Source organism: Lagenorhynchus albirostris, chromosome 4, assembly GCF_949774975.1.
Source record: "Lagenorhynchus albirostris chromosome 4, mLagAlb1.1, whole genome shotgun sequence".
Lineage (NCBI taxonomy): Eukaryota > Metazoa > Chordata > Mammalia > Artiodactyla > Delphinidae > Lagenorhynchus > Lagenorhynchus albirostris.
The window spans coordinates 113,764,704-113,908,882 of record NC_083098.1 but is presented as its reverse complement, the minus strand read 5'-3'; the positions used below and the strand labels follow the sequence as shown (position 1 = coordinate 113,908,882).

The 144,179-nt window shown below is 37.8% G+C and overlaps 1 long non-coding RNA gene across 1 annotated transcript; it reads right to left on the bottom strand.

Annotated features, from left to right (window-relative positions):
* Positions 1-51,416: 51,416 nt before the first annotated feature.
* LOC132519441 (uncharacterized) lies at positions 51,417-131,842 on the bottom strand. Its single transcript, XR_009540165.1, has 2 exons — positions 131,720-131,842; positions 51,417-51,600 (listed from the first exon to the last, which is right to left on the bottom strand). It is a non-coding gene; the product is annotated as an uncharacterized LOC132519441 (long non-coding RNA).
* Positions 131,843-144,179: the final 12,337 nt, after the last annotated feature.

Below are 144,179 nucleotides of genomic sequence, written 5' to 3'. Positions count from 1 at the left end.
CAAAAGCACTACCGAGGTGGAAAGGACTCACTAAAGAGTGATAAAGTTCCAGTTCACTTGGAACATGTAGCAATTCTAAACCTGTGTACACCTGATGAAATAGTCTTGAACATATAAGGTAAAACTTGACAGAACTAAAAGGAGACATGAACAAATCCACTATCAGAATGGGAGATTTACACATCTCTCACATTATAGGATATTATTTATTTTTGAATAACACAACAAACAGTTTTAGTAAACTTATAAAGAACTCGGCACTCAATGATTATAGTATATCCATTCTTCTTCAAGTACCATGAAAAAAATACAGATTTCAAAGGATACAATCTGTGAACATTAGACAAGGAAATTAAGCTAGGAGGTGAAAGCCCTCTTAAACATTTTGGGAAAAGAACCTCATAAATAGCAACGAAGGAATCTTAATAGGAGTTTGGAAACATTTAGGATGCATAATAACAAAAACACTCGTGTCAGTTTGAGTCCTCTGAGAAGCAGACACCAATACAGAATGAGATGTACATGAGCTATTTTGGGGAGATGCCCTTGAAGAATAAAGAGGGACGGGGAAGGAATACACCACCAGAGCCTTCAGACTGTGATGCAGGACTGATGTCTGTGAAAAGACAAAAGAAAGGAGGATTGGGAGGGAAGAACTTCACAGTGGCAGCTCTGAGAAAGCCTCAGCCAAGCTGGTGGGAGTCCCCAAGTCAAGGCTGCCCATTGAAAGAGTCCCATATCCAGCAAATGAGGCCCTGCTCTGGCACCCTAGCTGTGCTTGGTCCTTGGCTCTGAGCAGACTGGGAGGGTATCAGAAGGTGCAGCAGCTGCCAGTCAGCCGTGTTCTCACAGCACAGCCTTTCAAAGGAGAGATGAGCAGCGCACCTCCATGGTCACCACAACACAAAGCATATGCACCGGCACTTCTGGAAAAGAGACCACATTTTGAGAGAAATGTATGGCAGTAAGTACTTATATTAGAATGAAAGCTTAAAATTAATGAGCTTTGTGTTCACCATAAGATAGCAAAAAATGTCAATAGAATAACCCCAAAGAAAATAGGAGCAAGGAAACAGTAAAGATAAAAGCATAAATTAATGTGATATTAACCAAAAAAAAATATGGAATACACATGTTAAAAATAAATTGTTGAAACATCTAGTGAAATATATAAACCATTGGAAAAATGGATCCAGATAAAAAGCATAAAATATTAACATAAAAAGGAACATAATTGTAGTTACAGTAAACAGTTAAAATGATAAAGGAATAACATGAACAATGTGAATTATAAATAGAAAACCTTAGATAGAATGGATAAAATTACTAGAAAAATATACCAAAAGTGACTCAGAAGAACAAGAATACCAAATAAACCTAACTAATCTAGAAATTAACTCAGTATTTTAAAGTCTTCCTACCAAGAATATACCAAGGCCAACTGATTTTTATGTGAGTTCTGCCAGACATTTAGGGATATGATCATTCCCAATAAATAAAAATTCTTCTAGAAAATATAAAATGGCAAGCACTTCCTACCTCATTTTACATAAACACATATAAAATTATAAATGTCTATTATATATAACATATAATACTTATATATAAATATTTGTACATACACAGTATAAACTTTAGTACCCAAACTCAGTAAAAAAAAAAGTATAGAAAATTATAAAGCTAACTCATTGATGAATATAGATGTTAAAATCCCATCATTTGTACACACACAAACGTATGTGTCTCATTAAGCATAAGTAAAAAACCAACTTAGAAACTGCACGCAGCATGATATAATTTTAGAAAGTTCAAAACACAAAAGTAAGCACTATATTACTTAGAAATGCATGGATTCATTCACGAGATCATTTAGAATCGAGACTACCTGTGCATGGAAGGGAGGAGAATGAGGTCTCTGTGGCATGAGGTGGCAGAGATTGTGTTATTAGTAATGTTCTCTGTAGTAAGCTGGATGGTGACTCTCTGAAATTATTTTTGTAGTATAAGATACTTTTAAAAGTGGAAAGGACCTCTGAAATAAACAAGTCTGGTTTCTCATTTTACTAGTCAGCAAACCAGGCTAGATATTTCTAAGTGCTTTACATACAGTCACACAAAATCATGTGACTCTTTACTCATGTTCTTTTCATCATAAAACACTTATAGAAGTTGAATGATTTTTCTGTCCGGATTTTTTTGGTCCATTTAAACTGTCATTAGGTATGAAATCCTTATGCCAAACATTAAATAACCCATTACTTGGCATTCACATTTTAATATTTGTTTCAATCATTTACTTTACATATAGTATCAGAAATTATTTTTAAACAGGGAAATATAAATGCTATCATTTATTAATTGCTCCCTATGTGTTTATCATTGTGATAAATTCTTTTTTTTAAATTAATTTATTTAAGTTTTTAATTTTTGGCTGCATTGGGTCTTCACTGCTGCGTGCGGGCATTCTCAAGTTGAGGCGAGTGAGGGCTACACTTCATTGCAGTGCATGGGCTTCTCATTGCAGTGACTTCTCTTGTTGCAGAGCACGGGCTCTAGAGTGTGCGGGCTCAGTAGTTGTGGCTCGTGGGCTCTAGAGTGCAGGCTCAGTAGTTATGGCGCACGGACTTAGTTGCTCCGCAACATGTGGGATCTTCCTGGACCAGGGCTCAAACCTGTGTACCCTGCATTGGCAGACAGATTCTTAACCACTGTACCACCAAGGAAACCCTGTTATAAATTCTTTATAAATATTATTGACTAATTTGATGTCTGGTTTTATCAAATTTGAGTCAAAGTTTATTCTTGAGGACCATTTTCCTGATTGCATCATTATTAGCTATAATAATGTAATATAGTGACTTAATAGTATAGTAATATAGTGACTTAATTTGCAGAAACACTTAGGGGGGTGAGGACAGTTTTCCTAGAGGATTTCAATGAGAGGAAGTCAGCTAGGTAAGAAATGGAATTGAAGGTGGCAGAGGAACAGGTTGCACAGGAGAGGAAGAGATATGCTCTAGGGGATAATGGACCCTGCAAGTAGGAGGACAATGGAGTCCTTATGTCCTAAGTGTAATGAAACAGAAACAGCAGAAAAGCTATGGACCCTGAACAGCAAATGTAGGCTAGGTACGGGGAGATGTTTTTAGAAATCTTGAGGTCCAGTTATAAGGGATGTGCTACTTAGCTCTCCATTCCAACCCCAATGCCTCTGACCCCAGAGACAGCATTACTTGTGGGGACCCCTAAAGGAATTTTTTTTAATCAGTCTATAGAATAACATCTCTGAGATGGAATTTCAAATGAGTTGTAATTCTTAACTGCCTGCTTTTTTTGTAGTTGAGTTTCACACCCACAAAGGAGTGATTAGCGCATACTATGAAAGCCATGGGAGACAATGAACATGTGACGTGAGAGTGGAGGGTACCAGTGGCTGCAACCTGAGGGACAGCAGCATTTAAAAGAACAGAGGGAGCAGCACCTGCAACTGCAGCTGAAAGCACATCCATGGAGACAAGGAGGAAACCTAACAAGTGTGGAGTTATATAAGTCAAGGAGAGGTGGAGGATTTCAAGAAGTTAGTGGGGAGTTAGCAGGGCCAAACACTGAGGAGGATTTAATGAAGATAAAGGCTGAGATGTTCACACTGGATTTCGTGACAATGAGGTCACTGATTTCGTTGGAGTTGTTGGGAAAAACAGATGGCAACATGTAAAGGAGTGACCACTCAGTGAGGAAGAGGAGACAGCCAGGGTGCATGACAGTTTTGAGATGTTTGCTTCTGAACAGGTGATAGAGATAGGACAGCAATTGAAAGCAGATGTGAGCAGGGGGAAAGGTTTCCTTTGTTTTTAATTTTATTGAAATATAGTTGATTTACAATGTTGTATTAGTTTCAGGTGTATAGCAAAGTGATTCAGTTATACATATACATATACCCACTCTTTTTTAGATTCTTTTCCCATATAGGCCATTACAGAGTATTGAGTAGAGTTTCCTGTGCTATACAATAGGTCCTTGTTGGTTATCTATTCCTTTGGAATAAGTGAGAGTAGATAAAGAAGATGTGGTACATATCCGGTTGGCCAAAAAGGTCATTTGGGTTTTTCTGTAAGATGTTTTGGCCAACCCAGTATATACAATGGAATATTACTCAGCCATTAAAAAGAATGAAATAATGCCATTTGCAGCAACATGGATGGACCTGGAGATTATCATACTAAGAGGAGTAAGTCTGACAGAAAAAGACAGATATCACACAATATTACTTATATATGGAATCTAGAAAAAAATGATACAAACAAACTTATTTACCAAACAGAAGCAGACTCAAAGACTTAGAGAATGAACTTATGGTTACCAGGGGGGAAGAGTTGGGGGAGGGATAGACTGGTAGTTTGAGACTGATATATACACACTACTATATTTTAAAAAGATAACCAACAAGGACCTACTGTAGAGAATAGGAAACTCTGCTCAATATTCTGTTATAACCTAAATGCGAAAAGAATTTGAAAAAGAATAGATACATGTATATGTATGACTGAATCACTTTGCTGTACCCCTGAAACTAACACAACAATGTTAATCAACTATACTCCAATATAAAATAAAAATTAAGAAAAGAGAGTGGAGTGTGTTAAGTACCAATGGGGAGTGGACAGAGCAAATAGATGGGAGTGACTGGTGAGAAATTACAGAGAGTGTGGGAAGGGACAGAGCCAGAAGAGAAGTGCAGGGACTAACCATAGCTAGGAGGAGGTTTGTCTGTGACTTTAATGGTAGAAAGGAAGGATAAAATATTTTTTTTCTGATAGCTTCTATTTTCTCCGTGAAGAAGGAGGCAAGGCCAGCATCTGCTGTGAGTTGGAAGGAGAGGGTTGGAGAACTGGGGACCGTGTCTCTAACCAATGGGTCTTACCCTTGTCTACACATTGGAATCACATGGAGAGTTGTCAAAACTCCCAGACTGTACCTTAGGCAAATTAAATCAGGATATGTGAGGAGGGGAACCCAGAATCAGTGCTTTAAATAACTTCTCAGGTGCTTATTTTGTGCTACTGAGTCTGAGAACACTGCTGTAAATTCTGACTGTGTTAGAATCATTTGGGGAACTTTGAAAATTACCGATGCCTCAATCTTGCCACTAGAGGATCTGATTTTATTGGTTTGGGGTGAGGCCCAGGTATCAGGATTTGCAAAAAGCTCCCCAGGGTTCTAATGGTAGCCAGGGTTGAGAATCCCTGATGTAAGTGGTGGTCAGGGAGTGTTGAGGACTCAACACAGATTGGAAACCTCAGGTCTATAACAACAGCAGCTTACAGAATTGAGTGACACCTGTGGCACTCAGCAGTCCTGATAGAGAATGGAAGGATGGAAAGTTCGATTCTTCTGAACCCAGGGTTTTGTTAGTTGTTACTTTCTTGGAAGGAAAAATAGAGAATGAGACTTGTAGATTTTTGACAACAAAAGGATTTTTGGAAAGTTTTATTGAATTATAGTTGATTTACAATGTTGTGTTTAATTTCTGCTGTACAGCAAAAGTTGTACATATATATTCTTTTACATATTCTTTTCCATTATGGTTTATCACGGGACATTGCATATAGTTCCCTGTGCTATACAATAGGACCATCCTGTATATCATAGTTTGCATCTGCTAATCCCAAACTCCCAATTCATCCCTCCCCAGCCCTCCTCTCCCCATTGGTAACCACAAGTCTGTTCTCTATATGACAACAGAAATATTTAAATGATGGATTAAGAAATGTAAGCTTAATAGGGAAGGAGGTAAAGAGATGAGGGTGTCCATAAGAAAGAAAGAAAAAAGGATCCTGAGGCAGGAGCTTCCTATGAGGTTGAAAAACAAATGTAGACAAGCAACTGTGTGAAAGAGCTGGTAATAGTTGTGGAGGATAACATAAAATTGATTAAGTTTCTGAACGTTTTCTTTGTTGTTTATTGACATCACTGACATAAGCATATGCTAATGTCAGTAGTTATGCAAAAATGAATGAACTGATGAGTATTAGAGATGATCCTTATATAAAACACTGTGCCATTTTAGGATAATATAGAGTAGCCACGGAGTCTTACATTTCTGTGTGTATTTTGGAAGTGTTGACTTGTATTTGGCCTTGGCATTTAGAAGTGGCAGTTATGACAGATGCCTGATTCTGATGCTGTTTTAACAGATTGACCTCCTTTACGATCCTGCCATTTGCAACATCACGGATGAGCCTGGGGGACATTACGTTTAGTAAAATAAACCAGACACAGAAAGGAAAAACCCTGCATCGTCTCACTTATGTGTAGAACCTAACAAAGTTGAATACATAGAAGCATAAAGTAGAACAGTGGTTATCAGGGGCCACTGATGGGGGGACATGGGGAGATGTTGGTAGAAGGATACAAAGTTGCAGTTATGTAGGATAAATAAGTCCAGAGATCCAGTGCAGCAAGGTGACTATAGTTAACCATACCATGTTGAATACAGGAAATTTGCTAAGAGGGAACATTTCATGTGCTTATATCACACACAAAAATGGACAGTATGTGAGGAGAAGATGTTAATTGGTTTGAAAGTAGTGATCCTTTCACTGTGTATAGCAAGTCATCATGAGGCCTTAAATATGTACAATTTTTTTAAACAATGAAATTTAAAACAAAACAAAAAAGATGTTGGCTTCCTTTATATAAACTCACACAGAAATCTCCAAGGCTTAAGATCTCTCTGAAGAGGTCGCTCTGTAGATGTCTCTCTGTGGCCTTAAATAAGGCATTTAGTTGGAGCACCCCTCCTCACTGTGTACCCTTCTTTTTGAGGGTGCCTCATCTTGATAAACTGCCTCGATCATGTGTGGCTTTTAGGGATAGGGTTGCTATCTTGTTTACACTTCAGCTTAAATGATGACATTATTTTCTTTTTGAATTTTATGATTGTTTTTATACAGCAGGTTCTTATTAGTAGTTATCTATTTTATACATATTAGTGTATATATGTCGATCCCAATATCCCAGTTCATCCCACCACCCCCCTGCCCTGCTTTCCCCCCTTGTGTCCATGTTTGTCCTCTACATCTGTGTCTCTATTTCTGCCCTGCAAACTGGTTCATCTGTACCATTTTTCTATATTCCACATATATGCATTAATATATGATATTTGTTTTTCTCTTTCTGACTCATTTCACCCTGTATGACAGTCTCTAGGGATGACATTATTTTTTCCCCAAAGTTTAATGAAACAGACCAAACCTTCAGGTAATAAAGGAGAAAAGAAGAAAAAAAACTGCAGAAAATAAAAAAAGTGAAAAAAAAATTGATGTTTCCAAAGCCCAAGTTTCAAATTCTACAATAATTGAATTCAAAAATTTTGAAGAGATTTTCTGGTCTTGATTACCTCCCTGCTTCCTCCAGCACTTACATGGTGTATTTGACTTTATTTCCTGCCACATGGAAGAAGTTTTTAGGGAACTTGTATCCTTCTGAAGCAAGTCTTCAGTGTTTGATGTAGTCCTGCTGCCATTTTGGGGCTCCCCTGTTCTGTTGGGTTTGTACTCTCACAGGGTCAGTGGCAGGGTGACAGCAAGATGTACCTAATTTTGGAGTAGGTCCTTCTATTGCCCAGTCACCAGGGAGTACCTTTATTCATTATAGATCAACTGAATATACGTATTATACAACTTTAATTCATCTATATTAATAATAACAGCTAATACTTGTTGAGCATGACTATGTATCAGACACAACTCTAGATACTACCATGTAATCTTTATAACAACCCTTTACTTTACAGATGAGGATGCTGAGATAAATGAGTTTCTCAAGATCATACAGATGATACATGGTTAAATTCTATTTTTGATTTGAAAATTAAAGTATCTTTCAGATAAGATGGTTAACTAACCAAGGCTGTTGGCTCCCTCTTCAAATCCAATATGGGAAATGTCAAAGTGTTATAAGAAGACGGGGATTCCTCAAGAAACCCTTGAGTCTCCAATTAGGAACTATGCTTCCTATTCCTACCTCTCCGGCTAGCCTAGCTTTCCCAGCTGGAAAAGAATCTACAACAAGTCTTGACTGGGGGTAGTGCATTTTGGGAAGTGATTTCCTGAGGCCATAACATTCTTGCACTTCCAAGCTGTGCTTGTGTTAATACCTAGTGGGTCTCTTTAAACACTACCTTGGAGGCCTTCTGACCTTCAGAGCATGACCTGAGTTTATAATTAGCTAATCTGAGGTTGTCTATTCTTTTTTCAAGGTTCTTAAGAAGTTAACAAAAGGATTGGTAATGGGACATTATGTCCCTTTCCCTCCCAGACTGTTCTTTTGAGGGGGTCTGGCAGTTCCCCAAAGTGTCCCATGCTGCTGAGGAGTCACTGAAGCCCCAGAGCCTAAAGCAAGTGATATTTGGAGTCATTGAGAAAAGGTGCTGTCAGAATTGATTCTGTGTTTCTGGTTACGGCAATGAAGACTAACGTACAAGATAGGCCAAGGAAAGGGTGCAAGAGAAGTCCAGTACATGCTTATTAAATACAGTCCTCCATTTTGGATACTGCTACAAGTGCTCTAATATACCTGTTCTGTCATAGAACATCAGAACAGAAAAGAACTTTAGGGATTTTCCTTCACCTCGGGATCTCCTGGCGTGGGGCTCTGTAGTACATCAGTGTTCCATATTTGACTAGTAGCAACATATCAAGATAATCCATTGATGAACTGAGCCCACATGTTTTTCTCTTCTGCCATTGAGGTTATAACATTTTCAACACCCACAGGAGGCCTTAGGCCTTAGTTGAGGGAAAGTGTTGGTTGAACAAAAGTAGGAGAAATAAGATTCTGGGCCTTATGCTCATAGAATTTCCTTGTACTCTCTGGACCTGCTTGCACACAATCCACCTAACCATCACTGCCTCATTTACCCAAACTTATGGCTCAATGGTTGGGATAATATTCAGCTAAGAATAGTAGCTTTGGTGGCATATTCACTGTGCTCCACGGTCAAAGTGTTCTGTCTCTAATAATGCTTGGTAGTAAGCCAGGACCTGCTTTTCAAATGGAGAAGAGTTCTCTGCATTAAGACTCAACTAATGGAACTTACCAGACCCCACATTCAAACTCAGAACCCACCAGAGACACCTCTAGAATCATTGGATCCACTGTGTCTTATGGCCTGTTGGTCAGGGCAGCTTGCACTGGAGTGAGGAACTTCTGTAATGCCATCTCTTGCTCTGAAATCTACTCAAAATTGGCAACCTTCTGGGTCATCAGATAAATGGGTTTGAGGAGTATTCCCAAGCACAGTGTACACTGACTCCAGCATCCAAATAAGCTTACTAGATGCTGTACATCTATACTGTTAGTGAAGGTGCAAGGTCCAACACCTTGTCCTTTGCCTTACAGGATTACGTTAGGGTTTGGGGATGCCTTGGCTTGCCCCAGACCTTTTTTTTGTTTGTTTGTTTGCGGTACGCGGGCCTCTCACTGTTGTGGCCTCTCCCGTTGCGGAGCACAGGCTCCGGACGAGCAGGCTCAGCAGCCATGGCTCACGGGCCCAGCCGCTCTGCGGCATGTGGGATCTTCCCAGACCGGGGCACAAACCCATGTCCCCTGCATCGGCAGGCGGACTCTCAACCACTGCGCCACCAGGGAAGCCCGCCCCAGACCTTTTGACCCCTAAACTTTTGTTGATGTGGCAGGCTCATAGGTGCAGATTCTTTGGTCTCACATTAAAAAAAAAATCATTCTGTTATTTCCTTTTTCTGAGGCTTATGACTCCTTTTTCAATCCTCTGCTGAGGCAGAGGATACCCCTATATTATTTATTGTAGACCAAGCTTCAGGGTGCCATCCTAGCAGCATACTGAGACTGGTTCTAGGTTTCTTCACTAGAATGTTAAATCCTAAAACATGAATGCTTTGATGTCAATAGATTTTCTTTCATGCAGCATTGCAGTCTAACCTCCTGGTATGAAATTCCCCAATCTCAGATCTTGGAATACCACTGATTTTTCTATCATGTCTTTGACATTGGTATATAAAAGTTATATAACCCCTGCAATCCAGTCTGCTTACAATTAAATGCAGGGCTCAGATTGGAGCAAAGTCTGCTTTGCAGATGCAGAAGACAAGAGCCCAAATACTTCCTTGGGATTCTTATGACTTATATAGCCTTTCAACTAAATTTTGGTGCTAGCCTCAATAATGGTGAGGGTACAGCATGCTAAGGGTTATCAGGACTTCACCTGCTACTACAATGATGAGGTCTTTATCTCAGTGTGTTTGGTGAATGATTCCCTTCCAAAATTCCACCCTGAGGGTCTGCTTTCCAGACTTGTTTCTAAGTCTGTGATCTATCAGCAAAACATAGCATGAGACAAGGGCTTGTGTTCAGGTAGCTTAATTTGGGAAGTGATCCTAAGGAACAGCAGTGGTGGCTTAGGAAGTACGAAATGGGGAAGAGGGAAAGCCAGTAAAGATGCAGGCTTGAGTTGGTCACCACTGAGGGGAACTGGATTTTCATCCTACCAGGACCCTCTGAGAAGCCCTATAGCATCACCTCAGAAATGTTTACTTGAGGGATAGAAGAAAGGAAGTTTTGTCCATTGGATCTTGTCCTTCATTGATGAAAGTTTTCCTCATTGGGTTTTGACTTCCTTGCACTCCCATGCTGCCCACGTGTGAGTGCTGGTGGGTTTCCTGAGGAGTCCGTATTGTGCAGTGAGGTTACGACGGAGGGAAGCCGGTTGCTGCACTGACTGGAGTGAAAGCTGGGCCAAGAAGCTGTAAGTTTGGCACAAGAAGTAACCAACCATACTCCTTTCTTTTTTCTAATGCTTTCCTTAAGTCTGGTCTTGCATTTTGGATTCTACTCCAGGTGCCTCATCAATCTGTTTCTGTCATAGAATCATAAAACCTGAGAGCAGAAAGGAACCTCAGGGAACTTTATGAGAGTGCTATTATCCAGATGATGTTACTGAGGTACAAAAAAAGCTCAAGAATTCGGGCAAGTCTCACAGCAAATCTGCTACAATTAGCCTTGGAACTCCAAACTCTTGGTTACCTGTATTTGGTACCTTGAAACTGAACTTCTTGGAGTCCAGGAGGTCATATAATTGCTAATATGTAAATGATCTTAACATTCATCTGTGTTCTCTGTTCTCTGAGAATAACTTCAGTAATGCTTCTTATATTTATCCAGTACTTTACATTCTGCCAAGCAATTTCATGCATGTCAGTCCATTTAATTCTCACAGGAACCCTACGAGAGCTGTGTTATTGTTACTTCATAGATTAAGAAACAGAAGTTTAGAGATTCAGTCACTTGTCTTCTTATGGTCTCAGTTAGAAAATAGAATGCTGTCTTCTGAAAATAGTTGGGATTCTGTCCTCCGAATTTATTTATTACAAGCCATGGGAAAATGCTTAATAATGTTAAAGGGGTACACATATATAAAATCATGTCATCATCAAGCAAGCTTTAATATATTGTGGAAATGTGTGAAGTTCAAATATAATCACACACACACAAACATATACACAGAGAAAAATAATTAACTTAAAATACATAAGCTCCAGGTGTCATGCACAAAATAATTATTGTTTATGGTATTCATTCATTCAATAAAAATTACTGAGCACTTATTGTATGCCAGGCATTTTTACTGCATTGCAGATTATAGTCAAAACAGATAAAGCCTTGCTTTCAGGGAGTATATTATTTATATTAAAATCCACATAATTTGTTATTTGTACCTATGGCTAGAACTCAAACTGACCTCCTGGGTACTGTGATGTGCTTATTAAGCAAAGCACAAAAGAGGAAGTCACTTAGTTCCTAGAATAGAGAGGTGAGTTGGAATACACATTCTTTACGTTGTAGGTGATTTTCAAAATTGTTTCTCTGTGAGTAGGGAGATCAACCGGAGGAAAGGAGATGAAGCAAAGAACTTCTGTTTCCGCTAAGAGTTTCCTTACTCACTGGTACCATTTTCACTTACGTAAAATTATCATACCCTCATCTCCATTCCTCTTAGACCAAGTTCCCAATTCCGCTCCGCCACCAATAAAAGCATTGTCCTCATTTCTAACTTTCAACACTTGCCTGCTACTTCTGCCAGCTTGTGGTTACCTATGGAAGGCATTTTATGGACTGCAAATGCCTGGCTTAAGAAACTTTTCCCCCCCAAATATGCATAGCAAAACTGATGGTAACATATGGCCCTATATTTTTTCCCTTCTTGCCAGTTCACTAAAATAAATTTACTTTCAATTTACATATTCTTGTCTACATTTCAGAGCTTTAAAATATATTTGTAAGGTCTGTCCTGTCTATCTTTTTCTAAGATTATGCAACAGCTTTGCATGCTGTTTAGGAAATAAGAGGAACTTTTATGATTTTTAGAATCTTTCATTTCCTAAGAAATTTAGAAAAGTTTATGAGATCAGAAAAAGAAAGGCCAGCATATCCTTGAAAATGTAAAATTAGGTAAAATGTATTGTTTCTATAAGCTTGATAGTAACATACCTTTCAAATCTAAAAGCACGTCTGCTGCTGATAAAACTCTAATAAAATTCTATTAGATAGATTTTGCTGTCCTTATACAATTCTGTTTGGACCCTTTAATCAAAGGCCATATTACTAAGAATTGTAGAAATATGAAGGCGCTTATGGTTAATTTTTAAATGAAGAAGAAACTTATCATGGACCTTTGAATGTGCTGAAGTAGAAGTAATAGTAATTGCATCCAGAGACAAGACTATTCTTTTGTTCTGTGAAAAAACCTGGCAGGCTCTAAGAAAATGTCTCAGAAGACTGACTTCCCTCTTCTGGGTTCCAGCCTCAACCTCAACGATTCTTGAGATTTTTGTCAATAGAGTGTTACATATAACAAAGGATGTCTTGTAGGTAAAGAGCATCATGTGCTCTTAGTTAGAGTGTTCCAAAAGTGTTCCAGGTCTGCTTTGCTTGCTTACCATCTAGATTCTATTGTGGAGAGCAGAGTTGTAACTGGGTCTTTATAAATCTGTGATGAAGCTGGGTCATCAACTTCCTTTTCTGAGCAACCAGGCGGCTGTTTAACTGTTACTATTGGGTCATAAATATGGAGTGTTTAAACTCTAAGAACCCTTGCCTTTGCCCTGAAAACCATAGCAGGTAATATTAGGGATGCTTGTGAAGTCAAAAGTAAAGTGAGACATTTTAAGAGTCTGTCTGTGCCTGGAGACTTTCTTGGTTGTCACAACTGAATGAAAGCCTACTGGCATCTTGTGGGTGGAGGTTACAGATGTTGCTAAACATCTTACAATGCACAGGATGGTCATCACAACAAAGAAATCTTGGTTTAGAAATTTGATTTGTCTTTTTTTTTGACACAGTCATCTTAATGTCCCAAACAGCCATATTAAGATATAAATACAGCTTATTGTTACCAAGTAATATGTGCAAAGACACTCCTTGTTTTACACCATCCTAGAGTTTACCCCATTCCTCCCTTCTTTGCTGAGTCTTGCATCATTCCCCATAATATCCCCAAATCTCTCTCCACTCCAAACGCCCATTGTATCCCATTCCTGACCCCATCCCCGAGCATCATCTCATACCTGAGTTTCAGGATTGGATTCAAATATGTTGTGTTTAGAAAAAAAGAAAGAAAGAAAAGAAAGACAAATGGTTTAGTTCTTTAGGCTGCAAAATGGCCTTACCGAATATGATGTGCCCACGAAGGAAGACTGTTCAACAACACATCCTACCTATAATACCCAGGTGACTTCTGGCTCCTTTTTCATTCCTGGTATTTTGCATTGTTGGATAGGCATGCTCTGACACAGGAAATGCATATTGCCTCCCCCAAATGGGCTGCAAACATTCATATCTATGTAGGCCGTGGAAAGGAGACAAAAAAATAATTAATAATAAAAATTAGGAGTGGTTATTTTATTTAGAAAGCAAACGAATATGATAAAGCATCATACAACATTCCTTTTTTTGCATAATGGAGTAGATAACTTACGTTATCAGAGAAGAGAAGTAGAGTAGGATTCAGTCTCCAAATTTTCAGAAAGGTAGATATTTCTTAAATTGATAAGAACTATTAGAGAGTGACGGTCAAGAAAGGTAGAATTAGTACCAAGTAGGAGAAAAATTATAAGGCTGTATGGCGATTTGAAATTCGTAAAAAGTCCTACGTTTAAAATATATTTAGAGAGATGGAAAGACAAGATTAAAGACGCAGTAAGGGGGTGGCATTGCTGCATGTGTGTTCAATCATGAAGGTTTTAAAACAGTATAATTAAGCTTGCATCTCAAAGACAGTAGCCTGTGTGATTGTGGGGAAAAGTCTTATTGTGAAAGATGGAGCCGATGTCATGCTTGTGAGACATGACAACAGAGATGTCTGATTTGGAGAGATCAATACTTTACGACTGTGGAATTTGACATTCCTAATCTGATAAAGAAAAAAATCTCTCATGTGGTACAGCGTTCTCTGCTCCTCTTGACAAACAAACTGCATTTAGAATGTGATTTATTTATTTTTTTGTAGGGAGACAATGAAAGACAATCATATGAAACTATTCCTTTCTAGGCATTTTCACTAGAATACAATGTCATAAAAATGCAGAGAGAAAGGAAAGATTAACAAGAGCTAAGGGTCCAGTTTGCTCCACAAATTCTTTTGGAAGGATGGACTCATCTTCTGATCACAATGGCAAATCACACTTTTTTTTCATTCCCAATTAGAATGTATTACTTGTGTTGGCCCCTTTTGAATACTCCCATCTCCACCCCAAACACTTTTCCTCAAAAGGGAAAGACTCTTTATTTTTAATTTTACTTTAAAATTTCTCTAAGCCACTTTTTGTAATAGATTCCTTTAAACAAATGAGCCCAGCCAATTTGCCTGGGGAGACAAGAAAGGCTTCATGTCCTGAGGACTTTCTGTCTCCCATAGAGAGTTGAAATTTGGCTTCACACAGCCTTGTCGTAGCCAAGAAATTAAAGGATTTTCTCTTCCAATAGCTAGCTGCATTCAGAGATGTTAGCCTAATAGGAACATGTGTGTGCAGCCACTAGCACCTAAGACTGATAGGAAATGAGATGTGTCAGAGAATTCTCTCAAAAATTGCTGCAGCTGCTGGGTTTCTGCTAGAAAGTAAATAACAAATATATTGACATGCATTTTCCTTAGAAGAGCAGCTGCAGGGATCAATGCTGTTAGATGGGCTGCCTGGCCAAGTCGGGGGTTGCTTATGACAGTCTGAGTTGATGCCACATAAACTGATGTACTTGTTAGTCTAATTTGCCAAAGAAGAGTCCAATTCTCCCAAACTGAATTCTCTGGATACTCTTCTAATCCGACACTACAATTTTATGTCATTTGGGAGTTATAATGAGGACCTCTTTGGTGTTTTCTCATCACTGACATTTCCTGAGTTGAACCATGAGGAAGGTATGTGACTCCCCTGCCCTCACTCTCCAGCTCTGTTTCTCCAAACAGGCAATAAAAACATTTTACATAAATAAATTCCCAATCATCACTAATCATATGAAAGCTGAAAAAAGTATGTTATCTTACACTATGAAAATACTAATCAAAGCAGCTTGTCAATTGTTAAAGTTAATGATTTAGATCTGTAACACTCTGCCTAAATTTTGTAGGTAATTACATGATTATACACAGGTTAACACAATCAAAAATAGTAATTGCCTCTTCAGTCTTTAAAATATGTCAAGGTACCACAGTCCCATTCTGGAAATGATGCTTATCTCACAGTGTTTGAGAGCCTGAGTATGGCACAAATATTCCACTTAGGAAAGATTTCCATGCATCTGGGTCAACTCCTTTGAGGTTTAAGATCAGGAGGAGATTTGTCTGTTAGTGCTCAATCAAATTTATTGTTAAAACCATTGTATTTACAAGTTTCTATCTCTTCTGTAGAATGAACAGGCTTATTAGACGTTACACGATGATCTATGCTAATTCATGGTGTCCATTTTCTGCAACTCAAACTTAAGGATTTAATACAAATATCTGTCTATAGATCTGAAGTGTTTCAGGACAGTTTCCCTCAAAACAAGTTTCTGGAGAGCAACATTTTCTTTATTGATTTTTTTTTTGTAATTTGAAAATTTAATAATTAAACCTCATTTATATTTATACTTCTTTATATATATATATATATATTTAACATCTTTATTGGAGTATAATTGCTTTAAAATGGTGTGTTAGTTTCTGCTTTACAACAAAGTGAATCAGCTCTACATACACATATATCTCCATATACCCTCCCTCTTGCGGCTCCTTCCCACCCTCCCTATCCCACCCCTCTAGGTGGTCACAAAGCACCGAGCTGATCTCCCTGTGCTATGCAGCTGCTTGCTTCCCACTAGCTATTTTACATTTGATAGTGTATATATGTCCATGCCACTCTCTCACTTTGTCCCAGCTTACCCTTCCCTCTCCCCGTGTCCTCAAGTCCATTCTCTATGTCTGCATCTTTATTCCTGTCCTGCCCCTTTTTTAGATTCCATATATATGTGTTAGCATATGGTATTTGTTTTACTCTTTCTGACTTACTTCACTGTGTATGACAGACTCTAGGTCCATCCATGTCACTACAAATAACTCAATTTCATTTCTTTTTGTGGCTGAGTAATATTCCATTGTATATATGTGCCACAACATCTTTATCCATTCATCTGTCGATGGACACTTAGGTTGCTTCCATGTCTTGGCTACTGTAAATAGAGCTGCAGTGAACATTGTGATACATGACTCTTTTTGAATTATGGTTTTCTCAGGGTATATGCCCAGTAGTGGGATTGCTGGGTCGTATGGTAGTTCTATTTTTAGTTTTTTAAGGAACCTCCATACTGTTCTCCATAGTGGCTGTATCAATTTACATTCCCACCAAGAGTGCAACAGGGTTCCCTATTCTCCACACCCTCTCCAGCATTTACTGTTTGTAGATTTTTTGATGATGGCCATTCTGACCAGTGTGAGGTGATACCTCATTGATTTTTATTGTACTCTTGAAAGCATGTTTCAATCAGAAAAAAATCTCCAGAGGATTGACTTAAAATATTTTGCAGTACAGTGCATGAAATATTGTGATGTTTTCTAAAACTTTCAAAAATATGTAGCATTATTTTAACTTTGGATGCTCTTCTTCAAAGCCAAAATCTGGGGAGAAAGAAGGAAAGGAAGGAGACTGATAGAGTACATTCCTGTGGGTTTTCTTTTTCCTTCTCCTCTTTGTCCTTGTTCACCACTTTGGCCTGTCCCTTTTTGCCCAGTCCTTATCATGTCTCAAGGGTCATGAAACATATTGGGGATATAAAAGCAAAAGCAACACAATCTGAAAATTTAGGGAATTCCCACTATGGTTAAAAGGTCAGTAGAGTTCATCAACCAGAGGGCAGACAGCAGAAGCAAGAAGAACTACAATCCTGCAGCCTGTGGAACAAAAAACATACTCACAGAAAGACAGACAAGATGAAAAGGCAGAGGGCTATGTACCAGATGAAGGAACAAGATAAAACCCCAGAAAAACAACTAAATGAAGTGGAGATAGACAACCTTCCAGAAAAAGAATTCAGAATATTGATAGTGAAGATGAGCCAGGACCTCGGAAAAAGAATGGAGGCAAAGATCGAGAAGATGCAAGAAATGTTTAACAAAGACCTAGAAGAATTAAAGAACAAACAAACAGAGATGAACAATACAATAATTGAAAATTACACTAGAAGGAATCAATAGCAGAATAACTGAGGCAGAAGAACAGGTAAGTGACCTGGAAGACAAAATGGTGGAATTCACTGCTGCAGAACAGAATAAAGAAAAAAGAATGAAAAGAAATGAAGACAGCCTAAGAGAGACCTCTGGGACACATTAAAAGCAACAACATTCACATTACAGGGTCCCGGAAAGAGAAGAGAGAGAAAGGACCCGAGAAAATATTTGAAGAGATTATAGTTGAAAACTTCCTTAACATGGAAAAGGAAATAGCCACCCAAGTCCAGGAAGCACAGCAAGTCCCATAGAGGATAAACCCAAGGAGAAACATGCTGAGACACATAGTAATCAAATTGGCAAAAATTAAAGGCAAAGAAAAAGTATTGAAAGCAGCAAGGGAAAAATGACAAATAACATACAAGGGAACTCCCATAAGGTGAACAGCTGATTTCTCAGCAGAAACTCTACAAGCCAGAAGGGAGTGGCATGATATACTTAAAGTGATGAAAGGGAAGAATCTACAACCAAGATGAATCTACCCAGCAAGGATCTCATTCAGATTCAGTGACAAAATCAAAAGATTTGCAGAGAAGCAAAAGCTAACAGAATTCAGAACCACCAAACCAGCTCTACAACAAATACTAAAGGAAGTTCTCTAAGTGGGAAACACAAGAGAAGAAAAGGACCTACAAAAATAAACTCAAAACAATTAAGAAAATGGTCATAGGAACATACATATCGATAATTACCTTAAACATGAATGGATTAAATGCTCCATCCAAAAGAAACTGGCTTGCTGAATGGATACAAAAACAAGACCCATATATAGGCTGTCTACATGAGACCCACATCAGACCTAGGGTCACATACAGACTGAAAGTGAGGGGATGGAAAAAGATATTCCATTCAAATGGAAATCAAAAGAAAGCTGAAGTAGCAATACTCATATCAGATAAAATAGACTTTAAAATAAGGAATGTTACAGGAGACAAGGCCATTACATAGTGATCGAGGGATCAATCCAAGAAAAAGATATAACAAATATATATGAACGCAACATAGGAGCACCTCAATACATAAGGCAACTGCTAACAGCTATAAAAGAGGAAATCGACAGTAACACAATAATAGTGGGGGACTTTAACACCTCAATTACACCAATGGACAGATCATCCAAAATGAAAATAAATAAGGAAACAGAAGCTTTAAATGACACAATAGACCAGATAAATTTAACTGATATTTATAGGACATTCCATCCAAAAACAGCAGATTACACTTCCTTCTCAAGTGTGCACGGAACTTTCTCTGGGATAGATCACATCTTGGGTCACAAATCAAGCCTCAGTAAATTTAAGAAAATTGAAATCATATCAAGCATCTTTACTGACCACAATGCTATGAGATTAGAAGCAAATTACAGGGAAAAGAACGTAAAAAATACAAACACATGGAGGCTAAACAATACGAAACTAAATAACCAACAAATTACTGAAGAAATCAAAGAGGATATCAGAAAACACCTAGAGATAAATGACAATGAAAACATGATGATCCAAAACCTATGGGATGCAGCAAAAGCAATTCTAAGAGGAAAGTTTATAGCTATACAGCCTACCTCAAGAAACAAGTAAAATCTCAAAGAAACAATCTAATCTTACACTTAAAGGAGCTAGAGAAAGAAGAACAAACAAAACCCAAAGTTAGCAGAAGGAAAGAAATCATAAAGATCAGAGGAAAAATAAATGAAATAGAAACAAAGAAAAACAATAGCAAAGGTCAATAAAACTAAAAGCTGGTTCCTTAAGAAGATAAACAAAATTGATAAACCACTGACCAGACTCATCAAGAAAAAGAGGGAGAGGACTCAAATCAATAAAATTAGAAATGAAAAAGGAGAAGTTACAACAGACACCAAAGAAATACAAAGCATCTTAAGAGACTACTACAAGCAACTCTATGCCAATAAAATGGACAACCTGGAAGAAATGGACAAATTCTTAGAAAGGGATAACCTTCCAAGACTGAACCAGGAAGAAATAGAAAATATGAACAGACCAATCACAAGTAAAGAAATTGAAACTGTGATTAAAAACCTTCCCACAAACAAAAGCCCAGGGACAGGTGGCTTCACAGGTGAATTCTATCAAACATTTAGAGAAGAGCTAACACCCATTTTCAAACTCTTCCAAAAAATTGCAGAGGAAGGAACATTCCCAAACTCATTCTATGTGGCCACCATCACCCTCTTACCAAAAACAGACAAAGATACTACAAAAAAAGAAAATGACAGACCAATATCACTGATGAATATAGATGCAAAAATCCTCAATGAAATACTAGCAAACAGAATCCAACAACACATTAAAAGGATCATACACCACGGTCAAGTGGGATTTATCCCAAGGATGTAAGGATTCTTCAATATATGCAAATCAATCAATGTGATACACCATATTAACAAATTGAAGAAGAAAAACCATATGATCATCTCAATAGATGCAGAAAAATCTTTTGACAAAATTCAACACCCATTTATGATAAAAACTCTCCAGAAAGTGGGCATAGAGGGAACCTACCTCAACATAATAAAGGTCATATATGACAAACCCACAGCAAACATCATTCTCAGTGGTGAAAAACTGAAAGCATTTCCTCTAAGATCAGGAAAAAGACAAGAATGTCCACTCTCACAACTACTATTCAGCATCGTTTTGGAAGTCCTAGACACGGCAATCAGAGAAGAAAAAGAAATAAAAGGAATCCAAATTGGAAATGAAGAAGTAAATGTCACTGTTTGCAGATGACATGATACTATACATAGAGAATCCTAAAGATGCCAACAGAAAACTACTAGAGCTAATCAATGAATTTATGGTAAAGTAGCAGGATACAAAATTAATGCACAGAAATCTCTTGCATTCTTATATACTAATGATGAAAAATCTGAAAGAGAAATTAAGGAAACACTCCCATTTACCACTGCAACAAAAAGAATTAAATACCTAGGAATAAACCTACCAAGGGAGACAGAAGACCTGTATGCAGAAAACTATAAGACACTGATGAAAGAAATTAAAGATGATACCAACAGATGGAGCAATATACCATGTTCTTGGATTGGAAGAATAAATATTGTGAAAATGACTATAGTACCCAAAGCAATCTACAGATTCAATGCAACCCCCATCAAATTACCAATGGCATTTTTTATGGAGCTAGAACAAAAAATCTTAAAATTTGTATGGAGGCACAAAGACCCCGAAAAGCCAAAGCAGTCTTGAGGGAAAAAAATGGAGCTGGAGGAATCAGACTCCCTGACTTCAGACTATACGACAAAGCTACAGTAACCAAGACAATATGGTACTGGCACAAAAACAAAAACATAGATCAATGGAACAAGATAGAAAGCCAAGAGATAAACCCACACACCTGTGGTCATGTAATCTATGACAAAGGAGGCAATGATATACAATGGAAAAAAGACAGTCTCTTCAATTATCGTTGCTGGGAAAACTGTAGAGCTACATATAAAAGAATGGAATTAGAACACTCCCTAACACCATACACAAAAATAAACTCAAAATGGATTAGAGAGCTAAATGTAAGACCGGACACTATAAAACCCTCAGAGGAGAACAGGAAGAACACTCTTTGACATAAATCACAGCAAGATCTTTTTTGATCTACCTACTAGAGTAGTGGAAATAAAAACAAAAATAAACAAATGGGACCTAATGAAACTTCAGAACTTTTGCACAGCAAAGGAAACCATAAACAAGAGGAAAGACAACCCTCAGAATGGGAGAAAATATTTGCAAATGAATCAATGGACAAAGGATTAACCTCCAAATATATAAACAGCTCATGCAGCTCAGTATTAGAAAAAGAAACAACCCAATCCAAAAATGGGCAGAAGACCTAAATAGACATTTCTCCAAAGAACACATACAGATGGCCAAGAAGCACATGAAAAGCTGCTCAACTTCACTAATTATTAGAGAAATGCAAATCAAAACTACAAAGAGGTATCACCTCACACCAGTTAGAATGGGCATCATCAGAAAATGTACAAACAACAAATGCTGGAGAGGGTGTGGAGAAAAGGCAACCCTCTTGCACTGTTGGGAATGTAAATTGATATAGCCACTATGGAGAACAGCATGGAGGTTCCTTAAAAAGCTAAAACTAGAATTACCGTATGATCCAGCAATCCCAGTACTGGGCATATACCCAGAGAAAACCATAATTCAAAAAGACACATGCACCCCAGTGTTCATTTCAGCACTCTTTACAATAGCCAGGTCATGGAAGCAACCATGGAAGCAACCTAAATGCCCATTAACAGATGAATGGATAAAGAAGATGTGGTACATATATATAATGGAATATTACTCAGCCACAAAAAGGAACGAAATTTGGTCATTTGTAGAGACGTGGTTGGATCTAGAGACTGTCATACAGAGTGAAGTAAGAAAGAAAAAAACACATATCATATATTAACGCATGTATGTGGAACCTAGAAAAATGGTACAGATGAACCAGTTTGCAGGGCAGAAGTTGAGCCACAGATGTAGAGGACAAACTTATGGACACCAAAGGGGGAAAGCCATTGGGGGGTAGGTGGGAATGGTGGTGTGATGAATTGGGCTATTGGGATTGACATGTATACTCTGATGTGTGTAAAATTGATGACTAGTAAGAACCTGCTGTATGAAAATATATATAATACAAAATTCCAAAAAAAAAAGATAAAGGCCAGTAGAAAGATAGGTGCTGTCTATGAGCGAGGTGTTGGAATAGAAGTATAATTAGGAGGCAGAAACAATTTTGAAATGGGAAGGAGGGACAGTTGGGGAAGTCACAAAAAAGGTCTTTATCTGAATCATCAGTTTTCAAGGTAGAAAGTGTGTGTGTGCATGCGTGTGTGTGTGTGTGTGTGTGTAGGATATTCAGGGGGAATGAGTAGCTTGTGCAAGGACATGGAAGTCTGAGAGCTTTATAGTGTTGTGTTTGGAGAAGTTCGATATATCCAGAATTTATGTGTAGAAGTATTAAAGGACACCTTCAGGAAAGTGTCTTATGGGGCCTAATACTTCTGAAACCACAATGTAATGACTTTTTTTCCCATCTCACATAAACATATAGGATTAATAAGCAATCACTAATTTCCTAAATTGAGATATGTCAAAGTCTTCTTGTCCTTTCCTGAAGATAAAATCAGGGTAGCATCTGTACCATCTGTAAATCCACAACTGAAAACGTTGTGTTTGTGCTTTTTATCCTTTTATGTTCCCATAAAAAATAGAGTACACTTGATCCATAGTGTTCTGAATTAGGTAAAGACTTTTGCTTAGATATTATCATGGGCCAATAATTTCTGCTCATGATGGCATTCAATCAAAATAATGAAATTTATCAGGCATCTGAGCTTAGCCTTAGACAACAGAATGAATCTGAGGTGAAATCTATATGTTAATGCTTTATTGTAGAGGACAGTTCAGGGGCGGCAAGAGTGAAGGGAAAAAGGAAGTGAGGAAGAGACGAAGGGAAAGCAGATGTAATACAACATGTTATCGAAGTAACCACAGCTTCAAAAGAAGGCATAGACATTTAACTAGTCTTTTGGGATGGCTCTGGGAAACCATGTGGAACCATGGTTTCTTGTATAGTCTGCAGAGGGGAGAGGGGAGAGGAATTTATCTTCTGATCCCTCTGCTTACTGTTCAAAGTGTATCCCATTGAACATGACCTCCCTCCCCCTTCTAGGCTGCCAGCACATACCGCCTGTGGCCATGCTACAGCCTGAGGTTACAGAAGGAAAGGAATATAGAACGTAGTAAAGCCCAATGCAAATGGGGAAGAGAGTTTGCTGAGAGGGTAGGAGCAGCCTTTGGGGTTTAGAAATGAGTCTTTTAGCCAGAGGTAGTATGCTGAATGCTATCAGGGACAGGAAGGACTGCTCACCTTGAATGATGTACTTACTTTACTAACCATACGTGTGCCAAAATTTTCTAGGTCAAATTTTGTCCCTGGGGAGTACTTGTAGATTAAGAGAGGCTTGAGGGAATGCAATTCCTCTGAACAGACCTAGTTACCGTAGGACACCAGGAACATCTGAACTATGGCTCGCTCCTCTGACTGCATGTTGAATGGCTGGAAGTCACTTCCAATTTCATAACTAACATTAAGAACATTTATCAGAATGACTTCCCCCCTAGTTAACAGAGACTCTCCCCACCATCTCTTCATAATATGGCCTCTCTTTTTGAATTGTTGTGTACAAATGTTAAAACTTTCAAAACCTAATTCTAACTTTCAAAAATGACAGTAGTTTTGTAAATGTCATTACAAAAATAGGGTATTTTCAGTTTAGGCTGACCGATTCCTTCTAGGCACAATTCCTGCATTGTAGGTAGCGGATATGAAGTAGACAGCATTGGCTATAGATTGTGGAACTCAGACTGAATGAGTTATTCTTTTCCTAGTACGATAACTTGAGATACAGGAGAAAAAAATATCACACTTCCAGGCTAGAGTATGAGTTCTTTAAAATACACACACAGACACACACACACACACACAAAATATATATTTTGATGTCACCTTTCACTATTATTTTAATTTTGATTTAGACAACAGGAATATAATTTCTACTCTTCAAATTACATTTAAGAGTTCATTTCTCAAATTAGGGAGGCAAGACTGAAAGAAATACCAATACCTAAACACAAGTATGTTTTTAATGTATTTTTAATTTCTCTTTCAGTCCAACCTGAAATGTTGATCTATTGTCCTTTGCATTGCATTGAACCTATTCGCTGCTCCGCTCACAAATGCTAATATTTCTGTGACACGCAGAGGCTGGCTCCTGCAGCTTTTGCTTCAGGCATCACCTCATTATTCTTTTCAGCTCCTTATTAGAGAAAAGCCACTGACCTCTTACCTGGGTCTCTCTATCCAGTTAGTACTTGTGAAAGGGCAACTCATCTCAAGGCTTCTGTATACCTGCTGTGTTTCTAAATCACCTTATATTCTTATCTTTCCCATTTCCACCTCAGAATAGAAATATATAGACGAGGTACCATCCTTCTGCTCTTTCTTCCCTAGTTCTCAAAGAACCCATGATAACTTACCTCCATTTAAAAAATGGCTACTTTCACAATATTATTGCTGATGAAGACAAAATTTCCTGCTATTTATCTTTTTAAAAATCACTTCTCTCACTTCATTTTTTTCCCTTGTTAATGACTACTAATGAGTATTACTTAGAATACACAACTCTGATATTATATTTCCTATGTGCTTTTAAGGAAACCTGGTTTTATTCATCCCCACTCCCAGTTTTAAATCTGAGTCCTTTGCAGGACCAAACTTTTTTCTTCCTTACATTTAGACATATTTTGAACATAACATGTCAGAACTCTTTTTAAATGAAGTGTTTGGTCACAGCAACCAATACTAAAGTATTTTTATTAATGGAAATCTTTCCCAGGACCCACACCTTCATGTGTGTTAAAGCTGATGGAAGCAAAACATCATTCTAGAGCCTGAATTTAAGATATTTCCATACAAATTCAACCAAAGAGACAGTTTTCACAGATGACGCCAAATTTCAGTTTATTTTTTATTTTTTATTTATGTGAGTCTGATTTATGTAAGACTTTTACTTTGATCAATAACCCTGAATGAGAATACTTCTGTCACTTGACATCTGTGCTTCTGACCAGGTTGGAAGATAGGGTCAAAGGGCCATGTACCACATGAAATGAAAACATCAGTGTGTACAGATGATAGTTTTACAGAAACCAAACTGCTCACTACAAAGGAATAACACTAAAAGATGAGATAGGAGCGGTTTCAGGAAAAAAATAAGTCCTTGAACAATAAGAGAGTAAAAGATTTATTATAAATAACTGCAAGAGAATTATTTTTGTATGCTATAATATCTCAAATCAACATAGTCTCCTCTTTTGTCACTGAATGACTGGGTAAAGGCAAGCATCGAAACTGGACCAGGTGAAGCCCGATGTTTATGTGGGAGGGGTGGTGTTGCATACATTAGTGACTTCTGCTCCTCGTGTGCCTCTTTTATTTTGGAGTGCACATCCTTTTGTCCAAAGGTTTCTTCCTCATTTCTCAAAATGCTGGGATTAATGGAGAAGAAGCAGAATTCACAAAGTCTCTGCATAAATGAAATTTTTAAAGATATATATTTAAATTGAAAATGCTTTAAATTTTATTAAGTTAATCATTTTATATGGAAAAAAAGGGCCAGAGTATGGAAAAAAAAAATTGGTTAGGGCTTCCCTGGTGGCACAGTGGTTGAGAGTCCGCCTGCCGAAGGAGGGGACGCGGGTTCGTGCCCCGGTCTGGGAAGATCCCACATGCCGCGGAGCGGCTGGGCCCGTGAGCCATGGCCGCTGAGCCTGCGCGTCCGGAGCCTGTGCTCCGCAACGGGAGAGGCCACAACAGTGAGAGGCCCGTGTACTGCAAAAAAAAAAAAAAAAAAAAAAAAAGTTAGTTAAATATTGGGGAGCGAATTATTTTCTCTCTGATACAATCCTTGTGTTTGTGTTTATAGCAGTATTGGTCACCAGGTGATTTCTCCAGCAAATGATATTACAGAAGACTGAAGAGAGTCATGTGTTTGTTAAGCATGAGTGAAATCAGAAATGGGAAAAAAAAATCTGTGCATAGAGAAAATAGACTTGAATTGCTAATCTAGATTCTGAAGGCTGACATACTAATATTTCTGGGCATTATCTAACAAAAATCTGAGGGCCACTTACTTTCCAAGTATAAGAGGTACCAGAATTCTTACCCACTAAGTTGTGATCAGTTTTGGAAAAGTCAGGGAAATGGAAAAATCATCCCACATCTCTTCCTCTCCTTTACCATCTAAAAAATTCAAACCAGTCATTCCCCCATCCCCCATACTGCCATAAAATTGGTCTATTTCACGTTTCTTGCCTATTAAAACACTTCAATGAACACTTACTATCTATCAGACAAAGTATAATTTCTTGACTGGTGAAAAAGAGTTCCTAGACCCAATTCCAGCGTGTGTGTGTGTGTGTGTGTGTGTGTGTGTTTAGTCTTACCCAAACCAATTCTTGGAGTGTCCAAGGATTCACCTCAATTCTGACACTATCTACCTGCAGATAGAATCAAATTCCACAGGTAGTTGGCTCAGTCTCACAAGACCACCCACCACTCAGATTCCAGTCACAAGCCCGTTATTTCCTCTACTTCTGACCAACTGGCTATATATTAGAGGTCCCCATGACCCACTCCTTGGGTTCAGCTAGTTGGTTAGAAAGGCTCACAGAACTCAAGAAAACCCCTTTACTCACTAGATTATCAATTTATTATAAAAGGATATTAAAGGATATGAATCAAGAGCCAGATGAAGACATACATCTGGTGAGGTCCAGAACAAAGGCACTTCTGCCCTCCTGGACGTGGGAAAAAATTGGTTAGGGCTTCCCTGGTGGCGCAGTGGTTGAGAGTTCTCCTGCCGATGCAGGGGACATGGGTTCATGCCCTGGTCCTGGAAGATCCCACATGCTGCGGAGCGGCTGGGCTCGTGAGCCATGGCCGCTGAGCCTGCGCGTCCGGAGCCTGTGCTCCGCGACGGGAGAGGCCACAACAGTGAGAGGCCCGCATACCGCAAAAAACGTGGGACGTGGCTTGGTGGTACATGGAAGCATTCTGGTTTCCCAACATGGATGCTGTCCAAAAAAGGACCAAAAAGCTTTTCTGGGGAAGGATTTTATGGAGGCTTCATTACATAGACATGATTGACCAACTCATTGACCAATGGCAATTGATTCAACCTCAAGCCCCTCTCTCCTTCCCAGAAATCAGGGCGTGGGACTGAAAGTTCCAACCCTCTAATCACTGGCAACCAGCCCCCACCCTAAGCTGCTCTCCAAAAGTCAACTCATTAACATAAAAAAAGACACTTTTCATCATTCTCAACATTTAGGCAATTCCAAGAATTTGGGGAGCTGTGAGCCAGGAACCGTGGATGAAGACCAAATATGTATGAGAAATATATTTGGGTCATCTGAATGACTAAATGTATATTTTTTATTAATCACAATATCATGGCTAGTATATAAATTTGTTCATTATTCAACTCTTGAGGAAATAAATGTTCAGTTTTGTCAAGCTGCTTCCCCAGTTACACCATGCACTGCATCTGTTTGTGTTATATATAATTCCCTGAAGGTGACTTTTGCATACATTGTTCCTTTAGCTTGAATGCCTTACCATCCTACTCTTAGTATATTGGTCAGACCATGACTTAGTTTTTGAAAATCAGCTCAATATCACTCACCTTCAGAAAAAAAAAAAAAAAAAAAATATATATATATATATATACACACTGTATATATAGTCTCTATTCTCTGTATATGTTTTCATTGTTTTGCTCTTATCAGTCTTGTCATTTTACTTTGTCTCTCATACTGTAAGCACTTTGAGGGCAAACTCTAGGCCTTATTCATCTTGCACACCAGCGTATGGCTTGATATTTGGTGCACAAGAGTTACAAGATGGACATTTTTGTAGGAAGAGTGAATGGATGAATCTAGGAAATTAAACCATCCTAAATTGTTTCTGGACACTATATAAGTCCATCACACTCAGTCTGGAAAATGGTTCCCAGTTCAAAGGTCAGTTTTGGATTTAGGGACGTCTCCAAAGCAGGCTTAGAAATCTCTTCTTAGAGTGGACAGTACCCTTTACACAATTCCAGAACTGCCTTAGCTGTCAGTAATGGAGACAGTTAAGTTGATACTGCTAAGCAAAGTGAAAGTCCTTTGTCCCAAACCATTGGTGTTGCCTGGTGTGTTTTTTGGAAGAAACCACTGAATAAATATTTTAATAAATTCATTAATTTTGAATTGGTTAGGTGTTTTAAAGATATATTTATTAAAGTAGAAAAGCTTGACACTTTCAAGTGAAATAGCACATCTGCAAAGCACTGAACCAACTTGCAAATCACTGACCTATATAGGATAGTAAGTATAAATAGGGAAGATGGGGAAAGAGTGGCTCTAAAATGAAGAGAGTTTGTAATGAGAAGAAAAGAGGAGCATTAGATGACTTATTCATCTTGCACCTAGAGCAGGGCTTGATACTTGGTAGATGCTCAATATAGTTTTGTTGAATAATTGAATGACAGAATGAATGAATAAGCCAGGCAGACAGAAGGAGGGAGATATGAAGAGCCGCTATATTTGGGTGAGTTTTCAGTAGAAGATCACAGAATGAAAAATGTTCTACTCTGATCATGAATAAAAAGCAGAGAAATATATGAAGTATTGGTAGAAGGAGAATAGAACAAGCCTTGATTTTTTTTCAAACTTTTTTTTTTAGTGCTTTGAGGGATGGCAATTTTATTTATTCATTTATTTATTTATTTGGCTGTGTTGGGTCTTCGTTGCTGCGTGTGGGCTTTCTCTAGTTGTGGCGAGGGGGACTACTCTTTGTTGTGGTGAGTGGGCTTCTCATTGCAGTGGCTTCTCTTGTTGCAGAGCACGGGCTCTAGGCGCACGGGCTTCAGTAGTTGTGGCACACAGGCTTGGTAGTTGTGGCTTGCGGGCTCTAGAGCACAGGCTCAGTAGCTGTGGCGCACAGGCTTAGTTGCTCCATGGCATGTGAGATCTTCCCAGACCAGGAATTGAACCCATGTCCCCTGCATTGGCAGGTGGATTCATAACCACTGTACCACAAGGGAAGTCCAAGCCTTGATTTTTAAAAGCTCTCTCTATATGTAATTTACCATAAAATCCATTGATTTTATGTGTACACTTTGGTGGAGTCTTATTAAATTTAAAGTTGTTCAATCAGCAACACAATCTAGTTTTACAACACTTTCATCATCTCCACAAATTCCCTAATGCCCAGTTTAGCCAATCCTCATTCCTATCACCAGACCCAGGTAAAGGTTCTGCTCTCTGTCTCTACAGTTTTGCTATTTTTAGAAATTTCACATAAATGTAATCATACTATAAGTAGTCCTTTGTGTAAAACTTCTTTCACTTAGTGTAACGTTTCTGAGGTTTCATGTTGCATGTATCCACTAATTCATTCCATTTCCATCGTTGAGTAGTATTCCATCATGTGGATATACCACAGTTTGTTTTGCCATTCAACTGTTGATGGATTTTTAAACTGTCTCTATTATTTTTAAATTTTGAATAATGCTATGAGCATTCACATTAGTCTTTGTGTGGACATGCACTTTTCTTTTGGGGGACGGGGCAGATACTTAGGAGTAGATTTGCTGAGTCATATAGTAAATGTATGTTTGACTTTTTAGGAAATTCCCGTCTACTTTCCAAAGTGCAAAACTACATCTAACATGAAGTTTCCTTTTTGTTGTTGTTGATCGTTATTACTGAAGTTGTTTTCTCTTAATATGTATTGGTTAAGTGATTAAACTTAACAACTAAAGTCAATTGAGTCACTTTTTCCCATACTTATAAATAGAGATGCAAGAGTCACTATGGTTTTTTGAAATTTTTTCCAAGAAAATCAGAGCAAAACAAAACCCAAGAGCAAGATTATAAGAAGGCTTAAAGGCTTATAAGCTATAAGTGTGCAAACTTTAAAACCAGGTTGATTTTCACTTAATAAATCTGATAACAGTTATATGAAAATGTACCTTGTTTGTATCTTACATTTACTTTCTTTATATTGCATTGCAAATATTTATATATTATTCACATTGTGCATTTAAATTATACTGTTGAAATGTAATAATTTTAGAGAAAGGGGCTACATGATTATGTAAGCTAATTTGTACTAAATTTTAATTATCTGTGATGAAGAAAAATCATTACTAGTCCATATAACCAAGTGCTAAATGATAGCAGTTTCCTAAATTACAAGTAATAATTTTCAGTAGATGCTCAAAAATGTAACTGCACTTTATTGGTGGAATAGGTGTCAGTTTGTGAAACTAGATAATTTTATTATTCCCACTTGAAAAGTTTTTCTTTTCAGTTTAAATAATTGTAGCATAAAGTCGCTTTCGAACATTCAGTGTACAACTCGGGCCAGGCTTTGCAACAAGTAAAGATGAAAATGATTAAACTGCAAAGGAATACTTTTTGGTTGGTTGCACAAAATAATACATCATTCATTGTGAGTGCTGTGTATATATGGGCATACATATGAGCAAAAACCATTCACGTTTTCCAGGTTTTTAAATCTCTTAATTATATAAAAGTAAAAGCATTGTCAGAGAAAGGCATGTTAAAAGCTTCCTGAATAAAATGGCTGCTTTTGGTCTGAGAATCTATTCCCTTAAAATACTCTAGTTCCAGAGGGTTTGCATTTCATTTCTTATAGTCTTAGTATACATGGTAGGAGACAAAAGGGGCTGAGGATAAAATCAGGTAGAAGAACCTAAAAAAGAAACAAGGAAACTTCTTTGTTTCAGTTCCTGGACCTCTCTCTTTAAAGCACACTCTGCAACAGGCCAGGGAGGGGAGGGTGAGAGTGGAGGTGTAAGCGGCTCAGTCACGCCTGGTGGTGAGCAATGAGGCAGGCCTAGCATCCCTCCCCTTGGTGCCAGCTTCCATCATAGCGCGAACAAGACTGGAGCGTCCCCACGGGAAGTCAGTTGAAGGCCTGGTTCTGGTGCTCCTCAGAATGGCTTGTACTTACTATTCTCATGTTCTGCTTCTCTTCCTTGTTCCCTACCTGAGTAATACAAGTAACGCAAATGATAGTTTTTGAAATCTGTGCTTCCATCAGGCACTCATGTTTCTTTCTACAACCTAAGAACAAACTTCTCCGTTCTCAAGATGCTTTAAGGTGAGTCAGCCAGTTAAAGGAATGAAATCATCATGGTCCAAAGTAGAGCTCACTTATTAAAAAAAAATAATAATAATGGACCAGACTATGCATTGTGCAAAGCAAGGCCTTTACTATTTTTAAAAGCCAGTGATCTAGAGTTAAGACCAAAATAAACATGACTCAATGACTTTGACTTCACAAAGTAATTTCACAAAAGAAAAACAGAGAGGCTTATAGAAGCTAACAGAGGTGAAAGTCTGCTCGTAACTATAAACATTTCTGAGAACCCTTTAGCATCTCAGTATTACGTCAGTTGTCCCTTTTAAGTGCCCTCACCATATCCTTGTTGACACGTCTATCTTATTTATCACACTTATAGCTATGATTTTGAATAGTCCTAACTCCCCCAGAGTTACAAAGAAGAGACGGTTTTCTTATTTCTCATATGACCCCCTTCAAATGGTTTTCACATTCAGTAGCATCTCAGGTAAATCCCATGGTTGTCTGATCACTTTCAGGTATTATAAAAAAGATCAGTCCTGTCAAATTTAAAATTCTAACCTCATATCCAGGGTAACATTCCCATCTCTCCAGCCCAGGTTTGACTAATAGCTTGAATCAGGAGTGGAGCTTATCTACTCAACTCCGATTTCTGATGGCTGACTTCTACTACACTACCCTGAAACAACCTTGAGCATGGGAGAGGGAGGAGATCATGGTCATATCTGAATTTTCAGAACCAGGCTTAGTGCCTGGTACAGAGCAGGGGTTCATTAAATAGCTGTAAAATTAGTGAGTAGCTAAACAAATGCATTTTTATGGTGCAGAAAAATCCCAGGATATTGATGATGTTATAAAGAAAGAAATGTAACCATTAACTGAAATATTGTAGCCAACTCTTTTCCTACTATTTAATATTTTTAAAATTCCACATATGAAATCCTATGATACTTCAGATGAATTGAGTATTATTTGTGCAATATTTATGCTCCATTTATAAAGCTTATCAATTTTGGGAAAAGTTGTGAGTCGTGAGACTGTGACAGACAGATTTCAGGACACCTCAGCCAGGCAATCACTTTACTTAAACGTGTTGTCAAATATAAATATAGTTGACACTTGGACAGCACATGTTTGATCCACTTATATTCACTGATCCACTTATGTGGACTTTTTTTCAGTAGTAAATACAGCAGTACTACATGATGGATGGTTGGTTGAATTGGGATCTTGGATATGGATGGCTGACTAAATTAGATGGCATTTTTCAGCTGTGTGGAGGATCGGTGTTCCTAATCCCCAAGTTGTTCAAGGGTCAACTGTAGTCTTATAGCTTTGAAGAAACACCAGTTGTCCCTGGCAATAGGATGGGTGACATTTCTCTAAGCCATTCAGTTCACAGTCCACACTCCATTTCACCTCAATTCTTAGAGCCTAGAGTTTCTACATGTGAGCATTGGGACCTTCAGGGCAGCGTGTGAGTTTTGTTGTTGTTGTGTGTTTGCTTTGTCTAGGCAAGGGAACATGGAAAACACATAATAGTAGCAACTTCACTTTTGACTAATCACAAAAATTTCTTATTGTGGTAATTTCTAACACTACTGGTTTATTCTTATTTTTTTAATAAAAGTAAAAAAATAGTAAACTGCATTTTGTAAATTAGTATTTTTTTTTTTTTTTTTTTTTTTTGTGGTACACGGGCCTCTCAGTGTTGTGGCCTCTCCCATTGTGGAGCACAGGCTCCGGACGCACAGGCTCAGCGGCCATGGCTCACAGGCCCAGCCGCTCCAGGGCATGTGGGATCTTCCCGGACCGGGGCACAAACCCGTGTCCCCTGCATCGGCAGGCGGACTCTCAACCACTGCGCCACCAGGGAAGCCCCTGTAAATTAGTATTTTTGCTTTACCTTTATATAAGTTTTCCTTACCCAATCCTAAATTCCACTCTCTACCCCCAAATTGTCTGTTAATAAAAATAAAAAAAAAATTACGGACAACCCTTTTTGTTAACAAAGCTTTTTAGAAGGCACTTTAAAGTATCAACAGAAACAAAGACGAGGGCCACATGGGACAGGTGGCTGACTGCTTGGATTCAAGGCCCTGCTCCATTACTTCCTAACTGAGGACCCTAGGACAGTCAACCACATCTCTGCATTTTAGTTTCATCATCAATAAAGTAAGGAAAGTAATATAACTTACCACATGAGTTCATTAAACAGAGAGCCAAGGACTAAACTAATTTATCAACAGGTGAAAAGCTGTGGATTATTGACATTTGACCAAAGGTGTGTTTGTTTTAAGCATTCGATGTTCAGAACACATTATAACATGAAAAACGTCAGTTTCAATTTCATTACCCAGGTTGTTTGTAGATTAGAAATCCAAGGCATGAAGAGCGGTTTGCTGACAGAGATACATACCTCCTCTGCTCAGTCCAAACATCCTGAATGTGGAAAGTACTTGAGGGGTATCCCTTGGCTATGGCCTCAGAAGGATGCTCCTGGAGGTCCCCTGTTCACTGAATTTCCTTCTGAGAAATGCTTTTACAAGTGCACAGCTCTTTTCCATTAAACATGTGCTATGAGCTTTACTAAAACTCTGAAAAATTGTCAGATGAGGGATTACTGTCCCCATTTTACAGATAAGGAAAATGAAGCTCAAAGAGGTTAACTGAGGCACACAAGGTCACATCACTATTTAATAGCAAAGTTAGGATTAGAATCCCATTCCTCTGCTTTTCAACCCCAGATTCCATCTGCTGTGTGTTGGCAGAAAACCTGAAAGGTTATCACAACAGAAAGAAAGTTAATTCAGCTGCAGATTGATTAACCTAAAGGGGAATCCAATCAATGTTGGTAGAGAGCCAGAAATGCTTTTCTTTCTACACTGATGTTTTTACCAGGACAGCCCAATCTCTCGCATCTGGATCAAAATCAGAATTCCAAATATCAGAACAAGTTAAATGACTTTTTCCTCTCTGTAGTTGCATCTGTCTATTTTGTATGGTAGTTAGATATATTGTTAAAATTTCTGGCTGACATCTTGGAGTAACTCTCTTCATTATACTGATTTTTGTGGTCATCCCCAGCATCTTTCTGGATTTGTGATTGTTGGATGATGAATCTAATAAAAGATTAAATATTCACATGATTCAAAGTCAAAGTACGAGGGCAGCTTAGAATTTCTGTTAGATCGATTACCATTTAGAAGGGTACGTCTGCAGCAAAACTTCCTCCTTTGAATGGAATACTGGCTCACATTCAGGAAATGACATTTTAACTGCGGCCTTACCAGCTTGAACTGAGAGCTTGTTTTGTTTAACAACCCAAGGGAATCAAGATCTAGGTAAAATCAGGAGGGTAAGATTTTATGATTACTATAGGAATATGAAATATGTGTGTTCCTTTCATTTTCATAACACATAAATAGTCATAACTTAAAGCCATCTATCTGTTGCAATTTTGCTTTGTGTTGCCGTGATCCCCTTTTTATTTTTTTCGCATTCAATTTTTCTTTGTGAACAAAAAAGGCTGAGTATTCATTTTTGTATTAATTGGAATACATGTGCTACTTTTAGCAGAAATGTCTATATTTTCATTTATTATAATCAATTTTTTCTCATTAATTCTAAAACTATCCCACCTTACCATTCTATATTTCTAAAGCACATTACCATCTGTACTTGTACATTCATGATCTCATTTGATTCTCACAATATCCGATGAAGTAGAACTTTATGAAAGGTGTTGTTTGCCATTATAAATTTGTATATTACAATGAGATGAGACTTTTTGCTTTGGGGAAAATATTATTTTGACTTGAATGTTGCATAGTTTGTGAATGTGAAAACAACTGGAATAGCCCCTTAATTCATAACTTCCTAACTTCAGGTGATTTTCCAGAAGTGCTTACTCCTTCAAAGTAAAGATACATTCTATTTTTAAAGAATGATTAGAAAAATGGGTAACAATGATTATTTAAGGAAAAAATTGGGGCAACTTCATCTTTTTATCAGAAAAATGAAATAATTCTGTAATCTAACCTGTCTCTTTAAGATGCGCAACAAGGGCCAGGAGCAAAGAATCTGCAATATTCTTTATAATTTCATGGGGTCTTCTGAGGAAATGTGCCAATTTTATGGGGACTCGTAGGGAAAAATTTTGATTTCATGTGGATTTGAGTGAAAAGGTAAATTTCATGGGATTTCTAAAAATGGCTGGGTTTCTCAGGATCCATGAAATCTATGGCAGCCGTGGAGAAAATGCACTGCTGTTGTTTTGGAGTAAATTTTAGTACAGTTTGGCAAAACTTTATTTCTTATACACTGCTATGATGTACATTATACATTTTGAGTCTTTTTTAAACACTCACCTTTTCATAGATGTGTGTGAATACTAAAGGTGGTACTTTGTGTACATAATGACAAGGTGGTTACTTTGTCAGTTGCTTAGAGCATACGTTAGGTGGTCACTAACACACATGTGACTCGTGGTCACTTACGTTGGAGCCAAGGTCAGGATGGTGGTGCTTAGAGTTTTGGTGTTCCTAGTCAGGGAATGGATAGAAGCCCCTCATTCCCATTGCCACGGTCTTCAGCGGGTCAGAGAACATTAGGCTTAGAGGAGGTCTTAGACATCATCCCGTGTAGTGGTTCTCCAAGGTGTTCTAAGGCCTTAACATCTGCAAGCGTCCCCTAGGGACCTTGTTAAAAATTCAAGCTCCTTGGCCTTACTCCTTGAGCAGACCCAGATTCTCAGAGGGTAGAACTTGAGAAAATGCCTTTTAAATTCACCTCCCAGGGTAATTCTCATCCTCACATACAACTACACTGGAGTTGGAGAGCCACTGTTCAAATCCAACTTTCTTTCCAATTCAACTATTACATTGTCTCTCATGACTTCTAGGTCTTCTTTAAGACCACTCCTTACAGGAGGGTTGGAGCCTGGTGAGGTACCATTAGTAGGACTTGTGGCTGGAACTGGGGCTGGGCCATAGAGAAGGCTGTTGTGAGAGAAAAGATGTCAAAGCTCAGGTCTGGAAGCTTGGGCCTGTGGAAGCATAGTCACTACAACTGCTATAATTCAGGTGTGCTACATCGGTAACAGACAGTGTTTCCATGATGCTTTTTTTTTTTTTCCTCTGAAATGGTGAACAACTCTTGATAAAGTCCCAAAGAAAACAAAATAAAATTTTACCTCAGTTTATATGATACCCGCCTTCATGCAAAATTCACTATAAATTAAAACAGTGAAAACCACTTTGTTTTAATATGTAAAATGGTGTTAGATTCTAATTCAGATATTAGGAAAAGATTTTTCACGTACGTGATTGTCCAGTGGGACATTAGGAAGTAGTGTTTGGTACAGGAACAATCTTCCTTGTTCAGAGCTGCTGGCATTGGGAGACCTCCAGCATCCCTGTCCTTTTGTCTTCTAAATGCTCATAATGCCTCCTAATACTGTGACAACAAAAACTTCCCCAAATTTTCAAACTGCCTTCTAGGGTGGTAATTTCCCTCTGAGAACCATTTTCACTGTTATTTTTACTTTTCAGCCACATCATGTATAGATCTTAGTAAAATGGAAATCTACTCATGTAATTCTCTTGCTTCAAGTCTTTCAGTGTTTCTCCATTCCTTTCAGAGTCAAGTTCAACAATTTAGCTTAGCACACAGAAACCAGCATGGTCTGGTCGCTTTCATTCCTCTAGTTTCATCACCCATAACTCTAGGCGTATTGGTTTGTTTAAGCACCATGCTACTTTACACCTCCATGTCTTCAGATGTGCATTTTTTCCCCCTAGAATATGATCTCTCTTCACTTTGCTCATCCAAAGCTCAAGCGTGACATTTTTGGCAAGCCCTCTTGGACAGCCCACTTTGATTATATGACCTCTCCTCTGCGCTCTTGTAGCAGTAACCGAAGCATATAGTTTACTGTGATTGTTGGTTTATTTAACCTCTTAAAGTAAGAACTTTGATGTTCCTCTGTAAAATATTTATATTTTTTTAACATGGCTTACAAAAATCTTCAAGGTATGCTCTTGCATATCTGTCTGGCCTCATGGCTCATCGTCATCCACCAACACTTAGTTTTTCAGCCATATCTAAAACTTGCCTTACAATTCTTAGAACTTCTGTTACCCTAGAGCCTCTACTCTTGGACATGCTGGCAAAGTCATTTCTTTTCTCATAACCTGTATGACTCTTGCTCATTCTGTAAGTCTCAGCAGAGATTGTCATCAAATTCATTGGGAATCTATTAGGGGTATGTATAGTGGTTGCTTTTGAGTGAGGGTGTAGAAGTTATGGAGACACGGCCTTAGTTGATATGGAGCTAGTAATCCAATGATAAATCTTCCCTCTCTCCTGAGGCTGGATTAAGAGCCCTTCCTCCATCCAGTCTCTAGCATAGCACTTATAATATTGCATATGGACTGTCAGCTTCTTGAGGAAAGACAGGGAGCCATCTCATTGTCAGCACCTGGCAGAGTGCTTGACTCATAGCAGGCACTCCAAGAGTGGGTGAAAACCTAGGATGTTCACTAATTATCAAGACAGCCAATATACTATTTATTAAAAAGTTCTTGAGTGGCAGTGTTGAGATTACCTCCTTCTTATTTTGAGTCCTGATCTTTATCTAGTACAGTATTTTGAAATAGATCCTCACATAGTTTTCTAGTGATTTTTTTCCTTTCCTTCTTCATTTTTCAGTAGAGTTTTCCTTCTTGATAACAGCCCTGGAGCTCTGACTTACCACTTCTGACCTCTCTAATTTCCTATACAGGAGAGGTCAAGAAGGGGAGGTTAACATTTATACAAATCACTTTGTGTGGACCCTGGGTGCAGTGATGGAGGTCAGCTGTATGTGCCCCCCACCCTCCAAATTAAATATCTGAAAGGAAATATTACTTCTTAAAATCCCCCTGCTTCCTAGTTACCAAAAAGTTGAAAGGAAAACAGATGGCAGGCCTGGATTCTACAGACTGTACATTTTCTAATTCTTTATGGAATACTTGGTTTTCTAGTTAGGTAAAATCTGATTTTGTTTATCTGCATATGAGTAGGCTTCTGCAAAAGATGAAGGAAATTTATAAGTTCTGGAAAAAAGTCTGCACGTTTATAATTTTGATTCCTAAAGCAAAAGACTGCAAGACAAACAGATGTCCCTTCCCCAGTTAACACAAACTAAAAAATGAAATTTCTTGAATTTTACTATTCTGTTTATTTAGAATGAAATGAAAAAAAAATTAAGGCCCTTTCTAGCATAAAAAGTGACCTTGAGAAAAGTTGTAGAACTTTTCATTCTGGACTCAGGGGTAACCTTTAAAAAACAGAAGATACCCACCCTCTGTATAGAAATATACTGAATGTATATTTTTAAAGTATTGCATAAAATAGTTATTAAGTTATTTTAAATATAAAAGTCCAATAAAACTAAAAATGTTACATGCTATAAGATGTTTACATAATGATCTTAAAACCATCTTATCAAATTCCCTGCCAGTAAACATTTTTACTTTTCTCCCTGAATTGCAAAATTACATTTGAAAAGTACGTTACTTTTATAGTAGAAAGCAAGAAGGAAAAATTCTCGGATCTCAAAAAAAATCTTTCAAATAATGTAGATTGGGTACTGGGTCCATCTCCATTGTCCACTGGTTTAGAGCACTACTCTCAGAGCCGAGAGGAATTGGCTTCTGGCCCCAGCTTTCTTTCTTCCAGCCAGGTTCCTTGGCAAAGAACCTTCAGTTCTCCGAGCTCCTATTTCCTCATCTGTATAAAAGAGAATTTCACTTCACAGTGTTGTTGGTATATAGAAACAATAAAATGAACTGTGTGTAAAAAAAATATTCAAATGAGCTGGATACTGTATGATAGTAAAATATTATTATAATTATTGCAATGTCTTATTCTTGCCTAACGTAACCTCAAATCCTAACTTCATTCTTTGTGAAGATAGAAGTTGCTCAGATACACTTGATATACAGAAACTCACTAAGCTTTTAAAAAATCTTTTAGGGTACATTAGCATTCATCCTGCTGGATGCATTCTTAAGATACCTCCATGATATCATTAATACTTTGGGTACTTGTAGAGTTAAGTGATTTTCATAAATCAAGCCCTTAAATTACAGAAAGTAAGCAGTGTGGAAAAATAGATATTTAAAATAGAAAATTAAAAATACATACATTTCTTTAAAATCAGCCCCCAACTTTATTTTGGTGGCTTCAAACATTTTAAATTAAATAAATTCAACAAAAAGCTAAACATGTTACTAATATTTAGCTCTATTTCCCTTCCAAAAGGACCATGGCATGATTTTTAAGAAAACATTTCATACAGCTTCATAGTATGTTGTTGTTCTTCCTTGTATAATTACGTCCATTTTTTTTTTTTTTTCTCATAGAGTCAGAGTTTCTATTTTTGCTAGCTCTTGGTACCAATTTCACTACTGAATTCTGTGAATATCAACCTGGGCAATCAAAGGAACTCATTCAAGTGCTCCCACACCCTTGAGACATGATCAAGACACAGGGCTAAATTTGGGGTTCCAGCTCCTACCCCCAAATGGCAGTGGACTGAAGCCACGCTTAGCCTTCATAAAAGATTCATGACAATCCGGGGACTGGCTGGGCTCTGACCCTGTATTAGGTATGCGAAGATCCAAGCTACTCTCTACATAACTCAGGGCAGAATAGGGATTGCTTTGTAGGTACCCCGGATGTTTAAAGTTTTCTTTTAACCCAGCGACTTTGAAATTTCTCAGCGTTTTTTTGTGTGTGTGAGTGAAGAGAGTCAGAGGAGAGCTGACGTTCCCTAGGGGCAAATCCTGTTTTCGGCTCTTCTTTATACCAAAGGTCTTCTTGCATTTTATCTTATATCTCCTCCTACAAGCTAAAATTTGAGCAGCTCTTCTTTTCTGACGAGATTTAAGGGATGGACGCTGCAAGGACATCCATCGTCCATCGGATCTTAAATGCTTTACTCGATGTATAGAAAGTAAATGCAGGAGTTTCCATTCATCCCTAACCTTCTTGTTTGGCCCTTAGGCCTTTTTATTAGAGTCCCTGGATTCTCAAATCCCTAGACATTTCTGGAGAAATATTTGAAATCTTCACTTCAAAAAGCAAATGATAAAGTGATATTTTTATCATTGGATACTTTATAAGAATTAGCTACAAGTATTTTTTGTGTTTTGCTATTAAGACAAAGAGAGGTAGTAATAAACTTTCATGCCCCAAGACCACTTGGGTGTGCTACTACACAGTAATTTAACTGAATTTTCACACAAGTCCTAGTGAGTAGGTATTATAAATGCAATTTTAGATGGGCAGAAACAGGCTCAGGAAGGTTAGGTAACATACTGACACCACACAGCTAATATGTAGTAGATCCAAAATTTAAAACGAATTTTGTCTGATTCTAAAGCCCACACTTTTTCCACTGACTCCTAATGCCTCATAGAAAAAAAGAAATTGAGGTACACGACCTAACCATGGAACGATGGAGATTTATGTTCCAGTTCCCTGGTTTCTGAGCAATTCTTTGACGTAGTGGTGATAACATCACTATATTTCGTTTCAGGGTTGTCGAATATAGTGGACACTGGTAACTAGAACCAGTAAAAACCTTAACATCTCTACCTCTGTCCTATTCACAGTCCTTCTAAAACTTGTATAAACACTTCCTCTCAAGAGATTTCCTCTCCCGTCCACCCATGCTTTGCTTTGCTAGAATTTTCTCAAGACACCTACTTTCCCACCTCACTTGCTGCGTGGCACTATGAAACAGCCAGGTAGATAAATGGTATCAGAGAAAAAGGAGGGAAACCATAAGAGGTCAATTAGGCCTTACCTTCTCCTGGATTAAAAATGATGCATGAGGTATTTTGGTAACATGACTGCGTTGTAATTTCTCATTAAACAAAAACTTCTCATAAAATAGAGCAGAAATGAAAAAAAATCCTTTTGCACTTGACTCAGCTTTACATCCTAGTCCACAATTGGCTAGGATCAGGTGAATTTTAATCCTTTATTTGCCACTGACAGTAAAGTAAGCCACTATCTGGCTGGAACCAAAAGGGAGGCACTTCCGTGGAAGGGAACTAAATTTATATATTTATTTTGTAATATTTACTCAACCTTATTTTATAACAGAAGACTGTGTTTGCAGCTCCAAAAGGTTCTAAAGAAATAGAATAAAAAATATCCAAGATTTTCCTGTCACTATCAGCTGTTTCTGAGGAGTCTTTAACAAGACTCTTTTGCCTTTTCATAGAATCATTTATTCACTCTTATTGACAAAACTTATGGGTTTTGAGGCTTTTGCTAGATGTCAGGCACAGTTCTAGGTACTGGGGGGTAATAGCAGAAAACAAAACCTGAACTTTTGGTAAGCAGCTAGTATTCCACTGTGTGTGTATATGGGTGTGTTTGTTGAGGGAGAATTTAAGGGTGTTTATGTGTATATGGCAGGAGGGAAACAGATAATAAAATATATATATATAAAATCTATTAGGAGGCATAAGAGGATGCCACTGATGATGGGTGCCATAAAGAAAAATAAAACCAGGGTAATGAGTTTGAGAGTGACTGAAGGGGCTGGCAGCTCCCATCTTAGAATAGTCCAAGGAGCCTCTCATAGGTTATTTTTTTGAGCAGAGACCTGAATAAAGTGAGGAAATGAGCCTTGTGATTATCTGGGTAAGAATATTCCAAGCAGAGGAAACAGTCGAGACGATGGCCCTGAGTCAGGAGCACGTCTAACATTTTTTAGCAACAGCAAAGAGAGCAGTTTGGCTGGAAGGGAGGAATGAGGGGAGTGGTAGGAGCATCATCAAAGGCTGAACTTTACAGGGTCTTCTCGGACATAGCAAAGATTTTGGACTGTACATTGTATGAACTGGGAAGCACTATTGGGTTTTGAACAAAGAGGGCTCGCTCTGGCTGATGTGTTCAGAATAGACTCGAGGAGCATGCATGGACCTTTATTATATTTATTTACCTCCTCTGGATAAAATTATAAGGTTGTAGAGGGAACTGAGGGAGATAATACATATAAAGGGCAATTGCGTTCATATGCACTAAGATCCTAAAACATGAAAGTACTCAGTATGTTAGCTGGAGAGCCAGCATCATTAAGTGGTTTGGAGATGAGCTTGGGCATTTCACTGTCTGGGTTCAATCCTAGCTCCATTTCTTATTTGTGTGATTTTGGAAAAGTTACTTAACTCCTGCATGCCTTTCATTTCTCGTCTATAAAGTATGAATAACAATAGTGTCTACTTCATAGAATCATTGTGAAAATTCAAATGAGCCCATCTTAGTAAAATACTTAGAGCATCACATTGCACATAGTAAACACTCAGTAAAATGTTGGGAGTATCACTGCAAAGCATTTTTACTTTACAAAGTGGTTTCATGTGCTGTGTCTCATAAGAGTGATCCGCATAAGTATTGTTATTCCAGCTTTGTTGATTAAGGAGTTGAGGTTCAGAGAAGTGAGGTGGCTTGCTCAAGCTCACCTAGCTGGAAAGCAGTCAGGCTAAGATCAAGCCCAGATCTTCCAAATCCAAGTCCTCGTTTCATTATGCTCTGCTGTCTTTGAATATTTCCATGAGTCTAAGAGGAACTCAAGGTCAGGCCTCCTGACTCTAAATTGATTATTACTTCTATTTTATCATAGCTCTTAATAAAATCTTTGTGTAAAAAATGAATATATGCATTAATGAAAGAAATGACATGAGAAAGGAAGACCCTTTAGAGAGAACACAACACGTTCAGGTTTCTAGAACATGAAACATAGATTGGGGAGATTGGATATCAATCGGTGACACACTGTATAATTCTGAGAAAATTGCCTAACATCTTGAGTCCTTGGTTTCTTCATATGCTAAATGAAATCTCAGTATATTCTCATATCTGCTGGCTAGATTTTTGAAAATATATGCCAAGATAAAGATGGAAACATTTAGAAAAAAATGCTACATATACCACATGTGTTGCTACTATTAAACTTCTCGGAGAAAATTCAGATCTAGACACCTCTAAACTACCTTCTGGGGTTGGTTAGTAAGCATTTGCTCAAAAACTTGAATTCTTTGCACTTTTCAGAGGGGGAGAGTAGATTAAAAACTTTTTTCTAGTGGCTTGAATTCATGGGAATTTTTCCAGCTAGCTTGGACAAAGTCATCCACTCCCACCTTCTTCTTGACTTTTCATGGTAGAAGAAACCACCTAAGTTCTTTCCCAACCACTGGCACCATGAGAACTTGAACATCCCACTCCTGGGAAACACTTAACAAAACTGTCTGTTGGTGTCACTGAGCAATTATTGTGCTGTAATAGAGACTTTTACAAAGTGCTTTTGGGGTGTGGTAGTTCAAAGTATGCCTAACTTTGGTGCTGGCTGGGGAGGATCAAAGAAGATGGGCCACAGATGATGCTTAAACCAAGCCTTGAAGTATAAGGGAAGGTTTTCCAGGTAAATAATTGGAGTGGGAGAAAAGGTATTTTTAAGCAGAGGAGGACCTTTGCAGTGTCATCAAGCACAAGAGAATGTATTGTCCTCAAGGACATTAAAAGGCTCAGGACAGGTTGGATGGAGCACAAGAGGTAATGGCAGGGATGAGACTGAATACGGAAGCAGACTTTAGAGAACTTTTTCTGGGGGTGATACAGTAAATGGCCCAGTTTAAGCAGGACAGTAATGTAATCAGATTTGATTTATAGAAAACTTTGCTAATGGATAGATTGGAGTCTGAAATATCAATGAGGTTGCTATTTCAGTAGGCTGAGTGAAATATTCTTGAAGCAGGAACTAAGGCTATGAAGCTGAGAGATGGAAACTGAATCTAAAAAAAAAAACCTTTTTTTTTTTTTTGAAGTAGAATGTATAAAACTGTTGACCAATTGGATGTGGATGTTGAAGAAAAAAAAATCTAAGATTATCTCTCCATTTATGGGTTTTCATTCACAGAGGTAAAATGGGAAGAGGAGGAGGTTGGCCGATAGGCAAAGGGATTGAAGGTCAATGAGTTACAGTCATGCATGTAATAAGCTTGGGGTATGTGAGGGACAGTCAGACAATGTATTTGTAGACAGTTTCATATAAGGTTTTAGAACTCAAGCAAAGATTAGGAATGGAAATACAGATTTGGGAGGTTCAGAATGTGGGTGATAGATAGGGAAGTTCAGGGTAAATAATAGAGTGAAAAGAAACAAAAATAATGAGATCATCTTGGAAACACCAACTTGAAAGAGTACATAGAGCGAGAGGAATCCACGGGGGGAAAGAAAACAAAAAAAAAGAGGAGCAAACAGAGCAGTTGGAAGGACATTGAGGAGGCCCTGATGTCTTTGAAGCCAAAGACAAGAGTTTGAAGCAGAGTGTAAACTCCACACTGAAAATGCTCTTTGTGTTTGGCTATCAGGAAGCCATTAGTGACCTTTAACGAAGCAGTTTTACTGTAATGGTGAGGCCAGAAGCCAACTTGCTGAGGCTTGGGAGTTAATGGGGTCTGGGGGCTGTGGAGAAGCATTGCCCATGAGTCTGTGCCTTTTATTTCTCCCCCCCCCCCCCCAGAGAGAATTTATAAAGGGATGGCATACAGTTGTAACTAGAGAGGACATTTTTGGTGGGGAGATATTTGAGCATACTTACAGGTTGAAGGGAAAGAAAGAGATTGATGTTTTAGAAGGGAGGAGAGATTTAACAGAGCAACGTCTTAAGGAAGCACAAAGGTTGAATTTGTTTGGAAGGAGGCAGAAAAATTCTTTCCATGAGACTGAACTTCCACTCAGTGGATGGACCAAGGTGGCTCAATCATCCACTGTGTTAAGGCTGTTTTCTGGATTTAACACCTTTCAATGTTCAGGGAGAGTGTAACCTAGAGCATATACATCCCCATAAAGAAGAACAAATATTGGTTTGCCCCTAAACCATGAGACAGTTGGGTGTCAAAATATTTCATAACAATAATAGACCAAAGCATGGTAAAACTGATTTGTATAGGTCATTTTTTTTGAATTTTTATCCTCCCTCCAGAGGATAAGAACTAGTCAGGTGATTGGAAGAAGGTCAGAGGCTCTATGGGACTGAACAGTTTAGATAAGCACTCAACATTATCTGATGTTTAGCAAGACTGAACCCGAATTCCAGACCTGGAGGTTTGCCCAGCTGCACATCCTATCTGGCTTATGCTTCTTCCCACAGGCAAATAAGTCAGGATCAGACGGCGGGTGGCAGATACCAGGCCATATGCATATTTATAATATTGCAAACTTGCCATCAAGCTGACTAAGCCAAATTAAGCACATAAGAAATGAAAAGTTTAGATGGAAGCTGATGTTTTTAGGATTCCAGGATGTGGCTCTGCCAGATCAGTGTGTTAACTTAATGAGAGAGAGCAGCTCGCATTTCAGGAAGGAAAGCAGCCACGTTGGCCTGACAAACTCAATCCCTCCGCGCAGGTCGTGCGCCTTGTAGAGCCCCTCCCCCCTCCCCCCCCCCCCACCGAAAAGCACTCATTTAACTCACTGTAAAAATACACCCAGGGTTAGGGTACTGCCTGTCTGATATCGGTAGCCTTTTCTGCAGGCGGCAGTAATTACTCTATAAATACATTGCTTCTGAATTCCCTTTAATGCACAGTTCTTTGTTCCTTTCTGCTCATGTCCTCTTTTGCTTTTGAGCCATTTCCTGTCTCTCCCTTCTCAATACGCAGCGGAGTTTTAGACACCTCAGTAATTATCCCTTCTAATCTCTTTTTTTCTAACGAACATAAAGCTAATTCCCCCCCCCTTTGCAGTTATAAACATTGATACTATTTATCATTTTCTTGCCATTTCTGTGCTTTCCCAAGTCTCTGATATACTTTCTTGTAATCTACTTGAAACCTTGCACAGTATCTCAGTGCCCTATCCTACTGTGATTAGTGTCCATTGCTAATTTTTGTCAGATCTCTAGTTTTATGTCACTCTTTGTTTTGAATGTTTTACATGGCACTGAGTAAGTGGTTTCAAATTTCTACTTCCTTTTGGCTCTAGATCTTTCTCTTGGTCCATATATACTGGCTTAGTATGTTTGGGCTGCTATAACAAAAACACCACAGACTGAGTGGTTTAAACAACAGCATTTATTTCTCACAGTTCTGGAGGCTGAGGAGTCCAAGAGCAAGATGCCGGCAGAGTCTGTATCTGGTGAGAGCTCAGTTCCTATTCATAGTCTTCTTACTGTGTCCTCACATGGCAGAAGGAGTGGGAGAGCTCTCTTGGGATTCTTTTATCAGGGCACTAATCCCATTCATGAGGGCTCCACCTGACCTCATCACCTTCCATAGACTCCACCTCCTAATACCATTATATTGGGAGGTTAGAATCTCAACATATGAATTTTGGGGCCACACAGACATTCAGTCCACAACATGAGCTTAACAGCTTGTGAGCATTGCAGGCTTTATTTTCTTCTGAGGTCCCAGCCTGAAACTAAAACAGGACTTCACTTGTCAAAGAGTGGAGTGTAAGGAAAAATGTCAAAGCTCCTCCAAAGTGGATTTATGGAGTCCATCATATCAATGTTTTTCCAAGTGAAATGCTGTCTCTCTTAATTCATTCCCCTTTACCTACTAAGCTTACAGGCCCTGTCTGCTCTTGTTTCCTCTACCTTCAACTTATGATCACCCAAACCAGCACCTAATTGCAGAGCTAGATGGGGAAAATTTCTGTGCCAAATGGCAACCTCTCTCCCATCTCTCCATACCTTACATACACTGAGAGATAGACTGGGCCAAAGGCTAAGGAATTGTTCTGGCTGGAGAACCCTCACTTTTTCATTTTCTGTGCACAGCAGTTAACCCCCAAACAGACTTACTTCCTGTTAAAAGTACTGTGTATCACACTCACCTTTCTGTCTGGGAAAGGAAGTTTATGTGGGGCTTTCCACTTGCACATTTGATAAAATTAAGCTTTGTGGGAGACAGCTACATTTTGCCTTTGTCTCATTTGGGTGACGCAGGGAAGGAAAGAGGTCCAACAAAGGAATATTCTGGGAAGAAAGTCTATTCCCTAATAGTTCCAGTTTATATATAGAACCTCAAGAACCTCATGAATTTTAAAAAGAATTTAATTTGGAAGTATGAACATATTTTATCTTCCAGAGATGTGGTGGTGACTTTACGCAAAAACTCAGATAAGAGGATACTTTCAGGGCAGTAGCTGAGTGGCTTACGGAAAGTATATCTTTCACACGGCAGTGAGCCTCACAACACAGAGGATCGAAGTGGCTGCAGGAGGACTCTGGTGGAGGGGGAAGTCTGGCCATTTAGCGTGGGGGATGGTGAAGTGTTGGTAGTGTTAGTTCACAAGGTAGAGAAAGGTTGGGGTAGTTGAGGGAAGATTTCCACTGCTGCCCAAAGAAATTCTGAGAAGCCCACTGTGGGAAGAGAGACGGAGCCCTTCCTGTGTAGGTCAGGCCTTGAGGAGGAGTGGGAAGAGTTAGAAGAAGAGGTGACTCCCATTGCAGTTTGTCTAGGACACCAAGATACGGCATCTGGAGAAGGACTCCCCTGGGGTACAATCCAGGCTGTGGTCCAGTCCATCCATGGTTGCAGGGATGATGGGATGTACCAGCAACAGCTGCAGTGATGAAAATGGACAGCAAAGGAACTGAATCCTGGTTCTTACCCATTCATTTTTCCCTAAGTGGTACCTGAGGGAAATATTATTACTTGTACAGTTAAGAAGAGAAACTTCAACTCATTCAGGTCAATTTAACAAACACTTATTTGGCCCTTTATATATCAAATACTTTGTAAGATGCTGGAAAACTCGGAGGAGCAGCACGTGGTATTGCATTCAGGTTGTGTTTTGGGATGTTTGCTGATGTGAGGAGATCACTGTTTTTCATGAGGTGATGTGTAAGCCCTCACACAAATGGTCTCTGACTAATTAAACTGACAAGTTGATACAAGTTGCTGGTGAGGTGCCATGCGTTCTATTTCCTGGCCAAACAGCACAGATGGTGATTGCATGTAATAGAATATGTTCAACCTGGTTAAACCCTTAGGGAAACTTGAGACCACAAAGTATGCATACTCTGGTTCCTGATCTAGTTGTGTCTTTAAAGATTTATATAACTGCATACCCTTGTAAGAAGAATGGAGGGTAAGGCTGTTTGATTTAGGGCTTTCAAATGACTTACTTATGGCCGGGAAGTATCCAAGTTCAAAGGGTACAGAGACAAAACAATTAGAATTAAAGTGGCATAAACAGTATCACATTTGTGACAGAAACTGATGGAAATAAAACAGTCATGGCTAAGGTGAAAATCTTGCTTTAGATAGTACTGAAACAACTGTCATGTTTCTGACCACTTTCCCTTATTTCTACTACAGTGAGGTTTTCTGTTTTTCTTTTTTTGTTTTTTTTTTTAAGCTCTTTTTTATTCCATGAAGACAAAGGAACATACCCAAGGACATAGGACCCTGTATTGGAGCCAAGGTTGGAGCTCAGATATTTTTGGCTCTTAATTCTCTGCTGAGTCCATTAGACTATGTCTCTTCTTAGTTCCATTATTTGATTTGCTGTTCTCTGTGTGTTTACATACTCAAAGTGATAAAATACATTTTTGTTCTTATGTTACTAATGCAGTAGAGGTATTTTTCAATTTTGCTGAACTACAGTGCTCTAAACATGGCAAATAACTGCTTTCAACAAAATGTTTTCAAGGCATGCCTTGAAATGGGAGTTAAAAATAGGAATGCAAATGTTAATAACAGTATTGATAAAAGAAACTCTGGCTTCAAAAGCGAGAAATTCAATTAGAAAAAAAAGTGAAAGTATTTGAGGAAAATAGAATATATGAGAGTACTAATGGAAAATTCAGTCCCACAGCATTATTACAAATTAGATAAAGTTTTCCACAACATAGTCCATGCAGGTCAGCTAAGATAGTAGGGGAATGGTTTTGGGATTGCCAGTTCTCTTTGACTCTAGAGGTTACATCCTAAAACTTTGATCCCTTTGATATTTGTAAACAATGAAAATCAGGACTATTTAGTCAAGGGTTTACCCACTGGACCCAGCTTCATAATGTTCAGACACTCATGCCGATCCTAAACTTTATCCATCTGCATTTCAAAGAGGTTAATGCCTCCCTATGTTTTAAAATCATCTAATATACAAGTGCTTAGGTATGTTGACAAATGCATTATTATATGAAAGTACTTTAATTTTTATTCGGTTTTCCCCAAAGGAGCTCAAAGTATTTATTAGACTGTTATTAATTTTCACAGCATGTCTGTGAGGGAAAATCATCCTTGTTCATTGCTGTCATCAACATTTTTAGACAATATACTCTTAAGAAACTCTGTGAAACTTAAGAAAGCTACTGTGTCCATCTGAACAGTGCTTACAACCTAAGAGATCCTGATAAGTTCAACCTCACAGATGTCAAAACCATTTATAGTAATGAAATGTTAAGTGCTCTCCAGAGCCAAAGATTCCATGTTCTCCCTCCTTAACACATTCCAGTTAATAACTGGAATCTTAATATTTTATATTTTGATATAAAGCTGCTTACTCTGGATCTTTCCTCAAAGGACATGCACTTCAGCTCATCACTAAACTTTGTGGGAAAGACCTGAACTTATATCCCTGAAGACCTTAAGTGAGCAGGAAATTTTCATATCAGATAGGAGTTTTCATATAACCTGAACAATTGCCCGTAGTTGATGTGGGGATGGTCAGGATAAAGACTTTTGAATACATATAGATTTGTGGAATTCTTTTATATGCTGCATATAAATAATATTATATATTTAGAAAGAGAGTTGAGTGAGGAATAATTCTTAAGCCAACCTTTTAAAAAGTATATATTCAGGAACACCAGTTGCCTAACATGCTCTTGAAATAAAAGGTCAATAAGTTTGGTAAAGTCTTCATGACTGTCTTTCATTTAGATATTAACCATATGCAGTAGTATATTAAAGACTCTGAGATGTCTTTAAGAAACATGTTTTAACCTTGTAAAATCTGTCCAAACTTATTTTAACACCAAATTATTTGTCATGCAGCATCCGTAAGGAATAAACACTAGGAAAATAATCTTAATTCATTTCATCTGTGTATTTACCAAGTTTGGTGCATTCCCTCTACACTAGGGGAGATATGTAGGCCATGGTACTTGAATTCAACAAGATCACAATCTAGAAGAGATCTTGTATTTGTTCATGACATTAAAAAGTTTTAAAAGTTGTATAAAATTATAAATGCTAAGTTCCAAATGACTGAGACAGGCAAGCACATGCCTTGGAAGTTGAGAGGAGTAGTACAGGAAGTAGATTTTTGGTGTCATCTTTGAATTGTTTGTGTCTCCCAAATACACATTGAAACCTAACCTCCAATGTGATGGTGCTTGGTGGTGGTACCTTTGGAAGGCAGAGCCCTCATGGATGCAATTAGTACCTGTTTAAAACACCCCCAGAGAGCTCTCTGGCCTCTTCTGCCAGGTATGACATAGAAAAGATAGCTATTAGCTAGAAAGCAGCCCCTCAAAAAACACTGAATCTTCCAGCACCTTGATTTTGGACTTTCCAGCCTCTAGACATATGAGAAATAAAGTTTGTTGTTGATAAGCCACCCAGTCTTCATGGTTTATAAACCACCCATTATAGCAGCCCGAATGGACTAAGTCAGTTGGACAGTCTCGGGCTATGCAGGAAGGAACAAAGCAGTCAGAGTGTGTGAGGGCGTGGTATGGAGTAGAGGCTGGGGGAGGGGAAGGAGGCATGGAGCATGGTATTGCATCTTACAAGGATGAGCAAAGAATGCCTGATGGACCATCTATATGCATAGTAATGACAGGTTAAGGAAAATAAGCTTTATTCCCCGATCATAGGCTTAGCCATATCAGTAGAGCCTTAGACTTCACCTCATAGACTCCAATGTGGCTGTTGCCACCACAGTTACTTTTCATTGAAGGGCAGCCTCCAGCTCTGTTCATTTCCTCTCAGATTCCTCACCTCTCTGTCCAGGCACATCCACCAGATCTGCAAAGTTAGAGCAGGAATACAATTGAAGACCTACATACCATATATCTAAGTACTTAAAATAGTAAAGTTGGAAAACTGTTAAATAGAATATGCTCTATCTTCCTACATTGACAAATATGCCTTCATAGAAACCTTCAAGGCTGGGTTCACATTTCTAATTCTTGTGGTAGGCAGATTTCTTAAAGTAGTCCCTAGTATGAGCTGAATTGTGTCCCCCCAAAATTCATGTGTTGAAGTCCTAACCCCCAGTATCTCAGAATGTAACTGTACTTGGAGATGGTATCTTTAAAGAGTTAATTAAGTTAAAATGAGGTCATATGGGTGGACCTTAATCCAGTATGATTGGTGTTTTTGTAAGAAGAGGCAATTAGGACACAGACATGTATGCAGAGAAGATTATGTGAAGACACAGGCAGAGGGCAATCATCTCCAGATCACTGAGAGAGGCCTTCAAAGAAACCAACCCTGCTGACACCTTGACCTCAGACTTTCTGCCTCCAGAATTATGAGAAAATACATTTCTATTGTTTAAGTTCCCAGTCTGTGGTACTTTGCTACAGCAGCCTGGGCACTAATATAGCTCCCAAACGTGTCTGGCCCTGATCCCCATAACCTGTAAATATGATGAGATGTCACTCGTCATGTAAGTTTGTAGGGCACAGATGACCTTAAAATAGGGCTATTATCCTGGACTTTCTTGGTGGGCCAAAGAAATCACATGAGCCATTAAAGGCACAGAACTTTCTCCATCTGCTGGCTGAAAAGAAAGTCAGAGAGATGAAAACTCCATGAGCTGTTGCTGGTCTGAAGATGGAGGGGCCATGTGAGGAGGAATGTAGAGGGCCTTAAGGAGCTGAAAGGCCCCTGAATGACAGTCAGAAAGGAATTGGGACCTCAGTCCTACAACCATTGTGAACTGAATTCTGCTAAAACCTGAGTGAGCTTGGAAGCATATCCTTCCCCAGATCCTCTGTAACACCCTAGCCCAGCCAACACCATAGCTTTGGCCTTAGGAAACCCTAAGCAGAGAATCCATCTGAGTCCACTTAGACTTCTGACCTCCAGAACCGTGAGATAATAAATTGGTGTTGTTTTAACTTAGTAAGTTTGTGGTAATTGGCTTATGCAGCAATTGAAAACTACTACAACACCCTTAGTGTTTTACCTCAGAACAGGAGAGTAGTGGGTCTAGAGCTCATACCCTTTCTCTTCCTACCCCTAGCTCCATCCGTCACTGTGAAACCTGGGGCACTTGAGCATACATGTTTCAACTTCATCCACACCCTCTGTAAACACCTATTCCTTGGCCACTCTTTGGACCTAGACTTGGACAAATTTGCTTCATGACTCCATCAGGAGGACAGATTCAGGGAAGAGGGCCACACAGGCCCCAGAAGCAAGCCCTAGGCTATTTGGGAGGGAACCATCAGGGTCACAGGTATCTGGAGCGTAGTTCAGATTAGGGAATGAAAAGCTCTCCACAGGTAACTGTCCTGCCCTATGGATTTCTTATTGGGGGTAGAGGGCGGGGAATTGCTAGGAAGACATAGTCAGAGGGGGGTCAAGTGGGATCTTGAAGTGCAGGACCCAGGAATGGGTCTAGTGATGATACAGTCTCCTAGTTAGTGCTTTTGAGATCTCAGAAAAACAAGAGTTCCTGTACAAGATAGGTTAAGAAACTTTGTTATATTGGAAAGGTAATTAAGCTTTTTCCTTTTAAGTCAGAGGAATAATGTGATAAAAATGGAATTTGAGTTCTTTTTAATTCGAAGTTAGGTATAAGTTGGATTTTGAAGTGAAAGAGATTGAAGGAAGAATTTCCAGATGAGAATGCATGGCAGTCATCCGAACCCAAGGTGAGGACCACTCAGATGCAGGGAGTAATGATGGGGATGTGTTTAAAAACAGAGGTGGAAAATATTTTTTAAAATATATTGGTGAATTTGAAGTGTTTCAAATGGAGATGTTTTGTATGCAGTTAATACTATGAAACAGGGATTCAAGAGAGAAAGAGGGACTTCCCTGGTGGGTCAGTGGTTAAGACTCTGTGCTCCCAAGGCACGGGGCATGTGTTGGATCCCTCGTCGGGGAACTAAGATCCAGCATGTCTCATGGCACGGCCAAAAAAACCACAAAACAACAACAACAACAAAAACAGAGAGAAAGAGGCACTTTAATGTTATTAACATTATGAGAATGCCTAAAACTGTTAAGAGTATAAGGTTTTCCAGGGGGACGTGCAAGGGGTGAGAAGAAACCTTAGAGGACTATCAAAGATCAGGCATGGAATAAGGAAAACCACAGAATAAAAAAGAGAAAGGGCATGCACAGAATGAAAAGCTTTTCCAGAAGTTTCCTATGGAAATGGACCTGAGTAAAAGAAAGGGGAAGGCTCTGAGTCAGGTGAATGTAATCCTCCCTTTCCTTCCAAGATCTGCTTCTCTCTTGTAATTCTTGCCTCTGAACCAACATCTGATTCTCTCTACGCTGTTCTAACTTTGGGTTGATAACCTTGTTTGGATTTTCTGTCTCTGAGCTTGTTCCTGTTCACTGACTCTTCTTCCTTGCAGGCATATCCTAGACTCAGTGTTTCTGACCTTACCTTTACCCTCAGTTCTCCCCCATTAGAGATGACTACACTGGAAGGTTTGAGACCTTTCTGTAGCAATACTGGGTAGTCCTCAAGGTTAAATGCAGCAATGAGGAGACTGAAGGTTAGGGGAAGGAGTAAGAGTTGGGGTAGTCATCGCTGGCCTTGAAGTGACCATCTCTTGCCAGAAATATTAAAAGAAAAATCAATGGATAAATCAATCATCTAAACTTAGTCTTATCACTTTGCATTATTGATTTTCTAAGGAATTTTAAGAGTGTCTAGTCTGAAAATTAATTTGGTGCTCATTATTTTGAGGAAGAAGGTAGAGTCAGAGTTCAGGGAGTTTTGTCATTACACTTCTCATTTCTGTCCTCTCAGAATGTCAGAAATGACCCCAACTTCATTGATTTGACAGGGCAGGAAGCAAAGTATCACATGAATACTTAGCTGAAGATGCTATGTAAACTATGAGGGTTCCTGTAATCAGGATCTCAGTCATATTCACTGGGCTGTCATCCAGTGCATACATATTTATTGAGCCCTTACGCTGTACTGGGGACTATTCCATGTGTGGGATTTAGAGTGGTAACAAGAATTATAAAATCCCTGCCCTCAACAAGTTTACATTTTAGGAATGTGGGGTAGGCAAAATTAAACATGAAAACAAATAAAATGCTTTCAATACAGAAATCACCCATCGCATAGTTTAAACTCCAAATCGCTTTTTCATGTGCTCTTCAAATTTATTCTAATGGTAGCATTTTCTAATCTTTATCACAACAAAACTTTACTATGAATTTTAAACCTAGCCTGATAACTGGATCTTTGTTAGATGTTGTTTATTTGCCTCCCCATGACTGTAGAGTTAGTTCCTAGTATGTCTTTGATTTATTAAGTAACCTAATCAGAGACCTGGGAGTCATTATAGACTCTGTTCTTAGCAAGGAAATCTATTGGTCTCTATATCTTGTCATTTTCACCTTTTTGATATGTCTAGAATCATCCTTGTCTACTCCAATTCCATGGTTAGTTAACCAGATGGGCATTATATATTGCTTTGGTTTATTTAGCTAGTTTACTTATTGGTCTCTCTGCTTCCCCTTACACTTCCTCCTTCTACACTTTACCCCTTACCCAGAATGACCTTAAAGCTACAATATGATCATGTCATTTCCTCATTTAATATCTTTCAAAGGCTTCTTGTCAACTGAGAATAAGGTGTAAACACTCTCACTTGGCTTACACAGCTTTTTGTGACCTGTGTCTGTTCAATTCACCAGGCTCAATCCCACCACTTTCCTTCCCCCCGACTCTGATCCAGCTGCACCAGTGATCCTAAGACTTTGGAAAGAACAGAGACTTTAGAGATGCTTGGATCTTAGTTTCAAACCAGGCTGTGACATGTCAGATATTTGGTAGGTTACTCAAAACTTTCCTGGGCTCCATCTTTTCTTCTTTAGGATGAATGTAGTATCACCTACTTCATTAGATCATTATGAGAACCATTTAAGTTATGTTACCTTGATAGTTATGTACTTGTACATTAAGAATCTAACACATAGTAAATGCTTTAAATGATAGCTGTTATGATTACTCACCCTTTGTCTAAAATATTCTTTCTCCAATGTTCAGCTGTTCATAAAACAGGCTCAATTCTTTCTTCAGAATTCAGCACAGACATCACCTTCTCTGAAATACTTTGGTTAAACTTACAAGAATTAAGCTCTGAGTTTGTTACAACCGGGTTCAATCTTAGCTCCATTACTTCCTGTTGGTATAACTTTCATCAAGTAACAGTTTCTCAGATCTTCAGTTTTCTCATTTGTGCAATGAGGATGAAAATCCCTATCTTATGGGTTTCTGTGAGTATTAAAACATTTTTGGAAAGGAAAAACAAATCTACGCCTTCTTTCCCAACAGTGAGAGAACAAAGGTTCTCTCACTTCCACTTTTTCTCTCCATCTCTTTGGTATTTTTATTGTTTCAAATAAAAGGAAGGCTAATTATATTTTCCTAAATTATGGGTTTATTATTTGTCACCTTTCCTTGAAATCCTCTTAATCATTTTAATTATTTCTTTCTATATTCCTTTCAGAAATAAGAAGACTTTTATTTATATTTAATAGGATCAAGGTATGAGTCAATGTGCATTTTTGTGTTTCTATTTATCAAATATAAATGTGTGATGCTTCATAAAACCTGCACCATCAGAGCCCAGCACCCATGGAAATATCCATGTATAGTGGACAGAATTAATTAATGTAGATGATCTGGTTTTGTGTTGGATATTGGCAAATGAAGTACGAGTCCTGTGTGGGGTGGGAAACACTTAGTTTCTCTTGAAAAAGAGATAAATTATTTAATGTGGTAGAAGAGGTTCTATTAAGGATAATGGGCCAGCTCTGGAAAAGGCACATTTTCATGAGCAGAAGAAATTTTAAATAGGCACCTTTAAAAAATTACTACATGGTTATTTCTATAAATATGCACAAAATATGCTTTGATTATCACCTTTTAAATAATAAGGGCATAATGGAATAAGGTAGAATTTGCAATCTGTGGTATTTATACATTTCTTTTTGGTTTGTATTATCCATCTTCATTTGTAATTTGCAAATACATTCCTTCACAAAACTCTCCTGATAAAACTTCAGAATCTCTGCACAACCATGTTATTTGAATAATATGTACTATTTGAATGTTCACGTCAGGAGTTGAACAGAATTGATAGAACATCTTCCTAGATTCTTAATAATGAGAGGAGTGCTTATACTGCATGGTGCAGGCATTTCTTGTAACAATTAGTCACTAAATGAAATCTACAGTAGGCTCCCCACAATCTCATTTCCATCTGCCTCTCTCTTTCTAAACATAATTGTCTTCAATTAGTTCTTATTCTATGCATTTTTAAAGTCATGTAGAAGTGCTTCCTTTACTGATACAATATGGGATATCGCAGCTTTATCCCCATCGGTTGAGGTGTGTCTGTAATAACCTCTAGAGTTTATAAGTGTTATACTAGCAACTGATTGCTAAGTTGCTATGTACTATACAGTCTTATAAAAGATTTCATTTCCTTTCAAAATGTTTGCAAACCATTTGGGCCATGCTGAATGATTTCTTGAATGAGTTGACTCATCTTTGGCTGTTTTCACACACACGTACTCCTGAAAGAGATGAGTCACCAAGATGAGTGAACCCTGAGCACAAACTGAAGCTCTGCCAAGGTAAATAACAAGCCAACTAAATCAGCATTTCCTTCAGCTGGGTTGCCTGTGGTCTGAGGAAGAATAAGCTACACATACACAGATGCCCTCAAATCTCAATGAATAGAGAGGAGAGGGAAGCTCCAGGGATAAGGAGATCCTGACACAGCCAACCAAATCGTTCTGGATTGGAAAGGCTGAGGGAAACTAGAAGATAGAAAATGCCGTAAAAATGCATCAAGTTAATTTCACGCTCTTCCTCCTTCAACTTTTGCACAAATTAAATTTAATGCTCCTCAGCCTGACTGGTCTGCATGCAGAATGGTACCACAGTGGTTGGGGCTGATGGAGATAAAAAGGGTTCAGTGTTATTTACAAAATAGTAAGAAAATATTTGTTCTGTGTTCATGAGTAACTTCACAGTAATTAAAATGTCCGCTTCTCCTCTCTTTAATGTTCTGAAACTCTTCTAATTCACACAGCATTAACATTAAACCATTCACTGTTCCTTGATATGAGATACCAAGTTAAGGTAACCAAATAGTTCAACCTCTCTTAATTTCCATTTCAACATAGAAGTGAGGGCTTTTGCTCATTAGATAGTTATCTTTGGTACCTTGTGGTCCTAAGTCTTTAAAATTTAAATTTTAAATTGGTGACTGTCTCAACATCAGTGTTAGAATAAAATGCCACAGGACAGGGAGATGTGGTGTGTGCATGGCCTGTAACATAGGTTAACTAGACGTTAACTAGACTTATTGTGGTGATCATTTCGCAATATATGCAAATATCAAATCAATACGTCATACACCTTAAACTAATACAATGTTGCATGTCAGTTACACGTCAATTTAAAAAAAAGAATAAAGCTCCACAGGACAAGGAGATGTGGTATGTGTATGGCCTGTACCATATCTAGAAACAGACACATTTCTTTTTTTTAAATTTTTATCTTATACTGAAGTACAGTTGATTTACAGTGTTGTGCTAATTTGACACATTTCTGATATTCACTAAAATTGCTGACACCAGTCTTTACCTAAGATGAAACAAATCCAAACTATCTATGCCCACACAAGATACCCCTCAGCAGTATTAGAGTGTTTGACCTGTAAATATTTGTGAGAACATCATAAACAAACGCATTCTGCCTTCCTCTCCTATTTGGTCTGACTTACCAAGGTGCTCTAAAGAGTTTTGGGACTTAAGGAAAAGTCCACCCCTTCTAGATCTGTTCCCTCAGGAATGAGGGAATGATAGAAACTGTTAGGAAATATGTATGTTTTAAGAGCTGGAGGGAGAACCTAGGGTCAAGGAAGGAGCCTGGAAGAGTTGTCAAAAATGTACTTGTTTTGTCCATTTTTCATCTCAGTTAACATACTCCTCCTGCACTTATATACTCCCAGAACATTTTTTTCTCTACTTTGTCCTAAAACATGGTTATGTTCCTAATAACTCTTGAGGGAAACTTTTCCCCACAGTACCTCCTGTATAACCCATTGGTCTTGGGATGGTGAGTTAAAGCCGAAGTCAAAAGGTTGCATTTTTGCTGGTTGTCTTCACTGGGTTGGGCTTGCTTTGCTATAATGTTACTTTTTGTTGAGGCAGAAGAGGTGCTGAGAGCTTTTTTTATTTTAATCTTTTCCCAGTCTGGGAATGGATGTAAGGGCGTCCTAGATGCAAATGTAGACACTGGGTTGCCGTAGCCGTCGTCGTCCTTTCTTCCTATTGCAAGGTCACTCTTACGAGGAGAGGAGAGGGCAGTGATGCCTTCTGAACTGCACCACAAGAAGGTGGATGAAAGACAAGAGAAAGTGTGATCACTTCAAACTAAACTAATCCTTCTTCCCTGGATGATGCTTAAAGGTGTCTTGATCATTTTGTTTACTGCAATGTCTCTATAAAGTATGACATGAATCTCAAAGATTTCATCTTTTCAGTAGGAATTACAGGGACAGCATATGCTCTTGCCTTGAGCAATCTTAGGTATTTGTGGAAAAAAAATTTTTTTTTCTTTAGTCCATGCAAAAGCATCTTTGAGAAATATTATTTCATTTTCCCCTGAATTTCATTTTGTTTTTCCTAAGCCTTCCCTTAAAATCTTGCAGCTAAGCTAATACCCAGGTTTTCTCTGCTGGAATCCACCCCCCGCCCTGCTCCACCACACACACACCCAACCCCTTGGTCTGTAGTGGCTCGCTCTCTTCCTCTCTCTCCTCCTTCCCCATCCTCACTGCCACCTTATGGACTGGTGGACCCTTAATCATCTTTTTAAAAGATGCTCAGATACCTCTGTGAAACTTCATCTGTCCCAGAAGAATTAGTTACCTCATCATTCGTGCTCCCAGAGTACCATGGAAACCCTCCCATTACCATTTATCTAATTACACTGTGGGTATCTGCTCACATCTGTTTCTCCCACTGGATTGTCATATCCTTCAGGGCATGACTGTGCCTTTGTCAACTTTGTATCGCTAGTGTCCAACCTAGTACCTAGACACTCAGTAAACGTTTGATAAATGAATGAATCAAGAGCAGGATAAAAGAGAGGAAAGCAGAGAGCAGCATTAAAGAATGAGAGCAAGCATATAAAGGACAGCATAAAAGGCTTTCTGCTCTCCTACTATCCCTACCCACGTCCCCTGGGGGAGATGGTAGGCAGTATCAGTGTGGACAACATGAGGCAACTTTGAAGAGGAAGCTGGAACTGGTCAACAGGAGGCAGCAAAGCAAGTAAAATCACTGATCTGGTGGACTCTGGCCAGGAGGTAGAGGTTGTCATGTATCTGTGTGATAAAGGACTGGTGATTTTAAAAGCACTTAGGTATGCTTGTAACTTGTAGATACAATGGTGATCTGGAATAAGTGACAGTAATAATGATGAGATACCATTTATGAACTACCTACGATGTGGCAGATGCCTACTGTGCTAGGCAGTTTTTTACATTATCAGTAATCATCTCAAGATCCCTGTATCATTTTCACAATTTTATATATAGGGAGTTAAAAAAAAACAACAACTAAGGAAGTTCAAGAACTACTTCAACTTGGGCCACGCAACTGTTAAGTTAATCCAACCTGGCTCCATTAAATGAGACCAGAATCAACTGTTGCCAGAGATCCACACCGGGAAAGGCTCCTAGAAACCAATTTAACCATTAGCCATGCAGCACAGTGGATTATTTCTGATGTGTCTAATTTTAACTGTCACTGGCCTCCTATGACTTGCTGCTCTTTGCCAGAAGAACTTCAGAAAGGCATTAATCATTTCTTAAAAGTGTGTCATTAGAACTTTGGCCAAAGGCTACATTTTGCCAGAATCACCAAGCTTACAGCAATTTAGAAGCTTTAGCCTGCAGAGGCACTAATACAACATTCCTCCCGAGTTTCATTTAGAATCTTCAGAAGGGAAAATGCCTCACGCCTCACATTCTCTTTTTCTTGTCCAAAGTCATTATGAAAGTCTCTGTTGCCTGTTCCTCTCACGCCTACTCATTCTAGGACTGTCATGTGGTTCTTCCCAGACTCATTCTCCCACTTCTTTACTCCCTCCTTCTTCCCTTCCTCTGGTACCTCTGTAACACGGTAAACAAAGCTTCCCACACCCTCAGTCTCTTCTTAGAAAGCTCCTTCCACTTTCTTATTTATCTGAAGCCGGAATCTCCCTTAAGGACACACACCTTTCTCCTGCACCCATCTCTGGAGGCCAGGAGTTGATCTCAGCCTGAAGAGCTGCTGGTGAGGGCTGCCCTGTCTCATCAGCCCCCAAAACCCCAACTGAGCTGCTACTCTCAGGCTTTGTCACAAATCTCTGCTCCTGCTGGCTAATCTTTATTTTTCACTGTGATTTGTATAATCTTCCTTGAAGGCAGGGAGCAGGTTTTCATATCTTTGACTTCTCTTCAGTAACTGGCAATTCTATAGATACTCGGCATTATTTTTAACAAATAATAAAAATAATAGCAAAATCTATCTTTATTGAGACTCCTTTCTCTCTCACCACCTACTTCTGCTCATAACTGATCTGGTTGTATTCTGTTGTTCTTACTTTTTCGAATAGTTTTTTTTTTTTGCTAATTAATTTTAGCCTCGTGTATTTAGAGCATTTAAGACAAAAATTCCCCCCAAATTTCTACTTGCACTGCATCTCTAAGTTTTGATATGAAGTACTTTCATTATTGTTCAGTTCAAAATTATCATTTCAGTTATGATTTCATTTTGATCAATGAATTTTTAGAACTTTTAAAAAAATGTTTAAATATATGTTTTAAAATATATCTGTTTTGCTTTGGAAAGTTTCATTGTAGTCAGAGTAGATATTCTGATGACACATATTCTTTGAAATTTAGTAGAGGATTGCCTAGTATTTGCCCCTGCCCCACTTTTAAAATGTGGCTCATGTGTATCCAAGAAGGATGGAAATTCTTTAGCTATTAGACCTAGGGTTCTATATAAGTCCTCTAGATCAAGATTGTTGTAGTCTTTATCTTCACCAGGTTTTCCATCTACTTTACCTTAGAATAATGTGGAGAGATGTGTTGAAACCTCCCACTATGATAGTGGGGTATCTACTTCTCTCTGTAGTTCTGGTATGTTTTTGTTTTGTAATTTTTAAGCTGTTTTATAAGGTGCTACAAGTTTTGAGTACATTAATCTTCTGTGTTAAAACTTTTATCATTAAATTGTGAGCCCCCCTTTTTTAATTCCACTAATTCTTCCTTTGACATAAAATTACTATAGACACCCTTGCTTTATTTTACTTGATCTTTGCTTAGAATATTTCTTTGCATCCTTTTACTTTCAACCTTTTAACAGCTTGTATTTTAGGTGTGTCTCTTTGAAAACAGTGTAAGGTTGGATTTATTCCCAAGCTGAAAATCTTCCTAAGCTGAAAATCTTCTCCTGTGTGAAAGGAAGTCCGTTCATTCAGCTATGGTTTCTGATATATGGATTTGTTTCTACCACCTTACTTTGTGTTTCCTAATTGTCTCACTTTTCTATGCATTCTTTTCTTGATTGATTGAGGATTGTTTGTTTTCTCATTCCATTTTCTCTACTTCTTTAGAAGGATAAAATCTATTTTTATTCCTTTAGGAATTATTCTTGAAATTTTAACATCCATGCTTAACAAAGGTTAATCAATCTTAATCTACTCCCAAAGAACATTAGGACTTCAGAACACATTCAGATCATCTCTCATTACTTATATGCTATTGTGATCCAGTATTTTGTCTTTCTCCTTTTTATAAAAGCATTGTAAATGAAATATTTTAATATTTTATAATGTGGAATTGTCTAACTGATCACCCTGCTTCCGTTCTGGCATACTTCAGGTCAATTCACAGTAGAGCAGTCAAGGAATCATTTGTCTTAAAAAAACCAAACTTTACTTGTATTAAAATTTATAATATGCATGTAGAAAAATACAGAGACCTCACATGTACAGCTTGATGAATTTTACAAAATGAATACATTCATACAACCATCCAGATCTAGAATTGGAAGATTACCAGCATCCTAGAAGCATCCTTTGTATCCCCTCCCAATCCTGAGACCCTTGGTTCTCCCCTATGGGAGCCACTATCCTGACCTGGAACACCATAGATTAGTTTGTCTAGTTTTGAATTTCATGTAAAATGAAATCATGCAGTACATATTCTTTTGTGTTTAGCTTCTTTCACTCAACATTACCCATATGAGATTCATCCATGTTGTTTAATTTAACAGTAGTCTGTTCAGTTTCATTGCAGTGTAGTATTTCACTGTATGAATGTATGAAAATGTATCCATTCTACTATTGATAGACATTGGGCCTTTCTCCAGCTTTTTGCTATTTTAAATAATGTTACCAAGCACATTATCGTATATATTTTGGGAGCACATATGTATACATCTCTGTATGATATATCCCTAGAAGTGGACTTATTACAAGATAGGGCATGTATAGGATTATTTTGAAAAGAGGCTAAGTGGTTTTTCAAAGTATTTGTAACAATTTATATTTTATACTGATGATGAACATCAGTGTATGAGTTGCTCAATATCCTCAATTCTTTCTAACTTTTACTTTTGAGATAATCTTAGACTTACACAAGAGTTGCAAAAGTATGACAGAGGTTCCTGTTATCTATTGCCTAGATTCCCCTTTAGTAAACATCATACAAAATCATAATGTATTTATCAAAGTAAAAAATGAACTTTGGTATAATACTAGTAATTAAACTACCCATTTTACTCAGATTTCACTAGTCCTTACTAGTCCTTCTATTAATGTCCCTTTTGTTTTCCAGGATCCAATCCAAGGTCCCACAATACACTTAGATGTCATGTCTCCTTAGTTTCTCCTTTACTTGGTGACCTTGTCTTTCATGATCTTCATATTTAAAAGGTACTGGTGGATTTGAATGTAGAATATCCTTTTATTTGTGTTTCTCAAATATGTCTTCATAATTAGATCAAGGTTATGCATTCTTGGGAAGAAAGCTGCAGGGATGATGTTCCCTTCTCAGGGCATCAAATCAGGTTAATGATGTTGAAATACATTCATCTTGATGATAACTTTGACCATTTGGTTAAAGTGTGTGCTAGTTTCTTCATTGTAAGCTTATTGTTTTCCCCTTTTTGATGAATAAACATATGGAGGAAGATGCTTTGAGAATCTGCAAATACGCTGTTTAAATTTTCACCATGACTTTTCACATCCATAGGTGAATCCTGCCTGCATAATTAGTACTGTGCTCTTCTAATGGTGATTTTGAATTTTCCTCATTTATTACTTGTAATTTTTATAAGGAAGCATCATACCTTTTATCTCACTTATTCACATTTTTATTTATATTAGTATGAACTCATGGATATTTCTTTTATTTTATGAGTTAGAATCCAGTACTATTGTTGTTTCTTTTCTTTTTTTATTACTATATTTATTCTTATATTGGTAGCCTTCATAACTTTATTAATTAATTAATTTTATTTTTGCTGTGTTGGGTCTTTGTTTCTGTATGAGGGCCTTCTCCAGTTGTGGCAAGCGGGGGCCGCTCTTCATCGCGGTGTGCGGGCCTCTCACTCTCGCGGCCCTTCCTGTTGCGGAGCACTGGCTCCAGACGCGCAGGTTCAGTAGTTGTGGCTCACGGGCCTAGTTGCTCCGCGGCATGTGGGATCTTCCCAGACCAGGGCTCGAACCTGTGTCCCCTGAATTAGCAGGCAGATTCTAAACCACTGTGCCACCAGGGAAGCCCCTGTTGTTTATTTCCTTACTCAAGTTTTTATCTCAGCAATAAGGAGCCAAAGGGAGGATATTACCCTCATTCTAAAAAAAAAATATTTTTGCATACTTTTTTTTCCTCCTGGTACCACAAGATGCTTCAGGTTCCTCTTGTGTCTTCCCTGCCTTACCCCTGGAAACAACCACTTCATCAAGAATCTCTGGTTGCTTTTATTGTAGAATAATATTTAGAAACCAAAACATCTGATACTAGTTGTTCTCACGGCCGCAGGGATGTCCTTGCTTCTAATAATTCTTGTCAATAGAGCTAGGAAATGTGTATATGTATACAAATCCAGGCATAAACATATATCACTGTTTATCTATTTATCAATCATCTATCTAATATATGCTTCTTTATGTATCTATCTTAAATAAAATCCAGGAGTCCATACTGACGGCTATGACTCCAGCACTCCAGTGTTCATGCTACTGTTCTCCATTTCTTTTTCTTTTAATTAATTTTTATTGGAGTATAGTTGATTTACAATGCTGTGTTAGTTTCTGCTGTACAACAAAGTGAATCAGCTATACATATACATATGTCTACTCTTTTTAAGATTCTTTTCCCACATAGGTCATTACAGAGTAATGAGTAGAGTTCCCTGTGTGACATAGAGTCAGGTATCTGACACAACGTTTTCTTACAGAAGAGTTTCATCACCCTCAAATTCTCTTGTTGCCTCTTTGTAACTAATATGCAGTACCTTCCCCATTCCCAACTTACTTCTTTTCTGTATCTGTATTTTTGCTTTATCCAATGTGTCGTATAAATGGAATCATTCAGTTTATAGTCTTAGGGGTCTGGTATCTTTCACTTGGTAAAATGAACTTATGATTCATCTATGATGCATGTTTGTTCCCTTTTATTGCTGAGCAGTATTCCATTGTATGGATGTACCACATTTTGTTTATCCATTTGCCATGTGAAAGATATATATGATTATGTCTTTCAAAAGCTGCTATAATGCAAAAAGCTGCTAAAAATATCTATATACAGGTTTTTGTGTGAAACAGTTTCTATTTCTTTTAAGTTAATACCTAGAAGTGAGATTGCTGGGTCATATGGTATATATATGTTTAACTTTATAAGAAAATTGCCACTGTCTTTTAAAGTGATAGTACATTTTAAATTTCCACCAGCAATGTAGGAGCACTCCAGTTGTTATACATCTTTGTTGGAACTTGGTAGTGCTATTTTCCTTTTTAATAAGAATGGGTGGTATCACATAGTTTTAATTTGTATTTCCTTAATTAACTGCTTATTTGCCATTCACATATTCTCTTTGGTGAGGTGTCTGTTCAGATCTTTTGCCAATTTGTTTTATTGGGCTGTTTGTTTTATTACTGTTGTGTTTGGAGAATTTGTTTTATAGTATAAACACAAGTTCTTTATCAGAAATGTGATTTGCAAATGTTCTCTCCCTTTCATTCTTTTAACAGTATATTTAGCAGAGCAAAAGATTTTAATTAGATAAAACTCAATTTATCAATATTCTCATTTACAAACTGTGCTATTAGTGGCATATCTAAAAGCTCTATCAACAAAACCAAGGTCATTCAGATCTTCTCTTATATTTTCTTTCAGAAGTTTTAAAGTTTTATATTTACATTTAGGCCAATGATATGTTTTGCATTAACTTTTGTGTAAGATGCGAGGTATGGATTTCCTGTTGATATCCAATTATTCTAGCACCATTTATTGAAAAAACTAATCTTTCTCAATTGAATTGCCTTTACATATTTGTCACAAATCAATTAACTATTTGTGAGGGCCTATTTCTGGGCTCTCTATTTTGTTCCATTGATTTATATGACTATCCTTCACCAATACCATACTTTCTTGATTAATGTAACTTTATAGTAAGTCCTGAAATTGGACAGTGTGATTCCCAGAATTTAGTTCTTCTTTTCCAGAATTGTTTAGCTATTCTAGTTTCTTTAGAATCAACTTGTTGGTATCTACAAAAAGTCTACTACAGTTTTCATTTGTATTGTGTTAAGTCTGTGGATTAAATTAAATAGAATAGTATTCAGTGTTCTAACACATGAATACAGTATATTTCTCCACTTACTTAGGTCTATGATTTCTTTCATCAGTGTTTATAATTTTTATCATACAGAACTTGAGATTGTTTTTAGATTTCTATCTAAAATTTTATTTTTTCAGTGCTACTGTAAATGGTATTTTGAAAAATTTCAAATTCATTGCAAGCATACAGAAATAAAGTTGATTTTTGTATATTGAACTTGTGTCCTGCAGTTTTTCTAAGCTCATTTACTAGGAGCTTTTGTATAGATTCTTTGAGAAGTTATCTACAAAAAGAGACAGATTTTATTTCATCTTTTCAGGCTGGATATCTTTTGTTTCTTTTCCTTGCCTTTTTGTACTGGCTAAGACTTCCAGTGTGTCATTGAATAGGCGTGATGAGAGAAGACATCCTTACCTTGTTCCAGATCTTAAGAAGAATACATTGTTTTTCATATGTATCATGGTAACTTTTTTTTTTTTGAGATAGCCTTTTTCAGGTTAAGAATGTTCCCTCTATTCCTAGTTAGCTGAGACTTTTATCACAAATGGATGTTGAAATTTATTAAAACCTTTTTCTCCATGTATAAAGATGATCATATGTATTTTTTCCTTTAGTCTCTTAATACGGTGAATTATGGTGCTTGATTTTTAAATATTGTACCAGGTTTACATTCCTGGAAAAAGCACCTACTTGGCCATGATATATTATCCTTTTTATATATTAGTGGATTTAATTTGCTAATGCCTGTATTTATAAGGTTTATTGGTCTACAGTCTTCTTTTCCTGTTATGCCTGTTTGGTTCAGGAATTAGGGTATGCGTGCCTCACAAAATGAGTCGTGAGTTGTTATCTCCTATTTTCTGGAAGAGATTGTACAGAATTGTAATTATTTGTCCTTAAATGTTTAGTAGAATTCAGTGGTGAAAGCATGTTCTGGATCTTGGTCTTTTCTTTTTCTTAAGATTTTAAACTTCAGTAGAAAAGGTTATTTATTTCTTCTCAAGTGAGTTTTGATAGTTGGTGTCTTACAGAAATTGGCCTATTTTATCTATGTTTTTGAATGTGTGCATATAGATTTTTCTAGTATTCTCTTTTAAGGTCTATGGAGTCTATAATAATATCACCTCTTTACTTCTGATATTTGTAATTTTTATTTTCTCTCTCTTTTTTCCCTTTAAAAGTCTGGTTACAGGTTTATCAGTTTTATTGATTTTTACAATATTAATTTTTGTTTTCATTGCTCTTTTTTCTATTTTTTTAAATTTCATTGATTTCTGCTATTAACTTTAATATTTACTTCCTTCTGCTTAATTTGTGGTTAGCATGCTCCTCTTTTTTCTACTTTCTTAAAGTGGAAACCTAGATTACTGACTGAGAACTTTCTACTTTTCTAATATAGCATTTAATACTATAAAGTTCCCTGTAAGTACTGTTTTAGCTGCATCCTGCAAATTTTGCTATGTTGTGTTTTCATTTTCAGTCAGTTCAAAATATATTCTAATTTCTCTTGAGATTTCTTCTTTGACCCATGTGTTACATAGAATTATATTGTTTAATTTCCAAATACTTTAGAATTTTCTATGTATCTTTCTGTTATTGACTGCTTCTTTAGTTCCATAATGATCTGAGAACATACTTTGTATGAATTTCCAATGTGGAATTGAAAAATGTGTGTATAAACACATTTGTATCTATATTATGGAGCTATTGTTGGTAGAGTGTTGAGGACTCTCAAGGTTCCATCACCAGACAATCTTCTATTCTCATTCTTATGCAGACTCCTGGCTACAACTATCATATACATTTTGAGAACTGTATCTCTGCAGGATAGATACCTATTTTTTGTCCAGGCTTTTGTGTACACTCAAATATTTATTGCACTTCTTTTCTTGGAAGTCACAAAGGCTCTTCAAATTTAATAGGTCTCCAAATTATTTATAACAAATCTACTCTTCTTATTTTGATGAGTATTATTTTCATTATCTACCCAGTTGCCCAATCCAGAAATATGTGGTTCATCCTTGACTCCTTCCTTACTTATCTCCCATTCCAATAGGTCATCAAATCCACCAATTTTCTCTTCATCACCATAAACAGTCTTTCTTATTTCTTACCCCGATTTTTCAGTAGTATCCTAATATTTCCTGTCTCCAGACTTCAATTTCATCCAATTTAGTCTCCATAACATTATTGATCTATTTGAAACATAAATTTAACAATTGCCTTTCACCCATCTCTCCTTAAATTTTTCTGATTTTTGCTTGCATTACAGTTGTTAGAATAAGCAAACACTTTAGCCTAGCACAGTAGGTTGTTCATAATCCAGCTCTTCCCTGTTTTATGTCAGTTTTATCAAGACTATTCCAGTCTGCTTCCACCTTAAATTTTGACCACACTGAACTACTAGCAAAACCTTTCCTACCCTCATCTGAAATAATTTCATCTTGTACATTACTTTTGCTCCATAAATTTATGTTTAATCACTTAATATATCACTATAATTGTTTGCTATTTTGTGTATCTCCCCTATTAGATTATGAGATCTTTCAATTTAGGGAATGTAATTTCATCATCTACACATCACTTCCTTATACCCAGCAGAGTATCTGACTCATAATAAATACTTAATAAATCTTGCTTTGAATGAATGACTAAATGAATGATTTATTGAGTAAAAGAATAAGCAATTGAGCCAGGACTGGAAACCACATATCCTACTTCCAAGTAACACACTGACTTTATTTTCAGTAGAACAATAGTTACTTATTGCCTTGTATACCATTTCAGTAAAGGATAGGTCTTACTTTATAAATGGGTAAAATAATATTTGCTCTTTGATTTTACTTTTTTAACCATGTTCCAATGTCTTGAATATTCTGCACATATACTCAGGTCTAGTATTTTTAAATGGATGTAACTGACGGCTAATGCATTGCTTTGCAATTGCTCCCATAGGAGCTTGGCTACCATTTTTACGCCATCTCACAGTCTCACGTTATCTTGCTACAACACACTTCCATCTGTTTCTTTCATCACTAACTAGAAGAGCTTAGTGTTATCTGTAACTCATGAGCTCCCTCCAGTTAATTTATAAAAGGTTAAATAAAAATTGTCCGAGTTCAGGTTAAATAACAAAAGTCTTTATTTTTATTTTACTTATTTATATTTTTGGCCGCTCCATGCAGCATGCATGCAGGATCTTAGTTCCCCCACCAGGGATTGATGGAACCCACACCCCCTGCATTGGACCGCCAGGGAAGTCCCAACAAAAGTCTTTAACTACTCTTTATTTTGTAAATCTCAACTAGTTTCCAATCTGTATGATAGTACTCTTAACCTTTGGGGCAGAGCTTTGCCAAAAATACTTTGAATATTTAACTACATTAAACTCAATTATTTTTCCCCCTTATATAAGAGCCTGGTTTTACCCTTTAACATCTGTAAAGCTTTAGCCAATAATAAAGTCTCCTTACAGACATTGAATTGATGTGGCATGGTAAAGCTGTAGAATTTAACAAATAGATGCATTGGTTATTCAGGAAGTCCAATGAAATGTGGTATGTGGGTATACTATCAAGGAATTTAGATTTTTTTTTTATATAAATGTTTTGAAATATTGCCTCTTTAGGTCTGATTATGGTAGATTAAGTGGTGGATTAAGGATGGATTACGGTGGTCTGTAAGGCATCAGGGCAATTCACTAGGCACAGAGGTTAGCACGTAGTAAGCTTGTAATAGATGCTAACCTTTATAACTATTCTTTTTTGTTTAAATTTACTCTTCAGGAAGCTGTAAAAATGAATGCATTAATTTCTGTAAAATCGTTAGTAATCCTAGAAAACATTTTAAAAATGAGATTCTGCTGTTGTTTGGTTCTTGTTAGTGATATGTCTTTTGGTTTTTGGATCGTATTCTATAATCTAGATGGTGAATATCAAAAGGATTATTTGGTCTCAAAAGAGGACTGTTTTGGAAGCCCTGTTCGTGGCCTTCCTATTTATTTCTACCTCCAACTCAACATTCTCAACATGAATTATAAGAAATACGAGAGTTTAATATTAACTGTTATGATTTTATTTTTCCTTCTCATCCCTTTTCTTACTGAGAAGAGAATTATGTGCATAATGCCCTCCTTCCTGAATGAAGAGGATAAATGGAATGATGTATTTTCATTCATTGAATATGGCACATTTCCTCTTAAGGATTAAGTTAATTTCCTCTTCAAAATGTCCCTCTCCACCATCTCATGGTGTTCCCCTAATTTCAGATGCTCATTCACAGAATAGGACAATATTCTGCGTGGAATAACAAAAATGAAATGTAACAAAGATGGAAAATCAGATCTGGCATTTGGGAGACAGTTCTAATGTGGCACAAATTCTCACATTCTAAGACGGCTGCAAAGTTAATAGACTTATTGCATGTCCTGTGGCACCCTGGTACAGAAAGAACTGATAAGGAAACAAGTTAGCTGAAACAGAGTTAAGACACCTCCTTTGTAGTGATTGATTAAAATTTGGTTCACCTTATATTATTTGTGACTGATGCAAAACAAGGAGTCAAACCAATTAAGGTCATTAAAGAGCCCAAAGAACTTTACTCCAAAAATCATGTTTACCATTGCTTCCAACTTAAAAACATTGTTCTCTGTTCACCTGAAATTTCCACTTCACTCACCCTATTCCTTGAACAGAAAACCTCAGAATGCTTTCTCATGATTAACCTTGCTTTGCTCTCTTTCCTATCCTATCTGCTCTCCTCACTGTACCCCACACCCAGCAGATCTTTTTAACATCAGCTTCATTTAATTATCAGTTTAGCACCTTCTCGGAAGATGATCATCTGCTGAGAAAACCATCATCTCCCCAGCTCTGTTCCCTTTACCTACGGGAATCACTTTCACAGGTATTCTGCAACAACAGGGTGACAAGTGATGGTCCTGATTCTGACCCTTCAAGCTATATCCCTCACCTCTTTTCTTCACTATGCATGCAATTCATGCGCATTAGGACCTGTTAAAAGAAATGCAGTACATCGGGAGGAAGTAGCCTTACTGTCCTCTACAGTGATCAGGGAACACCCAAAAGAAGTGCTTCAGTCAGTGCTGGCACCACTTTTAGAAGGGGACATTGTCAAACACGAAGTAACCAGTCAAACACGAAGTAACCAGTGTTCAGGTTACTCAGGAGTATTAAAAAGATATCAGAAGATAGTTGGAGGGCTCTTCAATACGGAAAGGAGATTTCAGGAAGGTCATGTGTACTGCTTTTCCATACTTGAAGGGATTAAATCTATTCTGCATTTCCTTAGAGGTCCAGACCGAGTCAGTGGGTGAAGATTATGTGGAGACCGTTGTAACTCAATTTAAGGAAGTAAATCCTATTGACTCAACTTTACTGCATATTCTGCTCTTTCCACTTCCCTTCCCCAGGCCAAGACACCACCATCACTCACACCAACTGCATCAGTAAACTTCCTGGTCTGGTGTTTCTGCTTCTACTCTTTTTGTCACTCTAATCCACCATCTAAAGAGCAGCCAGAGAGATTTTTTTTTCTTTTTCTTTTTTTTTTTCTTTTTTTTTTTTTTTTGCAGTATGCGGGCCTCTCGCTGCTGTGGCCTTTCCCGCTGCGGAGCACAGGCTCCGGATGCGCAGGCTCAGCGGCATGGCTCATGGGCCCAGCAGCTCCGTGGTATGTGGGATCTTCCCAGACCGGGGCACGAACCCGTGTCCCCTGCATCGGCAGGCGGACTCTCAACCACTGCGCCACCAGGGGAGCCCCAGAGAGAGATTTTTAAAAACAAAATCATGTTGTGCATTTTCTGCCTAAACCCATTCTAGTGTCTTCTTACTTAGTATGAAAGTATACAATTCAAGTTCTTTTCCATTGCCTCCAAGGCCCTAAATGACACAGTCCCTGCCTACTACCTTTTGCCCTCTTCTTCCCTGTTGTTTCCACCATACTGGCCATTATTCTTCTCTAGGAATATGCCAGACTCCTTCCCAATTTCAGACCTTTGCGCTGGCTGTGGCCCCTAATGCTCCCACTGCTGACTCCTGATTGTTATTTAGCATCAACTTAAATGTCACCTTCTAACAGAGACCTTACTCAAGCCAAAGGAACTCTCCCTTGTCGTTGTAATTTATCTTTATTTTACTTTTCCCCATAACCATGATCACTCCCTGAAATCATCCATTCTACTTACTTGTCTTCTAACTATACAGTATTAGATTCATGAGAGCAGAACTTTGTTTTAATCACTACCACTCCTAAGACAATGTCTGACCCATGACAGAGGATCAGTAAAACTTTGTTGGTCTTGGTTACCTCTCCAGCCCCTAATACTCTAAGATTCCATGATTTGAGGTCTCATTATTGTTTTTTTTTTTTTTTTGGCCTTGCTGCGCAGCATGTGGGATCCTATTTCCCTGACCAGGGATTGAACCTGTGCTCCCTGCAGTGGAAGTACAGAGTCTTAACCACTGGACCACCAGGGAAGTCCTAGGTCTCATCATTCTTAATTTCATCATATCCGAAAACAACTTCAGTGCAGCTTATTCCTTAAGTGAATGCTTATTTACATTTAAATATTGTATCTGCAGCATATTTTATCTACCACATGATAGCACAGTAGTTGAAAGTGTGATCCTGGAGTCCCTTGGACTGTGTGAATTTCCAAGACTAGGTTCTAACTAGATTCTGTCGAGTAACATTGCAATAGTTATTTAGACTCTATATTTTAACTATTTTCATATACAAATTGCGGATAATAAAATTGCCGCCTCATAGTGTGTTTGACTAAGTAAACAAGACATATGTAGAGTACGTAACACAGTATGTGACATAGGCTACATTTTCAAATATTAGCTATTCGTGGTAGTAGCAGTTTTAATGTTTTTACACAATTGTGCACCTGTCAAGTAGGTCCTTTTATATGAGAATAAGTCAGTACCAAGGTGAATTGAATAATGGCCAAGAATTTAAGTATGTCTTTAAAGTTGTTCAGTCCAGAAAAAGAAATGTATACCACTTGTCAATGCCATCCTTTCTAACCTTACATGTTTATTTTGACAGGTGATAAGTTTTCTGATTACTTCAGAGAGAAAGAGGGGGGAAAAAAGAGAGATTTGTTAAGAGTATTTCCATCTTTTAACCCTTATGTAACTCAGGAATATTCTCATTCTAAGAGATCCTGGTGCAAAAATAAGATTTTAGCGTGATGATAAACAACTGTACTCATATTGTATATATATATATTCTAACTACTTTCATTTGTATGTGTTATTTTTATGATAAAAAAGGAAAAATACACTGATTTTTAATATGAAAGTGAGATAATTTAAAAATACCAGTAACTATGTAATCAACGTTATTTAGCAAGAGAAATGAACCCTGCATGTTCTTGTCTGCATTCATAAGAGCATATAGAAGTCAATACAAGACATACATAATTATGCATATCTACTAACTGTTACAATTTACCTTAACTATTAATTCTTCTTCATTCATATGAATAATTAGAATTAGCTCTATTTTCAGTTTTTTAAAGTGTTTTTGAGAACTAGCTCATTTCTAAGGACTAAATACGTTTAATCTATGCTTTTTCATCAATGAGATTGTTCTGCTTTCTATTTTTCTTTGTACAACATATTAAGTAGCCAACCCACAGCCAAGAGTTAGGCTCTTGTCAAGGAATAGCAAACTTATAGTCCTAACTCTTGTCAAGGAATAGCAAACTTATAGTCCTGTCAACACATATTAGCAACTGTGGACAATCTCTAGCTACCTATAGATTTCATGCATATTCATATTCTTAATATTATAAATATAATGTTTTGTTGAAAAGTACATTGGTTCCATCCTATTTAGTAAAGCTCTCTCCTTTACTAAAGAATAGGTGATTATTCAGCTTATCCTGTACATTGTATTTTTTTAGCATGGTAACTATGATTTCCTTAGCAAGGTAAATTTCCTTTGACTTGTGAGAAAAGTAAATTAGAAAATGAACCAAATTATTTTCAATAGGAACTCAAGGAAACATGCTTGCAGTAGTTTCAACAAGTGCCCTGTTAGTTAAAAGAAAATGATGTGTGGGCTGAGTATCTAACTAAGCTCCTAATTTCTCTGCACATATTTATCATTAACCTATAAACCTAACTACTCATTTTCACATCTGGGTGTACACTGTGGTTATTATTACAGAATCAGGTATTTCACCAGACATACTTTTTTAGCACACAGCAAACATAGTGTGTTTGACTCTTTCATTCAACTCTCAACAACTAATGCTTAAGTCAAGTATGCATTTTCCAAAATTTAATGAAACCACTATCAGAATAGAATGTCAAGGTGCCAGCTGTCTCCTGTTTGGATTTCTGGAGATTTATTGATTGATTAAGTGGCTTGCATCTCTACAAGGCCACCACTCACTTTTCTAAGGCCTTGACCACAGACCAATCTATTACTTGGCTGTTGAATTTTCAGCAGGCAGTGTCTACTTGAATATAATCTACCAAAAGTTCAGTCTGCTGATATAAGCCACAATAAATCAATGGATAGATACTTAACCCTCCCAGAACTCAACCTAGAGGAAACAATTCTTCTCATGCTCAAGGAGTCATAACAACAGCTGAGAAATGCTTCAGGGAGAGCCGAATATGCCTATTGATGGGTTATTTAAGCTTTGACTAAGTAGGAGTTTTATGTTGAGGATACTCATGAACCATGATTTACAATTTTCCTAGTAGGCTATATTGCATATGTGATGATCCAACTACATGTGGAAGTTTCCTTTGTATGTGAGGGATTCTGGCAGTGACACCTACCACTCTTGATAGACAGGAAGCTCTTGATGATAGGACTCTAGGAGGATTTTTCCCTCCTTCTTGGCTACATAGGCATTTCTCCCTTGTCTATACACTCCCTTTGGAGTATCTTTATTTTGAACAGTGGCAAGCATTTGGGATATAATTAACTGGGGTTACAGGATTAGGGTTAAGGAATTGAAGTGTTCTGTGAGTTGGTGATGATGGCCTTCCTCTAGGGGCACATATACCCTTCTTCCTTGTACTAATGAAGAAGTATGCAATGGGTACTGCCATTTCTTCTAAGCCTAGGATCTCAGTGATGTCACTTCAACTTCTCAAGCCAGGTAATAAAAGATGTGGTAATGGAAGGGAATGGAGGGAACTCAGAGAGAGAGAAACAAAAGGATAAAGGCTATGCTGTACACAAAGCCCGGAGAAGAAATTTGTAGACTTTTATCATGATTTCAAAATAATAACACTTACCATTTACCAAGAAGACAATATACCATAGCTGAAATATTGTAAGAAGGAAAGAAATTTGGTACGCTAAACAGTGCAAATGTATACAAGTGACAACATGAACAGTCAAATTTATGGGGATGGGCAGATAGAATGGGAAGTAGATAGAGGTGGCATGATGACAATGTCATCCATGATGAATAGTATTCAAGTGCTTATTTGTGTTTTTTCCCATATTGATAAAACAACAGTCATTTTGTACTGAATTTCAATCAAGGGTGCAAGCTAGAATGATGAAGGTAAGGCAACTGGTCATGGTTTCATGCTTTAAGTTGGGTGAATAGACACAGATGGCATCAGATACCACTGACATGTTGAATATTTGGGACATCTGTGTCATTAATCATGATTATTTTTTCCATTAATGCATTAGGAAGAAATAAGACATTTTCTTTCTAAAAGAAGTCTATCGAACAGAGATTATTTATAGACATTCACATGGAATATCTGACACACAACAGGATAAAAGTAATGGTACATTCAACTAAGTATAAATCTGTGAGTAGATGAAGTTAGATGCCTTGGAAACAAAGTAACAGGTTATGCAGAAGAAATGTAGTCAAATATACAGGGGTGGGATAGTTGGAGTGAGGTATCACACCTACATAGCTAAAAAGCTGAACACTATGGGTAGCAGCTAATTTGCAAAAGGACGCACACATAATGGTAAGGGAAACGCAGGTTCCTACAGAGGTACCATGTTGAAAGATAATATCCGCAATCCAAATCTGAGCACCATGATTATAATCAATCATCTTCCAGAGTTTCCAGTGCCCGGTTCGGGAGGGATATATTATATCCCTCTGTGCTGAAAGTCCGTGGAATATTTTTGTCTCTCATTTTGAGCATACTGACATACATACCAAGAAAAGGCCATTTTAATATCATTATCAATTAGCATAATCAATAAGTCACAGAAAGAGTACAATTCTGGGCATTCTGTTAAATTGGTTGAATAGATGTGGCACTGCCTTATACACATATCTTTGTGCAAGACTTGGTATCTGGGAGATAAAAGGGTGGGAGGTATGGGGAAGAGGTCAATGAGACCAGTGAGAGTCCTGGATCAAGCTGGAACTAAATTGATTAGCAAGAGGGCAAATAAGGAAACAGGACTGATATGTCTTAAATGTATGCTGTGTGCTACACTTTGTCATGTATTCTACATATTCTATCTTAATACATAAAAAGCCATTTTAACCCTTTATTCCTACACTAGTCCTAAAGCTGCTCTGAAGTATCACCTGATAATGTCTTCTCTGCCCTTTAAGCTGTGCTGAAAGTCCCTGCAATTTTAAAGTCTGTCATTTTGAACATACCCCCCCCAAAAAATATTTAATGACCATCATCACTAATTAGCACTTACCAAATATTCACAGAAAAAGTACGAGTGTGAACATTCTGTTAAATTGGTTGAATAGGGCTGGCACTGCCTTACAGGCAGTTTAAAAATAAATTTTATAGCTATGTTCTAATTAAGAAAGTAATATATAATAGTATAAAAAACTGGAAAATACTGAGAAGCATAAAGAAGAAAGTAAAAGTCATCCAGAAGACTCTCACCTATATTTGACCATTATTTATAATATTTGACCAAAATTTGACCAGTATTTATATATTAGTACATTTCTATTCCTCTTCATATAAACATGCACGTTTTAGCATAGTTGAGAGCATATGATACATAAAGTGCTATATTTTACTTTTTCATTACCCTTTACTTTTAAATAATTTCTTGTATTAAGAACTTCATAAAACGTAATTTTGATGCTTATATATTTTGTGTACTATAAATTATTGAACCATTCATAGGATACTATTTTTTCCTAATTCTTTATTGTTTCAAATAGTACTGTGGCAACTGTCTTCCCTCCTCTTTATTTGTTCTTTCAACAAATTGTTATCAAACGCATTTTATATGTCAGGTACCTTATGCCAGGCACTGTGCTGGGCTTTGGAGGTACCAAAGTGAATAAATGAGGAGGATAGCCTATAAACACAAACAAGTACACTAAAGTATGATAAATGCTAACATAATATTGATATAAATCTATGTTTACATTTCTAATCATGTATTATTGGGTCAGTGTGAAAAAACATTTTGAAGACTTTAGCTGTGTGCTGCCTAATGGTCTTCCAGAATGATTCTCTCAATTCACGAATGCATTGGGAGTGTGTTAAGATCACATTTCTCACCAAACCACTATTAGCATATTATTAACATTTGATAAATATTTGATAATTTTATAAGTAAAAATATTTCCTAATTGGCTTATTTCTCATCTCCTTATTAGTGAGGTTAAAGCATATTTTCATATGCTAGTTAGCTTTTTCTATATCTTTATGAACTATTAGTCCATTATCTTTTCATATTATCTCATTGCAGCATTAGTATTTTTCTTATCCATATGTATGTTCTCTTTACACAGGGAAGTTATTTACCTTTTTTGTGATATGATTTTAGTAAATATTCATACTCAATTTTTATGTCCTTAAATTTTATTTATATTTTTGCTATGCATTAAATTTAAAAATGTACATGTTTATTTTGATATTTTATTTTGTGATTTATTTCCACATAGAATTATATATTTTTTCACAAGCATTTAGTTGAAGGATGTATTTAAGTGTTTCTCATTTATATATAACTTTTTTTTTTCCAGTTGTAAAGACAGTTTCTCATCTAGGTCACCATGAGATACAGAGGGTTTATTGACTGGTACTAGAATGGGTCAAGGGAGATATCAGGAATGTAGGGAGCTCTGGCAATCCACTGGTTCTAAGCATCTCTCTCTGGTGGAATTTCAAGTATCTCCAAGTATAAATTCCCCCCTATAACTTGGCCTCGTCATGATCCCACATGACCTCCACTTACTTCATTCTCTCTCTCTTTATATAGACTGTTCACATTTGCTGACTGAAGCTCTCCATGTTTGCCTATTCAGATTCCAAAGACCATGGCCCAATTCATCTTTATATACCAGATCTCAATCTAAATAAATTGCTCGTCAATATATAGATTGGCTGTTCTTGTGTTGGGGTCCACCCTTTGACTACTCAGCTGGGACGAATAGGAAAGGAGTGTAGTGTCAGTGAGTCAAATTGAACAAGATTTGTCTGTGGGCTGGCCGGTATCCCTTAGAATGGATTGTGGGTGTTGGAAGTCCTGTGATTGACACTGCTGTCAAAAAACAGTTGCAGGTAGAATGTAATTGAGCATTCAGGAGACGATAGTCCTAATCTCAGCTCTGCTGCCGACCGGCTCTGAGTCCTTATTCAAATCTCTTAACCTTTCATAAAGCACAGTTTACTCATCTGAAAAGTGTCATAATTCTATAGTCTTTAAGGTTCACTCCAATTCCAAAATTATCTACAGTTCTTTTATACAGTATTTGACCATCTGAAAAAAAAAAAAAAAAGGAAAGCAGTTCTCTCTATTCCGTAAACCTGCTGACTTTGATAAGTAATCAAAGCACTAGTGAGTATTAGCATCACTTAGCTGTGAACTGAATGAAGCAACATATTTCAGAATATTCAAGTCTTGAGGTAGTTTAGAGAACTGATATTCAGGAGGAATAAATATGCAGAGTCTTTGGTTGATTACAAGGTATTTCAGTTAATAATATGGCGTGAGCAACCCATTTATTATTTTATTTATTTCTTTTGAACTCAATAATAAAATCTCCTAAATTCCTGCAGAGAACAATCGGCACAAAATGCTCCTCGAACTACCAAACCTAACAACACTTAAAACACAAAATCGGTAATGTCAACAGAAAAACTTTTAAGGGCAGGTATGTTATTCAGGGATGATCAATGCTAGCTGCCATAAGAACCCCCAAATCTCAGTAACTTAGTAAAGTAAGTGTTTATTTCTGGATTATATCACAGTTTGGATATTTGATGTGTGGCCTTTTGCATGATGATTAAAGGATCCTAGCCCTTTCCATCTGTGGCACTGCTGTCCTCTAGGCCTTCTTCAAAGTTCTCCATAGGTTTCTCTGCTTTGAACTGGCAACAAGCAAAGAGTGAGTGAGTGGAGCTCTTCTTGGTCAGCCCTGGAAGAGGTATAGAATACTTCCACTCATGTTCTTCCAACAGGAGGCAGGAGCACAACCCTATCCTGAATGCAAGGGACTTTGGGCAACAGAGTCTTCCTATGTGCCAGGGGAGGAAGCAAGACTGATAACGTCTAGCCAGTCGGCCACAAAGGGTGAAACATGAACTATATGCTAAAATGAATACTCAAGGGATCACACAAAATGAAGTTTCTATCTTATGGCTGCACCAATAATAATGAAATTGTCTGAAGCAAATTTACTTCCTAGAAACTGAAAATAAATTTTTATATAGAAATAAAAATGATTTACCAAGATAGTTTTGGGGAATTCTTATTGATCAGGGAAAAATGTTGATAAAGTTTACATCAGGTGATGACATTTAGCACAGATTTTGGTGATATTCTTCCCAAAGTAAATTTTTTCATGAATTCTTTACTATGGAATTTTAGATCTCAGGCACATTGATGTAAAGTGACTGCCAACAACACTGGCAATGTCTAGGAGGAAGTGTTTTCATATTGGTAGAGATACACATTATAACAAAAGACTCAGTAGGAGAGTCTGGATTTTTACATGATATTATTTTGTACACAGATGTCAGTCACCTTTTTACAGTTTTTGTTCTTAGTTTCACATAAGAAAACAAACAATAAACTGTATTTATTTTATCTTCTAACTTCATTGATCTTGGTATCCTGAATTACTCCTCATACTTGGTTTTTCCGTCTCCTTTCTACTCATCCTTCATCCATACCCCTAAACAGAGTATTTTCCCCTGTTTCTACTATCTTATTCTTTCTTTATGAATTTTTTTAAGGCTTCCAGTAGACTCCTTAGCATCTTTTCCTTAAGCTATATCCCTATTCCCAGTACTTTTGTGACTTGTCTATCAGTTACACTTACCCAATGATTCAGAGTATATTAAAAAAAATAGAACTTTAATTACTGTTAATTAGATGATCTATATACATTCTGTCATGCACAGAAAAATAATATTGTTGTTTTGAATATGGGAGTAATTTCTGCCACATTCAGTTGTGTTGTGCAATGCCATGTTAACCAACAAAAGAAACCAGTGCTAAAATTCTAATCTGAAATGATTTTGATTTTTTATAGTGTTTTGTTTTCTGGCTGATTGATCAATATATGTATATTTAAATTTAAGGTTTCCTAGATTCAATTGTTTGGGGCATGAAGGTGACATTCTTTTCATTTCATATGTGTGACATAATTCTTTTCCTCAAATAGATAGCATAGAAGCAGTATCTTGCATCTTTTTCCTTTCAGATACAACCATTGCCTTGTCAGAAAAGCAGAATATAAAGCTTATTCTCCATCATCTTGGTTAGAAACCCATTTATCAATAAATAGTCTTCCTTAAGTTGTCTTCATTTTGTCACAATAAACCATCAACAATTCCAAAGAATGTTGCAATTAAAATATTTTTAAAGAATCATGGTTGTTATGGATACTGCTGAATATTCTACATTGTGGAATGGTGCATTATTGTGAGATCTAATATTTATCAACCCTTAACCCTATTAAGGCCTTATTAGGAAAAATATGAAATTTACATTTCAGTTTCAGTTCCACAATTCTGAATAACAGCATCAGGTAACAGCTCCTAATGGAGTCATTTTGAATTGAACATTTAGTAAAAGAGAATTATCAGTATAAAATTGAAGTTTTGCAATATCAATAATTAAATCCACTGGCTTATCCCCTCTTGTGGTAATAAAACATTACTGTAACCGTTTTTACAATTGATCTACACTAACTGAATACCTACTAAATACAAAACATTGTTTATTTTGCCTATAAAAAAATGAGCATAAGCTGATTATTTTTCAGCTTATGGAAAGACAACCTAGATATGAAAAGAGCTGGGTAGAAGGACAACAGAATTTTGAGGAGGAACTTTAAGTTGTAATTCCTACCTTTACTCACATTGTGCTGCATGGATTATTGTCTACAGTAAGAAAAAAAAAAATAGTACCACCAGCCCAGCACCAGTGACAGATGGTGGGAAAATAGCAGAATGGAATTCGTGCTTAGCTGGGGTAGAAGGTAAATAACAACAGATTTTCAGGCATTTTGACTGGCTCCTGAGAATCCCCTCTTCCCCACTATCCCTGCCAGGACCAGACAGCAGGAAAGGAGGATCCCCCAAGAGTAGAGTTGCTGACTGTGGGGAGAGATATGCAAAGAGTGGTTCAGCTCAGATTGTAAAGTTAGAAAATCTCAAACTTGAGGTGAATCCCTCCACCTAATACCACATAATGGAGAGTTAGTGGACCAAAAACTTAATATAAACAAAAAGTTAAGTATAAGGCAAGCATAATCAGCATTCTCAAAGAGATAAAGGAGAATATTGGAAAAGAGAAGCAGAATAACATTTTAAAGAAAAAAATAAAGTACTCAGTAGAAGTTTAATTCTCATTAAAACATGAGAATGAGTACAACTGGTTAACAAATTAGTGACTTTAAAGATTAAGTTGAGGAATTCAAAAAAGTTATCAGGAAGGGACAAAGAAAAACAATAGTAAAACAAATTAGGGATGTGAAGGAAGAGTGTGCAAGTGTTAACTTCCACATTAAAGGTTTTCCAGAAAACCAATTGGAAAAAGAAATGGCTGGGAGGATATATTTGAAGAAATAATGACCTAGAATTTCTAAGAATTAAAGAGAGATAAACATTGACAAGTTTCACAGTAAACATTGACAAGTTTCATAGTACCACAGCTTTAGGACAACAAAAAATACAAACAGGGCTTCCCTGGTGGTGCAGTCGTTGAGAGTCCGCCTGGTGATTCAAGGGACATGGGTTCGTGCCCCAGTCCGGGAAGATCCCACATGCCGCGGAGCGGCTGGGCCCGTGAGCCATGGCTGCTGAACCTGCACATTCGGAGCCTGTGCTCTGCAACAGGAGAGGCCACGACAGTGAGAGGCCCGCATACCGCAAAAAATTAAAAAATAAAATAAAAATAAGAAACTTGATATGTCCAATGGAAGGTATGAAAGGAGAATTAATGTATAGAAAATATGTAATAGAAAGAAATCAATAAAATATGAAGATAGAAATGAGTGCTAGCAACAGTTGTAATAAATGTAAATGTGTTAAATTCACTGACAAAACAGATCTTTAGAATGAATTAGAAAAACATCATCCAACAATATACAAAATATAAAAGAAACACTTCAAATAAAAGATAGTGAAAATTGAGAATAAAAATGGGGCTTAAAATTACAAAAAAAAATGTATTAGGTTATTAGAACCAAGCCTCTCATTGTAGACAACTAACAAACGCATTAAATATTAAAATTATTTTTATATTCCCAGAAGAGTTGATAAGAACAAGCCAAAATTGAAGGGAAAATAAGAACCAAGAGAAGTAAGCAAGTACAAAAGCTATTTGGACTAAAATCTGGCAAGTTTGAAATATGCCTCTACTTTAGGAACTCCACTTTTCTACTGAGGTTCTTTGTCCACACATGCAGAAATCTAGAAGTCTCTGGGAATATGGTCCCTTTTTGTACAGCCCTTGCCCAGTGGCTGGCAGATACAGGAGTATGACAGCTTAGTTTCCTTGCCTTAGACATCTGAGAAGTGTAACTTCAGAGTTCCTCTGTAGGATCAGGCTGAAGCTATGCTCTACAGGTCTTTGAGATTATACTCCTGCTTGGCTTTCTTCTCTTCCCTCTCCTGCTTCCCTTTCATATAAACATATGAGCAATGTGTGAGGTTTACAGTGAGCAAGTCTTTTATGCCTAAAACAGCTGTGTGTGTATTTGGTGGTATATTTGGGAAATGAGAAAACAGAGAGAAGGTAGGGATTGTTAAAGGAACAATTGTGTCACTGGGCATAAGATTGAAAAATTAAGCTGGGACTGAGTTTTGCAGCATCATTAACACTAAACTAAGTAGATTCAATTATTCTCCAGGTAATGGGAAGTCAGTGAAGGCTTTTTAAGAATAGGAATGATGTGATAAGTTCTATATTTTACAACAAAATTGTTGAAACCATGAAAGATAGCATGCAAGTTTTTACTGGAGTCCAAAGAAAAAATGATGAGGAATTGAACTGAGTCAGAGAATAAAGAGGAGTGGATGAATGAGAGACAAATTTTAGAGATACAATTTACAAGACAAGTTTACCATTTACATGTGAGAAAGGGCAGGGGGAAGAGTTAGAAATGACTTCAAAATCCTTCATTTTTTAATTTAGGTAGCTTATTTATTGATATATGGAAGGAAGAATGAGGAACAAGTTTTGACAAGAAAGATATTGAGTTGAAATTTGCATTTTTGAGATACATATTGAATAACCATGTGAAGATAAATAAAACCTGTAAAAGGGAGTCTGTGATTAGAGTTTAGAGATTGGTAAAATTTTATAAAATGAGAAAACGTGAAAGCTGAGGGGAAAATCCTGGGTAAAAACAACATGTAAGGAGTAGAAGCAAGAGTTGAGCAAAATAGACATAGCCAAGAGGAAATAGCACTAGATAAGAGGAGACTACGGTAGTATCATAAAAACAAATGAGAAAAGGGTGGAAAATATAGGGTTGTTGCTATAAAGTGTTGCAATAAGGATTGCAAATGTGCTGTTCTGCATGGCAATTAGAATGTCGTCGATAACTTTTCTTTGTACAGCTTTAAGAGAGACTTAAAAGTAAAACTAGAGACTGTTCTTTGAAGAATTTGGACTGTGAAGAGTGAGACAATGTCAAGAAATGATCTTTTTTCAAGAATGGGGATAACTAAGCATGATTAGTTATGGAAGTTAGGAGAATAAGAAGAGGCCAATGGAAAGGTGGAGGTTGAATAAATGAAACATTTGATTAGAAAATATTTTGAAAAAGGTATGGCACTGAAATTGAATTTATGTGAGCTAACACATAAATGTTGCTCTAAAGGAGTCCATCAGCTGATTCTGAAATCCACATGTAAATTCAAGAGACCAAAAATAACCAAAGCAATCTTGAAATGGAAGAAAAAAGTTGTAGAACTCAGTTCTAAAACTTACTTACAAAGCTACAGTAATCAAAATGTGTGGTACTATCATAGACATATACATCAATGAAATAGAAATGAGGGTCCAGAAACTAACACTTACATCTGTGGTCAATTGATTCTAACAAAGATGCCAAGGCAATTCAATGGGGAAGGAGTAGTCTTTTCAATCAATAATGGTGGAACAACTAGATATCAAGATGCAAAATATTGAATCTGGACGCTTAATTCACATCATACACAAAATTTAACGCAAAATGGGCCAAAGACCTAAATGTAAGAGCCAAAATTATAAAGTTTGTAGAAGAAAACACATGAATAAATCTTTGTGACTTTGGATTATACAAAGATTTTTTTTTTTTAGCTATGAGATGAAAAGCACAAGCAAAAAAATGAAAAAATGATTAACTGAATAGCATCAAAATTTTAGATTTTTGTGCTTCAAATGACATCATCAAAAAATCGAAAGAGAAAATATTTGCAAATCCTGTTTTCCATGAGAACTGTATCCAGAATATATGAAACTCATTAACAAAAAAGGATTGGAAAATATTCATAAAGATATAGGAACATCTAATAAGTACATTAAAGATGTTCAGCATTATTAATCATCACAGGAATGCAAATCAAAGTCAGAGTGAGATATCACTTCACAGCTCACTATAATAGCTGTAGAAAAAAAAACAGTAAAAAGTTGGTGAGGATGTGAAGAAATTGAAACCCTCAAACATTGCTGGTGGGAATGTTAACTGGTGCAGCTACATTGGAAAACAGTGTGGCAGTTCCTCAAAATATTAAATATAGAGTTACCATATGATCTACAAATCCACTTTTAAGTATTTACTCATAAGAAACATGTCTACATCAAAAGTTGTACACAGATGTTCACAGGAGCATTATGCATAATAGCCAAAAAGGGGAAACAACCCAAATTTCCAACAACTGCTGAAGGAATAAACAAAATGTGGCATATCTCTTCAGTGGAATGTTATTAGGCAATTAAAAGGAATGGAGTACTGATAACTGCTACTATTGAATGAACCTGAAAACAGTATGCTAAGTAAAGAAAGCCAGTCATAAAAGACAGTAGAGGGCATGATCCCATTTATATGAAATGTCTAGACTAGGCAATTCTATAAAGACAAAAAGCAGATTAGTGGTTGTCTGGGGTTGGCAGTGGGGAGGTTGAATAAGGGCAAATGGGAAGTGAATGCTAATGGACATAGATTTCTTTTTGAGGTAATGGAAATATCTTAAAATTAGATTGTAGTGATGATTGCATAACTCAGTAAATAAACTAAAAAAACATTGAACTTTAAATGAGTGAATATTATGGTATAATTTTATCTCATTAAGCTGTTTAGAAGGAGTCCACCCTATTGCTGCTTATCACAGAAAATGAGTTACTTAGGTTCTAGTAGAAAGGCTTTTATTATTTTGGAATTTTTCCAAAGGCTACTCTCAGTTTGGGCCATATAGTGAAGGAATTTAATACTACTGTTTAGGAAGATTGACTAAACTGTGGATCTGAGTTGTTGCTGGACTGTTCTACAGCTCTACTTTCACCATCAGAAGAATGAAACAAAAGCAATGGAACCAAATAATTTTTAGGATGAAAACTCCATATTGCCTATCATGTGTTTACAGTTTGTTGACTTGATGTTCATTATCGATTGGATTTTCTTTTGTACTTGAATTTTATCTCTGCTTCTACTCTGAGATTATGAATGAAAACTAGTATTTTTCAACTTCACTCTTAAAGGTAAATTGACCTGCAAAGATTAAATTTCACAACTGAGGTCAGTGCACTGATCAATCTGGCTTGGAGTGCTAGACAATAGAAAACATAGATGATAAGGTTGTGTCAATCTCATTCGTGCTATTTTGATTTACTTTAAGGGCTAAATTAATATTTTTTGTCAGGACAGTAAATTCTCACTTTTAATTATAAACTAAGAAAACAGGATTATGTTGGATAGTCTTTTTTTAGTCTATTATAATGCATGTATTTCTAAACACAATTTTTTAAATTATTTTAAACAGGATTTAGAACTGCTCAGAGCTTAAATATCATGGCACTCAGATTCTTAAAACAGGACCACTATCCTAGGTGTTATGGACTGAATGTTTTTGTACCCCCCCAAATTCACATGTTGAAATCCTAACCCCCAATGTGATGGTATTGGGAGGTGGGGCTTTGCGGGGAGTACGGGCATGAGAGTGGAGCCCTCATGAATGGGATAAGTTCCTTATGAAAGAGACCCCTGAAAGCTTTCTAGTTCTCTTTTGCCCATGTGAGGATACAAGGAGAAGTCAGCAGTCTGCAATCTACAAGGGGGTTCTCACCAGAACCTGACCATACTGACAACTTGATCTTGGATCTCCAGTCTCCAGAACTGTAAGAAACAAATTTGTTATTTATAAGCTACCCAGTCTATGGTACATAGACAACCTGTTATAGCAGCCTGAACTGACTAGGATACTAGTCAATTCACTTGTACAAAAATTAAAAAATCAGTTTATAGTTTGTACAAATATACACCAAAGGCATCTACTTAAGATCAGATAACATACAAAAACCTTTGTTTCTCAATGGGTATTGTACTATTTGTTCATTTAGTGCAAAAGCTTGTTAATAGAAGTGTGTTTTGATCCAACTGCATTTAAATTTTCCCAGAATGTGAAAACCTTTGTTATAAGATGCTTAGGAAAAAAAAGCACTCAAAAGCAAAGCTTAGATCTCTGATAAAATTCAGAGTCAAACAAGAGACTCTCTCTACAGTGAGCTCAAGTGTCAAAGGGCCACACCAAGGTAAGATTCATTGGAATAACACAGCCTGTAGTAAGTCACAGCCCAGGTCATGAGTTTTTATGCAATCTCTGGACTTGAACTGGCAGTACCCCAAAGCAAACACAAGCTCTCCTTGGAGGAAAGTACCATTATTGTAGTCTTCAAAATATTTCCCAAATAATTTTTCAAATACAATGTCTAGAATGTAGTAAAAATATCAGACGCACGAGGAAATAAATTCTATGAGTCATAAAACACAAAACAGAAAACAGTTTAATGAAGGCCTTTGACAGAGAATGTAGGTAAATTACAACAAAATTGGAGCCTATTACCCACTCAGCTATAATAAAAATAAAGAGTGTGTAGAGTTATGGATTCAGGAACATATCTAGGGACAAGTTAGAACAAAGAGCACTAACTTTTAAAAGTTTATAACTTCAAAGAACAAGAGAAAAATGTTTTAATTTTTCTTTTACATAAAAAGAACGTCAAATAATTTGACCTAAGTAAAAGAGGGATAGAAAACTTTCTACCTTTTCCTCACTTAATTAGATCCTCTCGTCGTGGAGGGAAGAATTATGCTTCGCTTTCGGATTCCATCATTATGAATGAATGAACTGTTGACGAAAATGTTGCTTTAAATGAAGTAACATTGAGCTTATATTAGTTGTGACCAGTATGTAAATAATTTTTTAATTGATTTTCTTCAACGATCAGTTGAGATTTTAGGCTAAGCAGGAGTTACAAATAGGATCAAATTCACAAGGTGATGAAAGTAATAGACAAAGATCCCTGTGAAATGGTTTAAGAATTCATAGGTGTAATAGAGACAATGAAAAGGATTAACAGTACTTGTATAGGTGGAAATATTTCCTGTCTTTCAGTAGTTTCTAATATTATTGCTACCAAGGATCATTTTTTATTATTAATACCCACAACTTTGGATATTAAAAATATTTTATTCCTCAAACTTAAGAAGAACTCAATTCACTTTTCCATAGTCAAAGGCATATATAATTGGACGTCAGATCAGCAAAAAATTAACAATAGACTACAGGGTTGATGTAGACAAAAGCCAATGTTCTAATTTTTTTATTCATTCATTTACTTTTTTCATTCATTCTCCTATTCATTCCTGAATTCATTAATTATGGAGTGGTTTTAATGTATCAGAAACTATGCTGGGCTTGTAAATCTCTATTGTGGTTAAGTACAAGGTTCCTAAGAGCTTGTTGACATATTAAAAATTACTCAAGGACTCCCTACTACAAAGTTTGTAAATTGCAACTTTTGGAGAGCCTAATGTTTTATATGTAAAAATTGAGACGTAGAGAGGTTGATTTACCCCAGATTGTCCAGATAATTCATGGTTGTATTAGCACGAGGTACAAAATGAATTGTAAATATATTAAAAATTCTTAAAAAATTAAAGACAACTTTTTTGTCTTCTCTTTTGGGATCTGTCATTACACTTGGCTAAAGAATTGTTGCAGAATAGTTTGTACAATAACTTTCAATTGTACTAATCAGCAACAATTTTTCTCTCTTAACCCTAATCAGAGAAACATACTTCTGGGTCTCAGTCAATTGTAGTTGCTTGTAAATGGCCTTTGACTGATTAGTATAGTCAGGCAAGTTGTCATCAAGCATGTAGATATAGCCCAAGATAGTTTGAAGAGATACTGGAGCAAGTGATCTGTGGCAGTAGATCAAGACAATTGCTGTATGCCAGTGTTGAACAGAAAAAAAAAAAAAAAAAAAAAAAGTAACCAAACAGGATATTTTTGTCAATTGTTCGAGAACCGATCTGGCTGAAGTCTACTTAAATTTTAAAATCAGATGAAATCAGGACTATTCCACCTTCCTGTTGGTAGATAACTTCTTAAACATTCACACCCTACACTTTTAATAGAAACTGACTGTGTTTTTATTATTTATTCATCCCAGGATGCACTTATAAGTATGAAATATCATTATTTGAGTTTGTTATACCGCTAGCTTTAAAATTTTATAAGTTAGTGAACAGGTGACAAATTGGATAAGCTAAGGAGGTTTATTGTTGTAAGAAAAGTGTATCAGTAAGAAATACCCTCGGTAAAATAGGAAAACTAAAGACTGTAAAATTTACCAAGAGCATTTGATTAAAAAATGTATTTTTCAAGCTTTCAAATATTAAATTTGTCTTAATGTCTGAAAAGTGTTTTAAAAAATTCTAAACCAGGAGATTTGTTTCATTTTTGTCTTTGCAAAAATAGTTACCTCACTTTTGTTTTCATATGTTTCCATTTGTAAGGATACACTTCACATGCCTCAAAAAGGAATTTATAATGAGTCATGGCTTTCTGATTGACTAGGTATGGATACTAGATTTTTTCCTTTTTTTTCATAAGAAATATTATTTTGATAAACACCTTAGAGGCCCAACAAGTACCCTTTTATTGGGAAAAGCTCTGAAGAAATTGTTACACTGGATTTAGTTTTGATCACCAAGGAATCTTGTTCATGGTGACATGGCCATAAAAGAAATATTGGGAAAAAATATAAGAATTGGAAAAACGCTAACATTAACAAGGACCTTTACATTTTCAATTAATTTAATAATTGTTAATATTAAGTACCTCTTAAGTGCTAAGCACTAAAAGTCTCTGCAGAAAAAAAAATTAGGTAAAGGCCTTGCCTTCTAATGTCTTATTGTTAAATGGGGGATGCAGATATGATAACAGGCAATTACAGTACAGTGTGCTAAATTTCACAGAAGGCTATCATGAGGGAATGTAGGATGTAGGAGAGGTGCCTAGTTTAGGTTTGGAGGATCAATGAAGCCCTCTCAAGGAGATTATTTCTAAGGTCTGAGGGATGAATAAAAGATAACAAGAAGGTTGAGAACAAGAAGAGTGTTCCCAATGAAGAGGATTTATGTAAAGGCTAGGAATCATAATTATGAATATACAATAGATCTTCCCACTGCTTAGAAAGGATGGTGAGATGCCAACAAATACAGACAGGAGGCAGAATCATTCCACTCCTATTTTGCATCTGTCCTTGTCATTATGGAAAAGTTATTATCAAACTAGAATGAAAAGAAAAACACCATTAAAAGTGAATTGCAGTCCCAGAAAAAATAGATTATCAAGTCACCGAGACATTTTAAATGAATTCTAGCTTGTAGCCATAGATAAATTACATCCCAAAGTTTTGAAAGGGCTTACAGATGTAATCACAGAATGATTGCCAGCAATCTACAGAAATCATGGAGGAAGGGAGTGTTGCCAGGAGATGTGATCTGAGTGAATGTCATACCAATTCTCTCAAAGGTAAAACAGTAGATTCTAGAAACTATTAGATCAGTAGTGTTGATCTTTAATAGCATTCTAGAATGGATTACTCTAACAAGGAATTGTGAGTATTTAGAAAATAATGAAACTACCTGTAGGATCCATTAGTTTTCCATAGGTTGAGTTACCTGGGAGACTTCAGGAGGTTGGGAGGTTGCACTATTTGTATCTAATTAAGGATTTTGATGCAATCACTCAGGATGTCCTTGTGGAGTGGTATAGAAATATGTCAGTAGGGGTAGGTGGATATGTAGCTGGTTGAACACTGCGTGTAATTAGTAATTTGGGGTTAGCTCGCAGGGAGATTTCTCAGGCTGTGTTTCATGGCTTTGTCCTTGGTCTTGTCTTGGTCTCATTTTTAAATCTAATCTGATTAAAGAGGCATCAGTCTGGAAGGAGGAAGTTCATATATTGACTGATAGAAACAGAATTCAAAAATGCCTTAGAACAACACATAAAAATCTGGACTTTGAGATTTAGCAACAGAAATGCAGGTAAAGTTTTGGTTTTGAAAATCAGTTACCTAAGAGATTTTTAAAGTTCATCTCAAAAGCAATATAAAGCAAAATGAAACTCTAGGTCCTTTTGTTAACCACAAAATCCAACAGTTGTACCTGCTTAAACAAAAGTGAATTCAAGCTAAGACTGTATTAATAGAAGAACAGTTTCCAAATGAGGAGAGTGGCAATAATACTGATTTCGAATATTTCACTGAACTTGGACTCTGGTCAGACTCATCTTGAGTATCACATACAGTTACAGATGCAAGATATGGCTATTTCCTCAACGTCCATTCCACCTGCCCTGTTGATACCAGCAGTAAAGTTTGAGTGGGCTTGACCTCACTCCAGCTTCAAGGGTAGGCAATATCCAGCGAAGGCCAATCAGGAAAATTCCATCTTCCTTTGCACTGTAATTGGTTTAATTAATCCAGGCCTAAGCTTATCAGTGTGTGGCATTTGCCTGATTTTAAGGATTGGTTCAGGGGTGGCCAGTTGATGTAAATCTCAGTGTTTTCTTTTTCCCAGCAGTTAACGGGAAGCAACCTGCCCCTCCTGCTGAATGAGGCATCAGGCAGCACTAATTGCTACTGGCAGGCATCCAACAACTATGAGGGAAGTCATCAGTCTGAGGAGAAAGTTCACAAACACAGAGATAAAGGCAGAGAAGAGCAAAGCAATGGAAAATGGACTCAGAGCTCTGACCAAACTATGCCTAAATTGCCCTGAGGCTGGAGTTTTTAGTTATTCTTTAAGCCAAATTGAGTTGTTGTATTTTGTTTGTTTGTTTTTTAATCACCTTTAACTGAAATCATTCTAACAAATCCAAGGGCAAAATTCTAAGATTATTGTCAGAACAGAGTAAGGCCATGCCATAGGATGAAAGTTTAGAAGAACTCGAGAAGAGGGAAACTTCAGTCACATGTGTTGTTTAGAAACATCTGCCCCATGGAAGGGAGAGTGGATTGTTGTTTCTGTTTGAGAATGCAAGGCTAGGACTGTTGCCACAGAGTTGTGGAAAGGCAAATTTTGACTCAATATAAGACACTGAGAATTACTCTTTCAAAGAACATTTCTAATTTTTAGAGGCATTCTATTGTAGAAAGAGCTGTTTGCCAATTATTGGAAGTGCTAAAGCAAAGAATAATGAACCATCTGTAAGTTGTATTCAGTTCCAGGATTTGATGGTATTTTGCCATCCTTCATTATTTATATGAAGGTAAGGTAGTTGCTGGATTAAGAGAGCTTGATTCCTGCCTTGGCTTCTCTGTATGACCTGATCTATGTTTTCTCTGGGTCTGCATCCTCATCCGAAGAGTGAATAGGTTAGAATACATGGTTTCTAAAACTCTTTCCAGCTCTAAAACTTTTTACCACCCAAGGAAAATTACTGGAAGTATGGCAGCAAGACTCTTGACCTGCTACCGCTCAAGTCAAATCTAAAAATGGGAAATTAGAATATCACTTTCCCATTAATCACATCACTTCTCAAAGTTAGAATGAGGGATTACCTTGGGAAATACCACCTAGATCTAATTTCTGAAGATATTATGAGCATATTTCAGAAATGGAATCTTCTATTGAGTGAATTATCAAAAATTCAATCAATTAACAAGAAGTTATTGAGCACTTACACCCCCAGGCCTGTGCTAGGCACAATGATAGAGAAAATCTTACCTGTCTGGCTTTGTCTAAGATGCAAAGTAAATCATAAGCTTTCAGTGCAGTACATTTTCTGTTATCTAGAGGCCACATAATAAATAACTCCCTTAGCTTTTGCTCTTAGTACTGAATCCAGGATACTGCTAAGATTTTTAGTACAGAAAGAAAAAGAGAAGAGAAATTATCACTTTAAGTGCTTATTAGATTCTTTTGAGAGTTCCAGAAAGATCCTTTAAAGACTATAAATTTGTTTTATATTACATACTCATGTGTAATAACATACTGAAATTATATTAAACAATAGATAAATGTTTTTATACTAACTTATTTAAATGTATACTTTTTAAGAAACATAAATCAGCACAGAGAGGGTTTATAAACATCCTAGGTGTCTGTCTATAAATTCCTGCTATGTATTCATTACTGAGCAGGTGCTATGAAATCTGTATAAAATATAGTTCCTGCCTCTTAGGAATGGATAATTGGAGGAACCAAAATTGTTGAATGAACTTTTGAATAAGTTTGGTGGACATGTGCTCATCTACGTGGTACAGGCCATGGGTGTCACAGGAGCACAGAGGAGAGGGAAACAAGGGATGCAAATAGGAAGCTAACATGGAGATAGTGGGTCTTAGCTGGGCCTTGAAGGACAGGCTGAAATTTAAGAGGCAGAAGTGGTGAAGAATGCTGCTTAGGTGAGAAAAAAAAGAGTTATGAAGGCTCAGAAAACATAGATTTTCATATGGCTATGAGGATACTGACCTTATTAGACAGAAAGGAGATCTCACGCATCTGGCACGAAAGGGGGCAACCCACCTTGGACAGGCGGATGGCAGGCAGGACTCAGCAGCAGTCTTCCCTCCCAGAGGGAAGGGGAGATTTCCAGTTATAGGGGGAACTACCTCAGGTTGGCTCATTAGTTACCAGGGAAACCAGCAGAGGGGCACGGCCCTCCTAGCCCCTCAGGCTAAGTGCCTTCAAGGAGGGGAGGTCGTCCCTTTGTTAAGCTATCATTCTGATCTAAAGACTAAAACAATCTTCGGCTGGGACTGGGGACAAGTATGTAGGCATTAACTGATTAGGCCCTACAATTAAGGGGAGAGGTCAGTCCTGTGAGTGGGGTGTAGGTGCAGGCTGGGCAGGGGATGTTCCGAGAGAAAGTAAAAAGCCATCTTGGGTGGTCTGATCACACACTGGTGTTAATATTAATTTAAACAGCCATGGACCATCATTCTAGAAGAACTAAACTAATGCTTCCTTTTATAAGAATGAGATGGAAAAATGAAAGAAATTATTTGTTATTGATCATAGCAAACTATCCAGAAGGTAAACATGCATAAAAGTTTGCAGAAGATCCCTTACTTTTTAAATATTCTTTTAATCTTGGGTGACATGTGCAGACAGCTCAAGCTTTCCTCTTCCGGTTTGTCTTGCCACCAGGAACATTGGACACCAGGGTATAGTTTGCTCTCTCTATATTATATGTTGTATGTTATGGATGTGGTTTTGGACTACGTACATGATTAATAATTTAAAATTCAATATGCTGAGAAATGCAGAATTAATTATGGGAATCCAATAAGAAAGTGAAGATGTTATGTCTATTACTTATTTCTGCAATCAATTGTGCTGATAGGTGCACAGTTACTTTGGGGAGAATAAAACTACTGGGATAGATCTTGAGAGGAAAACAGTAAGAGCTGAAAATTAAAAAAAAAAAACATTGGATATAGATTCATTTGGTTTTATTTTGTTTAAATTTTTAGGATATATAGTAGGATTTCTAAATGATATTGAGAGTTAATTATATTGTGAAATAGAAAAAAACGTGGTTGGGAGGCAGAGTAGTGTGCAGGGATGCAAATAGGCTGGAGGTTTGCAGGTAGGAGGGTGAGAATGGTCTATTTTTATGGATTCTTACTGTTCAGGAAACGAGGCAAGATTATCACCTATGCAGGATGAAGCAGGTGATATTTCAGATTTGTGGAGGGAGGAAAGTCAATGAAATCGTTATCTTGAACTGGTAGAGAGAACTGATTAGTAAAATGTAGAGCTACTAGACAGCGCTGAGGTTTGCTTTCATATAAAGGAAGCCCGACTACATATTTGCTTCAGGTTCAGCTTCACAGGCTTGTAAGTGTAGGCGAAGAACTAGATTCAACTGGGATTAGAATTGTGTCAAGCAAGAAAGACTGAGAAAGAAAGGGGCAAGGAAATAGAGGGTGTATTCAAGGGAGCAATTGTAATAATAATGCGTGGAATCCAAGCCAATAAGAAAGTAGGGAAGTGGTGTGGTAGAACAATTGTGGGAGTGGAGGTCCTAGAACTTTGAAGTGGAAAGATGAGAGGTAGTGATTACACTGTGGGACATTTGAAACAGATTGGGAAGATGGGGCAATTACTGGTAATGACAGAATCTAGTGGGCACTCAAAGAGGTGCATGGTAGAGGGGATGGCATCAGGGAACTGTGAGGCCTTGGTACTGAAGGGATCTTCCCCATATCTATTGCAATCACCAAGACTGATAACAGGACTAATAATGCAGGGAAAAAAAAAACAAAACAGTGAGCTAGGAGTTAAAATCTTCACTGAATGAGAGGCAGTGACTGGAAAGATGGAAGATAATGACACCAAGTGATGGGAGGCAAAGGACGCAGTTATTAAGAGAATGGACTCTGGAGCCCAACTGCCAGTGTTCAAATCCTGGCTCTAACATTTTCTAGCTGTTTGACTGTGGACAGCTAACTTAACATCCCAGTTACCTCAAATGCATCTGTAAAATAAGGAAAGCAATATACATAACTCACAGCTTTGTTGTAAGGATTCAATCAGATCAATGCCTGGCAAAGAGTAATCAATATATAAGTGCTATTAGCTTGTGGAATAAACTGAGAAGTGGGATTTTCAGAGTGTGTGTGTGTGTGTGTGTGTGTGTGTGTGTGTGTGTGTGTGTGTAAGCATGTTTTTATCAGGGATCATCCAGGAATGAGCAATAAAGAGCAAGGCCCAGCAAGACATGAGGTGTTGGAGAGAAAAGAGATGCCACTTGAGAAAGCTTCAGAGGAAGCTGTGACCTTAGGGAGAGTCAAGTTTCAGTGAGAGTGAAGAAGTGTGGATGCCCAGCAGAGGCTGCAGATACAGAGCTTAGCTGATAACGGACTTAGTTCTGGAAGGCACCAGCTAAGGATTTAGGGTGGTGCAGAGGAGAGGAAGACTGGGTCAGATTGTAGGGAATGTACAGAGCCAGATAGGGACAAGTGTCCTTATAATGATGAATAACTTGTGAGATCTGGGCCGGTTCTGCTGAGTCAGGTAAACTGATAAGGTGAGGTATGAGGCTGACAGTCCTGATTATACTCCCTCTGGTGACAAGTCTCCCCCAGTTGCTCAGAAGATGGGGTGTGAAAGTCCTACAGAAGCCTGGCAGAGCTCCTCTGTAGCCAGTGTGTAGGCTAGAGGAGTCATCGCCAGGCAGAGAGGCAGAAGAATTCCAGGTGAGTGATGAGAAGTTCATTCACTGGTGCCTCAATAAATTGAGCTGTTAGAAACTCAATCCTAACAGCTAATTCAGGTCCCCAAGACTAGATCAAAACACCATTATACATTTTCAAAGCACCTGTATTCTTCAAGGCACATAATAGTAATTATATACTTAATTATATGTTTATTTACTTAATGCCTGTTTCCCCTCACAGAATGGGCAGGAAGTATGCCTCTTCTATTCCCTGTTAGCGCTTCAGAGCTTTGTACGTGTGGTGGGCACTATATCTGTATCTAATCCATATCTATGCATCTGTATCTATGCCTCCCTTTACATCTCTATCTACAGCATCTGTCTTTGTGAGAGGGTTATATTACAGGTTAAGTTGCCAAAATAGATTTATTGGCAATGATCATATCTAATTTCAAAGTTTCACTCCCTAAGCTGGCTGCCTCTGTGTTCACTTATCCACGGTGAATCAAGGTTGTGTTTGGAAAAGCAGTACAATGAGTAATGGAGGTCTGGTCTCCAGCTGTCCTGAGAGTTTTACTAGCAGCATCTTTCTAGACTTTCCTCAAGGGAAAAAAATGGGGACTTGACCTAAGGAATGAAACAGTCTTTGAACTGTTTCAACTTGATTAGCAGTGTGTGATGAGTCTAGAAAGAATAAAAGTTCACTTGAGACGTCCTTCTCATAGCCTAAATTAATGGACAAAGAGATCTTATTTTTATGTTGCCTGGAATTGTTCAGTGAGTATTTCATGTAAGTACTTTTTTTTTTTTTGGTTCCCCAACTAGATCATTATTCCCTAGTGACAAGGAGTGTCACTCAGGCTGGAGACAGCTAAGCCTCATTTGGCCAAAGCCAGTAGTTTCTTATTATACTACGCGAGCTATGTTTGGGCAAGTCAGAGTGGTGTCACGTAATCCTACATGAAAAAGGCCATCTTGTGGTCAGGGCACTGTGGTTAATGGGTGAGGAAACAAGGTTACAGAGCATTGCCACCTTTGTAATGGGGCCTTCTGGAATTAATGAGGCTGTGTTCTCAGGGCAAATGGGATGAGAGCAGACACTAGATCATTTACTGCTGCATCCTCCATAGTACATAATACTGTCGACAGTGGCTATGGGGTACACGTTAATAATTATTTTTCTCAGTGACTGGAAATAGTGTATTTTTTCACTGTCACATTCTCAGCTGCTCTAGCGTTACTCTTTTGTACGTGTCGTAACACCCTCAGTTGAAGCTGACAGTTTTCTAGAGTTGAGAACGCTATTAGGAGACTTTGCTGAAACAAGGCAGCTTGTAGTTTGTTCCCTGGGCTTCTTTCACTACCTCTAAATGAATTAACAAACAGTTTAACAGAAATGTCTGCATTCAAATTGAAGAAAAGGAAAAGAGAAGGCCCAGGTAGGGATTTCATGGAAAAGCTATAGTGCTTTGCAAATAGCTGGAGTCCAGTGATATTGAAGCAGTGACCCAGGATGGACCAAGCTAGAACAGGTAACATCACAGATTCAGAAAAAAATGGCAGGAAAATGAATAAAAAGAGATGGTGGGAGGAACAGGTGTTGGAGCATGAAAAATTAAGGGACCTTGGGATCAGCTAGACCTGAAACAATTTGCACATTTGACCTTGTGTTCTGTTCTTCTCATCCTAGCTTTGTCTGTTTATTTGGCTGAAATCTGTGTCCCAACGCAGCTATTTTAGGTGGGTTTGAAAGTGTGATCATAGAAACTCTGTACATAGAGGCTTGGTTTAAATCCACTCAGCTCACTCCATCCTACCCCTCTAATCCTGTCACTTCTCCAGCTGACAAGCCATATTGGCAGAGGCTGAGAAGGAAGGCTAACTTGTTCTTGGCCTTTCTTCCTACAAGCACATTCTACGCGCACAAACAGCGCACGAACACAATTCCGAAACGCTAATGCGGAGTTTTAATATCTGGTACTCAAATGGCAACATCCCAAAACATGCTATGTTGTCTTAGTAAGACTCTTGAATAAATTGTTGTGCTCTATTCTCTATGATGACATGCTTGACTCTCATTCCTCAAGGATGATACTACAGCCTCCAGTCTCCCTGCCACTCTCCCCTCACAGCCTGAGCCATCTTTTCAAAAATGTGAATCACGTGGTGGAACTTTCCTGCCTAAAATAGTCTTCTTGGAATAAAACCCACATCCTTAGTCTCCAAGGTACTGAATACACTTGCCTCCAACCTCCTCTCTTACTGTTTCATGAAAAGCCATTTCCCGCCAAAGAACCTGTGCACTGACTTGTCCCTGCCTGGAATGCTCATCTTCCACTGATTATTTTTTGAACTTATTGATATTTCTAATTACTTCAATAATACACATGATTGCTTTTTAAATACATTTTTAATGTTTGTCTCTCCCACTAGAATGAAAACTGCATGAGGACAGGAACTTGGTCACATTCATTCATTGCTCTATCTCTAGCACCTAGTACAGCATTTGAGACATAATAGTTAACCTACAAAATATTCACAGAATGAGTGAATACTAGCTTAAAATTCTCAAAGCATCTTCATTGTCATGAAAGTATCACTTTTTTCTTGGACTGTCTTATTACATTTTTTTTCTTATTACATTTTTTCTTGGACTGTCATTACATTTTTTTCTTTACATTCATTTCTTTTTCTTTAGCTTATGATTGCTTAAGAAACGCATATTTGCCTTTCTGACTCCACATTTATAATTAAATATGGGCTGCCTAGTGTTGTCCTGCACAACTAGGAATAATCCTATTTCTAATATTGATTATTCTCTAACATGTACAGTATCCATCAGGCTTCCCCCCAGTATTACCTTGTGACCTGGGACACTGGGTCCAGCTCTGAGCCCTGCACTTAGAGGTCGTCACCCTGCCTCTCTGCTGACCTCATCTATGGGATCAGAGTGCATGAGGTCAAGGGGATGTGCTCACTCACACCAGAGCACTGCGTTCTTTGTGGGTATTTTCACTTTTTTTTTTTACTGAAGTATAGTTGATTTACAATGTGTTAATTTCTGCTGTACAGCAAAGTAATTCAGTTATACGTATATCTACATTCTTTTTTTAATATTCTTTTCCATTATGGTTTATCATAGGATATTGATTATAGTCCCCTGTGCTATACAGTAGGACGTTGTAATCCATTCTATATATAGTAGCTGATATCTGCTAACACAAACCTCCCACTTCAAACTTCCCCCCTCCCCCTCCAACCTTCCCCCCTCCCCCTCCAATAATCCCCCCTCCCCCTCCCACTTCGCAACCACATATCTGTTCACTATGACAGTGAGTCTGATTCTGTTTTGTAGATAGGCTCATCTGTGTCATAGTTTATTTATTATTTTTTTTACATCTTTATTGGAGTATAATTGCTTTACAATGGTGTGTTAGTTTCTGCTTTATAACAAAGTGAATCAGTTATACATATACATATGCTCCCATACCTCCTCCCTCTTGCGTCTCCCTCCCTCCCAAACTCTCTATACCACCCATCCCGCTGGTCACAAAGCACCAAGCTGATCTCCCTATGCTATGTGGCTGCTTCCCACTAGCTATCTATTTTACATTTCGTAGTGTATATATGTCCATGCCACTCTATCACTTTGTCACAGCTTACAATTCCCCCTCCCCATATCCTCAAGTCCATTCTCTAATAGGTCTGTGTCTTTATTCCCGTCTTACCCCAAGGTTCTTCATGACATTTTTTTTCTTAGATGCCATATATATGTGTTAGCATACGGTATTTGTCTTTCTCTTTTTGACTTACTTCACTCTGTATGAAAGACTCTAGGTCCATCCACCTCACTACAAATAACTCAATTTTGTTTCTTTTTATGGCTGAGTAATATTCCATTGTATATATGTGCCACTTCTTCTTTATCCATTCATCCGATGATGGACACTTAGGTTGTTTCTATCTCCTGGCTATTGTAAATAGAGCTGCAATGAACATTTTGGTACATGACTCTTTTTGAATTATGGTTTTCTCAGGGTATATTCCCAGTCGTGGGATTACTGGGTCATATGGGAGTGCTATTTGTAGTTTTTTAAGAAACCTCCATACTGTTCTCCATAGTGGCTGAACCAATTCACATGCCCACCAGCAGTGCAAGACTGTTCCCTTTTCTCCACACCTTCTCCAGCATTTATTGTTTATACATTTTTTGATGATGGCCATTCTGACTGGTGTGAGGTGACACCTCACTGTAGTTTTGATTTGCATTTCTCTAATGATTAATGATGTTGAGCATTCTTTCATGTGTTTGTTGGCAGTCTGTATATCTTCTTTGGAGAAATGTCTATTTAGGTCTTCTGCCCATTCTTGGATTGGGTTGTCTTTTTTTTTTTGTTATTGAGCTGCATGAGCTGCTTATAAATTTTGGAGATTACTCCTTTGTCAGTTGCTTCATTTGCAAATATTTTCTCCCATTCTGAGGGTCTTTTGGTCTTGTTTATGGTTTCCATTGCCATGCAAAAGCTTTGAAGTTTCATTAGGTCCCATTTGTTTATTTTTGTTTTTATTTCCATTTCTCTAGGAGGTGGGTCAAAAAGGATCTTTCTGTGATTTTCGTCAAAGAGTGTTCTGCCTATGTTTTCCTCTAAGAGTTTGATAGTGTCTGGCCTTACGTTTAGGTCTTTAATCCATTTTGAGCTTATTTTTGTGTATGGTGTTAGGGAGTGTTCTAATCTCATACTTTTACATATACCTGTCCAGTTTTCCAAGCACCATTTATTGAAGAGGCTGTCCTTTCTCCACTGTACATTCCTGCCTCCTTTATCAAAGATAAGGTGACCATATGTGCGGGGGTTTATCTCTGGGCTTTCTATCCTGTTCCATTGATGTATCTTTCTGTTTTTGTGCCAGTACCATACTGTCTTGATTACTGTAGCTCTGTAGTATAGTCTAAAGTCCGGGAGCCTGATTCCTCCAGCTCCGTTTTTCGTTCTCAAGATTGCTTTGGCTATTCGGGGTCTTTTGTGTTTCCATACAAATTGTGAAATTTTTTGTTCTAGTTCTGTGAAAAATGCCAGTGGTAGTTTGATAGGGATTGCATTGAATCTGTAGATTGCTTTGGGCAGTAGAGTCATTTTCACAATGTTGATTGAATCTTCCAATCCAAGAACATGGTATATCTCTCCATCTATTTGTATCATCTTTAACTTCTTTCATCAGTGCCTTATAATTTTCTGCATACAGGTCTTTTGTCTCCTTAGGTAGGTTTATTCCTAGATATTTTATTCTTTTTGTTGCAATGGTAAATGGGAGTGTTTTCTGGATTTCACTTTCAGATTTTTCATCATTAGTGTATAGGAATGTCAGAGATTTCTGTGCATTAATTTTGTATCCTGCTACTTTACCAAATTCATTGCTTAGCTCTCATACTTTTCTGGTAGCATCTTTAGGATTCTCTATGTATAATATCATGTCACCTGCAAACAGTGACAGCTTTACTTCTTCTTTTCCTATTTCATTTCCTTTTATTTCTTTTTCTTCTCTGATTGCTGTGGCTAAAATATCCAAAACTATGTTGAATAAGAGTGGTGACAGTGGGCAACCTTGTCTTGTTCCTGATCTTAGTGGAAATGGTTTCCGTTTTCACCATTGAGGACGATGTTGGCTATGGGCTTGTCATATATGGCCTTTATTATGTTGAGGAAAGTTCCCTGTATGGCTACTTTCTGCAGGGTTTTTGTCATAAATGGGTGTTGAATTTTGTCAAAAGCTTTCTCTGCATCTCTTGAGATGATCATATGGTTTTTCTCCTTCAATTTGTTTATATGGTTTATCATGTTGATTGAGTTGCGTATATTGAAGAATCCTTGCATTCCTGGAATAAACCCCACTTGATCATGGTGTATGATCCACTTAATGTGCTGTTGGATTCTGTTTGTTAGTATTTTGTTGGGGATTTTTGCATCTATGTTCATCAGTGATATTGGCCTGTAGTTTTCTTTCTTTGTGACATCCTTGTCTGGTTTTGGAATCAGGGTGATGGTGGCCTCATAGAATGAGTTTGGGAGTGTTCCTCCCTCTGCTATATTTTGGAAGAGTTTGAGAAGGGTGTGTGTTAGCTCTTCTCTAAATGTTTGATAGAATTTGCCTGTGAAGCCATCTGGTCCTAGGCTTTTGTTTGTTGGAAGGTTTTTAATCACAGTTTCAATTTCAGTGCTTGTGATTGGTCTGTTCATATTTACTATTTCTTCCTGATTCACTCCTGGCAAGTTGTGCATTTCTAAGAATTTGTCTATTTCTTCCACGTTGTCCATTTTATTGGCATAGAGTTGCTTGTAGTAATCTCTCATTATCTTTTGTGCTTCTGGAGTGTCAGTTGTTATTTCTTCATTTTCATTTCTAATTCTATTGATTTTAGTCTTCTCCCTTTTTTTCTTGATGAGTCTGGCTATTGGTTTATCAATTATGTTTATCTTCTCAAAGAAACAGCTTTTAGTTTTATTGATCTTTGCTATCGTTTCCTTCATTTCTTTTTCATTTATTTCTGATCTGATCTTTATGATTTCTTTCCTTTTGCTAACTTTGTGGGGTTTTTTTGCTCTTCTTTCTCTAATTGCTTGAGGTGCAAGGTTAGGTTTTTTATTCGAGATGTTTCCTGTTTCTTAAGGTAGGATTGTATTGCTATAAATTTCCCTCTTAGAACTGCTTTTGCTACATCCCATAGGTTTTGATTCGTCATGTCTCCATTGTCATTTGTTTGTAGGTATTTTTTGATTTCCTCTTTGATTTCTTCAGTGATCACTTCCTTATTAAGTAGTGTATTGTTCAGCCTCCACATGTTTGTATTTTTTACAGATCTTTTCCTGTAATTGATACCTAGTCTCATAGCATTGTGGTCAGAAAAGATACTCAATACAATTTCAATTTTCTTAAATTTACCAGAGCTTGATTTGTGACCCAGGATATGATCTATCCTGGAGAATGTTCCATGAGCACTTGAGAAGAATGTGTATTCTGTTGTTTTTGGATGGAATGTCCTATAAATATCAATTAAGTCCATGTTGTTTAATGTATCATTTTAAAGCTTGTGTTTCCTTATTTATTTTCATTTTGGATGATCTGTCCATTGGTGAAAGTGGGGTGTTAAAGTCCCCTACTCTGAATGTGTTACTGTCGATTTCCCCTTTTATGGCTGTTAGTATCTGCCTTATGTATTGAGGTGCTCCTATGTTGGGTGCATAAATATTTACAATTGTTATATCTTCTTCTTGGATCGATCCCTTGATCATTATGTAGTGTCCTTCTTTGTCTCTTGCAATAATCTTTATTTTAAAGTCTATTTGTCTGATATGAGAATTGCTACTCCAGGTTTCTTTTGATTTCCATTTGCATGGAATATCTTTCTTCCATCCCCTCACTTTGTCTGTATGTGTCCCTAAGTCTGAAGTGGGTCTCTTGTAGACAGCGTATATATGGGTCTTGCTTTTGTATCCATTCAGCCTTTCTGTGTCTTTTGGTGGGAGCATTTAATCCATTTACATTTAAGGCAATTATTGATATGTATGTTCCTCTTCCCATTTTCTTAATTGTTTTGGGTTTGTTATTGTAGGTCTTTTCCTTCTGTTGTGTTTCCCGCCTAGATAAGTTCCTTTAGCATTTGCTGTAATGCTGGTTTGGTGGTGAACTCTCTCAGCTTTTGCTTGTCTGTAAAGGTTTTAATTTCTCCATCAAATCTGAGTGAGATCCTTGCTGGGTAGAGTAATCTTGGTTGTAGGTTTTTCTCCTTCATCACTTTAAATATGTCCTGCCACTCCCTTCTGGCTTGCAGAGTTTCTGCTGAAAGATCAGCTGTTAACCTCTGGGGATTCCCTTGTGTGTTATTTGTTGTTTTTCTCTTGCTGCTTTTAATATGTTATCTTTGTATTTAATTTTTGATAGTTTGATTAATATGTGTCTTGGCATGTTTCTCCTTGGATTTATCCTGTATGGGACTCTCTGTGCTTCCTGGACTTGATTAACTATTTCCTTTCCCATATTAGGGAAATTTTCAACTATAATCTCTTCAAATATTTTCTCAGTCCCTTTCTTTTACTCCTGTTCTTCTGGGACCCCTATAATTCGAGTGTTGGTGTGTTTAGTGTTGTCCCAGAGGTCTCTGAGACTGTCCTCAGTTCTCTTCACTCTTTTTCTTTATTCTGTTCTGCAGTAGTTATTTCCACTATTTTATCTTCCAGGTCACTTATCCGTTCTTCTGCCTGAGTTATTCTGCTATTGATCCCATCTCAAGTATTATTAGTTTCATTTATTGTGTTGTTCATCATTGCTTGTTTCATCTTTAGTTCTTCTAGGTCCTTGTTAAATGTTTCTTGCATTTTCTCTATTCTATTTCTAAGGTTTTGGATCATCTTTACTATCATTATTCTGAATTCTTTTTCAGGTAGACTGCCTATTTCCTCTTCATTTGTTAGGTCTGGTGGGTTTTTATCTTGCTCCTTCATCAGCTGTGTGCTTTTCTGTCTTCTCATTTTGCTTATCTCTCTGTGTTTGGGGTCTCCTCTCTGCAGGCTGCAGGTTCGTAGTTCCCATTGTTTTTGGTGTCTGTCCCCAGTGGCTAAAGTTGGTTCAGTGGATTGTGTAGGCTTCCTGGTGGAGGGAACTAGTGCCTGTGTTCTGGTGGATGAGGCTGCATCTTGTCTTTCTGGTGGGCAGGTCCACGTCTGGTGGTGTGTTTTGGGGTGTCTGTGGACTTATTATGATTTTAGGCAGCCTCTCTGCTAATGGGTGGGGTTGTGTTCCTGTCTTGCTGGTTGTTTGGCATAGGGTGTCCAGCACTGTAGCTTGCTGGTCATTGAGTGAGTGAAGCTGGGTTCTGGCATTGAGATGGAGATCTCTGGGAGATTTTCACCATTTGATATTATGTGGAGCTGGGAGGTCTCTGTGGACCAATGTCCTGAAGTTGGCTCTCCCACCTCAGAGGCACAGCACTGACTCCTGGCTGCATCACCAAGAGGTTTTTATCCACATGGCTCAGAATAAAAGGGAGAAAAATTAAAAAGAAAGAAAAAGAAATAAAGGGGATAAAATAAAATAACATAACATAAAGTAAGATAAAATAAAATAAAGTTATTAAAGTAAAAAATAACTATTAAAAAAACAAACAAACAAAAATGGACAAATAGTACCCTAGGACAAATGGTGGAAGCAAAGCTATACAGACAAAATCTCACACAGAAGCATACACATACACATTCACAAAAAGAGGAAAAGGGGAAAAAAATCATAGATCTTGCTCTCGAAGCCCACCTCCTCAATTTGGGATGATTTGTTATCTATTCATGTATTCCATAGATGCAGGGTACATCAAGTTGATTGTGGAGCTTTAATCCACTGCTTCTGAGGCTGCTGGGAGAGATTTCCCTTTCTCTTCTTTGTTCGCACAGCTCTCGGGGCTCAGCTTTGGATTTGGCCCCGCCTCTGCATGTAGGTCACCGGAGGGCGTCCGTTCTTCACTCAGACAGGACGGGGTTAAAGGAGCAGCTGAGGGCTTCCCTGGTGGCGCAGTGGTTGAGAGTCCGCCTGCCAATGCAGGGGACACGGGTTCGTGCCCCGGTCTGGGAGGATCCCACATGCCGGGAAGCGGCTGGGCCTGTGAGCCATGGCCGCTGAGCCTGCACGTCCGGAGTCTGTGCTCTGCAACGGGAGAGGCCACAACAGTGAGAGGCCCTCGTACCACAAAAAAAAAAAAAAAAAAAAAAGGAGCAGCTGATTCAGGGGCTCTGGCTCACTCAGGCCAGGGGGGAGGGAGGGGTGTGGATGCACAGCGAGGCTGCGGCGGCAGAGGCCGTCAGGACGTTGCACCAGCCTGAGGCCCGCCGTGCGTTCTCCCGGGGAAGTTGTCCCTGGATCCCGGGACCCTGGCAGTGGCGGGCTGCACAGGCTCCCCGGAACGGGGGTGTGGATAGTGACCTGTGCTCGCACACAGGCTTCTTGGTGGCGGCGGCAGCAGTCTTAGCGTCTCATGCCCGTCTCTGGGATCCACGCTGTTAGCCGTGGCTCGCGCCCGTCTCTGGAGCTCCTTTAAGCAGCGCTCTTAATCCCCTCTCCTAGCGCAGCAGGAAACAAAGAGGGAAGAAAATGTCTCTTGCCTCTTAGGCAGGTCCAGACTTTTCCCGGACTCCCTCCCGGCTAGCCCGTGGTGCACTAACCCCCTGCAGGCTGTGTTCACGCCCCCAACCCCAGTCCTCTCCCGGCGCTCCGACTGAAGCCCGAGCCTCAGCTCCCAGCCCCGCCCGCCCTGGCGGCAGAGCCGACAACCCTCCCGGGCTGGTGAGTGCTGGTTGGCACCAATCCTCTGTGCGGGAATCTCCCTGCTTTGCCCTCTGCACCCCTGTTGCTGTGCTCCCCTCCGTGGCTCTGAAGCTTCCCCACTCCGCCACCCGCAGTCTCCGCCCGCGAAGGGGCTTCCTAGTGTGTGGAAACCTTTCCTCCTTCACAGCTCCCTCCCACTGGTGCAGGTCCCGTCCCTATTCTTTTGTCTCTGTTTATTCGTTTTTCTTTTGCCCTACCCAGGTACGTGGAGGAGTTTCTTGCCTTTTGGGAGGTCTGAGGTCTTCTGCCAGCGTTCAGTAGGTGTTCTCTAGGGGTTGTTCCACGTGTAGATGTATTTCTGGTGTATCTGTAGTTGAGGTCTGCTTTCAAGGGAACATCCCCTGGGAAGAAATCCATGCAGGCTCAAGAGAGGGAATTGAGAGGTCAGTTCTGGAAGCTAGAAATCCAAGATCAAGATGCCAGCAGGTTTTCTTCTTCTGAGTCTTCTTTCTTTGTCTTGCTAATGGCCACCTTATTGCTGTGTCCTCAACTAAATGTCCCTTTGTGAACATGAGCCCTTGGTATTTCTATGTGTGTCCAAATAACCTCTCCTTCAAAGAAATTCTGTCTGTGTCATAGTTTAGATTCCACATATAAGTGATAGCATATGGTATCTGTCTTTCTCTTTCTGACTAACTTCACTTAGTATGATAATCTCTAGGTCCATCCATGTTGCTGCAAATGGCATTATTCTGTTCATTTTTATGGCTGAGTAATATCCCATTGTATATGTACCACATCTTCTTTATCCATTCCTCTATTGATGGACATTTAAGTTGTTTCCATGTGTTGGCCATTGTGAATAGTGCTGCCATGAACATAGGGGTGCATGTATCTTTTTGAATTATAGTTTTGTCTGGATACATGTCCAGGAGTGGGATGATATGGTAATTCTATTTTTAGTTATCTGAGGAACTTCCATGTTTTCCACAGTGGCTGCACTAACTCACATTCCCACCAAAAGTGTAGGAGGGTTCCCTTTTCTCCACACCCTCTCCAGCACTTGTTATTTGTAGACTTTTTAATGATGGCCATTCTGACCTGTGTGAGGTGGTATCTCATTGTAGTTTTGATTTGCATTTCTCTAATAATTAGCTATGTTCAGCATCTTTTCATGTGCCTGTTGGCCATCTGTATGTGTTCTTTGGAGAAATGTCTACTTAGGCCCTCTGCCCAGTTTTCGATCAGGTTGTTTGTTGTTGTTCAGTTGCATGAGCTGTTTGTATATTTTGGAAATTAAGCCCTTGTCCATTGCATTGTTTGCAAATATTTTCTCCCATTCCATAGGTTGTCTTTTCATTTTGTTTATGGTTTCCTTTGCTGTGAGCACTGCTTTCTTGATCACATTTCACTACATGGGACCCTGGACTTTCATGCTCAAGTTTCCCAAGCCATCTTCCAGGTCCCATGGGACCCCTTCCTTCAAGACCTGGTCCAGTGTGCACCACACCCCTTGGCCTTGGAATAACTGTTGCCATAGGTGTGAATGGAGCTTGATCAAGCAGGCCAGGGTGTGCACATGCCTGTGTGTAGGACTGGAAAGACCAAGAGCTGGGGTTGGATAGAGAAGTGGGTGTGCAGCCATCAGTAATCCCAAAATTAGAGAGACTTGGTCCCCTGTGTAAAGAGGGCCTTGCTTCAGAGATTTATTCCAAGATTTTTGTTGGTTTGTTCTATAAACTTGGAGTTAGAATAAGCAGACCAGTCATAGAAAATTAAGATAATAAACAGACTAGTCATGGAAAATTAAAAGAAAACTGAAGAAAGTGTGCTGTTAATAAGAGGCTCTTAAGAGTTAAAGAAACCCTAAAGTGAAAATTATATTACCAGGAAGGTGATTCATTTATTGTTTGTTTGGCCAGAGTATAAAGATATTTAGAACACCCCAAGTTGTATATTTTACCTTTTCTCATGAGCCAGTTCTTGAGAAAGGATGGAAAGTTACTTCCTGTTTCTTCATAAGTGTTCTCACAGAATTTAATACAGACTAGAAAGTGATTTTTTAAATACTTTATGCCAGCCTTCCTGAAGTTATGCTCAGCTGTACTGATTGCCTCTGTGGCTATAAAGTGGCAAAATTTGTGATTTGAGAGCAAAATAATGACATGCTGTGATCATTCCCTGAACCTACCTTAGTATTTCATGCTCAGGGTGGAAGGATGGCTATGGAGCTGTTTTCGTGGACTAGCTCTTGCTCCCTTCCTGAAAAGACATGAAAGTGGCCTTTTGCTCTAGACTAAAGGATTCGCTATCTAAATTTATATGCATTCCCTCCTTTTATTCTGGTTTATGTCCACACGTGCAGGATTTAAGCAGTATGAAGCAGGTATCCCCAAAAAACAGAATCATAGAAAAATAGAGAACATATAAGTAAACTATTAAAACATTTGCATTTTGCAGAGGGCCTTAAAGTGATGAATCTTATGATTTAGTTATGTAGATAACAGTTATCATCGTGCATACTTAAAATTGTCTGACTGGAGATACAAATGTTAATTGTTTATCTTTTTAACAATTGATTTTAACACTATACAGTTGTCGCTTAGAAATTCTTATTAGTTTTTTAATCACAGAGATAAGGTAATTGTTAAAAACAGAAATGAAATCAGTAAGGACCGGATCAGGAAGGTGAAAGTAAGAAAAATAAAGGGGCTAAACAGAAGTACAGTTGGGTCTATTGCTGAGGCCAATAGAAGTAAACAATGCAAATTATCCTCACTAGGCTGAAGGGATTTGCAGTGTTAAAAGGCCTCCTTTCCATTATAAAACAAAATAAAACAAACACCTTCCTTTCTCTGTCTACAAACTCAAAAATATCATTGTCTCCATTTGTCCTAGGGTGTGTGATCAGATCAGGATGTTTTGATAGTCCAAATGTAGATTATGGCAAGGATAATATAAGTCACAGATTTTGCTAATGGAATAAAAAAATAAGCATCCTTATTCACGTACATTCATATTTCTCAAATTAGTTGAAGTAAACTATACAAAATGGCATCTTTGATTTATAACATACCTATTTTATTTCTTCTAATTTGAGCAACTTTGCATATTACAAGTTATTATTGGTTTATGTAATTTTCTTTTGAGAGATGGTATTTTAACTGTTTTATCTTTGATTAGTAAATACAGAGTTTATACAGGTGTAGTGAATTCTGCTGAGCAGCCATGAAAGTTTAGACATTAAACTTTTGAACTATTACATGGGAGAGTTTAGAGTAGGAAGAGATGGTAGTGAAAGTGTATCTTTGATAGTGTTACAGATGAAGCATCATGGAGTCCAAAATTTTTGACAGCTATTTTCAGGTGCTATATTGCCAATCTGGTACCGTCTCTCTGCCAAAAATCCACGTGCTTATGTGAACACGTACTCAACGCCATAGAACAGATTAGAAAATGCACAAGAGATGTCATTCCCCAGGAAATAAGCAGCTATGGTTGGCATTTTGCAGAGCGTATTGAAATAAAGTACACCTTACATTTCAGGATGACATGGACCAGGCATAGAACTATAGAAATACTGTTGGTAAAATCTGAAGTTTGAGATCTTTCTGTGAGAGAGACTGAAATTAGGCAACGTTCAGTATAGATTGGCATGGTACACACATATAGGCTCAGGATGTAAACATTCAGACAAAACTGGTTTAGAATACAGTTCCCTAATGTGGATGGCCTGGAAATTAATGCAGAATCACTCTGCATATTATTTCTAGTTCTTGAAAATACAGCCAATTAATTTTTTGAAAATCTGTCACTCCTAATAAGTTGTATGTAGTTTTTCTTTTTTTTTAATTTATTTATTTATTTTTGGCTGTGTTGGGTCTTCGTTTCTGTACGAGGGCTTTCTCTAATTGCGGCAAGTGGGGGCCACTCTTCATCGCAGTGCGCGGGCCTCACCATCGTGGCCTCTCTTGTTGTGGAGAACAAGCTCCAGATGCGCAGGCTCAGTAGTTGTGGCTCACGGGCCTAGTTGCTCCGCGGCATGTGGGATCTTCCCAGACCAGGGCTCGAACCCATGTCCCCTGCATTGGCAGGCAGACTTTCAACCACTGCGCCACCAGGGAAGTCTGGCAGGCAGACTTTCAACCACTGCACCACCAGGGAAGTCCTGTATGTAGTTTTTATAATTTGTATTTTGTGTTGTGGAATTATTTATTCTCGTGTAATTTTGAGGATTTAAGAAAAAAATCCTGATTAAAAAACGGGTTTAAAAAGTAGGTATGTATAAGGAGAATTTTTAAATTGCATAAACTCACACTAAAAATTACACTTAGGATTCAGGTGCTTAGATTTGAAAAACAGGTAACAATTACTCCAGCTGAATGGTGTTTGAATGGAATAAAGTTTATTATTTTCTGGGTGGGTTTCACATAATCCTTGAATGCATAGGATAAAACAGGCTGTAATCTATGGTTTTTGTACCTAAAATCAATCAAAGTTCCCCAGGATGAAATTTCTATTTTGTTTTTTTCTGAAAATTCATGAGTCACAGAACAAAATAATGACAGAAATAACTTGGCCCTAGGTCTGCTCCTTAACTCTCCCTCCCAATGGTATCATTTTTGTGGGGGACAGAATTAAAAGTATAATATGATACCACTTTGACAGACTGGGCCTAAGAGCTAATTGCTGCATTTCCTAAAGTGCAATCTAAATATTCCTCACCTAGCCTCCCAGGATATCTCAACTGATTAGGAGTGTGGTTACCAGGCAAAATGCAAAAGTAAGGTTTAAAAACATTCTACTTCCTGTTCACGATGGAATTTAGTTGGTCTGATAAATCATGTATGTGCTATCAATTCTCTCTTTTATTGATGATGGGTCAATAAAAGCATATGCAGTTTTAACTCTACAAATGAACATATCATACTTTGGATGTAAAATATTAAATTTGAAAAAATGTAAGCATCCATTATTCAAAATGCAAGTAGGTGGCTTTGTTGAAATACTTGCGTTTCCCAGATGCAGCCTGTTCTCTCATACCACTTTGCCTCCACACAAGCTCCCTAGAAAGATCTCTCCCCTTGTTCTAGTTTGGCTAATTCCTGTTCATCTGTTAAAACTCAGCTTGGCCATCACATTTTCCAGGCATCCTTCTTTAATATTCTTCTGCCCAATTCAGCTAGTCGATTTTAGATATTCTTCCTGTGTACTTTTGTCTGTCATAAGACATTATCATCCAATATTGCATTCATGGCTTAGTTTGTCTGTCTTACCAGAGAACACCAAATTTATCTTTTAACTCTGAATTATCAAGGCTTAATAGAGTACCTGGTAGATAATAGGTGCTCAATACTAGTTGCCTAAGAAATTAAAGTTTAGAAGAAGTACTACAGCATATCAACGATGCAAGGAATCAGGGCAGGCTTCTGATAAAGCCTTTGATGTGTTAAATGGTGAAATATTAGTTGCCATCAGTGGAATTGTCTTATTACTGGATACCTAGAACAGGTCATACTTTATGAACCTCATGAATGTATAGTTCTGCTGAAGAGCCCTCTATTAGATGAGACCGAGTTATCTTTAACCAAGAAGACATTGCTGGCCTTAGAGCTAAGCTAACTTAAAAAGGTCATAAAATGGAAGACTGTTGATGCAGGTTTCTAAAACACCAATATCATCATCATCCTGGTTAACATGTACTGAATGCCTATTCTGCAACAGGCACCATTAAGCATTTTCTGTGAATAATTTTTATTTGACCATCACAACAATCTTATGAAATAGTCATTGGTATTTTATACAAACTATATATGAGAAAACTGAGGTTTAGGGAGAATAAGTAACTTGTCCAAAATCACATAGTAAATGTGTGAGGCAGAATTCACACACCAGTCTATTTGTCTCCAGTGCCCATGATCTTCACTGTTAGGCTATCCTGTTTCCATTATGCACAACACAGATGTGTCCACAGGTATTTCATTTCCTTACTGCCACTACCAGGTATTTTCTAACTTTTCCCCTTCACATCAGTGGATCCTGTAACGGCCTGTGATTCCCGAAACCAAAATCCCGCTTCTTATCTTTCCCAATGTTCATCTAGCAGCAAGAATAATTGATGAGGTTTGGATAGAATAAAAGTTTGGTCCTTCCACTTTAAGCTCCCACTTGTAATCCTCCAGCTCCTTCTGCTCTAGTATTAATTATGCAGAAGGGAACATAGAATTAAAATGCGAGGGAATGGGTGGAGAGGGGGAAGTAAACTCCATTCTGCTTCTTTAATCCTGATCTTAATTGCCATAGTTGACACTTCTACTGAAGCATTGCCCATATAGACTGTGTGTTAAAAGGGAAAGAGCGGGCTTCCCTGGTGGCACAGTGGTTGAGAGTCCGCCTGCCTATGCAGGGGACACGGGTCCGTGCCCCGGTCCGGGAAGATCCCCCATGCCGCGGAGCGGCTAGGCCCGTTAGCCATGGCCGCTGAGCCTGCGCGTCCGGAGCCTGTTGCTCCGCAACGGGAGAGACCACAACAGTGAGAGGCCTGCGTATTGCAAAAAAAAAAAAAAAAAAAAAAAAAAAAAGATTAAGGATGATAAAAGGGGATAGTGTGGAAAATATGAGATTAAGTACCATTCAGCTTTATTTCTTCTGCCTTCTACCAGCCAAATTCCCCTTATTACCACATCCACTTATCCCTTGTAGAAATAAACATTTCTATTGAAATGATATACATATAAAAGTGCACAAATCATAAATGTACAGTTTGATGAATTTTCAAAAAATGAACACACATTTGTAATCACCATCCACATCAATAAACAGAACATCATCAATACATTGTGGCTTTAAATTGTATTTTCCTGATGACTAATGAGGAAAAACACCTTCTCATGTGATTAACAGACATTTCAATAACTTATTTAATGAGAGGATTCTTCAAGTCTTGCCTATTTTTTTTTTACTGTGTTGTCTTTTTCTTATTAATTTGTAACGTTTTAAAAAATATTCTTGACATAATCCTTTATCAGTTGTATGTATTGCAAATATTTTCTCCCCCTTATTTACTTGCCTTTGAATGGTCTTTAATGAACTTAGCTTTTTAATTTTTATGTAATTTTTAAAATAATTTTATGTAAGCCATAAAATTCTAATGTAATACAATTTATCAATAATTTTCTAATACTACATTTTGTGTTCTGTCAAAGAAATCTTTGGCTTCTAATAAATTATAAAGCTATTTTCTTATCTTCCAGAATCTATATTTTCTCTCATAAATTTATACCTATAATCCAACTAGAAGTGATTTTTGTGGGTGGTGTAAATTGTGCAAGAATCATTTTTTCTTCTGAACATGTAGGTAACTCAGAATTGTTTATTGAAGAGTCCATCCTTTCTCCACAGCGCTGTGTCATCTTTGCCCTAGTCAAGTGTTGGTGTAGGTGAAAATCTGTTTCTGGATTTTTTTTTTGCTCCTTGGTTTAATTGTCTAAATGTCAATACCACATTCCTTCAATTAAGGTAGCAGTGTAAGCCTTCGAAATTTGTTCTTCAAAATTTGGCTATTTGTGGCTCTTTACATTTCCATTAACATTAAAACCGATTGTCCATTTTTAAAAAAACAAAGTATCTGTTGGAATTTGTACAGGATCTGCATAAAATAGGGAAATCAATTTGCAGAAAATTGAAACCTATAAATACTGTCTTCCAACCCAAAAACTTGACATAACCTCTCAGTTTTCTAGGTCATTTTAATACTTCTCACAATATTTTATTGATTAATGTGTTGAGAAATTTTACATATTTTGTCCTATTTCTTTGTTGTTTGAGTTTTTGATACTATTTCAAATGTCAACTGTTCATTTCATTTTCTAATTGGTGGTACAGTACATATAAATGCCTTTGCTTTTTTTATATTGTCCTTCTGTGCAAAGGCATTGCTAAAGTCTCTTATTTAATAATTTAGCTATATATCATTTTAGATTTTCTAAATGCACTATCATGTAAACTGTGAATGAGTTTTATTTCTTCATTTTCCATTCTTGAGCATTTCCTTTCTTTCCTTCTTCTCCTCCTCCCTCCCCTCTTTCCTCCTTTCCTCCCTCCTTTCCTTTTTTCTCTTGTTTTGTTTTTGCCTTTATTATACTAGTAGGGACCTACAACATGAGGAGAATATAAGGAGTGATAGTGTACATGTTATCTCATCCTAGTCTCAGGGGGAAATCTTTTAGTACTATATAGCATTAATACAAGGTTTGCTGTAGATATAATTTTATAAATACTCTATATCACGTAAGTAAGTTTTCTTCTAATTATAGTTTTCTGAGGTATTTTAATTTTGGTGTTTAATTATTTCAAATGCCCCTTTTGCTGCTATTGAGATCATCATATGAGTTTTCTTCTTTATTCTGTTAATGCAGTTAATTATTTTAATTTTAGAATGCTAAAACCTTGCTTTTTGGAATAAATATAACTGTTGTAATATAATTTTAATATACATTTGAATTTGATTTGCTCATTTTTTTTCAGGTTTTGCATTGTTCATGAAAGATATTGGTTTGTAAATTTTCATTCTTAAAAATGAACTAATCATTTGGCATCAAGATTTCATCAGCCTTAAAAAGTGACTTGTGAACTGTTTGTTTTGTTTTGTTTTTATTATTATTTCTTGGACTAGTCTGTAGGGATAGTTGTTATTTTTCTTAAAATATTTGAAAGAAATCACTATAAACTTGTCTGGTTCTTACATTTCTTTGATATTATTGGAAGATTTTAGTTTCAATTTCAATTTGTTGAATAGATATAGAACAAAGTTGTTTATTGCATGTTTCTATCTTTTATAATAAAATCTGTAAAAGAAATCCATCTATTTGTTCCTTATACTAGTAATTAGTACTTTCTTTCATATATAAAATTTTAAATGTTCATTTTTAGAATATAAAAAAGCAATTAACTTTTGTATCTTGACTGTGTATCCTGTGACCTTTCTATACTCATTAATTCCAGGAATTTTTCTGTAGATTCTTTGAGACTTTCTACATAGACAATTATGCCATCTATTAACAAAGACAATTTTATTACATACTTTTCAATCTATAAATCTTTATTTCACTTTCTTATCTTATTGCACCACAACTTCCACTGTGATGTTGAATAGGAGTAGTGAGAAAGGACAGCTTTGTCTTGTTCCTGATCTTAGTGGGAAGGCATCCAGTTTTTCACCTTTAAGCATGATACTAGTTTTTCTATACATGTTCTTTATCAAACTGAGAAAGTTCCTCTCTAGTTCCAGTTTGCTGAGGGTTTTTTTTTTTAAATCATGAATGGATGTTAGATTTTGTCAAATGCTTTTTCTGCAACAATTAAGATAATCATATGATTTTTCTTAAGCCTGTTGATATAGTGGATTGTACTGACTGATTTTTGAACCAGGCTTGCATACCCAAAATAAATCCCATTCGGTCATAGTACTTAGTTTTTATACATTGTTGGATTCAATTTTCTAGCATTTTGTTGAGGATTTTTGCAATCTATGTTCATGAGAGATATCATTCTGTGGTTTTCCTTTCTTATAATGTGTTTATCTGGTTTTGGTATTAGGGTAATGCTAGCCTCATAGAATGATTTAGGAAATGTTTGCTCTCCTTCTATTTTCTTGAAAAGATTGTGGAGAACTGGAATCATTTCTTCCTTAAATGTTTATTACAGCTCACCAGTGAAACAATCTAGGACTGGTGTTATCTTTTTTCAAATATTATTAACTATTCAATTTATTTAATAGAAATGTTTATATTATTTGCTTTTTCTTGTATAGGTTTTGGTAGTTTGTGTTGTCAAGGAATTAGTTCATTTCATTAAGTTATTAAATTTATGGGCATAGAATTGTTCATAATATTCATGTTATCCTTTTTTTTTTTTTCGGTATGCGGGCCTCTCACTATTGTGGCCTCCCCCATTGCAGAGCACAGGCTCTGGACTTGCAGGCTCAGTGGCCATGGCTCACTCCGCGGCATGTGGGATCTTCCTGGGCTGGGGCACGAACCCGTGTCCCCTGCATCAGCAGGCAGACTCTCAACCACTGTGCCACCAGGGAAGGCCCATGTTATCCTTTTATTGTCCATGAGATCACTAATGATTTCTCTTTCATTTCTAATAGTGATAATTTGCATCTTTTCTCCTTTTTCCTTTGTTAGCCTGGCTAGAGTTTTATCAATGCTATTAACCTTTTCAGATTTGGGGTTGATTGGTTTTACCTAATGTTTTTCTTTAATATTTCAATAGCTTCTGTTTTTATTTTTATGGTTTCTTTTCTTATGCTTGCCATAGGTTAAATTTCTCTTCTTTCTCTAGTTTTCTAATGTGAAAATTTATATTATTGATTTTAAATCATTCTTCTTTTCTGATATATGCATTTGATGTTATAAATTTCCCTCTAAACATTACTTTCACTGAATCCCATAAATTTTGATAAGTTGTATTTTTTTATTTTCATTTAGTTCAAAATGTTTTTTAATTTCTCTAGAGACTTTCTGATCCATGTGTTATTTAGAAATATGTTTATTTAATCTCCAATGTTTGAGGATTTTTTTGTTATTGATTTATAATCCTATTGTCATCTGAGAACATACTTTGTATGAGTATTATGCCTTTAACTTTAATAAGGTGCATTTCACAGCCTAGAATGTGGTCTATCTTACTGATCCACGTGAGGTTGACAAAAATGTGTATTCTGCTCTTACTGTGTAGAGTTTTCTATGAATGTCAGTTAGATCAAATTTACTGATAGTGTTGTTTAGATCAACAGTGTTCTTAATGGTTTCTCTGCCTGTGGTATCTTATCAATTACTGAGAGGTGATGAAGTCTCCAATTACAGTAGTGGATTTGTGTATTTCTACTTTCAGTTCTGTTAGTTTTCCCTCATATTTTGATGTTCTGTTGTTAGGTGCATACACAGTAAAATTGTTATATCTTCTTGGAGATCCTTTTTTTAGTATGTAGTGTCCCTCTTTATCCTTGATAAATTTTCTTGCTCTGAAATTAAAACAGATAGTCCAGCTTTCTCTTTAGTAGTGTTAAGATGATGTATCATTCTTCATTCCTTTACTTTTAATTTACATGAGTGCTTATATTTAAAGTGTGCTTCTTATAAAGACATACAGGTGGTTTTTTTTCTAATTGGAGTATAGTTGATTTACAATGTTGTGTTAGTTTCTGCTGTACAGCAAAGTGAATCAGTTATACATATACATATATCAACTCTTTCTTTAGATTCTTTTCCCATATAGGTCATTACAGAGATTTGAGTAGACTTCCCTGTGCTATATAGTTGATCCTTATTAGTTATCTATTATATATATAGTAGCATGTATATGTCAATCTCAATCTCCCAATTTAACCCTCCCTCCCCTTATCCCATGGTAAACATAAGTTTGTTTTCTACATTTGAAACTCTATTTCTGCTTTGTAGATAAGTTCATTTGTACACATTTTTTTAGCTTCCACATATAAGCAATATCATATTTGTCTTTCTCTGAGTTACTTCACTTAGTATGAGAATCTAAATGTCCATCCATGTTGCTGCAAATGGCATTATTTCATTCTCTTTTATTTCTGAGTAATATTCCATTGTATATATGTACCACATCTTCTCTATCCATTCCTCTCTTGGAGGACATTTAGGTTGCTTCCATGTCCTGGCTATTGTAAATAGTGCGACAATGAACATTGGGGTGCATGTATCTTATTTTTTTTTTAAACATCTTTATTGGGGTATAATTGCTTTACAATGGTTTGTTAATTTCTGCTTTATAACAAAATTAATCAGTTATACATATACATATGTTCCCATATCTCTTCCCTCCTGTGTCTCCCTCCCTCCTACCCTCCCTATCCCACCCCTCCAGGTGGTCACAAAGCACCGAGCTGATCTCCCTGTGCTATGTGGCTGCTTCCCACTAGCTATCTACCTTATATTTGTTAGTGTATATATGTCCATGCCTCTCTCTCGCTTTGTCACAGCTCACCTTTCCCCTTTCCCATATCCTCAAGTCCATTCTCTAGTAGGTCTGTGTCTTTATTCCTGTCTTACCCCTAGGTTCTTCATGACATTTTTTTTCTTAAATTCCATATATATGTGTTAGCATACGGTATTTGTCTTTCTTTTTCTGACTTACTTCACTCTGTATGACAGACTCTAGGTCTATCCACCTCATTACAAATAGCTCAATTTCGTTTCTTTATATGGCTGAGTAATATTCCATTGTATATATGTGCCATATCTTCTTTAGCCATTCATCCGATGCTGGGCACTTAGGTTGTTTCCATCTCCGGGCTATTGTAAATAGAGCTGTGATGAAGATTTTGGTAAATGACTCTTTTTGAATTATGGTCTTCTCAGGGTATATGCCCAGTCGTGGGATTGCTGGGTCATATGGTAGTGCTATTTGTAGTTTTTTAAGGAACCTCCATACTGTTCTCCATAGTGGCTGTACCAATTCACATTCACACCAGCAGTGCAAGACTGTTCCCTTTTCTCCATACCCTCTCCAGCATTTATTGTTTCTAGATTTTTTGATGATGACCATTCTGACTGGTGTGAGATGATACCTCATTGTAGTTTTGATTTGCATTTCTCTAATGATTAATGATGTTCAGCATTCCTTTATCTGTTTGTTGGCAGTCTGACTTCTTTGGAGAAATGTCTATTTAGGTCTTCTGCCCATTTTTGGATTGGGTTGTTGTTTTTTTTTTTGTTATTGAGCTTCATGGGTTGCTTGTAAATTTTGGAGTTTAATCCTTTGTCAGTTGCTTCATTTGCAAATATTTTCTCCCATTCTGAGGGTTGTCTTTTTGTCTTGTTTATCGTTTCCTTTGCAGTGCAAAAGCTTTGAAATTTCATTAGGTCCCATTTGTTCATTTTTGTTTTTATTTCCATTTCTCTAGGAGGTGGGTCAAAAAGGATCTTGCTGTGATTTACGTCATAGAGTGTTCTGCCTATGTTTTCCTCTAAGAGTTTGATAGTGTCTGGCCTTACATTTAGGTCTTTAATCCCTTTTGAGCTTATTTTTGTGTATGGTGTTGGGGAGTGTTCTAATCTCATTCTTTTACATGTACCTGTCCAGTTTTCCAAGCACCACTTATTGAAGAGGTTGTCCTTTCTCCACTGTACATTCCTGCCTCCTTTATCAAAGATAAGGTGACCATATGTGCGGGGGTTTATCTCTGGGCTTTCTATCCTGTTCCATTGATGTATCTTTCTGTTTTTGTGCCAGTACCATACTGTCTTGATTACTGTAGCTCTGTAGTATAGTCTAAAGTCCGGGAGCCTGATTCCTCCAGCTCCGTTTTTCGTTCTCAAGATTGCTTTGGCTATTCGGGGTCTTTTGTGTTTCCATACAAATTGTGAAATTTTTTGTTCTAGTTCTGTGAAAAATGCCAGTGGTAGTTTGATAGGGATTGCATTGAATCTGTAGATTGCTTTGGGCAGTAGAGTCATTTTCACAATGTTGATTGAATCTTCCAATCCAAGAACATGGTATATCTCTCCATCTATTTGTATCATCTTTAACTTCTTTCATCAGTGCCTTATAATTTTCTGCATACAGGTCTTTTGTCTCCTTAGGTAGGTTTATTCCTAGATATTTTATTCTTTTTGTTGCAATGGTAAATGGGAGTGTTTTCTGGATTTCACTTTCAGATTTTTCATCATTAGTGTATAGGAATGTCAGAGATTTCTGTGCATTAATTTTGTATCCTGCTACTTTACCAAATTCATTGCTTAGCTCTCATACTTTTCTGGTAGCATCTTTAGGATTCTCTATGTATAATATCATGTCACCTGCAAACAGTGACAGCTTTACTTCTTCTTTTCCTATTTCATTTCCTTTTATTTCTTTTTCTTCTCTGATTGCTGTGGCTAAAATATCCAAAACTATGTTGAATAAGAGTGGTGACAGTGGGCAACCTTGTCTTGTTCCTGATCTTAGTGGAAATGGTTTCCGTTTTCACCATTGAGGACGATGTTGGCTATGGGCTTGTCATATATGGCCTTTATTATGTTGAGGAAAGTTCCCTGTATGGCTACTTTCTGCAGGGTTTTTATCATAAATGGGTGTTGAATTTTGTCAAAAGCTTTCTCTGCATCTCTTGAGATGATCATATGGTTTTTCTCCTTCAATTTGTTAATATGGTGTATCACGTTGATTGGTTTCCATATAGTGAAGAATCCTTGCATTCCTGGGATAAACCCCACATTATCATGGTGTATGATCCTTTTAATGTGCTGTTGGATTCTGTTTGCTAGTATTTTGTTAAAGATTTTTGCATCTGTGTCCATCAGTGATATTGGCCTGTAGTTTTCTTTCTCTGTGACATCCTTGTCTGATTTTGGTATCAAGGTGATGGTGGCCTCGTAGAATGAATTTGGGAGTGTTCCTCCCTCTGCTATATTTTGGAAGAGTTTGAGAAGGGTGTGTGTTAGCTCTTCTCTAAATGTTTGATAGAATTCACCTGTGAAGTCTTCTGGTCCTGGGCTTTTGTTTGTTGGAAGATTTTTAATCACAGTTTCAATTTCAGTGCTTGTGATTGGTCTGTTCATATTTTCTATTTCTTCCTGATTCAGTCTTGGCAGTTGTGCATTTCTAAAAATTTGTCCATTTCTTCCAGGTTGTCCATTTTATTGGCATAGTGTTGCTTGTAGTAATCTCTCATGATCTTTTGTATTTCTGCAGTGTCAGTTGTTACTTCTCCTTTTTCATTTCTAATTCTATTGATTTGAGTCTTCTCCCTTTTTTTCTTGATGAGTCTGGCTAATGGTTTATCTATTTAGTTTATCTTCTCAAGGAACCAGCTTTTAGTTTTATTGATCTTTGCTATCATTTCCTTCATTTCTTTTTCATTTATTTCTGATCTGATCTTTATGATTTCTTTCCTTCTGCTAACTTTGGGGTTTTTTTTTTTTTGTTCTTCTTTCTCTAATTGCTTGAGGTGCAAGGTTAGGTTGTTTATTCGAGATGTTTCCTGTTTCTTAAGGTGGGCTTGTATTGCTATAAACTTCCCTCTTAGAACTGCCTTTGCTCCATCCCATAGGTTTTTGGTCGTCGTGTCTCCATTGTCATTTGTTTCTAGGTATATTTTTTATTTCCTCTTTGATTTCTTCAGTGATCACCTCGTTATTAAGTAGTGTATTGTTCAGCCTCCATGTGTTTTTATTTTTTACAGATCTTTTCCTGTAATTGATATCTAGTCTCATAGCATTGTGGTCGGAAAAGATACTTGATACAATTTCAATTTTCTTAAATTTACCAAGGCTTGATTTGTGACCCAGGATATGATCTATCCTGGAGAATGTTCCATGAGCACTTGAGAAAAATGTGTATTCTGTTGTTTTTGCATGGAGTGTCCTATAAATATCAATTAAGTCCATCTTGTTTAATATATCATTTAAAGCTTGTGTTTCCTTATTTATTTTCATTTTGGATGATCTGTCCATTAGTGAAAGTGGGGTGTTAAAGTCCCCTACTCTGAATTTGTTACTGTCGATTTCCCTTTTTATGGCTGTTAGTATTTGCCTTATGTATTGAGGTCCTCCTATGTTGGGTGCATAAATATTTACAATTGTTATATCTTCTTCTTGGATCAATCCCTTGATCATTATGTAGTGTCTTTTTTGTCTCTTCTCATAGTCTTTATTTTAAAGTGTATTTTGTCTGACATGAGAATTGCTACTCCAGGTTTCTTTTGGTTTCCATTTGCATGGAATATCTTCTTCCATCCCCTTACTTTCAGTCTGTATGTGTCTCTAGGTCTGAAGTGTGTCTCTTGTAGACAGCATATATATGGGACTTGTTTAGCCAATTAATTTAGCCATTTAGCCAATCTGTGTCTTTTGATGGGAGCATTTAGTCCATTTATATTTAAGGTAATTATTGATATGTATGTTCCTATACCCATTTTCTAAATTATTTTGGGTTCGTTATTGTATGTCTTTTCCTTCTCTTGTGTTTCTTGCCTAGAGAAGTTCCTTTATCATATGTTGTAAAGCTGGTTCTGTGGTGCTGAACTCTCTCAGCTTTTGTTTGTCTGTAAAGGTTTTAATTCTCCATGAAATCTGAATGAGATCCTTGCTGGGTAGAGTAATCTTGGTTGCAGGTTTTTCTCCTTCATCACTTTAAATATGTCCTGCCACTCCCTTCTGGCTTGCAGAGTTTCTGCTGAAAGATCAGCGGTTAACCTTATGGGGATTCCCTTGTGTGTTATTTGTTGTTTTTCCCTTGCTGCTTTTAATATGCTTTCTTTGTATTTAGTTTTTGACAGTTTGATTAATATGTGTCTTGGTGTATTTCTCCTTGGATTTATCCTATATGGGCCTCTCTGTGCTTCCTGAGCTTGAATAACTATTTCCTTTCCCATATTAGGGAAGTTTTCAACTATAATCTCTTCAAATATTTTCTCAGTCCCTTTCTTTTTCTCTTCGTCTTCTGGAACCCCTATAATTTGAATGTTGGCACGTTTAATGTTGTCCCAGAGGTCTCTGAGACTGTCCTCAGTTCTTTTTATTCTTTTTTCTTTTTCTGCTCTGCAGGAGTTATTTCCACTATTTTATCTTCCAGGTCATTTCTCCATTCTTCTGCCTCAGTTATTCTGCTATTGATCCCATCTAGAGTATTTTTCATTTCATTTTTTGTGTTGTTCATCGTTGTTTGTTTCATCTTTCATTCTTCTAGGTCCTTGTTAAATGTTTCTTGCATTTTGTCTATTCTATTTCCAAGATTTTGGAGCATCTTTACTATCATTATTCTGAATTCTTTTTCAGGCAAACTGCCTATTTCCTTTTCATTTGTTAGGTCTGGTTGGTTTTTATCTTGCTCCTTCATCTGCTGTGTGTTTTTCTGTCTTCTCATTTTGCTTATATTACTGTGTTTGTGGTCTCTTTTTTGCATACTGCAGGTTCGTAGTTCCCATTGTTTTTGGTGTCTGTCCCCAGTGGCTAAGGTTGGTTCAGTGGGTTGTGTAGACTTCCTGGTGGAGGGAACTAGTGCCTGTGTTCTGGTGGATGAGACTGCATCTTGTCTTTCTGGTGGGCAGGTCCACGTCTGGTGGTGTGTTTTGGGGTGTCTGTGGACTTATTCTGATTTTAGGCAGCCTCTCTGCTAATGGGTGGGGTTGTGTTCCTGTCTTGCTCATTGTTTGGCATAGGATGTCCAGCACTGTAGCTTGCTGGTCATTGAGTGGAGGTGGGTTCTGGCATTGAGATGGAGATCTCTGGGAGATTTTCGCCATTTGATATGTGGAGCTGGGAGGTCTCTTGTTGACCAGTGTCCTGAAGTTGGCTCTCCCACCTCAGAGGTACAGCACTGACTCCTGGCTGCAATACCAAGAGCTTTTCATCCACATGGCTCAGAATAAAAGGGAGAATAAGTAGAGAGAAAGAATTAGAAGTAGGAAGAAAGAAAGAAAGGAAGGAAGGAAGGACAAGAAAAGAAGGAAAGGAAGAAAGAAAGGAGGGAGGGACAATGGCAGGAAGGAAGGAAGGAGGGAAAGAAGGAAAAAAGAAAGAAGATAAAGTAAAATATAATAAAGTTATTAAATTAAAAAATAATTATTATGAAAAAATTTAAAAACAAAAACAGACAGAACCTTAGGACAAATGGTAGAAGCAAAGCTATACAGACAAAATCTCATACAGAAGCATACACATACACACTCACAAAAAGAGGAAAAGGGGAAAAAACCCATAAATCTTGCTCTCAAAGTCCATCTCCTCAATTTGGGATGATTCATTGTCTATTCATGTATTCTACAGATGCAGGGTACATCAAGTTGATTGTGAAGCTTTAATCCGCTGCTTCTGAGGCTGCTGGGAGAGATTTCCCTTTCTCTTCTTTGTTCTCACAGCTCCCAGGGGCTCAGCTTTGGATTTGGCCCTGCCTCTGCGTGTATGTCGCCGGAGGGCGTCTGTTTTTCGCTCAGAAAGGACGGGGTTAAAGGAGCAGCTGATTCGGGGGCCCTGGCTCACTCAGGCCGGGGGGAGGGAGGGGCATGGAGTGCGGGGTGAGCCTGCGGCGGCAGAGGCCGGTGCGACGTGCATTCTCCCGGGGAAGTTGTCCCTGTATCCCGGGACCCTGGCAGTGGCGGGTTGCACAGGCTCCCCAGGAGGGAGGTGTGGATAGTGACCTGTGCTTGCACACAGGCTTCTTGGTGGCGGCAGCAGCAGCCTTAGCCTCTCCTGCCCGTCTCTGGGGTCCGCGCTGTTAGCTGTGGCTCGCGCCCGTCTCTGGAGCTCCTTTAAGTAGCACTCTTAATCCCCTCTCCTCGCGCACCAGGAAACAAAGAGGGAAGAAAAAGTCTCTTGCCTCTTTGGCAGCTCCAGACCTTTTACCGGACTCCCTCCCGGCTAGCCTAGCCGTGGTGCACTAACCCCTTCAGGCTGTGTTCACGCTGCCAACCCCAGTCCTCTCCCTGCGCTCTGACCAAAGCCCGAGCCTCAGCTCACAGCCCCGCCTGCCCCGGCGGGGGAGCAGACAAGCCTCTCGGGCTGTTGAGTGCCGGTCGGCACCGATCCTCTGTGCGGGAATCTCCCTGCTTTGCCCTCCGCACCCCTGTTGCTGCGCTATCCTCCGCGTCTCTGAAGCTCCCCTCTCCACCACCTGTAGTCCGCGAAGGGGTGGAAACCTTTCGTCCTTCACAGCTCCTTCTCACTGGTGCAGGTCCCGTCCCTATTCTTTTGTCTCTGTTTTTTCTTTTTTTCTTTTGCCCTACCCAGGAACGTGGGGAGTTTCTTGCCTTTTGGGAGGTCTGAGGTCTTCTGCCAGCCTTCAGTAGGTGTTCTGTAGGAGTTGTTCCACGTGTAGATGTATTTCTGGTGCATCTGTGGGGAAGAAGGTTATCTCCGTGTCTTACTCTTCTGCCATCTTCCCCTCTTCCCTCTGCCTGGGGAGAAATTCCAGCGGCAGGTATGGGTGACACATCCTCTTGTTTAGCAGGTGGTAGCCTGGCAACTCCTCTCCATTCTCTGATCAAAATATAAATTTTCCTTTGCTTCTGAACCAAACTCAGTTTTGATCTGTTGACTCCAATGACACTGGGCAGGGGGACCCTTGTTGGGGCCCACTCCGGCCCGCCATCCACAGGACTGTCATGGCTTCGGCCGCCGGGGCCCCTCCAGAGACGGCAGCCTCAGTGAGGCCGCCCTCCCCTCAGCCTCCGGGGTAGTTCTGTGATGGTGGAGGGAAGAGACCCCAAGCTGTGGGAGTTCCAACTCTGCGGAAATGCGGGCTCCGTTCTGGACCTATCTTTTCAAATTATGGTTTTCTCTGGATATATGCCCAAGAGTGGGATTGCTGGATCAAATGCTAGCTCTATTTTTAGTTTTTAAAGACAGTTCTCCATACTGTTCTCCATAGTGGCTGTATCAATTTACATTCCCACCAACAGTGCAAGAGGGTTCCTTTTTCTCCACACCCTCTCCCACATTTATTGTTTGTAGGTTTTTTGATAATAGCCATTTGGACCTGTGTGAGGTGATACCTCATTGTAGTTTTAATTTGCATTTCTCTGATGAAAAGATGCTCAACATCACTAATTATGTGCTTTTTGGCCATCTGTATGTCTTTTTAGAAATGTCTATTTAGATCTCTTGTCCATTTTTGGATTGGGTTGTTTGTTTGTTTTTATATTGAGCTGCATGAGCTGTTTGTATATTTTGGAGATTAATCCCTGGTCGGTTGCTTCATTTGCAAATATTTTCTCCCATTCCAAGGGTTGTCTTTTTGTTTTGTTTATGGTCTCCTTTGCTGTGCAAAAACTTTTGAGTTTAATTAGGTTCCATTTGTTCATTTTTGTTTTTACTGTTATTTGGAAAATAAGTTTACTGGATATAGATCTTGCTGTGATTTATATCAAAGGGTATTCTGCCTATGTTTTCCTCTAAGAGTTTTACAGTATCTGGTCTTACATTTAGGTCTTTAATCCATTTTGAGTTTATTTTTGTGTATGGTGTCAGGGAATGTTCTACTTTCATTCATTTACATGTAGCTGTCCAGTTTTCCCAGCATCACTTATTGAAGAGACTGTCTTTTCTCAGTTGTATATTCTTGCCTCCTTTATCATAGATTAGGTGACCACAGTTCATGGGTTTATCTCTGGGCTTTCTATCCTATTCCTGATATATATTTCTGTTTTTTGTGCTAGTACCATACTGTTTTGATGCCTGTATCTTTGTAGTATAGTCTGAAGTCAGGGAGCCTGAATCCTCCAGCTGTTTTTCTTTCTCAAGATTGCTTTGGCCATTCGTGGTCTTTTGTGTTTCCATAAATTCTAAAAACAAATTGTTCTAATTCTGTGAAAAATGCCATTGGTAATTTGATAGTGATTGCATTGAATCTGTAGATTGCTTTGGGTAGTATAGTCCAAGTATAGTCCAATCCAAGAACATGGTGTGTCTCTCCATTTGTGTCATCTTTTATTTATTTCTTTTACCAGTACCTTATAGTTTTCTGAGTATAGGTCTTTTAGGTAGCCTTATTCCTATGTATTTTATTCTTTTTGATGCGATGGTAAATAGGTTATTTTTTATATATTCTAAAAATCTGTCTTTTAATTGGTGTTATTAGACCATTCACATTTAAAGTAATACTGATATAGTTGGATAAATATTTGCCATGATTATAATTATTTTCTATTTGTTACATTCATTCTTTTTTCCTCTTTTTCTGGCTTTTTCTTGTTTAATTGAACATTATATATGGTTCCATTTTCTCTCCTCTATTAGCATATCTGTATATTGGTTTTTAACCAATCTAATTCCACTTTCAAATAACACTGTACTACTTCAAGTATAGTACAAATAACTTACAGAGTATTCACAATTCCTCCCTCCCATTCCTTGTGATATTGCTGTTTTTATTTATTTACAGACTATAATTACCCAAAACATTATTACTATTATTACTTTAATAAAGGTTTTTGTAGCTCAATTGAGAAAAAAAATATTTTACCTTCATTATTTCTTCTCTTTTATCCTTTCTTTATGTAGAGTTGAGATTCTTGCCTATATCACTCTCTTCTCCTAAAATAGTCTTCTAAAACATCTTCCAATACATGTCAACTCCCTCAGGTTCCCATACAATATGAGGTAAGCACTATTCTTCTGCTGGAGAGGAATTACCTCAATTTTTGTTTGTTTGGGAAAGATGTTACTTCTTCACTTTTGGAAAATAAGTTTACTGGATATAGAATTTTAGGTTAGTGATTTTTTTCTTTCAACATTTTAAATTAAAAGAAAAATTTACCCCACTCTCTTGCCTGCATGGTTTCTGCAGCGATTTGCTATATACTATTACTCTTGTTCCTTTGTAAGGAAGGTTTCTTTTTTTTCCTCTCCTCTGGCTTCTTTCAAGATTTTCTCTCTTTTAAGTTGATATGTTACACAGAAACATTTGTGATTCTACAGTTCTTATTTAAAAATAGCAAATATCTTGACAATTTTTGTTCATACACCTTACATCATGTAAAATTTGAGGTCCAAATTTTTATCTCCATCTTATAGACATTCAAAGAGGCATTGAGAGTTAGTAAGTGATTTGGTAGTCTCCAGAACCAGTGCCCAAAATTACTATGCTATATTTGTTCCCACTAGTAGTATCATGTCTTTTCTAAAATAGTCTAGTAGAAGCAAATGCTGAATGACCAGTCTCCTCATATCAAGCTCTCATCTTTTACTGTGTGGGCTTCTTATCTCCCAGGTTCCATCTCCAAGTCCCCTCTGGATTTCCCTCCTTGCAGCAAATAAGAAATCAATGCTAAGCAGTATGTAGTTACCATCATCACTGTCTTTCTTATTGTATAGGTTGCATGTCTAAATATAATGATAATGTATATTTCCTTCTTGTCCACTTGTAACAAAATTCTAATTATAACTACCATACAGACATAATGTTGCTTCAATACACTACCACAGATTTTCAATTTAAATAATATCCAGGTATAACTTACCCATTAGAAAAAAAAAAGCATGAAAGAACTTACACAGTAGAAACACTGCTTTTTGTGTATGCCTATAATTAATGACCCAGTATCCTTACTGTATGATCAGTGAATGAAAAAATGGCATGGAAATCCAACAAGTTTCACAAAGAGATCCATCAGTAATGTGTAATTTTCATTTGTTAAATTTCCCCATGATTAATGTCAAATTCATAGTTGTAACATTTGTTTTTACATATCTCTAGGCAGGAAAGCCACATGAGGTCATCCTCCTTCCTTGTATCTTTAGTTCTGATCTGGAATAATGCATATTCTCCTCACCTAGGGGTTCTCAGGCTTCAGAGGGCTTATTTAAGATGTTTCTCTATGCAAATGAGATACAAAATATCTTCTTTCCTCTTTAATAATTTTATCTGATTATCTTGATAGCATTTTTTATACATCTTGCTTACTGGTTTACTCCAATGAAGTCCATGCTTGGGTCATCCAGACTTTCAGTCAGTGTTCTCTTTCAAAAAACTTAAAGAGAAGGGAAGTCCAGAATGTACTCCTTCTCCCCACCTTCTGTGCATTAATGTTATGTAATATTTTACTTAGTCAAATTTGTTAGAGTTTAGGTATTTATTTTTACAATTGAGACTATAATAGAAATGTAATAAAGCATTTTATATCTATTTTTTTAAGAATTCAAAATATATGAACTGAAAAAGAAAAGTAATACTTACAAGAAAATCTCACCATCCACTTCCCATACCGCCCCATTGCAGCCTTTGGTATATTTCAGGTCTGAAGGCTTCTCTTTAATTCCAGAGCAGAAGATAAAGAGGGAGTTAGAGCTTAGAATTCTAAATATAAAACATAATATATTCATCAAAGACATAAAACAAACACAATCAACTATATGTTTAGGTTAGTACAGAGAAAAAGATCACTGATTTTAAATTATCACATATAGAAGGAAAATGTACAGAAGGAAAATGGAGAAGGGAATCATTTTTGCAGAAAATACTAGAAGCTAACTAGTATATAGATATAATAGTCAATCTTAAAATGACCAACCACTCCCTCCTCTCCATGAACCGCATATCATGTTAAGAGGAGCATTTATTTCTCCACCCCTTGAATCTGGGATGGCTTTTGATCAACAGAGTACAGAAAAGGAGGCATTGAGAGACCATCAGTTTCTGCTTCTCTACCCTTGAAATGTTCACACTTAGGGTACTCCCTTTCAGAAACCAGACACATTGAGAGGTCATATGGAGGAAAACTTAAGAGACCTACTTGCCAGCAGTTCTCAGCCAACAGCTGGCAACAGCTGCTAGCCATGTGAGGGGGCAACCTTGTATATTATAGCCCATTCAAGCCCCCATATGACTATAGCCCTAGTTGATGTCATGTGGATAAACCATCCAACTGTGTCCAATCTACTCACAGAATGGTGAGAGACTGTTAAGTCCCTAAGTTTTGGGGTAGGTTTCTATGCAGCAGTTGATATATAAATATATAGGATGGAAATAGTTGACCAGGGTGTGAACTTGGTAAACAAAGTCTGGTATAGAAGTAAACATATTAGGCTGACGATGGCAAAGGGAATTTAAGATAAATACTTGGCTAATATATGTATCCTAGTTAAATAAAATATCCTCATACAGGATACAGATTTTTTTTCATTTTAGGTATTTGAAAGTAAAGGAGACAAAATTTTGGAAAGCATCTCTTCACAGTGCAGTTGCATACCTAATGTGCAAAGAAATAGAAGAGTTTAGTGATACTTGATAAAAGCTAAATTTTCTATGTTATTTAAAGAGAAAAAGCACAAAAAGAAGGGAAAAAATCCTTACATATAAGTTATTTTAGAAAGAGAAAATTATCAAAAGTTTACTGAAAAATATGGAGGCAGGGGGAAGAATAGAAATGTAATTCTGGGATGAAAAAGTAACTTTCAGTAACAGAAGTGAAACGAAGTTTGAAGGTGTCACCATGTGCCCTTTTCTCTCATAATCCTTTTTTCATATATGTTGTGGAAATTATCATACTCAATTTTAAATGATTTGTTCATATGTGTTTCATATCACTAAACTATAAACATTTTCAGGGCAGAGATTAGTCCTATTTACATTGTTATCACTAGGATAATATAGACAGCAATGGATGGGTGTTTAGTGAATGAATGGATGAATAAATGATTTAGTATAAACTGATATGTGAAATTAGTTGTGAAATGCAAAATCAACCTATTGGCAGAAGCAGGTCCTTTGTCAGAGATGCCTGTGTTATTTTTATGGGGTGTTCTAATTCTCTTGACTTAAGACTCAAAGAAAGTTGGAAAATGCTCAGAAGGCTGTAAATAAAAAAAAAATTCAGTGCTTATTTCCACCCCAATCCCGGCCTCATCCCAGCCAAAGCCGGATCTTCAAAAATCTAGACTATTAGAGGTCTGAGGGTCTGCCTTCAATTCTCCTGGGCAGCAGGACAAGGAGGGAGGTCAGAGCTCAGAATCCTGACTCCAGATAACAAGGGTGGCACAAGAAACATCGGAGAAAAGACATGAATTCACTAAAGAGTAACAGTCGGAGCAGGCACTTACCAGATGAACCGGGAAGGAAATGTCTTAGAAGGCCTTCAGAACGTGGAGGAAAAGGAGCAGTTAATCCGAAATACAAAATTGAAAGGCACGGCAGATGCACGATTCTAATCTTTCAGAGAAGATTCCTTCCAGAATTCAAAAGCATCTAAAAGAAGCAAGACAATTGGTTGCTGGGCTCAATATGTAAACACAGTGCTGGTTGACACAGTGAAGATGTTTATTAGAAAAGTTAATGCAATGTCAGGGTGGAAGATCAATGTTTAACCTGATTTCATTGCAATTATTGGCCTGCCTTGGAATACAGAATGGAAAATTAGCAAACCAGAAAAAGGAACATGTAAGGGACTTTTTCATAAGCAAGCTGTCAAATCATGGACACTGATATTTGTGATTAAAAAAGAAGTTAAGAATTACTTGCATTTTTAGTTAATGCATGCCCTTATAATGTATATGCACATATTTTTATTAATTTGTGGAATATATTGAAATTTCTATTTGCCTCAATATCCAGGTAAGGTCACAGAATGTTAGAGATTCACTGAGTTCAGTTCTCTGATTTTACAGATTAAACCCTAGGGAACAGAGCTGCCACATGACTTTCTGGAAGTTAGTCAGGTGGAAGTAAGGTCACTGAAGTGCAATGACTCATTTTACAGGTGAAGAAAGAGGGGCAGGAGACCAGTGGAAAGATTGTTGCCTGAGCCATGACTCCAGTCTTGTGTTATTACCTGATGAGCCTGTGCTTGATATATGAGGCTTTCTCACTGTAAAAATACCCTTAGAATTCTTTGATGAAAATATCCTGTGAGTGTTATTTAATCCTCATCATACTGTACACAAAATAAAGAACATTTTCCACAGTATAAAAATCAAAATATATACATGATTGCTGGACACAGAGATGAGTTAAAAGAGCTTTTTGATGCCTCCACATGAACTCTAGCTTCTCTTTTTACTTGATAATTTGGATAAAATCTAACGAAGTTACTGTAATCTTTTTCTACAGTGATTATTAAAGCTGATATTTCAGTCTATATTTAAGAAATTCTTACTGGGAAAGGAAACTAAGAAGTGTTTTGTTTTGTTTCCATTGTATCATACTTCAGAAAGAGGAACACTCAGAAAAAAAAATGCTGTGTTTCCTGGGCATGAGGACGCCTGTTCAGGGCCCTGGGAGAGTGAAGCGCGCGCTTCTGTACAGCAGTCCAGGGTTGACGTCACAAAGCCCCTGCTGCAGAGCTGGGCCCACCCGCGGAGCATACTCTCATCCCAGGCACGATTAGTACAACCCCCAGTGCAGCTGTCCATTGAGGGTGACCAATTGAAAAACAAGGAGTCAGCCAATTAATTACACTGTCAGCAATAAATGTAACAATGGGCTGTAGTGGCAATTCCGTCCCGTGATGCATCCAGGCAGCCATCTGTACGTCTGTCTTCCCCGTCCACTGGGCACTTGTTGCTGCAGAATTGGTTTAGACAAGTGGCTTAGCTTGTCAGGTAGCAGGCAGGAACTGCCTCTCCTCCTCTGTGAGGCTGTCTTCATTAAGTTTTACTTCTATCAGAGGAATCAACTATGAGTACAAATTGTGGATTCAGCAACAGCCCTGGCCCTAATGATAAATAAGCAGATCACTAATTCAATCTTGTGTTTATTCATTTACTAACATTTGTTGAGAGATTTCTGTTTACCAGGCACACACCAGAGAAGTAAGTATGTGAAGAGAACTGAGTCCACCTATACAGCAAAAGTTAATGTACGTTGACATAGCATCACTAGGGATATCTGTGTATTTTGTGGCCAAGGCACTGGATAGCTGTCCCTTAGAAAATTCCATTTTTATGACCCATGTGGACAATTAAAATTGCTGAGTTCTTCCTTTTTTCCCCAACTGTTTTTGCTACTCCTTTTTCTTTGAATTCTTTGAATCAGTTTTGAAGATGCTTATTTAAAAAATTAGAATAGAAAGGCAGCACAGAGAAGTCTTATCTAATACTTGTCAAATTAAGAACAGTGAAGCCTGTTACTTTATGTTATTGATTAACATCCCCTTAGCCAAAAATGTGAATTGCTGGTTTGTTAACCATATCTTAATTTCAACTTGATTTCATCAAATTCCAGAGGGATATCACTCCAGTCCCACTCCTCAGTACCAGCACATACCTGAAAATCATTTAGATTGTTCTCCTGTTCATGCTCAGAGGGAGCATTTAGAGTTTAGGATTAAAACAGCTGAAGAGCTCTGAACAAACATTACTCTAAGACGATGACTTCTATTTCTACTTTCCATTGGATCATCTTTCTTTTTCTATGGCTCTATTTCTAATCTTTTTCCCCCATTACTAACCAGATCTGGGCTTCTCATCTCTAATACCTAGCCATAAATGTGAAGCACAAGTAAGTATTTTAAATGAATGAAGCTGAAAATTTCCTGTACTTAATATTAAAAAGCAAATGGGACACATGTTCTATATGTGTCTCTTGCTAGAGGCGCCCCGCAGCAACCTTTTTTTTTTTTTTTTTTAACAGATCAGAGCTTTTTGCTAAAATGAACAGGAAGCAGAAGGAGAACCAGGAGGAGAAGAATGGGAATTTCAATCTCCCTGGAGTCCATTTTGCCCCAAATAGGTTTTATGCTGAGTTGACATTTTAAAAACACCCTATTACTCTGATGAGAGGAAGAGAACACACTGACATGGGATTTGATGCAAAATGTAGATTTGGGTGGAAATGAGTTTTAATGATGCTGTAGTAACTGTCTTGTTCTTTGAACATTCAGGGAAGAATGAAAATAAAAATAACCTTTTATTTCTTTCCTCCTTTCTTTCTTGCCTCTGTCTCTCTCTTTTCATCCTTTCCACCCTTCCTTTCTTCCATTTTTTCTTTTACCTCATGTCTTTAAGCACTTAGCATGTGTCAAGACTGTGCAAGATGCTGGTGAAAAGGAATGACATGGCCTGTGCCCTCAAAGACCTTATAGTACAGTTGGGAAGACTGACAAGTCAAAAAACAATTTTGGACTTCCCTGGTGGCTCAATTGGCAGAATCTGCCTGCCAATGCAGGGGCATGGGTTCAATTCCCTGGTCCAGGAAGATCCCACATGCCACGGAGCAACTAAGCCCATGTGCCCCAACTACTGAGCCTTTTCTCTGGAGCCCTTGAGCCACAACTACTGAACCTGCATGCTGCAACTACTGAGGCCCGCATGCCTAGAGCCCGTGCTCTGCAACAAGAGAAGCCACCGCAATAAGAAGCACGCGCACCGCAACGAAGAGCAGCCCCGCCCCTCGCTGCAACTAGAGAAAGCCCGTACTCAGCAACAAAGATCCAACAGAGCCAGAAATAGATAAATTAATTAAATTAAAAAAAAAAAGCAATATCAATTCCTTGTTTAAGGGCCCTCTACCAGGATTTTATAAGAGAGATGCTCTGGGCTTCCCTGGTGGCGCAGTGGTTGGGAGTCCGCCTGCCGATGCAGGGGACACGGGCTCATGCCCCAGTCCGGGAGGATCCCACATGCCGCGGAACAGCTGGGCCTGTGAGCCACGGCCCCGGAGCCTGTGCTCTGCAATGGGAGAGGCCACAACAGTGAGAGGCCCGCGTACCGCAAAAAACAAAAAGAGATGCTCTTTTATAAGAGAGGTGCCTAACCTAGACGCGGCAGAGTCCTCTAAGCAGAACTCAGAAGATATTTTCAATTTTGAACTCAGAAGATTGATTAAGCACTAGTTAGGTAAATAGAAATGTGAATTATTTCAGGGCATTGGAAATATCAGGAACAAGTCCACAGAGCAAAGAGAGAACAGGACTTTCAAGATGTCTTTTTCCTGTCACCCTTCCCCCACCTAATTATGGAAAATCTTGTGAGTTCTAGGAGTGTGTGTCTATGTGTCTGTCTGTCTAGAATAAAGAGAATTACACTTGTCTAGAGAATGTAGGATTGTCTGAGAATTCTGCTTTGAAATTTCTGGAGAGGAGAAAGGAGTATATACGGATGATATAATAAAAACTACTATTTACTTGGTGCTTTAAGATGTGACAATCACTGTGTTAAATTATTTATTGTAATTTTAATTTAGAAATGTATTACTACTACTACTACTACTACTATTATTATTTGGTTTATAAACAAAGAAGTTAAAGCTTTGAGGGTTTAAGCAACTTGCCCAAGGTGCCATTGAGGCAGGTCTCAAATCCACCTGTTTGGTTTGATAATCTACCCTTTTCATATCTTATACTGCCTTGTGAAAATAAAAAAAAAAAAATAAAGATCTAAAAGAGCAAAAACAGGGCTTCCCTGGTGGCGCAGTGGTTGAGAGTCCACCTGCCGATGCAGGGGACATGGGTTCGTGCCCCGGTCTGGGAAGATCCCACATGCCGCGGAGCGGCTGGGCCCGTGAGCCATGGCCGCTGAGCCTGCACATCCGGAGCCTGTGTGCCACAACGGGAGAGGCCACAACAGTGAGAGGCCCACGTACCGCAAAAAAAAGAAAAAAAAAAAAGAGCAAAAACAAAGACACAAACAAACATACTTAGGAGGAGGAGCAGAAACAGTAGCCACATAACACTTCCCTGTACGCTTGACATGTAAGGCCTTGTGCAGGGTACCTTGGCAAATATATGAAATAATTATATAATTATTTTATTTTTATATAAAATGGTCTTATCTCTAATATTTTACAGTTTAGAATGTGGAGATGAGAAGTATATATATAAAATAATTCATAATACTGAGGAGTAGTGATCATAAATAACATTTGAACTGTAATTTTCAATTTCTAAAATCGTCTTCACATAAATATATTATTTTATAAAAGTATGTAAGATGGTTATGTTATTCAGTTTTGGCTGAAACCACGCTATGTGACAATCCTCAAATGTCAATGGCTTATAACCTCAAGCATTTTTTCTCTTGACATTTGATCTGTGGGTTGTTTTTGTTTCTCTGATCTCATGTGGGCTTGCCTGGCTTTGAGTGGGTTACTCTTGACTGCAGCCTTCCATTTAGGTTTGGTTCAGCTTCATTCATTTGTCTTCATTCTGAGGCCCAGGATAAAGCTATAGCTTCTTGGGTCATGTTATTCACAGAGTGGATCATAGGAGCACAAAGGAAGGCAAATAGAACCATGGAAGCATGCTTAAAGTATCTGCTCACGTCATGTCTCTTAACCTTCCATCAGCCAAATCAAGTCACATGGCCAAGGCCAACATCAGTGGGAAGAGGAAGTGTGTTCCACCCACAGTGGCAAGGAATGCAAAGTCACAAGGCAAAGGATGTGGATGTATCATCCTACTGCAGGGAGGAAAAGAAATGAAGACAGTAGTCCTACAAATGAGGACAGAAATCCAAAGAGTTTAAGTGGCCTGCTCCTGACCACAAAGTTAATAAGTAGAGGAGCTGGGATTCAGGTCTTCATCTTTGGGTTCCAACGTGTATGTGCAAAGTGCTCTAAAAAGGGAAAATGATTACTTAAGCCCAGGGAGTCTAAAAACTTTTCTGGAAAGGTGAGATTTGATATAGATATAGATATCATTTGATATAGATATGAAAATATACATAGATATTAATAGGTTAATTATACATGCTTGTTTACCTGAGACAGTCCCTGAGTAATCACTTCTCTTCCTACCTGCCTCACCCCAACCCCACCAAAGGGTTCCCGTTTGGAAGATAAATTGTACAATCACTTTAGGTTCTAAGAAGTGGATCAGAATAAGAAGTGTGTTCCACTGAAGTAGAACCTTGTATATAATTCCTGAAAAAAGGCAAAAATACACATGGTATATTCAAATGCAATGAAGAGACTAGTTTGTTTGGTATGGAGGCTACAAGTTGGGGAGTATTTGGAGAAATTTATTGGAGACACAGCTGAGACCAATTTGTTGGTTGCCAGAGAGAGAAGATGGGGTTTATTTTCATAGTAGCCACTGAAAATATAGGAACAGGATGGTGGCAATATTACAGGTGGTGATTTAGAAAGATAAATGTAAGACAAGTTGAATAAAAGTATAGGGTAAAGGAACCAGTTATTAAACAAAATCAGTAGTCTTGATATGAGTCCATGATAGTCTATACCAAATATACCACTCAAGTGGAAATGTAGAGAAGGCAGTTGAATATATGGAACTGGAGCTCAAGGAGAGGTCTATGTTAGAAGTATGATTTTGAGAGTCTAGTCTTGACATTCAATGTGTGACCTTATACAAGTTACTTAACCACTTGAAACTTCAGGGTCTTTGTTGTCCAATTTCTTAAGAAAAAATAAAAGTCACACTTCCATGAAATAGCATGGGTCCACTCCTCCAAAAAGAGTTAGCTATGATTATTCATTTCTACATTAAGCAAGCAAACATTTATTGTATTCCTGCTATTGGCAGGAACATTGAGTTATTGGCACTGGAGGATTTTCTTTGAGGAATGCCTTGCTCACTAGAAGTAGTTCTACTCTTATGAGCTTATGGTCTAGGAGAGATACACTTGATAAGCCAAAATATACAAAACAGGGGGACAGAAAAACACTGTTGAATTTGCGGGTGGGAGTTATTTCCAGTTGTGGGAAGCATTTACAAAGAAGGAAGCAAATGAGTTGGGCCCTGCTGAATTATTGGTATCTGTATATAGAAAGAAGATGGGATAGAACATGTGTAACAGAATGACCAATATAATAATAACATTTTGGGGGGAGGAGGAAGATGGCGGAAGAGTAAGACGTGGAGATCACCTTCCTCCCCACAGATACACCAGAAATACATGTACACGTGGAACAGCTCCTACAGAACACCTACTGAACATTGGCAGAAGACCTCAGACCTCCCAAACGGCAAGAAACTCCCCACGTACCTGGGTAGGGCAAAAGAAAAAGAAAACAGAGACAAAAGAATAGCGAAGGGACCTGCACCAGTAGGAGGGAGCTGTGAAGGAGGAAAAGTTTCCACACACTAGGAAGCCCCTTCGTGGGCAGAGATTGTGGGTGGTGGAGGGGGCGAGCTTCGGAAGCCGAGCACAGCAACAGGGGTGCAGAGGGCAAAGCGGGGAGATTCCCGCATAGAGGATCAGTGCCGACAGGCACTCACCAGCCCGAGAGGCTTGTCTGCTCAACCGCCGGGGTGGGTGGGGCTGGGAGCTGAGGCTCAGGCTTCCGTCCAGAGCGCACGGGGAGAGGACTGCCAGTGTGAACACAGCCTGCAGGGGTTATTGCACCACGGCTAGCCGGGAGGGAGTCCGGGAAAAGTCTGGAGCTGCCGAAGAGTCAAGAGACTTTTTCTTCCCTCGTTGTTTCCTGGCGCACGAGGAGAGGGGATTAAGAGCGCTGCTTAAAGGAGCTCCAGAGACGGGCGCAAGCCGCAGCTAACAGCGTGGACCCCAGAGACGGGCGGGAGACGCTAAGGCGGCTGCTGCCGCCACCAAGAAGCCTGTGTGCGAGCACAGGTCACTGTCCACACCTCCCTTCCGGGGAGCCTGTGCAGCCCGCCACTGCCAGGGTCCCGGGATCCAGGGACAACTTCCCTGGGAGAACGCATGGTGGGCCTCAGGCTGGTGCAATGTCACTGGCCTCTGCTGCCGCAGGCTCGCCCCACATCTGTACCCCTCCCTCCCCCTGGCCTGAGTGAGCTGGTGCCCCTGAATCAGCAGCTCCTTTAACCCCGTCCTGTCTGAGCTAAGAACAGACACCCTCCAGCGACCTACATGCAGAAGCAGAGCCAAATCCAAAGCTGAGCCCCGGAAGCTCTGAGAACAAAGAAGAGAAAGGGAAATCTCTCCCAGCAGCCTCAGGAGCAGTGGATTAAATCTCCACAATCAACTTGATGTACCCTGCATCTGTGGAATACCTGAATAGACAACGAATCATCCCAAATTGAGGAGGTGGACTTTGAAAACAAGATATATTATTTTTTTCCCCTTTTCCTCTTTTTGTGAGTGTGTATGTGCATTCTTCTCTGTGAGATTTTGTCTGTATAGCTTTGCTTTCACCATTTGTCCTAGGGTTCTGTCCGTCCGTTTTTTGTTTCTTGCTTAAAAACTATTTTTTCTTAATTATTTTTTCTTTTAATAACTTTATATTTTATCTTATTTTATTTTATCCTCTTTCTTTCTTTCTTTCTACTATTTCTCCCTTTTATTCTGAGCCGGGTGGATGAAAGGTTCTTGGTGCTGCAGCCAGGAGTCAGTGCTGTGCCTCTGAGGTGGGAGAGCCAACTTCAGGACACTGGTCCAAAAGAGACCTCCCAGCTCCACGTAATGTCAAATGGCGAAAATCTCCCAGAGGTCTTCATCTCAAAACCAAGACACAGCTTCGCTCAACGACCAGCAAGCTACAGTGCTAGACACTCTATACCAAACAACTAGCAAGCCAGGAACAGAGCCCCATCCATTAGCAGAGAGGCTGCCTAAAGTCATAATAAGGCCACAGACACCCCAAAACACACCACCAGACGTGGACCTGCCCACCAGAAAGACAAGATCCAGCCTCATCCACCAGAACGCAGGCACTAGTCCCCTCCACCAGGAAGCCTACACAATCCACTGAACCAACTTTAGCCACTGGGGACAGACAACAAAAACAACAGGAACTACGAACCTGCAGCTTGCAAAAAGGAGACCCCAAACACAGTAAGATAAGAAAAATGAGAAGACAGAAAAACACACAGCAGATGAAGGAGCAAGGTAAAAACCCACCAGACCTAACAAATGAAGAGGAAATAGGCAGTCTGCCTAAAAAGGAATTCAGAATAATGACAGTAAAGATGATTCACAATCTTGGAAATAGAACAGAGAAAATGCAAGAAACATTTAACAAGGACCTAGAAGAACTAAAGAGGAAACAAGCAATGATGAACAACACAATAAATGAAAATAAAAATACTCTAGATGGAATCAATAGAAGAATAACTGAGGCAGAAGAACAGAGAAGTGACCTGGAAGATAAAATAGTGGAAATAAGTACTGCAGAGTAGAATAAAGAAAAAAGAATGAAAAGAACTGAGGACAGTCTCAGAGACCTCTGGGACAACATTAAATGCACCAACATTCGAATTTTAGGGGTCCCAAAAGCAGAAAGGAAAAGAAAGGGACTGAGAAAATATTTGAAGAGATTATAGTTGAAAACTTCCCTAATACGGGAAAGAAAATAGTTAATCAAGTCTGGAAAGCACAGAGAGTACCACACAGGATAAATCCAAGGAGAAACATGCCAAGACACATATTAATCAAACTATCAAAAATTAAATACAAAGAAAACATATTAAAAGCAGCAAGGGAAAAACAACAAACAACACACAAGGGAATCCCCATAAGGTTAACAGCTGATCTTTCAGCAGAAACTCTGCAAGCCAGAAGGGAGTGGCAGGACATATTTAAAGTGATGAAGGAGAAAAACCTACAACCAAGATTACTCTACCCAGCAAGGATCTCATTCAGATTTGATGGAGAAATTAAAACATTAACAGACAAGCAAAAGCTGAGAGAGTTCAGCACCACCAAACCAGCTTTACAACAAATGCTAAAGGAACTTCTCTAGGCATGAAACACAATGGAAAGAAAAGACCTACAATAACAAACCCAAAACAATTAAGAAAATGGGAATAGGAAGATACATATCGATAATTACTTTAAATGTAAATGGATTAAATGCTCCCACCAAAAGACATAGACTGGCTAAATGGATACAAAAACAAGACCCATATATATGCTGCCTACAAGAGACCCACTTCAGACCTAGGGACACATACAGACTGAAAGTGAGGGGATGGAAAAAGATATTCCATGCAAATGGAAATCAAAAGAAACCTGGAGTCAGAATTCTCATATCAGACAAGTAGACTTTAAAATGAAGATTATTGCAAGAGACAAAGAAGGACACTATATAATGATCAAGGGATCGATCCAAAAAGAAAATATAACAATTGTAAATATGTATGCACCCAACATAGGAGCACCTCAATACATAAGGCAAATACTAACAGCCATAAAGGGGAAATCAACAGTAACACATTCATTCAGTAGGGGACTTTAACACCCCACTTTCACCAATGGAAAGATCATCCAAAATGAAAATAAATAAGGAAACACAAGCTTTAAATGATACATTAAACAAGATGCACTTAATTGATATTTATAGGTCATTCCATCCAAAAACAACAGAATACACATTTTTCTCAAGTGCTCATGGAACATTCTCCAGGATAGATCATATCTTGGGTCACAAATCAAGCCTTGGTAAATTTAAGAAAATTGAAATTGTACAAAGTATCTTTTCCGACCACAATGCTATGAGACTAGAAATCAATTACAGGAAAAGATCTGTAAAAAAAAATACAAACACATGGAGTCTAAACAATACACTATTTAATAACAAAGTGACCACCGAAGAAATCAAAGAGGAAATCAAAAAACACCTGGAAAAAATTGACAATGGAGGCACGACGACCGAAAACCTATGGGATGCAGCCAAAGCAGTTTTAATAGGGAAGTTTATAGCAATGCAATCTTACCTTAAGAAACAGGAAACATCTCGAATAAAAAACCTAACCTTGCACCTAAAGCAATTAGAGAAAGAAGAACAAAAAAAACCCCAAAGTTAGCAGAAGGAAAGAAATCATAAAGATCAGATCAGAAATAAATGAAAAAGAAATGAAGGAAATGATAGCAAAGATCAATAAAACTGAAAGCTGGTTCTTTGAGAAGATAAACAAAATTGAAAACCATTAGCCAGACTCATCAAGAAAATAAGGGAGAAGACTCAAATGAATAGAATTAGAAAAGAAAAAGGAGAAGTAACAACTGACACTGCAGAAATACAAAAGATCATGAGAGATTACTACAGGCAACTCTATGCCAATAAAATGGACAACCTAGAAGAAATGGACAAATTCTTAGAAATGCACAACCTGCCAAGACTGAATCAGGGAGAAATAGAAAATATGAACAGACCAATCACAAGAACTGAAATTGAAACTGTGATTAAAAATCTTTCAACAAACAAAAGCCCAGGACCAGATGGCTTCACAGGCGAATTCTATCAAACATTTAGAGAAGAGTAAACAACTGTCCTTCTCAAACTCTTCCAGAATATAGCAGAGGGAGGAACACTCCAAATTCCTTCTACGAGGCCACCATCACCTTGAGACCAAAACCAGACAAGAATGTCACAAAGAAATAAAACTACAAGCCAATATCACTGATGAGCATAGATGCAAAAATCCTCACAAAATAATAGCAAACAGAATCGAACAGCACATTAAAAGGATCATACAGCATGATCAAGTGGGGTTTATTCCAGGAATGCAAGGATTTTTCAATATATGCAAATCAATCAACGTGATACACCATATTAACAAATTGAAGGAGAAAAACCATATGATTATCTCAATGGATGCAGCGAAAGCTTTTGACTAAATTCAACACCCATTTATGATAAAAACTCTGCAGAAAGTAGCCATAGAGGGAACTTTCCTCAACATAATAAAGGCCATATATGACAAACCCACAGCCAACATCATCCTCAATGGTGAAAAACTGAAACCATTACCAATAAGATCAGGAACAAGACAAGGTTGCCCACTCTCAGCACTCTTTTTTTTTTTTTTTTTTTGCCGTACGCCGGCCTCTCACTGTTGTGGTCTCTCCCTTTGTGGAGCACAGGCTCTGGATGTGCAGGCTCAGCGGCCACAGCTCATGGGCCCAGCTGCGCCACGTCATGTGGGATCTTCCTGGACCGGGGCATGAACCCATGTCCCCTGCATTGGCAGGCAGACTCTCAACCACTGCACCACCAAGGAAGCCCCATCACCACTCTTATTCAACATAGTTTTGGAAGTTTTACCCACAGCGATCAGAGAAGAAAAGGAAATAAAAGGAATACAAATTGGAAAAGAAGAAGTAAAGCTGTCACTGTTTGCAGATGACATGATACTATACATAGAGAATCCTAAAGATGCTACCAGAAAACTACTAGAGCTAAGCAATGAATTTGGTAAAGTAACAGGATACAAAATTAATGCACAGAAATCTCTGGCATTCCTATACACTAATGATGAAAAATCTGAAAGTGACATTAAGAAAATCCTCCCATTTACCATCACAAAAAAGAATAAAATATCTAGGAATAAACTTACCTAAGGAGACAAAAAACCTGTATGCAGAAAATTATAAGACACTAATGAAAGTATTTAAAGATGATACAAAAAGGTGGAGAGATAGACCATGTTCTTGGATTGGAAGAATAAAAACTGTGAAAATGACTCTACTACCCAAAGCAATCTACAGATTCAATGCAATCCATATCAAAGTACCACTGGCATTTTTCACAGAACTAGAACAAAAAATTTCACAATTTGTATGGAAATACAAAAGACCCCGAATAGCCAAAGCAATCTTGAGAAAGAAAAATGGAGCTGGAATCAGGATCCCTGACTTCAGACTATACTACAAAGCTACAGTAATCAAGACAGTTTGGTACTGG